The following is a 144,179-nucleotide window of genomic DNA, read 5'->3' as shown; positions in this document are numbered from 1 at the left end:
TTCCAAGACCCCTCAAGAAAATGTGGAAGTAAAACTGAGTCCTAAAAGGTTTTGCCTACCTTAACTTACAATTCTGATGAGCAGGACTGAAGGGTGAGCAGAGGTTCATAAAAATCTGGCACTGGATTAGATTGTATTGTGAAATCTTAAACTTAGAAGGGACACTAGAAATATGAACACACAGTCATCTCATCAAAAACAGATACACCCAAGGTCAGCTGACTGGAAGGACAAATGTGCTTCAAACATCAACATGTGATCTTGGTCTAGCATTTCTTTTTCAGATTGATATTCTTGGTTTCTTCAAGTTTTCATTTCATTGAATGACCCCAAGCTATAAAGGTTCTTAATGGAAATTGTGTCCCCAAAAATGTAAGTCTAAGTCTCAACTCCCTGGAACTGTGAATGTGACCTTATTTGGAAATACGGTATTTTCAGGTGTAATTAAGTTAAAGATTTCGAGATGACATCATCCTGGACTTACAGTTTACAAATCCTTTGTGTGGTGTCCTTATAAGAGAAAGGAGAGAGAGAGTTGAGACAGATGCAGAGAAAAGAAGCTCATCTCACTCAGAGTTTGGAGTCCTGGGTCTACAAGGCAAAGGATGCCTAGGATTGCTGACAACTACCAGAAGCTCAAAGAAAGTTATGGAATAGATATTCCCTCAGAGACCACAGAAAGAACACTGCCAGTACCTCAACTGCAGACTTTTGGGCTCCGGAACTAAGAAAGAATACATTTCTGTTATTTTAAGCCCCCAAGTTTGTGGTAATTTGTTAAGCAGTTCTAGGAATATAATACAGATATGTGTATGTGTGTGTGTGTGTACTACATTGATATTTTTTATATCGTCAAATTCTCTCTTCAAAAATGGCAATCAAACAAATAGTAAATAAAACAACAACAAAAAACAAAACAAAACAAAAAATGGCAATTCACTGGGGTGCCTGGGTGACTCAGTACCTAAGCCTCTGCCTTTGGCTCAGGTCATGCATGATTCCAAGGTCCTGGGATTAAGCCCTGCATGGGGCTCCCTGCTCAGTAGGAGGACTGCTTCTCCTGCTCCCACTCCCCCTACTTGTGTTCCCTCTCTCGATGTCTCTCTCTCTCTGTCACATAAATACAATAAAATCTTAAACAAAGCAAAACAAACAACTAAAACAAAAAAAGAACCAAAAATGGCAATTCATAATTTTGCTCTTAATTAATGTCAAGTTTACTGAATTATGGTTTCCAGAAACTAAATTTACTCTATCAAAATCAGGATATAAATTTTTCACATGAAATTTCTTTTTCTTTTTGCCTCTCCCAATATCCATGATAATTTAAAGATTATCTATATTGATTTTAGGCTTGGCAATTACTTCAGTAATCAAACATAACTTTTCTGCTTTGGAAATGTAAATTAAATGAAAACAGATAACACTTCCTTTCTACTTCATGGCCTATTATGTATTATGGACCTTGAATCCCTCTTGCCTACTAGAAGCAATGTTTACTTTAAATTTACTCTTTTTGATGTAGCTTTAAACTAAAAGCTGTGTAATTTAATTCTTAGTCTCAGTAATCTCATAAAAAAAAGCAGAAAAAGACTCAATTTACAAAAGCTTGTATTTTAATGGCATAGTTACAAAAAAAAAAAATCATTCAGTATACTGCTTCTCACTTTAGAGCTTTTATAACCATGGAGTTTCACAGTCCTACAATAAATTATGCTGATTATGTGTCTCCTTCTTTTTGCAAATCTATTGGTAACAAATTTTATTTCTTGGCTGCAATCATTTGATATAAAATTATTTTGTGGTGTGTTTATGGCATGCTTATCATATTAGCATTTAAATATTTGTTGTAGTTTTATGATGCAAAATTGAACCTATAATGATTTATTATACCATAATCCTACATGAAAGTTTCAACCCTTTCTGGTTGTGTGATGGAAAGTTCCCAGGAGTATATGCCAGAAAAATAACATTCATCAAACTTGCATAGAAAAGGAAACTTTTAGAAAATCCTCATGGACACAAATATTATTCATAATAATTTCACTTAAAAATGTAATTCCATAAAAGTCTTAAGTATGCATCCTCATGACCAGAAATTCAAAGCAAATGATAAAATTCAAAGTAAAATTGAAAGTGCATTAAAATTTAAATAAACTGTATTAATGTGATGGATGAAATTATTTTCCTAAAACTAAACTGGCAAACTTTAATTTACTAATAGAAATGTATTTCCATATCCTATATTTCACTTGAGACTTACTTGACTATTTGGATTTAGAACACAGTGGACCAACAATTAAATTATCTTCATTATTATTATTATTGTTACTTTTCAATTTATCAATTGCTTTATTTTTAAGCACTAATCCATCATTTTCATTAAATCAATGTGCTGGTGTGTACCAAAATATGTCATTGTAACAAAGACAATTTGAGCAGAAAGTTATATACTATCTAATCACGACTAAACTTTTTCCAAAAATTATTTTCATAGAAATAGTCTGTTTTGTCATTTTGAATAAGATTTGTTATTGGTTTTCATTTGTTATTAGTTAGGTACTTTCTTTACATTGTAGTTGTTCAGAGTTTTCCTTAGGAATTACCGTTGCATTTATCAAATTGATCAAATGCTCTTTTAGTATTTATCAATGGTGTGTGTGTGTGTGTGTGTGTGTGTGTGTGTCTGTGTGTCTGTGTGTCTGGGTTTGCGTATGTTGAAATAATTTTATCACATAAATACATTCAGATTCATGAAATCATCACCACAGTCAAGATACAGAACTGTTCTGTCACCACAAATATCTCTCTTGTGCTACTCCTATATAGTTGCACCCACCCCTACTCCTGTCTCCCTGGTGATTACTAATCTATTCTCCATCTGGAAAATTTTGTCATTTCAAGAATATTATATAAATGGAATCAGACAATATGTGATCTTTTGAGATTGGCTTTTTTTAAGCAGAATAATGCCCTTGAGCTCCATCCAAGTAATTATAGTACATCAATAGTTTATTCCTTTATTTTTTTGAGTAGTATTCTGTTGTACAGATTTGCCATAGTCTTTTTTTTTTTTAACTATTTCCCTACTGAAGGCATTTGGATTATTTCCACGTTTTGACAATTTTACATATAAGGCTTTATAACTAAATTGGTATGTTTACAAGTTTTTGTAAACCTGTGAGCGTAAATTTTCATTACCCTCTAATAAATACCCCAGGAGTAAGTGATTGCTAAAGTATATGAAAAATATATGTTTTGTTTTATAACAAATTTCCAAATAATTTTCCAGAGTAGCAGTACCATTTTCATTCCCATAAAGAATGTATCAAAGATCAAGTCTCTCTACATCCTCACCAGTACCTGATACTATCAATATTTTCTATTTCCCCTGTTTTAAAAGGTATGCAGTGATATATCAAATTTATATTCCTTTTTAAAAGGCATGCAGTGATATATCAAATTTATATTCTTTTAATGGCAAAAGATGTTACACTTCGATCTATACTGTTGTAACTTATAATATTTAGTTTATATTATTGAATTTGCCAAAGTATCACAAGACAACTTGCTAAGAAAGCAAAACTATTTAAGCTCACTACAATAAGGGGGAAAACCACTTAATAGAGATTTAGCAATACCTCAGAAAGAGGAAGTCAGGAGTGCCACAATTATGAGGTGTTGGTATCTGGGCTCTACTAGTTTAAAGTAGATCTTTCAAACTAAAGAGCTGATTGGGATCAGACACATCTTAATATATAATCATTTTGTGGGATGCCTGGGTGGCTCAGTGGGTTAAAGCTCTGCCTTCGGCTCAGGTCATGATCTGGGAGTCCTGGGATTGAGCCCCACTTCGGGCTCCCTGCTCCACCGGGAGCCTGCTTCCTTCTCTCTCTGCCTACTTGTGATTTCTGTCTGTCAAATAAATAAAAATCTTAAAAAAAAAAAAGATATAATCATTTTGGATTGGTAGACAGCACAGTAAAGGCTTTGAGGCAAGTTCAATAAGTAAAATATTTAAAGGTAAATTGCCCAGGTTAGCAAACCCTATCTTCACTAAATAATTCTGATGAAGTTTTCTGAAGCAAACAATAAAATAACATACTGGTTTATACTTTTCTTTCTACTGGGCAAAGTTTCTTTTTGCTTCACATAGCAAAGTGATGTTGGCATAGTTGGTCTGGTTTTATCTAAGTCATTCTGACACAGATGGTCTCGTGTCAATAATAATAATTTCCTGATATTTTAACTATTCTTAAAACTGTGAAATAAGCTATACTTGTCTATAATGAATTTTATTCCTTATGAATTATTAGATTATACTTTAAAAACATAATTGCATTTATTTACATATATATTTATCAGTGCAACTAATTTATAGTTTTCCTTTTTGTACTGTTGCTTTGTCAGGTTTTGGTATTAAAATCATGCAGCTTTCTCTGCTTGACTTATTTCGCTAAGCATGATACACTCTAGTTCCATCCATGTTGTCGTAAATGGGAGAAGGGGGTGGGATTATGGACATTGGGGAGGGTATGTGCTTTGGTGAGTGCTGTGAAGTGTGTAAACCTGGTGATTCACAGACCTGTACTTCTGGGGATAAAAATGTATGTTTATAAAAAATAAAAAATTATAAAATGAAAAAAAAATCATGCAGCTTTCAAAATATGAATAAAGCTCTTCAACTTTACAACATTCTGGATTTTATTTTTTTTAACTAATTTATTTAGAGGGAGAGAGCATGAGTAGGGGGAGGCACAGAAGGAGGAAGAGAGGGAGAGAATCCCAAGCAGACTCCCCACCTAGCGAAGAGCCTGAATGTGGGGCCTGATATCACGGCCCTGAGATCATGGCCTGAGCCAAAACCAAAAGTCAGAGGCTTAGCCGATTGAGCCACCCAGGTGCCCCAACATTCTGGTAGATTTTAAATAAATTTGAAATAATTTAGTCTCTAAAGTTGGTTGAACTTCATCTTTTTTTTTTTTTAAGATTTTATTTATTTATTTGACAGAGAGAAATCACAAGTAGATGGAGAGGCAGGCAGAGAGAGAGAGGAGGAAGCAGGCTCCCTGCCAAGCAGAGAGCCCGATGCGGGACTCCATCCCAGGACCCTGAGATCATGACCTGAGCCGAAGGCAGCGGCTTAACCACTGAGCCACCCAGGCGCCCGGTTGAACTTCATCTTTAAACCCATCTGGTCATTGTGTTTTTTCCATAAGAAATCTTTAGTCACTTTTCAATTTATCTTCAATGGCAATGGTCTGTTTCATTTTTCTTCTAGGATAAAATTCCTTGTTCTGTTCCTTTTTTCTTTCTTCTTTCATGTTCTATCCTACTTCATTATATATGCCCTTATGATTTCTCCTTTTTCTCCTTTATAACGAGATTTTAGAATGGGCATAATTATCTGTCTGCAAAATGGGCTGTATAAAAATGGAAAATATAATCTATCTCAATTTTGTCATTAATGGGTGAGGACCCAGACCATGCTTTTTAGACTTAGGCATTCCTTTTCCCATGTGAGGATGACTCTCAGCTGAGTCCCTTGCAGAAATACTGCCTTCAACCCAGGGAACTCCCTGACCCAGGGAGTGATCAGTATGCATATAAAAAGTCCAGGCTTAACTAATTTAATTCTGGACAAATCTGAAGAATAACTCTAGCTTGGAGCATCCTCTAGGATCAGCTGAGGCTTATGTTGCAAATGCCTTGAAGTTCAGCCTGTCCCTCTGACGGTCTTGTGACTGTCATTCGCTCATGGGCAAAGTTCCTAGGAACATGTACCAGCAAACTTTTTCCAGGCAAATCTCCTTCTCAGAATATGTTTCCTGGCTTACCTCCCACCACCCCCCCAACACCTCTAAAAAATAAACACTAAAACTGGCATAACATTTACCTCTTACAGCTGTTATAAACATATAATGAGGTTTTAGATATATAGCATTTATAACATAAACACTTAATGTTAGTTATTATTTTATAATAAGATGTTTAAAAAGATGTATAATAAGATGCATAAAAAGATATTTAAAATATACACAGAATTTTGGCAAAATCCACAAAACTCAGGATTAGTTTTGTGAGCCAAGAAATTTTTATGTATTTTAAAGATAAGCACTAGATTCATCTATGAAGAATGTAAAAAGATACCAGAACTCTCTCTTTTCTCCATCATGATCATATACCGCTGGACTATGTAAAACACTAAACATGTTAAAGAAGATTGTTTAAAAGGAGTTTGTACAAGCATAGATATATTTGCCTTCCTTCCCTGTTCCCCACAAACATACACAAGAGAGTGAGGGAAGCATGATGAAAGAGATTTGGGAAAAAATGTCTATTGAGTGTCTACCTGAACAAAGAAACCAGCATCCACCTCACAGAATACTTAAGGCAAGAATAAGGCTGCCTGGTATGGCAGGCCAAGGAAAGACCAGATAGTGTTGGGCAAGCATCACTTCTACCATTGGCCAGGCAGATAGGCATCTGTTACCAGTGGGGAAGTAACTACAGTAGAACACTAGTGTGCCTACCAACATAGTGGTTTGTCTATATGCGTAGAGATTTATAGTAAGATCTTGCAGGTATGGTACAAATATAGTAAGAACTTGAAAAGGAAACTTGTAAGATTTAGCCAAAAACTGCAATAGTTCTTTAAGGAACTAGGGTAGGGCAGGGTGAAAGGTGGTTTCAGAGAAATTTTTGGAAGAAATATCCAAGATGAACAAATGCTCTCATGATACATGGTTGCCTCATGAAAGAAGGATGTTGCCATGACAGCAAGAGCCAGGTTATAATAACTGTTTATTCGAATTCCTCCCCTCTATGATATGATCCCAGGAGAAACAACAATGGGAACATGAAAAAGTTGTGGCAGTATTAAAACATATCTGTAAATTATTTCACTTTCCTCCTACCAAAAAATATGGCACCTAATTTAGCTTTGAAAATGAACAGCCTTCTTAATATCATTAAACTTTCTGGATCAAAAAAAAAAAAAAACAAAAAACTTTCTGGAACTATGTTTTGGTTGTGATTATCTTTAGCAATATCTATGGAATATTTTTTTCTTTAAACAGGAAAGTTAATCACATTAAACTTATTACCACAGCAGGCTTACTACTCTTATTCCAGTGATATTATTTTATTTTTTTATTTCAATTCCCTCACTATCTATTATATAAACCAGGAATATTGTTCCTCTGGTAAAGTGATAGATTATAGATGGATTTTCATTCTTCTTATGGTTATATTCAATTCTTTATAAAACACTTAAATCTGTATTTCTCAATTTATCAACATTGAGAATGAAATTATCATCTGATTACATGGAAATGATGAACACATTATGCACACTCTTATTTCCTTTCAATTGCCATTAATAAGCCTGCCTTCCACTTCACTTGTTCTGTTTTTTACAAAGTTGACTTCCTTTTTATTACTAATGATATTGAAATTTTGCTGTGGTATTTTTTCTGTCCTTAAAGTCTTTAACTAGGTCATTTTTATTTGTTATTGCCATGTACTCTCTTATCTCATATTTTTCCTTGTTTTACATGAACTGCATTTTAATTTTTCTAAGATCACAAATAAACTGATGTCTAAACTGTACTTCTGATACATGGACTAAATCTTTTTCAAACACATGTAATTCCCATATCTCTCCCATGCCTTGTTTAAATCTTTATTTCATTTCATAGAATCTTGAGTTTTGATTCTTTTTTTTTTTTTTTGTAACAGAATGTTGGCTGAGACTTTTCCTTTTGCTTTGAATTATAGCTATAATTTCAAAGCTGCCTTAAATAGATAAGCACTAGCACATTCTAAATGGGGTTTCTAGATACATCTCTACAGGGTTGGTTTAACGATTTTGGCAGACATACCTTAAGGTGATCCCTAATGTGTTACATCCTTGTATAGTTAGTTCCCTGCCCTTAAGTTTGGGTGGAACCTGTGACTTGCTTCTTATCAGTGCAACTTGGCAGAGGTGAAGAGATATCATTCCATCCATTAGGTTATGCCGTATGTCATAGAGACTGAATGTCACTTATATATACGTATAAGTCCATAAGACTCTACTTCTAAGGCTCCACATTAGCTGACTGCAGTGACTCTTCTGCTGGTGTTAAAGAAGGAAATTACAATATTGAGGACCACATGGCAGAGAAATGTGTGTAGCCTTTGTACCTGATAACAGCCTCTAATCTATAGTGAGTAAGAAGCTGGAACCGTGGGTGCCACAGTCACAGGGAAATGAATTCTGCATGCAACTGTCTGCATGAACATGGAAGAAGACTCTTTTCTAGGTGAACCTCTGGAGTGGAACACAACCTGACCCAATACCTTGATTTTATTTTAGCCTTATAATACCTGAGCCCAAGGACCTTGTCAAGCCATAACTAGACACCTCATCCACAGAAAATTGTGAGATAACAAAAACATATTTTTTTAAACTGCTACATTTGTGGTGATTTGTTATTCAGTAATGCAAAAATGATACAGCTATTAATAGTTCTATGTCAGTTACCCAATCATTCATCTAAGGAAGAGACAAACTATAAAAAGGTATTGACATAATATGATACAGCCCTAGTTGGTGGGAGTAAATTTTGGATTTTATTTTTCCCCTCTTTAGAGTACAAGGGAGATAAAATGTTGCAACCGCAATCAAATCAGGTGATAAGCGCCCCAAGAAAATTACTTATAGAAATTGAGGATTTCTGGGGCACCTGGGTGGCTCAGTGGGTTAAGCCTCTGCCTTCGGCTCGGGTTGTGGTCTCAGGGTCCTGGGATCGAGCCCCACACTGGGCTCTCTGCTCAGCAGGAGCCTGCTTCCCTCTCTCTCTCTCTGCCTGTCTCTCTGCTTCCTTGTGATCTCTCTCTCTCTGTCAAATAAGTAAATAAAATATTTAAAAAAAAAAGAAATTGAGGATTTCTGGAATAATGGAAAACTGGCATCTCTTGTCTACACACTTACTGAAAAGCTGAAACTAACTGATCCACTCTGAGGTAAGAGACTTTTTAGAATAGCCTTTCATGTGTTCCTGGGATTTGGAGAGATATATGAATGAAGAGACTGTTCTCATCCTTGCTTGTAAAAGTCTGGCTTCTGGTTACAATAGCTCAGGAAGAAGGGATTTAAAAGAGGAGTCAGCAGCACCACACTGCTTGCCAACCACTTGGCAAGGCAAAAATCTCTTAAGTTTTCCACAGAGGCTATACGTTATTAGTCATCTTGAGGATTACCCAAACCAAGATGGTGATTGGCCAGGAGGAAAGATATTGAATGGTAAAAGTTTGTAGGTTATACTATTAGGAATGGGATTAATAAGACCCTGAAGGGTGACTCAGAAAACTTATCCCCAGAGTCAGGAAACTCTACAGCATAGAAATCCATATGGTGCTTCCAAATATGCCCATAAATGCATCACAAAGGAGTCTCAGCCAGGAATTGAGTGCCTGCCACAGAGGACACTGACAATATTACATCAATACTTCCTTTGGGTTCTTGGACCCAGTTCTGATGTGGGGAGGGTTTTCCCCCCACACTGACAAGCAATTCTCTACACCAGCTGGATGCCCTGCAATTTAACTCCATTCTGACACTATTTACCTGAACATAGCATCAGATTCCACAGGTTAAAGTTTTAATCCTACAGTAGGTAGGTTGGCCCCTATTCCCCTACTTCAGATGCTAGTAATAAGCCTAGATTATCTCTGCTTCTGATAGACTGGCTATAGATTGAGGGATTAAATGTCCACATTGCTACCTGTGCTTCTGACCAACAGGTTCTTTTTTTTTTTTTTTTAATTTTTTTTTTTTTTTATAAACATATATTTTTATCCCCAGGGGTACAGGTCTGTGAATCACCAGGTTTACACACTTCACAGCACTCACCAAAGCACATAACCTCCCCAATGTCCATAATCCCACCCCCTTCTCCCAAACCCCCTCCCCCCAGCAACCCTCAGTTTGTTTTGTGAGATTAAGAGTCACTTATGGTTTGTCTCCCTCCCAATCCCATCTTGTTTCATTTATTCTTCTCCTACCCACTTAAGCCTCCATGTTGCATCACCACTTCCTCATATCAGGGAGATCATATGATAGTTGTCTTTCTCTGCTTGACTTATTTCGCTAAGCATGATACGCTCTAGTTCCATCCATGTTGTTGCAAATGGCAAGATTTCATTTCTTTTGATGGCTGCATAGTATTCCATTGTGTATATATACCACATCTTCTTGATGACCAACAGGTTCTTAATCAGAGGTTCCAGCAATCCCCTCCTTTGGTTCAATTAATTTTCTAGAGTGGTTCATGGGTCTTAGGAAAACCCATTTAGTCATGAGATTACTGGTTTATTATAAAACAGTAGAACTCAGAAACAACCAGATAGAAAAGGTGCATTGGGCCAGGTATGGGGAAAGGATGCAGAGCTTCCATGTCTTCTCCAGGAATGCTGTTCTCCCAGTACCTACATGTGTTCACCAACTCAGAAGCTTTCCAAACCTTGTGCTCTTGGGTTTCTATGGAGGGTCAAACAGACAGGGTTGGTTGATTAAATCATTAGCCACTGGCAATTGATCTCAGTTTCCAGCAACTCTGTCCTCTCCCCTTCTTTTTTTTTTTTAATTTTTTAAAAGATTTTATTTATTTTTTTGACAGAGGGAGATCACAAGTAGGCAGAGAGGCAAGCATAGAGAGAGAGGAGGAAACAGGCTCCCTGCCGAGCAGAGAGCCTGATGCAGGACTCGATCCCAGGACCCTGAGATCATGACCAGAGCCAAAGGCAGAGGCTTAACCCAATGAGCCACCGAGGTGTCCTTGTCCTCTCCCCTTCTAAGAGTTCAGTTCTTCTGGCACTCAGCCCCCATCCTTAGGTGCTTCCAAAAGTCATTCATTAATGTAGCAAAAGACACATTTACTGCTCTCATCACTTAGGAAATTCCAAGGGTTTTAGTAGCTTTGTGCCAGAAATGGGGTGAAGACTACACACATATATTTCTTATTATAAATCATAATGTCACAATACCAGTAATAAAGGACTTTGTCTTTTCCTGTGAAACCTCCTTTCACCAATTTGATCCTGGAAGATCTAGCAGCAGGACAAGATGAAGGAAAGGCAAATAGGTCATGGCTTTCTTTCTTCTCCATAGAAATACCCTTAGCCCTGAGTCAGTTACTAACTTGGGGTTGAAAAGAAATTTTTATCTTTATGAGAGTTAGCCATTTTAACTTTGTTGCACTTTAACTTGTTTTAACCTTGAGAGTGAGTAACTAGAAATTAGATTTGTTTATGGTATTAGCAAGGGACAGAGAAAGGAAAGTAATAGGAAAAATCAAGGGCACCAGTTGAAGGAAAATATAAATTATTTTTCTGATTTGTTTGCCATCAAGTATAGCTATAATCTATATATCTATATATCTCTAGATTTATATATATATATATATATATATATATATATATATATATATATAATCTATATATCTATAATCTTTTAAGTTGGTCCTTTGGACTTCTTCCTCAATTTGTTCACCTGGTAATGGCTTATATAAATGCCTATTTTACAATATATAGTTCATTATCATCTAATTTGATAACTCAAAGTGTTTTTTTTTTCTTTTTCTTTTTCCCATTGACCATTTCAGGAAATGTCTAAGAGGCAAGTTTGGAATTGTGTTCTACAAGACATTTTCTGTATATGAGATTGACATTGTTTGTGTATGAGATTAAAAATTCACAACTGTGCTGAATATATTATATCAGATAAACCATGGAAGACTTTCCTTGCTTTTACATAGGAAAAGAAAAAAATGTATTTTTCCCATATTGTGTAGCACCCTTCCCAAAATATCTTATCTACTGAGGCCTAAAATTTATCAGTTGATACTTTTCCTTTGGGTTAAGCACTTTGCTCACTGATTTCTTTTTTCGGTAGAAATTACTTCAGGAATTTGGCTGACTTTAACTCCATAATGATTTAATCTAATTCAAGAGAATGTAAAAGCAGTGGGTCTTCATGGGTGGGAATAGATGCAGGCAGAACTGAAGGACGAATAGCATTATACAAACACACTAGTGCCAGTTTATAAAATACAAGCACATGAACAAAAACGACAAACACACTCAAGCCCAATTATTACACTGTATTTAGGGCCACTCTCTCCCTTTCTGTTCTGCTTCCTCTCTCCCATATTATTTTTAAAGATTTTTTTCTTTATTTGAGAGAGAGCGAGAGAGAGAGAGAGAGAGAGCAAGTGCATGCAGCGGGGGTCGGGGTTGGGGGAGCAGGAGAGAAGAGGGGAGAGAGAATTCTAAGCAAACTCTATGCTGAGCAAGGAGCCTGATGTGGGGCTCAATCCCAGGACCACAAGATCATGACCTGAGCCGAAACTAAGAGTCTGATGCTTAACTGACTACACCACCCAAGCACCCATCTTCCCAACAGTTTTGAGTAGAAAATGGAAATTAATCTTTTGGCTGACTTTAACTAATCTAGCAGATGCCTAGCTGTAAAGAGCAGAAGCCCTAGAAATAGCAGTAGCAATGATCTTTTGAAGATTTGTCAGGGCAGTAGGATATGGGAAAATGCCATTGAAATAAAAGTTGTATTTGGAAGCAGAAAAACTCTAATCAATGTTCTCTAACATCTTAAGATGTTTAGTGCTACAGGACTGCTACAAAGCAAGGCAGTCCTTCACTGGAAAAGAATATGGACCCGGAAGATCTTAGATTCACAATTTGCTGGCAGTGCTCTTCAAGTATAAACCATACAAGTATAAAACCATACTTTTCATACTATGAAAAGACAGTAAGGCAATATATTAATAAATATTGAAATTTACAAATCCACCATGACTCTTAATTACTATTTTTCTTCAAGAGTAAATGGAAGGTATAAAAGAAAAAGGTGATGAGATTTTCTTCCCAATCTTATCCCTAGATTTTATAAAATTTTTGTTTTCTCTATGGGATTATAGGCTCTGTGTAGATGATGAATATAATTCATAGACCTTGGGACTACCCAGGAAACTTTAAGATCTTCTAGTATAGTGGCTTAGCTGGCTACAAATGAAAATACCTAGGTCCGAGAACACAAATCCCTATTTTTCAAAAAGCCCTTTTTGGTGCTTTTGATGAATAGATAGTTTTGGAAACCACTGAGTTGGTCTTACTTTTCAGGTACTTAAGTGGCCTCACTGGAAAGAGGGCAGTATTCAATTAAGTTTCACTCCATAGCAGAGTAGAAAAAAACAATATTTGGGCTTGGGTTTTATCCTATATCTTCAAAGATTCCATTAATTTGAGAAAACTTTCTTTGAAACTTCATATTTATAAAATAAGTGATGATTAGAGGTTTGTTTTAATTTCTCCTCCATCCTCATCTCTGGGCTGCAGTCTAGGTGGCTTAGAGTCAATTTGTTTTTCTTATTTTAGGTGTCACTGAGTTTAAATTGTTTTTTTGCCCATCTAGATTTCTCTTCCTTAATGCTATGGAGGAAGATGAACTACTCATTGAGCTGACAGGTGAATAGTAGTAGGATTAGTTTGGTTTTGGAAATGATATACGGCTGCAGGGTATAAAACCAACAGAGATTCATATCCTGGAAGACTGGTTAGTCTAGCAGAGTTGCTGCCATTATTTTTGAGTCTACAAATCTACAGGAAAATCATCAAAGTCAGTTACAACTATTTTTGAATTCTCTGAAGTTTTTTAATCAGCAAAATTGAGTGGTACTGTCATCCACCTTGTGTGGTATATTTAAGGGAAGCAGAGAGCAGAGATAACTGAATGGTTATGAAGAAGTATTTGAGGAGTCTAAGTTAGGGGAAGTCGGTGACTAGAGAAAATACAATACTAATTATTTTCACATTATTGATATCTAAGGTAGTCTGATGTCAGGTCCAAATATAAATTTGATTTAAAAAATTGTTTCTTCTTCTAACTATCTTTACTTTTTCTTCATTTTCTCTTCACAACCAAGCACGGGGGGTTGGTTCTTTTTTTTTTTTTTTTTTTTTTTAGATTTTATTTATTTATTTGACACAGAGAGAGACAGCAAGAGAGGGAACACAGCAGGGGGATTGGGAGAGGGAGAAACAGCCTTCCCACAAACAGGGAGCCCAACATTCGGCTTGATCCCAGAACTCTGGGATCATGACCTGAGCCAAAGGCAGATGATAAAAAACTGACCACCCAGGCATCCTTAGTCCTTTTTAAAAAATGTTTAGTACTTTGAACTAACTCTTTTACTTCAGTTGTAAGCAAAAATCTGCATTATCAGCCATTTGGTTTATGGATAGTCCTGTACCTTTGTATTAATCAGTTAACAGAATATAATTCTAGATATGAGTGTTTCCTAAGTGTCTATGAATTTTATCACTGAGCCTATGGCATATAGAGAATGAAGGACCATTCTAGTACTGGGCAACTTTCAGAATTCTGTCAGTTGGACTGTGTCTTATCAAAATTCAGGCTATTTTGTTGAATTATTGCTAAAATTTGGACAAATAATTTGTCTCTTCTTTGGAGCATAACTTCCCTCCAGAATCACAATTGAAAGTGTTATTCTCACTCTAATGAACTGCATAAACATCAGACCCCAATGGTTAATGGTAATTGTAAAATGGGTAACCCTTTAAACAACTCAATGTTTCTGAGTCAGATTCTAAATTTCAGGATAAATCCTAGAGGAGAACACAGGCAGCAGCCTCTTTGACCTTAATCACAGCAACTTCTGGCTAGACACGTCTCCAAAGGCAAGGGAAACAAAAGCAAAAATGAACTATTGGGATTTCATCACGATAAAAATCTTCTGCAGAGCCAAGGAAACTGTCAACAAAACTAAAAGGCATCCTATAGAATGGAAGAAGATATTTGCAAGTGACATATCAGATAAAGGGCTAGTATCCAAGATCTACAGAGAACTTATGAAACTTGACATCCAAAAAACAAATAATTTAGTCAAGAAATGGGCAGAAGACATGAACAGACATTTCTCCCAAGAAAACATATAAATGGCCAACAGGCACATGAAAAAAAATACTCCACATCCCTTGGTATCAGGGAAATACAAATCAAAACCACAATGAAATACCACCTCACACCAGACAGAATGGCTAAAATTAACAAGACAGGAAACAACAAATATTGGCAAAGAATGCAAAGAAAGGAGTACCCTCTTACACTGTTGGTGGGAATTCAAGCTGGTACAGCCACTCTGGAAAATGGTATGCAGGTAGCTCAAGAAATTAAAAATAGAGCTATCCTATAGCCCAGGAACTGTACTACTAAGTATTTGCCCCAAAGATACAAATGTAGTGATCCAAGAGACTTGGCTTGACCAATACAATGTACAGGAAGTTATGTGTGCCTGTTTTAGGCACAGATTTTAAGAAGTCTGACATCTTCCTCTTCCTCTCTCTTGGAAACTAATCACATAATGAAAGAAAGATCAGTAAAGACAATCAGATTATGAGACATTACACAGAGAAAGACAAAGAGAGACAGAGGCAGAGACTGCATGAAGGAGTATTAAGCTGCCAGACATGTTTAGGAAGCTTTCTTGAACCTTCCAGTCCAACCCAACTGCTAAGTTAGTGCAGCCAGATAATGTCCACAGCAGATGCCAAGTGTGACAGAAAAACCTCCCTGCTGAACTCTGTTTGAACCCCTAACAGCAGAATCATAAAAACTAATAAATTGTTCTTTTAAGTTTAAAGTGTTCTGTCATTATCAATAGAAAACTGAAACTGTGGTCCACCAGGAATCTTCAGTATCTCTTTTAAAGAAGAGAAAAGCAAATTTCTGAAAAGTTAAGGCAACCTTCCTAAGGTCATGTAGTTAGTAGAAGGTAGAACCCAGATAGTATTGTACATTTAAAAAAATTCTTAATCTTTATCTTTAATATTACATGCACTTCATGGCCAGTCAAATATATTCTTCATGTTCTTAAACAACTTCAGTGTTGGAAATATGCAGGGCATACAGGGCATAATAGTAAATGATTGAATGATTTGTGAAATGGCAAGATCAGTAGGCTAGGAGTCAGAAGTCCTGGTTAAGGACCAAAGTTACTTCAAGCATAGTTACTCTATCTGTAAAATAAAGATGCTCGCTCTCATCTCCAAGGACTGTGATAAATTTTAAATAATACCATGACTTTAAAGCACTTTGTAATTTGTAAAGAGCCATAGAGATGTTAGCAAATAATTATCCTGAAATTTTATTTTTTAATTAAAAATTTTAAATTATTTAAATTTAATTAGTCAACATATAGTGCATCGTTAGTGTGGGTATACGTTATGCTGTAGGTACACAGTTGTATACAAAACAGATGCTGTTTTCTGACTTGTGGTAATATGAAAGTCAGATATCGACTAAATAAATATGCAGGTAAGCATTTATTTATAAAGTGGGTACTCAACTGGGTATGATAGGTCAGGAAAAGTATCTGAGCAAGTGATATTTTGTGTTGGGAGCTGCAGTCTGGGTGGGAGTTAATCACCTAAAAAGAAAAGTAAAGAACATTCCAGTCAGAGACAGCACAAAGGATAACCCTATGATGTGTCCCAAGTGCTGAAAGTTCAAGGTAGCCAGGGCATAAGGGTCCAGGGAGTATGGCCTACGGATAATCTCAGGAGAGTCAGGCTGGGCAGCATTGCTATTACTGTGTGAATGTTCCCCATTTCATCCAAATATTGAAAGTTCACTCAAAGGTTGTATCCATGCAACAGAATTATGGTGTGGCTTAATGTTGCTGGCAATATACAAATGCTCAAAGAGATTCTGCAGTTTCTTCCTTTTTGTTAAGTGTGTTCCCATAGCCACCGACAGGTGTGTGTGGGCAGGAAGGGAAGGAAAAAATTTCAAAGATAGAGATTCAGGAACTTATTTTTCTAAAACAAGTTCATTCTCCCTTCCTGAGCATCTATAATTCCTAATGTTATTACTCTGATGGCTTCTACATCATTAATGGAATCTGTGATCTCACCTGCAAACTCAGTCTGAATTAGGCATACAAACAGAATCACACAAATTAATATTTTAATTGAGCTGACATTGTCCAAATGAAAATGACTACTACTTAAATTTTAATTATGCATGCAGAACAAAAATGTGTTCCAAATGTGATTTTTCTCCCTTAAAAAAGCAAAAATCCAAAACTAAATGATAAATTCGAAGTCAAGCAGTTGGAACAGGCTCTAAATCATCACAGATCTTGGATATCTCTGCTTAGTACAGGAAGAATAAACTGAAAAAGATATACTGCCTCCTGATAGAGGAAAATCATCTGCTGGATAGTAATTTATACCAATTCACCATCTATTTACCACCTGCTTATTGTGTCTCTAGCCCCATACAGTGCATTTAGAAGAAGGCAAAGGAACATATTCTGCTATGGAACTCAAAGTCTTGAGGAATGGAAAGGGGTAACTTAACCAGGAGGCAAAATGGCAAAATAATGTAGTATGAAGAATAACAAAACCAGTAATATTGTCAAAGAAATCCTGAAATTTAGAGAACAGTGCTATGTGTAAGACAAGAATGACTGGAACCATGGAGGCCTGATAAGTAACCACTACAATCAGGTACTTTGTGTCTCCGTATCTTTACTGTCTTAGCAGCATCCATTCCTCTCTTAGTAATTACGGCGATGTAACCTTGAAAAACCAGTCTGTGTCTTCATGGCTCAGGGATCAGGTGAGCTAGAACATTTGACTCGAGTGAACTTCAGGACTCATACTTGGAATGCAGGGCTATATCCTCAATTTCACAACTCTGCCTGAGAATGGACTCTGTATGGAGCAAATGTTGAGCCAAGATTTAAAGGATGAAAAAAAAAAAGTCGAAACTATATCTGCCTTTGCACTGTTTTATTTTTTAAATTTTATTTACCCCTAGCTATCTTACTGATAAGAAGGACACTGCCTTTTGGATGATTCAAGTTGTTCAATCAATACCTGCTTTCAATTACACTGTGTGAGAGGGATGGTCAAATAATTCTTAAGTATACCTCTTATCCTGAGCTCATGACACTCATTTTTTGCAAGAAACACTTCTAGCATCAGACCTGACCAATTTCACCAAGCTGGAACTAGTGATCATTTAGTGAGTGCAGTAAGTTGATTACATTAGCTGGAGTGGAGAGTCTGGAGAAAGAACAAGAGAGAGGGAAAGGAAGGGGAGGAGGAAGAAAAGAGGAGGAGGGAGGGAAGAAATATAGCTTGGTTCTGGCTATATAATAAAGAATACTCATAGATTTCCCCCCTCAAAGACTTATATAGACCTAAAAAACTGATTTATAGTCATTGTCAGTCCATATATTATTGGCATTCTTTAAAAAAAAACTTGTAATTTCATACTGGACTGTATACTGACTAAAGGCAGACTTCATGTCATACTCAATGGTGTATTGGCAGAACCTATATCAAGTTACTATAGTACCAAGTATATATACTATATACCAAGTTACTTGGTGCTACACCAGTACCAAGGTTTTTGGTTAGAAGAATTTATGGTTTTCTCAACACATCAGAAATGGGGGAGAGTTGGGTACCAGTACTCTTTATTGACTTTGATAAGAATTAACAAGTCCAGTGGAAGCAAAACAAGACAAATGATTCTAAAGAATAACTATAAACACAAATACAGATATAAATATAAATACAGGGATGCCTTAGTGTCACAGTTGGTTGATCATCTGATTCTTTGTTTTGATTAAGGTTGTGATCTCAGGGTTACGAGATTTAGTTCCATGTGGGCTCCATGTTCAGTGCAAGAGTCTGCTTAAGACTCTCTCTTCCTGGGGTGCCTGGGTGGCTCAGTGGGTTAAAGCCTCTGCCTTCGGCTCAGGTCATGATCCCAGGGTCCTGGGATCAAGCCCCGAATCGGGCTCTCTGCTCAGCAGGGAGCCTGCTTCCCCTCTCCCTCTGCCTGCTTCTCTGCCTACTTGTGATCTCTATCTGTCAAATAAATAAATAAAATCTTAAAAAAAAAAAGACTCTCTCTTCCTCTCCCACCTCCCTCCAGCCCAGCTTTCTCTCTCTCCAATAAATAAATCTTTTTAAAAAGAATATAAATATATATATTGCCTATACAAGAGATAAAATGCTAAAATCTCATATAAAGAAGTAAGTTTGACTGTTTTCAGGGGGTGAATTGGAAACTGCTAAGACACCATTCTCTTTGACACTTCAACAATGTCCAGGAGGAATAATTTTGTTGTTCTTCATGTTTTTCTATATTTTTCCTTAATTAGTTTTTTTTTTTCACATCTTCCCTGGAAGGCCAGACCATTTTATTAACAGTTATCCACAACACACCAATGAGATGATCTGTATAAACTAAGAGGGTTGCTTGCAGCCCAGAAAGCATACAACTTTACCCTGAAGAGTGTCACACTGATGTATGAATTTTAGATGGCCTTTTTAAATAATTCAAGTAACACATGTATCATTTGGAATGATAATATTGATTTTTGTCTTGATATTGTGCTTCATAGTTTGTAAAAAACTATAGATGCTATGAATGGTCATCATAAAGAGCTACTTCTATGATCTCTGTGGATGCAGGCATATGGTCTCCCAGTCAGGGACTATGGGAATGTAGATCTGGTCTAGACAAATATGAGTTATCTGCTGTGTCCCTCAACTGAGAACTGAGTTGGCCTATGGTGACAAATGATTGTAATAGGATGTTCGATTCACTGAGGAGTCCCACTTCACATAGTTAAGCTATCAACATGCTCAGCTCCCTGTCAGCCCCACTGACAAGCTAAGTCTTAGTGGATACAAATATATGCCCTCACAGCAAATGATAAAATTACTCTCTAAGAGTGAAACAACCAAGTATAAGCTTGAAATGGGGGAAAAAATCAATCAGATGGAAGTACCCCTGTGGCTAGGAGACAGGGAACATATCCAAGTCCAATTAATATTATTAGGATATATATTCAAACTGAATCCCACTGAAGCAAGTGCTAACCTAATCAATACCATTCAAACCTTTCCTTCCTTCATTTATTCAAATTTTTTATTGATCACATTTTAAGCAACGGGCATTGCAATATTAGGGGCTGGTGATATAGAGATGACTCAGAAATGGACTAGGATTTAAGGATTCACAACACAGCAAGAGATACATATCTATCAACATATGATGACAGTGCCATGTGAGAAGTATCATAATAGAGGCATTTAAAAAGTGTGCATAACACAGAAAAGGAAACAAACACTGTCTAGAACCAAAGGTAGTCAAGAAGGGACTGACAGAGGGGGTTCAGTCTGAAATAGTTCTTCAAGACTTAATGTGGCCAGGATCTCTAACAGGAGTCCCACCTAATGATTGGGGCTATTTAAAATGCCTTATAATACCAAATTTCTGGACATCACTCATTTTTAACAAGATATAAATAATTAAGAGCAGGTACCATTCTTCAAGCAGGGGAGAGACCTCAGAAGTACTGACTAGGTAGGAAAAGTACATGTAATCAAAATTAACCACAGAAAAGCGAGTTCTAATTTGGGTCTGAGGAATACTTGGGTACTCTGGGACATATGGCACAAGATTAAGGTTAAGAACTACAAAAAGAAGGTTGCCATGGCAAAATAGGAATAGTTTGAATATAAAGGTGCTATTTTTGCATAATGTAAATGAAATGTAGCAGGTGTACTAGAAATATAATTGATCGGGAACATTCAATGTTTGGAAAGGGGTCAGAGATATCCTATAGTACTGTGCTGAGAGCTATATAATTTACTGTTGTATTTTATGAATTGATATTTAGGGGTTCCTGTGGTGCAGAGAGGCATATAAGATATTAATATTCCTCCCCTCCAAATTTATTGCATTATAAACCATGACAGTCTTTGAAAATCAGGGTTTGGCAGATTGATATGAAACAATGATTAGTCTTTTTTACAGGAGGGAAAATAGGGAAAGGGGTATTTAAGGAATACAGAATAAAATGTGTATGAGAGAATATGGCATGTTTCTGGAGACAGATATTTCAATTGAGTATGCGATTTGAAATATTGCTTAGTACTTTGGGATGGCAGGAGACAATGCCTGCAGCAAAAATAGAACTAAGGTGGGTTGTAAATGTTATAAAGAGAGAACTAATATAAGCAGATGGTGAATGAAGAACTGACTCTGGCATCTCTGTGGTAGGCTGGATAAAGTGGAGAGATGGTTCAAATAAAAAGACTTTAACGCAGCAAAATTTTACATAGTGTTTAGAACCATCCCCAGATTAAAGGCATGAACAAGAGAGGTTAAGGCACCCAAAGACTATAATTTACTGCACACAGGAAGAGGAAAAGAGGGAAAAAAATAATGATAGAACCCTAACGCAAAATGAAGCTAAAGAGGGAAGGGCTTATGTGGTAGCACTGATGGTGGTGAGATTTGGCAATGAAGCAGGGCGGGAACAGGGAAAAGGTGCCCCAACCTTTCTCTCTCCCTATACTCCAGTCTCCTGTTGGTGACTCTCATTGGCTCAATGCAACTTGAGACTAACTGGAAGGACTGATCTTCCATAAAGATCAACCTCCTGGGGCGTAGAAAAAATTGGAGAAGGGATTCGCTCAATGCCAAATGGAGATTCGCAAGCACAAAAGACTGAGAAGAAAAATACTGGCTGGCTTTTCTACAGAAGAAAAGATACTTCATTCAAGATCTCTCAATTGCTACTTTCTGATTTTTTCTCCCCAAGCAAAATTTTAATAAATTAACATGGCTTTCTGGGTTTCCTGATAGCCAGAGGTAAGGTGTCTATTTAACCAATCCAACTCTTTCAGTCACAAGTAAAACCTATCTCCTGTTGTCAATAAGTGTATTTGTACTTGGCTCATCTGTTAGCCCATTCCTGAAGACTGGTTAGCATGAATCACTTCTTAAGAGCTTGGTCACCTCTGGGTATTGTTTTCAAACTAAAGACATGATCCCTGAGTGAGGGGGTTTCACCAAATTAATAAACACCTATAAGGACCTTGTTAAAGTATAACTTTCAAAAATGTAAAATTATGAACCTCATACAAATATAAAATGAGCACATGAAATGAAAGAGACAATCAGTAGGCAAATGAGACCAGTTAAACGAGAATTTGAGGAACTTTCATAAGCATTCATAAGCAGTTTAGTAAAGAAACGTTAGGAAAGACAATTGGACATAGTTTAAGCAGTTTAGTAAAGAAACGTTAGGAAAGACAATCGGACATAATTTAAAGACCTAGAAAATAATAAACTGCAACAGTTGAGGTTTTGATTTCCACAAGGCAGAAATTATGGGTTGCTTTACTGAGCTAAAAACAGCAGTTCCATCTTGTCCTTACAGAGTTGTATAAAAACACAGTCAGGAAGGGGTCAATCAAATGCAAGCCCACCATTGCACTGAAAGAACATCTAATATTCTTTTTTTTGCCTATTTCCAAATTTTATATACTTTTTCCTAAAACCTATTTAAGAACCCACCAAGCTTCCTTCTCAGATTTCTCTATTTTTAGAAATCTTTTTAGGAGAACCAAATCATCACAGTCACAGAGGAATTCTGGTTTGCCTGAATGTAGTGAATTCCAGATTGCTTTCTGGAGAAAACAACTAGAGAAGAAAGAGGGAGTGGGCTGGGAGGGAGAGAGAGAGAGATCGAGATCATATGCAAGATAGAAACTTTATTTTTTAACTTAGTTTATGTCAAAATGTTTTCTTCTACTTGTGTAATATTTAAATTTTAAAGTTAGGCAGTGTTTCTTCAATAAATTTGTCTGACATATATTGAAACATCTGAGTTGTCATTTCTTCATCTAGAAAACAGAATTTCAGGGACTTCAAAATATTTGGTTGGCAATAGATATGAATACTATGTTTAGTGTTTCTTTACTCTTTAATTTTTAATAATTAAATATTCTATACTGCCTCCTTGGAAGACAGGATAGCTTGTTCCTTGGAGTTTTCTCTAACTCGCCTTCTGATTTTCTGGGGCCCTTATGTGAGCCAGAAAAGCACCAACGTTGTTCTCCAGACATTTGACATACTAGTCAGTACTTCCATTTTGGATTTATGCTGCCTGTGATTTCTTGTTGTTTTCTACCACACATCCAGTTCATATGATCTAGAGTTTTTCTGGGAAGGGAGTGTTAACTTACATTTTATGTTTAAATATAGTAATATGACCCCAGTAATAATGTAGTGTCTTCTGCAATCAGAATAGATCTTATTTTTATTTGTTTAGCCAGAGAGAAGCATTTTCTGGTTATAAAAGTAATCTCTAAGAAGAGAGGAAGAGAGGATTATGGGAAATATTAAAGGAAGTCTGAATTTACCCATGACTGCAGATCTGGTTATTAGCAATTGACAATTATTATGCCAAAGCTGAATCCTTTAAGATCTGTCTTAAAGCCTAACTTCTTGTTTTTCCAGGAAAAAATTCCTATCCCAACCCTATAACATTTCTGCACAAGATCTGGTCTTCAGTTTCAAAGCCTAATACCCATATCTCTTATTGGACCTTAAAGTATATTGTTGGTCATCTTATTATCTTTATGTGTCTTCATCAATATTTTAAAATCCTAAAATGCAGGGATGCAGGCTTTCTCTTAGGAACTGAACAGAGAATAATTGCCAAAGGTGAACTACCTAGGATAACTTAGGAACTAGGAACTAAGTTCCTAGGAACTAAGGCATTTACTGACATGATTTTCTATAATCTAGTCCTAGGGAATATTTTAAAGTAAGGAAAAAAGAAAATTTATTGAATTTGTCATAATATTGCCAAGTATTTTCATGTTGCCTTTTGGTCACTAAAACTGCAACTGAGTTGTTGATTATGGCTAAATATTTCTTCTCAACTGCATTAAAACCCACTCACACTAATTATATTTCACCAGCATAAGATTATACTCTCTATAACATAAAGTGGGGACTGAATAAATTAGTCAAATAAATTCATATTACTACTTGCTATGGAGTTACCCCTCCAAGGAAGTAAAGGGTTTAAACCATTAAAAATATCCTCTCAATGCTCCATAGGAGGCCTATAACCATATACTCGATAACCCAAGGGAGATTATTTCTCTGCTTATGAATGGCAGATTGAATGATCCCACCATGTTTGGATTGGGGAGTTGGGTGACTGGAAATCTCTATTTAAAGTCATTGATTAATTATAATGTTCCTACTTGGTTACATTCATTTGAAATGCTGAACAGAAATGTTCTGAGTTTTTAAATTTGTTTTATTGACAAATGTATATTTATCACTTTGTTTCCTCCCTTTGAATTTTAACATTCTTTTTTTTTTTTTTAAGATTTTGTTTATTTATTTGAGTGGCAGAGATCACAAGTAGGCAGAGAGGCAGGCAGAGAGAGAGGGGAAAGCAGGCTCCCTGCTGAGCAGAGATCCCGATGTGGGGCTCAATCCCAGGACCCTGGGATCATGACCTGAGCTGAAGACAGAGGCTTTAACCCACTGAGCCACCCAGATGCCCTGATTTTAACATTCTTTTTGTATCTATATTACTTTAGATAATTTTCTAGTACGAATCACATTACTACACAGTATCTGGTCTTTGCCCTATAGAATACCTTTTCTTTTCCCTGGTTAATTCCTATAAGTCATAACACTACTTACTTAGTGGAACACTTTACTTTGGTTCCAGACTTTTACCTTATTAGCTCAGCAATCAGCTACTAATATTCTAGAGCTTAAGTTTTCAAGCTCAAGTTTTCACAGCCTCTACATCCAAGAATGTCTGACCAAATTCAGATTTAGATCTCTCCTTCTGATGAGCTTTAGCCCTTAATCTACTCCCCAAATATGAAGACTAACAAGTTACTTGGAATTAGAACCCATGTGTATATTTGTGAATTGGCCTACTCATTAAAATTTATTCATAATCTCAATATTAACATGACTGACACTTTCCTGGTCATTTGCTGATATGTACAAAATAGCAAAAAAGTTAAGTTGCTTGACACACACATTCCCAACTGAGGTTGAATAAGGCAATACTGCCTTTTGTTTCAGTCCTCATACAGAGATGACCAACTGTGGAGATGGTAGGGAACACTGCCATGTAGTTTTGCAATTCTACCTCGGGGCCAGTTGAATGAGGTTTAAATCCCAGCTCTGGTTTCCTATTGGGAGCACTCATTTAATACTTCTGAATCTTATTTTCTCTTTCGCAGAATCAATAAAGTAGAATCTGCCGGAATGAGTTGTTTTTAGGACTTAACATTATAATCTATGTTAGGCAGATACATAGATAGAGAGACAGATGATAGAAATTTCCTTTGTGAACAATGGTTTGGCTTTCACTAATTCATGGTTCACAGTAAGTTTACAGAACATGATTACCACGAATAATGAAAATCAACTATATAGAGGTTGAGTCTAATCAAAACTAGTTAAAGATAATTTTTAACAGGGAGTCCTTTGTCATCTCAGAGCAATACAGACTAGAAAACCCAAGACAGAAACTTAAATCTATTATCAGTGTTAAGACAATTCAGTAAGGTGGCTAGATAAAAAAAGAATATATAAAAAATACTCTTTATGTATATCAATATTATGATCTAAAACTATTTTATTGATTCAACAATTGTTAGACTTTTTTTTTTTTTTTTTTTCAGGAAATAGCAGTAGCTAGTTAGATCTTCACTCCCCTCAAACCTATCCAGGCAAGTCTAACAGATTTGGTTGGAAAGGAAACAAGTCCTTTTCAGATTCAGATACTGTATTACTTACTTGGACAATCAAAACAAGAATAACACAGAACACATCTCACTACATCTCTTCCTCTGCAGGACAACACCAGAACAAAAGCAGACAGATGACAAGGTGACATGAGGGTCGGACCCTTTGTTGCTGAGGAACTGGTTGAATGTAGTGGCTAACATGTTTGCAGCTATAACATAAGGATGAGAACAAAACCAAAATCCTCATGCCTTGTCAGAATCTGGAAAAGGATGAGAAACTATCTCAAAGATTGTTTCTGTGAGATAGATAGGTAAGAAAGGGCCTTGTAGCAACAACTCAAAAGACTCATATGTTCTAATGTTCCCGGAAGACCAAATCTACTAAGATTTGCTATGATTGAGCCTTCCTCATGTGGTCTCTGTCGATTTGTGCAAAATCATCAGGACACAAGCCTGGGTCCATTTCTACCACCCCATGGTATATAACAAGAAAATTACGTCTCAAAAGAAGTTTTGAAAAAGGTACAAGCAGTTATCAGCTATCACTCAAAGAATTGTCAGTTACATGACAATTCTCAAAACAGGATACACTCTGAACAGTATCTAACTCAAAAGGCTCACTCCAAATTGGACATAATGGCATTCCAGTGGAAAGACCAATTAGCTGGGTCATTTCACAGACAGCTCCATTAAGGAATACAAAGGGAACAAGACTCTACATCTCATGTGCTACTACAAAGCTGGGCTTCCTTTTCTTGGGATTCTCTTACCTCATTTGTGTTAAGGCACTGGGGTTCCTTAAAGCTTTTCAGCCTTATCACATATGTTAAATATTATGTATTTAAGTAGATAATATATATTTCTGATATCCCTTTTACTAATCAACAACCTTTTTGGCCATTTCCATAGCAATATTTGAAGTGATCAAGTAATACCTTTGAGTATATATTTATGATAAGTATATTATAATGTTATAAACCTGTCATAGGGTAAAGATGAAAATTAATATACACCAAAGGTACAAACACATACATACACACACACCCTCCACAAGTGCATCACACTGTTTCTACTTGAATACACTGAAGGAAAATTATCAAATAGCCACATGAGAAACAAAAAGAAACACCTAGATAGACTATGTGTAATAGAAGAAAAGATCCCATTTACCAAAGCAATTTAAAATAATTAAAATTAAGATGAACATATAGCCCAAGAATTTGCTGGTTAAGAAGTGGACAAGTTCAAGATAAAGAATAACTTTAAATGTTGCTGAAGGATTTACAAGGAGACTTAAAAGTATATCTTGTTCTTGAATAGGAATGTTAAATATCATGAAATCAATCTATGAAATTATTATGATTTCAATAAACATACCAATGGCATTTAGACAAGATAATTTTAATCATTATATTTTAAAAATTAAAAAAAATTAAATTCAGGAAAATTAAAAAGAAGTATAATGGGGGATAGTCCTTTAGATATTTAACTATATCTTCTAAATGAAACAGTGAAGTATTAGCACATTAATAGAGAGATCAATGGAATAGACCTAAAAGTTTAGAAATAGGAAAAGTATATAGTATGATAAACTTAATATTTGAAATCATAGGTGGAAAATGGAAGATTAATAAATTTAATTGGGACAGCTGGTTAACTAAGTAGATATATCCTTTCTTACCAATTTATATAAAAATAAATTCCAGGTGTGCTAAGAAATTAAATGTGAAAAATAAAGTAAAAGAAGAAACTTTATTTTTTATTTATTTTTTTAACTTTCAGCTTTTAATTATTTATTTTTTTAATAATTTTTTATTTTTTATAAACATATATTTTTATCCCCAGGGGTACAGGTCTGTGAATCACCAGGTTTACACACTTCACAGCACTCACCAAAGCACATACCCTCCCCAATGTCCATAACCTTCTCCCAAACCCCCTCCCCCCAGCAACCCTCAGTTTGTTTTGTGAGATTAAGAGTCACTTATGGTTTGTCTCCCTCCCAATCCCAACTTTAGAAAAATTTTATTTTGGAATAGGAAAGTTCTTTTTAATTATGGAATAAAAGAAATCACAAGAGAAAAAGAATCATGATTTTGACTATATAATTTTAAAACTATCCAATAGAGAAAAACGACAAAAAAGTAAGAAAAAATGTCCAATTCCAGTTTCCAAAAGGAAATTGATTTTCTTAATAGTTAAAGATTTTCTATAAAGCAATAAGAACAAATAACAGCAACTCAAGTTAAAATGGGCAAAAGATTAAGAAAGGTCCAAGAAATGCAAATACAAACAGGTCCCTAAGCATGTGAAAATATGCTCAACCTTATTCAGAATAAGATAAATATAAGTTCAAACTATAAGTTTTTTAAATTAGCAAAGATGAAAATGTTTACAAATACACTGTGTTGATGAGGGTAGGGAAAATAGACACTTTTTTATATTTTTCTGGGACTGTAAAATGGTGCTATATTTATGGAAATTATGTGGCAATATCTATGGAAATTTGATGCAGAAGCAGCAATTCCACTTCCAGGAATTTGTTCCATAAGCATGCTTATATAAGTATATGCATATATTCACTGCAACATTCTTTGTAATAGCACAATATAAAAAAAATACTAAATACTACCTCTGATTAACTCAGTTACTGTATATCTATATAATAGAAGAATTTGATTTAAAAAACAAAGGAGATCATCACGTATGGATACATAATCATCCTCAGAATATATGCTAAGTGAGAAAACCAAAGTACAGAAGAGTATGTTATTTGTTAAAAAGAAAAAAAAAAGAAACATACATGAACTCTTGTCTATATGCAGTGAATGTCTTTGAACATGGACATAAGAATCTACTACTGGCTCCTGTAGAAGGAGAGTCATTTGCTGGAAGAACCATTTGAGGGGAGATTTTATTTTATATCTTCATCTACCTTGTGCTATTATATATCTATTCAAAGAAAAATAAAACCTATTTTAAATAGTTCAAAAGAATATGTGGAGGTTCATCAGGCTACCTCTCATGGAAATAAGATGCCAAGAGGAAGATGGAGATTTGAAGTCTAGAGAACCAGGGTGTCTAGCTTAGGTAACTACCAATCAGGAGTAGAGCCAGAAAACTGAACAAAAAGGAAGTTTAAGAGCTAAATCAAAAAATACCAACTGTCTGCTCCAGCATCAGCCAACCTTATTTTAGGCAACATATATGGCTGTCTCCAGGGTGTGACTCAGCCTGCCTTGGCAATTTGAAAATCATTTTAATAATCCCCTTAAACTTTAAAGCAATAAAATCAATAGCATTTACTGTATCTGATTAATCCGTTTCCACTCACCATCTACTGGCACAGATGTTTTCAAACTAATTTTAGCATACCATTTTTTTAAAAATAAAATATTGTGCTGCATCTTAATATCTATATAAATAAAATGAAGCTATTCTGCTTCACTGAGGGAAGGGTGGTAGAAGCCCACCAATCCATCTACTCAAAGTTCCTTATTCAAACACCACTCTCAGCAGCCCACCAACCTTTATTTCACTGAATACAGCTTGAAAATCTTTGTTTCAAGGAGGCAAAAAAAAAAAAAAAAAAAAGTAAAGATAAAGATAAATAGACATTTGGAGTTGGTAACAAGGATTCTCCTTCATCTAGCAAGATAGGCCATGGGTAGTTCAACATTTTTTGTTTGTTTATGTTTTAGCAGAGCAGTGATCAATAAGGACAAGTTTCTAGAACTCTGGAGGTTTCTCATGGGACTGTTCCTGTCTTAGGGTTCCTAACTTTTATCTCCACTTAATATGTGGCCATGACTTGGGCTAGAAAAAATAGATTGGGCTATCCACTACTAGCATCTATCAGGTCTGCCCAACCACAAATCTGGGTTTTATACTTAATACCAGTGTCTTTCCTTTCCTTTATCAATCCATCACCAAGACCTGCTAATTTTATCTCCTCAAAGTGTCTCTAGTCCACGAATTTATAACCTTGGTGGCACAGCTTTTAAAAATACTGATACTTCAGTTTAAATTTTGATTGAAATGGTCTGGGGCAGGGTGAGGGGGTGCACTAGACATCAGGACTTTTGTAAGATCCTTAGGTGTTCTAATGTGAAGCTGAAACCGAGAACCAAGCACTGGCCCGTCTGTCTCTTCACTTCCTTTATCACTTTACTTCAGGCTGCCGCAATCTCTCACACATTACTAAACCATTAAAACCAGTTAGGCTCCTGGTTTCCAATATTATTCATTTTAAATTTATCCTTTCCACAGCTGCACAGTAGCTATAGATATTTGACCTTTCTCTACCTTAAAAAAAAAAAAAAAGTCTCATTGGGAGATGGAAAGGAGAAGTGACTTGGGGGAAATCAGAGGGGGAGACAAACCATGAGAGACTGCGGCCTCTGAGAAACAATCTGAGGGTTTTGGAGAGGTAGGGGGTGGTGGGGTTGGGTGAGCCTGGTGGTGGGTATTATGGAGGGCACGTATTGCATGGAGCACTGGGTGTGGTGCATAAACAATGAATGCTGGAACACTGAAAAGAAATAAAATAACATAAAATAAAATAAAATAAAATAAAATGGGAAAAAAAAAGAAATTGAGGAAGACACAAAAAGATGGAAGAGCATTCCATGCTCATGGGGGGAAGAATAAACATTGTTAAAATGTCAAAGAAAAAAAAAATCTCTCCCTGACTACCCAACAATAAAGAATAAAGTCTAAGCTCTTTTAACAACCTCTACAGAAACTTCCATTATGTTCTTCCTATCCGATGACACGTGGCTTCCTTTCTTGTCATTGATTTTCAGTATAATATAGAATTATTGAAATTATTATCTTATGATGTACACCTTGTTTTGCTTTCCCTTCTGCCCAGAATAATTTCCTCATCTTGCTAACTAGCAATCTAGTAGACTTATCTACTAGTTTACAGTCACATAATTTTCTTCTCCAGTAAACCTTTAACTCTCTCAGGCAAGGTGATGTTGCTCTTCCCATGATACCCAAAGTTACTATCCTCATTTCCTTTAGTATGTCTTTTTTTTTTTTTTTAAATATAATTTTTTATTTTTTATAAACATATATTTTTATCCCCAGGGGTACAGGTCTGTGAATCACCAGGTTTACACACTTCACAGCACTCACCAAAACACATACCCTCCCCAATGTCCATAATCCCACCCCCTTCTCCCAAACCCCCTCCCCCCAGCAACCCTCAGTTTGTTTTGTGAGATTAAGAGTCACTTATGGTTTGTCTCCCTCCCAATCCCGTCTTTTTATGCTCTTTATGTTTTTCCTTCAATAGGATCTAAGCTCCTTGTCCCCATGCAGAATTTGGTTCAACCCTTGACATCACTGAGGCTGATGGGAAATGCAATAATTAATAAAATGAATATTTATAGTCCACTTGCTCACAACACTGAGGCACATATACATAAAAAAGTAACAGAATTGGATAAATGCAAATGTAGCCATATGAATACATAGGAATACAGTAAAACAGGAATGTAGGGGAAGCAATTTACTGCATGGAGTATGGAAGGAGAGGGGGTGGGGGTATGGGAATGTTCACATTAAGAGGTGACTAGGAGATCAGCATCTATCTAAAACAAAATCCACTGCAACAATTGCAGTTAAAATACATTTGTTTTTACCAGACCCATGAAAGTCTTAATGACAGCTCCTTTTAATCTGCATTAGGATGTTTTTGCTTTTCAGATTATCAGTTACAGGCACTATGTTTTCATTTTATAGGCAGATTCTGTTAGAAAATTTTAAATTGGCAATATACAGTAATGATTTCTGGTTATGCTTTGCATATGGTAAATGCCCCCAAATATAAGTACTTTCTCTGGCCCTTACCTATGTAATAGTCATAACACTATAAATAATACTGTTTGACTCTATGGACCTCTATGTGGGCAGGGAGGGGAGAATGAGCTCTTCTGCAGTTTTTCCTTGGCATCAGGTTGCACTTAATATTAACATTTTCTTTCTAGTATACATTTCTAACCTTCCAGCAGCCTAGTCACTAAACTGAATAAAATTCTGAATAAAATAACCAAGTCAAAGTACTTGAGAAATCTAGACAGTTGATGGGTGACAGTGGCTCATGTCTGTCACATTTCTGTTTTTCCTTTAAACATCTCATTTAGTTTGAACATTCACTATAAAACCACTTGCATTAATTGGATTTTATCTATAGTTCTAGCATACTGAAAATGTAATGTCTAATAGCAAATATATTTTCACAAAATTATTATGTAACCAGACAACTGATTGTCTTATAGAGTTCATCTTAAAATGATTCTACATAAACTGTGTGAGAAGTGAAGGTAAAGAGTATATGGTATTGCATTTTCAGAGAACATTTGCTTAAAATAATCCCCCTGGGAATAATTTAAGATTTTAAAATTTACATTAAATCTTTCAGGTCAGAAGGGCAACATTTAGTGCACTAAACAATTACTTCCTCACTAATTTTCTCCCTTAAGCACTTCCTTACTGACCTAAATGTACTCACACACTGTTATAAAGCTTTTAGTAACATGTCTGTGGAAATTCTAGAAATTTTCTTTAGCATGAAAATGTCCCACTTTATAGATATTGTTTCTTTTCCTTCACATTCACTGTTTCTTTGGCTTCACATTAGAAGCTTCTTTTCCTTCCTCTACACCTCTATCCACTTATGTAAGAGAATGCCAAAGAAAAAAACTCAAGCCCCTTATTTTGGCTCAATAGAGTCTGTGAACAATGATATTACCTTGTGATAGAATTCAGCAACATAATGCTAATCAAAGACAGGCATTTCTCTTCCCCATGATGAAGGGCAACATCAAGAGATTCTTGCTTGTGAATGACCGGGTTTAGCGCTGAGTAAGATTAGAACTAATGAAGGAAATTACCTAGAACAAGAGTTTCTAGAGAGATAACACTTGTATTTGCTTATCTCTGTTTGAAATCATGGAAGTTGGCATGTCTAGCTGGATGGACGCCTATTGCTGGCAAGTCTTCCAAAGCATGGAACAATAAGGGTTTCTTTTTTTTCTTATCTGCCTAGTTATATACTGTGCTTTAACAGTAAGGTTGAATACAGGATAAATTTCTCAAATTACTTCAATTACAGCAATGGTTTCCAACTTCTGTCCCTCCTTGTCATACATGACTGTTGACACTCACGTGATTTGGGCCACTCTGTTACATTCCCAAGGTTGTCTGTAATTTCAAGTTCAATTCTCCCTCCTCCACTGAAAAAAGCCAGGGATTGAAGTAGATGTACTTTAATGGAAACTATTCATTTCCATAAAATAAAAATCACAGAAGAAATCCGAAATGGGGGAAAGACATGGAAGAGAGGGATATGGATATCATTTGCCTAATGAAAGTAAAATAAGAAGTTTTAAACATATATTAAATTATAAATACACCATATTAACAAAATGAAAGATAAAATTCCTATGATTATTTCAATCAATGCAGAAAAAGCATGACAAAATATAACACCCATTTATGAAAAAAACTCTCAATAAACTGGGTTTAGAGGGATTGTACCTTAACATGATAAAGGCCATGAATGACAAACCTCCAGCTAATATTATATTCAATGCTGAAAAAAGGAAAGCTTTCATCTTAGATCAAATATAAGATAAGGATGTGCATTCTCCTCACTTTTATTCAACATAATACTCAAGTTCTAATCACACCAATCAGACAAGAAACAGAAATAAAGGGAATTTAAATTGGCAAGGAAGAAGTAAAACTGTCATTATTTGCAGATGACATTATACTACACACAGAAATCCCTAAAGATTCTACCAAAAAACTATTAGAACTAATAAATGAATTCAGTAAAGTCATAGGATACAAATTAACATACAGAAATCCATTGCATTTCTGTACACTAATACCAAGCTCTTAGAAGCATAAATTCTGAAAACAATCCCATTTACTATTACATCAAATAGAACAAGATATTTAGGAATAAATTTAAACTAGGAGGTGAAAGACCTATACACTGAAAACTATAAGAAGATGATAAAAGAAACTGTGGATGACACAAATGGAAAAACATTCCAAGTTCATGGATTGGAAAAATTAATATTGTTAAAATGTACCTGCTACCCAAAGCAATCTACAGATTCAACTTAATCCCTATTAAAAATTAAAGGAGAGCTAATAATTCTAAAATTTGTATGGAACTACCAGAGACCCTGAAAAGCCAGAGGAATCTTGAGAAAAACAAAACAAAACAAAACAAAACAAACTAGAAGTATCAAATCCCTGATTTCAAACTATATTACAAAGCTATAGTAGTAAAAACTATATGGTACTAGCACAAAAACAGACACACAAATCAAATAGAGAGCCCAGAAATAAACTGACACATATATGGCGAATTAATTTACAACAAAGGAGTCAATAATATACAATGGGGAAAGGATAGTCTCTTCACAATAAGTGGTGTTAGGAAAACTAGACAGCCACATGCAAAAGAATGAAACTGGACCACTGTCTTATGCCATACACAAAAATTAAGTCAAAATGGATTAAACACTTGAACATTAAAAGCCAGAAACCATAAAACTCCTAGAAGAAAACACAGACAGTAAGTTCTTTGACATTGCTCTTGCAATGTTTTTTTGGATCTGACTCCAAAGACAAGAAAATATAAACAAATGTGATTACATCATTAAAAGGTTCTACACAGCAAAGTAAATGGTCAACAAAACAAAAAGTCAACCTACTGAATGGGAAAAGATACTTGGAAGTTGTATATCCAATACGAGTTAATATTCAAAATCTACTTTAAAAAACCCAGCAACTTGGGATGCCTGAGTAGCTCAGTCGGTTAAGTGTCTGCCTTCAACTCAGGTCATGGTTCCAGGATCCTGGGATCAAGTCCCACATCAGGCTCCTTGCTCAACAGGGAAACTGATTCTCCCTCTGCCTACTCCTGCCTCTACTTGTGCTCTCTCTCACTCTGACAAATAAATAAAATCTTACCAAAAAACTCAGAAAAACCCATGTAACTTAATAACATGAAAACAAACCACCCAATTAAAAAAAAGGACATATGATCTGAAGAGAAATTTTTTTTAAAAAAAGATATATAGATGGCCAATGGGCAAATAAAAAAGTGCTCAACATCAATAGGAAAATGAAAATCAAAACCATAATGAGACATCATCTGACACCTGCAAAACTGGCTATTATCAAAAGGACAAAATAACAAGTGTTGGTGAGGATGTAGAGAAAAGGGAACACTTGTGCAGTGTTGGTAGGAATATAAATTGGTACAGTCACTATGGAAAACAGTATGGAAGTTTGTCAAAAAATCAAAAATAGAATTACCCATATAATCCAGCAATTCCACTTCTGTGTATCTGAAGAAATGAAAATACTAATTCAAAAAAATATATGCACCCTCATGTTCATTGCTGCATTATAGCCTAGATATGGAAACAAACTAAGAACCACTGATAAATGAAAAAGGGAAACATGATTTATATATATGTATTATATATATATATAACATATATAATATTTATATATATGGCATTGGTAGATATTATACTATATACATATTATATTTATGTATGGTATATGTGAATACACATATACAATGGAATACTACTCAGCCATTAAAAATGAAATCTTGCCATTTGCATTAACATGGATGGACCTTGAAAGTATTATTTTAAATAAAGTAAGTCCAATAGAAAAACACAAATACCACATTATCTCACTTATAAATCTAAAAAACAAAATAAACAAAACTCATAGATTCAGAGAACAGACTGGCAGTTTTCAGATGAGAGGGACATTGGGGGTTTGGCAAAATGGGAGAAGGGAGTCAAGAGGTATAAATTTCCTGTTAAAAAATAAATAAGTCAGTAAACATGTGTTGGAGAGGATGTGGAGAAAGGAGAACCCTCTTTCACTGTTGGTGGGAATGCAAGTTGGTGCAGGCACTTTGAAAAACAGTGTGGAGTTTCCTTAAGAAATTAAAAATTGAGCTTCCCTATGACCCTCAATTGCATTGCTGGGTATTTACCCCAAAGATACTGATGTAGTGAAAAGAAGGGCCATCTGTACCCCAATGTTCATAGGAGCAATGGCCACAGTTGCTAAACTGTGGAAAGAACTAAGATACCCTTCAATGGACGAATGGATAAAGCATATATGGTTCATATATACAGTGGAGTATTATGCCCCCATCAGAAAGGATGAATACCCAACTTTTGTAGCAACATGGACAGGATTGGAGAGATTATGCTGAGTGAAATAAGTCAAGCAGAGAGAGTCAATTATTATATGGTTTCACTTACTTGTGGAGTATAAGGAATATCACAGAAGACATTGGGAGATGGAGAGGAGATGTGGGTGGGGGGAAATCGGAGGGGGAGACAAACCATGAGAGACCATGGACTCTGAGAAACAAACTGAGGATTTTGGAGGATAGGGGGTTGGGGGCTGGGTGAGCCTGGTGGTGGTTATTAAGGAGGGCAGGTATTGCACGGAGTACTGGGTGAGGTGCATAAACAATGAACTCTGGAACACTGAAAACAAATAAAACCAAATGGAAAAAAAAAAAAAAAGGAAAGCTTAAAAAAACTTAAAAAATAATAAGTCCTGGGGTACCTGGGTGGCTTAGTCAGTTAAACATCCAATTTTTGATTTTGTCTCAGGTCATGATCTCAGGGTCCTGGGATCAAGCCCCATGTCAAGCTCTGCACTCAGCAGGGGGTTCTACCTGAGGATTCTCTCCCTCTCCTCTGACCCTCCCCCCACTCATGTGCACATGTATGCTCTCTTTCTAAAATTAATAAATAAATTTTTAAAATAAAATAAATAAGTCATGAGGATTTAATATACAGTTTTGGTGACTATAGTCAATAATATTGTATTGCAAATTACAAAACTTTGCATGGGTAAACTAGACATATTGTGGTGATCATTTTGTAGTGTAACCAAATATTGAATCATTATATTGTACATCTGAAACTAATAAAATAGTATGCACCAGTTGTACCTCAGTTAAAAAGAGCAGAAAAATAAGAGAAAAATCTTTTCAAGATCCATCAGTAGACTTGACACAGATGAAGATAGAATCAATGAACTTGAAAATATGTTGGCAGAAATTATACAAAACTAGAACTTGAAGAGGACAAAACATTAGGGAGGAACAGATCAGAGCATTCCAGAGCCATAAAATAATATAAAATCACCTAAGATATATGTGATTTGACTCCCTTAAGAGAAATAGAAAAAAAGGGGGGGGGGGTGCAGAATAAATAATGTGAATAAATAATGGCAATGAATTTTCCAAAACTAAAGAGACACTCTAAACCACAGATTTGAGATCTGGGAACACCAAACTGAATAAAGTCCAGAAAAACTCACAGCATGCAAATAATATTCAAATTGATGAAAATTAAAGATAAAGTCAGAGAAAATAAGAATGAACTATGAATGCATTCTGTCATTTAGATGAGTGTCAAATGCATTATTCCAAGTAAAAGAAGCCACACTCAAATGGCTACATACTGTGTAATTCTTTTTAAATTTTTTTTTAAAAGATTGTATTTATTTATCAGAGAGAGAGGGGGAGAGAGCAAGCACAGGCAGACAGAATGGCAGGCAGAGGCAGAGGGAGAAGCAGGCTCCCTGCTGAGCAAGGAGCCCAATGTGGGACTCGATCCCAGGATGCTGGGATCATGACCTGAGCCGAAGGCAGCTGCTTAACCAACTGAGCCACCCAGGCGTCCCTGTAATTCTTTTTATATGGCATTTTCAAATCCATGCCACTATTCTAAGTAGTGAAAACATAACAGTGGTTTCCAGGTGCAATGGTGTTGACCAGAGAAGGGCAGTAGGGAATTTGTGTGGGTGATGGAACTGGTATATGTATTAATTATGGTTGTGATTGCATGACTGTATGCACTTGTCAAACTTGTAGAATTGTGCACTAAAAAGGGTGAATATTACTGTATGTAAATTATACCTTAAAAAAAAAAAACTATGGATAGGTATGGAAAAACTGAAGAAAAAAATGGCTTCATGGAAGTGGTAGAATTTGATTTCAATCTTTACAAATTTATGTGATTAGTATGAGAGCTTGGTATTATTTAATGGAAAATATGCCTAGGGGATGAAAAGAGTGCTTAGGGATAATCTTACTACATTTAAACTCCTTCATTTGCACTTAACCACAATATGGGCAACCTAGCCACAGTCAAGGAACCATTACTAGGGATTATGCAATCCAAATAATTTATTTTATAAGTGAGTAAAGTGAGTTCTGGAGAGGTGAAATAATTTCCCTGGTGTACAATATGAACAGGGAGCCAGTACTGAGATTCTGCTTGAAATTCCTGACTCTATGTCATTAAGTAGCTAAATTTAAAATCAAAGGCCTCTAAATCATGGTGGCATCAAAACACCTTAGCATTTCTTTTTGGTTTTGTATTTGCCACCTACCACTTTGGGAATGCTATATTTTAATTCTAATGCTGATGTGTCTAAGAAACCCTCTTGAAGAAGCTGCAATGTCCTAGTTGCTTCTAACATGCTTTAGTAAAATTAGCATTACAAATGCAGATTTTAATAACTTTCTTACCTAAAATCACTACAGCTTACACATTGTCAGTAGGAAGTACAGATTTTACCTTGTAAAGTATGGAATACCCTAGCACACTGAGCCCCAAATTACTTTCACCAGGCATAGAAAAGACAGTTGGCCTTTTACACATGGGGATTTGAAAGAAGGGAGATAGCTTATTGCTATAACCGTATCTTCTAACTAGCAGCACAGCCTCTGTACTCCTGAGAATGAGAATTCTGTGAATTGTTTGTGACTAAGATTTCCTTTCAATGTTGCTAGTTGTTTTCTTATAAGAGGATAATGCTACATAACTTGTTGTCTTTTTTTTTTTTTTTTTGTCCAGAGTCTGAGTGTTCTATGCATCTAAGCTATTCTATGGATATCTGATTTGCAATCTTGTTTTAACTGCCAGCTTCTTGGCTCTCTGTGAGCCTGGCTCACTCCCTTCGATTTGAAAGACAGAGTGACTGCAAAGCTCAATAAACCTTCGTTCAAACTGTGGCATAGTGTTTATAAACTTGGATTAGGTTTATTTCAATAACTTATGTAATAGTGAACTTATATATCTGTATTTATATCTATATCTATATGTTACTGAAATTGTATAAAATAGGATAGTAATATTTCATAAAGCTTCTTGAAGGTTTACTTAAATAAGGATGCCATCTGCTGACACAGAGTAGGCCCTCTAGATATTAGTTCTCTCTGGCTCCTTGTCTTGGATCTCTTTATATATTCATAGACCATCTTTGTGTTTCTGGTGCTGTGCTTCTATACCTTCCCCTAATTGTCTTCTATTTGCTTTTCCAGACCAATTCCTACACTTTTTCAAGACTTATTTCTATACTTCTACCTGCTTCTCCCACCAGCCCTGGGATATTCATTATTGAGTCACTTTACCCTTTTATTACACATTAAGCTTGTCCAATGGGAGTCTCTAGTAGGAGACTGGAGATTGGAATGAACATGAAGTCAGGGTATTTTCCTCAGGTCCTTCCTCGACAGGTCACAATAAGTTGGCCATGTATTTCTACCAAAGCCGCAGCTGGAATACTGCACTATGTATTCTCAATGTTGTCATTTTAAATCTTGCCCATAACAGTACCTTTGGCTTTATATTTTTAAAGATTTATTTATATATTTGAGAGAGAGAGAGAGAGAGCACACATGCACACATGGGGCTGGGTAAATTGGGTGAGGGGCAGTGGAGAGAACCTTCAAGCAGACTCTCTGCTGAGCCCTCTGTAGGTCTCAATCTCATCATGACGTGAGCCAAAACGAAGAATCAGAAGCTTATTTCATTTTTTCCTCTCTTCCACTATGATCCCCTGCTTGAAAAAAAATGAAACAAGAAGAAACCAGAGAGGGAGACAAACCATAAGAGACTCTTAAACTCATGAAACAAACTGAGGGTTGCTGGAGTGGCGGGAGGGTGGGAGGGATGGTCATGTGCTATGGTGAGCACTGTGAATTGTGCTAAGACTGATGAATTACAGACCTGTACCCCTGAAACAAATGATACATTATATGTTAAAAATAATATGGAGGGCATGTAGTGCATGGAGCACTGGGTGTGGTGCATAAACAATGAATTCTGTTATGCTGAAAAGAAATTTAAATAAATAAATAAATAAATAAACAAATAAATAAAAGGCTTAACTGATGGAGCCACCCAGGTTTCCCTAAATAGTAACTTTTAAAACTGTCCTCTATATATCTAACTTTAATCTAGATCTTGCCTGCTACTTAGGCATCATGGGCCTGAATAACTCAAATATGGTATTCTTTAAATGCTCAAACAATCTTTCATCCCCACTATCACAGTCAGGTTCATAAATATTCCAGGAAGCTACAAAGAGAAATAAAAAAACTACAGAGGAAGCAGAGCTCTATTGACCAACTTTGTCACTGTTCCCTTAGGGATCAGTCCTAATGAGGGAAGCAATAAGAAAATAGATCAGAATAATTAGAGACACATGCTTGATTTATGAATGAATGAATGAATGAATGGATGAATGAATTTAAGTAATTTTTTCAAGTGAAACAGTATTTAAAAAGAGAAAGAAAGATAGACCATCCCACATTAGCAAATTTGAGAAGTACCAAGAAAGGGAGATATTACTTATTGTAATATAATATGAAATGATAGGAAATTAGAACAGTTATTTCTGAGGTGATTCTCAGAATAGGTTTCTTAATGAAGATCTTCCAAATGCTGGGAGAGAGTGTGATGATTATATATTTCAAGGGAAAAAGTTATCCTTAAATATACCTAAGAATATTTCTTAAAATGCTGTCTCTAAAAGCATGTGACATAGCTTTCCAGAAGACAATTCAATAGACCAGGGAAACATATTATATAAATACTTTTTAATGTTAAGTCTTTGGTGATCACTGAAGAACTATCTTCATTATCACCAGTGAAGAGTAAACCATAGCTAAAAAATTTCCAGCCAGGAATATTTGAAAAGATGATGCCAAATTAAATGCATAAGAATATTAAAGCAACTTTAAAGGCCCCTGGCATATTGTCAATCCGTTTCTATAAAATTATTCATTTTATCTTTACTGAAAGTCTCCCTTTATAGGTAAGATAATGCCCATATCCCAGATTAAAGTGGGGAGAAATTGAAACCTATAGGTGGATGATTTATATCTACCCAATACTCAACCTGGAAATAAGGTAGATATAGCTATACAGGAAAGCATCACAACTTGCTGCTTTACTTCTCCTTTGCTAGTCAAAAAATGGGTTAAAAAAAAAAAGAAAACAGAATGTTTTTGTCTGTCTTTAAGTAGTATGGTTTTATTAGTTAAAGGCCAATATATGGCAATGAAAGACTTAAAAACAATTCACTTGCTTAAGAAATAGAGCTAATTTCTTGTTTATTTAACAGCATAGGGTATGTGTTGCAAATCAGTAGATATCCCTACTCAGTCAGTGGAGGGCCCTGATGGAAGCTCTGGCATCTTTAATATACAGCTTGTTTAATAGGTGGTTGTCCCAGAGAGATACATATCACTTCAATTTTCATTACTTGGGCTAAAATTTATCAATAAACAAGTGCAAACTTCACGGGGGCAAAGAAATGAAGTTCAGCCATGTAGACAAGAAAAAACTTAGGATGAATTTTTGTGGATAGCTATCTTTTTAGTTATGATCACTCCAAAAATATTAAGAGTTCATTGTCAGCAGTCCATTGCAATCCCCTTTACCCAGAAAGTTAAACCTTTGTGAAATGGGTATGGGGTTTACCACCATACCCAGACTTTACCACCAGAATGCATGGTCCAGAAAAGATCTTCCTAATTCCCGATGAGAAACATTGAAGATTCAGGATACACAAAATAATGTGTAAAATGGACATTTACCAATATTTTAGTTGACCAGATTTTTAAAATTTTCTTACTATAATATAATACATAGTTTATTTCTTTTAAGCATTAGTATTCTAATCACAAGAATACTTAAATATGTCACTAATGCCCACCACTCAGATCTGTTTTACAAAATAACTGAATTCTATATGTGTTGAGCTTGACATATAAAGTCAAGAAAGTAATGGTTCTATTCTCACTCTTTTAGACTAAGACATTTTGAGTTTTCCTTGCCTCTGTGCTTGATCCTTGTTGTTTTCTTCTCTTAGAGTGATCTCATCACACATTTCAATGTTTACCACAAATCTATCCTGCCTATCATTCTTGGAAACCACCTCAGCTACCTCACCCTTGAAGCCTTCCTAGATTATCTCATCTGAACTCACCATCCACTGTTTACCATTAACATTTTATTTGTAGCACTGGGGATATTCTCACCCCTTAGCTTGGATTAGAGTTTTTAGACTGCTTTTTATTTTCTAAAGTACAAAATAAGTTTTTAGACTGCTCTTTTTTTTTTTCTAAAGTACAAAATAAGTTTTAGAGTTCTCATCAAAATATTTCCTCAATGTTGAGGAACTTGAGTTGACTTTTGAAGGACAAGAATCATTTAGGTGGAGGATATGGATATAACAAGAATAGAAAGAATCAAGAGATGATATTAAAAGTAATCTGGTTTGGGGGCACCTGAGTGGCTCAATCAGTTAAGCATCTGACTCTTGACTCAGCTCAGGTCTTGATCTCAGTGTTGTGAATTGAACAAAATCTAGCTTTTTAAAATGGGAAGTGAGGGAATAATACTGATAATCCATTATTAGTAAGCATTCATCACTACGAATCATTGAATAAACACTATCTGCTATGAGCAAGGCAATTATTAGGAAGTTAGTACATAAAGTTGTGAAATATATATGGTCTGTTTTAAAGAGGCTTATGTGATGATTTTTTTTTTTTTTCTCATAGTGGAAGAGGATTTGTACTAAACCATTCACATTCTCTCACCTCTCCCTGGAGATTAAGTCAGCATGTTTTTACATCACCTGATGAAGGTGGTGAATCTCATCTATGAGCATGAATTTTGTATTATCCTTGAAGTCAGAAGCATACCCTAATCTCTCTCCTATTTCTAACACTGTCTCTCCATTAAAAAGATAACCTTAATTCTTGGCTCTATACCCAGGTATATATACCCCTGGGGGTACATAAAGAAGTACCAGAGTAAAATGATAATTCAAAAACAAGCATATTTTTCTAAATGTTGGGTAATTTTAAATATTAATTTTTCATTCAAGTCCAGATACAGTATGGAACAGAAAGTTAAAATAGTATATACTTTGAAACAAAATAACAGAATTCATAAAAATTGTATAATTGGGAAGGTATGTGCTATGATGAGTGCTGTGAAGTGTGTAAACCTGGCTATTCACAGACCTGTTCCACTGGGCCTAATAATACATTATATGTTAATAAAAAAATAAAAATTAAAAAAAATGTATATTTGTACCAGCTGTTTCATCTTTCTTCCTAGGAATCTTAGGTGACAAATCAACTCCCTGCTTCTCTTATGAATTCTTTGTTGGAAGGACTTGAGAATCCATATTTTAGTCAACTATCTGATTATTAGGCCTGTAAGTATTTAGTTTAGATTTGCTACCTCCAGTTGTCTGAACATGTCTCCATGTTAATAGGTGGTTCCTTGAGTAGAATAGTATGGAACAATGGGAACAGACAGGTTAATTAGTAGTAGATTTGGGATCATGGGTTAAGGGTTGTGGTCTATACAGAGATATAATAAACTACTGGACACATCATCCTGGTCAAATTGGGTCAAGTCTGCTCACAATTCCATTTGTGAACAGAACACTAGGACATTATTTTTAGGTAACTGTAATTGTCCTTAAATTCTGAAGGTGTCTTCAGCGGCTCAATCCTTCAGAAAGTCAACGTAGGAAACTCAGGCCTAGTTCTCTTGTAATATCAAGTTATATCATTCTATCCATTTCAAAACCACCTTTATAAGGATTTAATATTATTTTTTGATGATGTTCCTTTATGTTAATATTGTCTAGAAACTTCTCACCACTTAGGATGCTGAAACGAATGGAAAAAGTTTATGGTCTTATTCTTTGCCTATTTTCTTCCATTATTCAGAGGGGCTCTACTTCAAAGTTATGAATTAAAGAGTGTTTATTTTCTGAGTGCAACCTGTTTCATTCTGACTGTGCTTCTCTGGACTTTGTGGGCCTTCTCAAGTATGAGAATTTGGTAGGATCTTCTAGAAATCATTGGCATAGACAATAATCAGGAAATCAGCACAAAGTATAGAATTTGATGCTGTCCACACCCAAAAGATAAGCTTGGTGTATAACAGAGGATAGCTAAAACTAGCCTGATAATCATAGTCATAGTCCAACTGTATTTTGGGGACATAATATTATAGTGGTAAATGTGTGATCTTTAGTATTAAAGATGACCAGGCTTAACTTTATGCTATGCCACTTAAAAAAAGTTTAATTTTGTGAAAATTACTTGAATAAATCAGTGCTGATCTTTTAAGGTTGTTGTCTTCAAATGAGATTGTATTTTATGATACCTGACTAGTCTTATTATTAATTATTATGTTAGTGCTTTGTTTTCACATATACTTTGTTTTCTTTACTTTTTACCAATTTCTACTTTGCAGGCTTAAATTTTGAAGAGCTTATTCTGAAAATTTTTACTTTCAGGTTCTAAAACTTTAAGTGTTCTGCTTAGCTAGAAGTCCTTGACCAACCTACTTTGACCAGCCTAATTGGGTACTAGTTTTTTATGCCTTCAAGTTTGGTTAGATACTTTGGATTCTGACATCAGCTTCATCCCATAATTTATAACCACACACTTTTTTCTTCATTTTGTCCTTCGTTTTTTGTTCTCTCATCTGCACACCAGCCCAGCCACTTTATTCATCATGTGGGATGGCCCCTGATCTTTCCATAGCTATGCCATTCTGTACTTATATACAACTTAGGGACTGTTCCTTGACTGAGTTAATTCTAACAATCCAGGGTCTTCTGGCTTCTTTAGGACTTCTCTTTCTTCAGAATAGAACAGTATACCTCAACAGGAGAAAAAAAAATAACATCTGACTTAAATTCATTAGTACTCTGACCTTCACTGATAGTCTTCAGGAATAAGATTTTCATCTCTCTTGGCACATGCCCCACTGATTTTATTCTGCATCCAGATTAAAATCTACAGACCTTTCTTCTCTTCAATGTTGATGTGATGGATTAAACCCAAGGCAAGACATCAGGTTGTTTAATGCCTTATTTGCCTGCTACTTCCTAAGAAGTCTCTACTCCACAATTTCTTCCAAAGTTTGGGGAAATTCGGGGTAGATCTTATACATTTTTTTAAAGCTTTTAGTTCTTTATTTGAGAGAGAGAGAGAGGACATGAGCTGGGGGATAGGGACAGAGAAAGAAGGAGAAGCAGACTCCCTGCTGAGCAGGGAGCCCAACATGGGGCTCAATCCCAGGAGACTATATCATGACCTAAGTTGAAGGCAGACAACCTACCAAACCACTCAGGTGCCCCTAGGGTAGATTTTATATGGATCAGAACAGCACAGAAAGTGAGGTGATAGTTGTTACTCATAATGAGAAGACAATTATTTTGTGATCTAGCCCTTGATCATTGTCCAGAATAAATATTAAATACTTATTTCATTGAGAAGTAAAGAATGTCAGAGATTAGATAAGTGAAGACTGTTTAAGAGGGAATGGCACTCAAGGCCAATGAGAGCTGTAGGTCGAAGAATTTCTCTCCATTGTGATGTGATTTCAGAAGGCTAAAAAGCCCTTCCCCCATACTCTTGGCTAAAATATTCATCCTACTCCACTTCATATATCTATTATTTATACATCAAATTAATTTCTTGGAATATATTTATCCTAATAAAGGCTTTCACCCTTTCAGATCTCATATAGTACTGAAAGGAGTAGCATAATGTTTATACCATTAGCATGTCTTTCTGATCTGCGAACGAATTGCTCTGTGCTCTCTTGTATGATGTCCAGTTGAAAGCAGGTAAAGATAGGCGGGGGAAAAGAGCATGAGAAGATTGGACATCTTATGTGAGCAGAAACCCGACTAGGGCAGGAAGGAATGGGACCACAGTAATGACAAGCTGGGCCTATTGCATCATTTGGGTGGTCAAAATGTCTTCATAGTCCAAGGGAAAATAGCACTATTTACCCATGTGCCCAGTCGGAGACTGCCATATATTGCCAGAGAAACTTTAATGATAGTAGGGGAGAGCTTATGGCAGGACTACTGGTTGGCATCATCTCAATAAAGATGCCAAAATATTCACCAAAGTATTCTTACTCTCCTTTCTTTCGTTGATTCATTCCCTGTGGCTACCCCTCTGGTAGAGCTATACAGTTTCCTGACTTTTTCCACTTAATGATCCACTGGTCATTTTGAGTTCTAATGCCAGGTTAATTGTGTCAAATGATTAGAACATTAGTCAGAATCCACTCAGGAGATAGAATGCACAAATATTATTTCACGTGAGAGGATTTAATGTCAAGAATTATTAACTAGGTAGATAATTGTTAACTAGGTAACTGAAAAGGCAACAAGAAGACACTTAAAGTATTAAGGAAATAGCAATTATAAGAAAAAGCTTCCATCACTCAAGGTGAGATAAAAAGGGGAAAAGCTAGAATTATTTAAACTCAGAAACTTAAAATAGCTGAAAGTCCAACCACTGAGGAGGGATGCTACTCAGCTGGTACTGGCACCTCACATCTTGGAAAAGAGACCTCATAAGGTTGGGATCCAGATTTCTGAGTTACAGGTATTGGCCTCCCGGTACTAGTAGTGTCTCTGAGTGAGCACAATGGCTCATTCTAAAACTGTTGCAAAAAATCCGAACTGACCTTTCAATAAAGGCCCAGGACCTGATGGTTTCCTGGTGAGTTCTGCCAGACATTTAAAGAAGAATCGATACCAATCTTTCCCAAATTCTTAGAAAAAAGAAAAGAGAAAAGAACACTCTCAAAGTAATTATATGAGACCAACATCATCATTATACCATAGCCAAACACGTATAAGAAAAGAAAATTATAGGCCAATATCCCTAATGAACATAGATGCAAAAATCCTCAACAAAATACTAGCAAGCCAAATTCAACAGCTCATTAAAAGGATTGTATACCATAATCAAGTGGGTTTTATCCTTCAATGCAAGGATTGTTCAAAATATGTAAATCAATAAATATATTCACCACAGTAACAGAATGAATGGTAAAAAGAAAAGTCATATGATCTAAACATGTCAGATGAAAAAAATGAACTCCCTTTTATAACAAAAAAAACTTTCAAAAATTAGTTATAAAAGAATATCTCTCAACACAATAAAGGCCATATATTATAAGTCCAGAGCTAACATATATTTGACAATGAAAAGATGAAAGCTTTTTCTCAAAGATCAGGTACAAAACAAGGATGCCGCCTCTTGCCACTTCTATTCGTTAGAGTACTGGAAGTCCTAACAAGAGCAATTAGTCAAGAACAAGCAATAAAGACACCCAAATTATAAAAGAAGTATAAGAAGGAGAGAAGGAAGGAAGGAAGGAGAATGAAAGAGAGAAAAAAAGAAAAGAAAGAAGAAAAAAGTGAAAAGAACTGTTTGTTCTGTTTGCAGATGACATGATCTTTTAAAGAGAAAATCCTAAAGACTTGACCAAAAACTTAAAACTAATAATCCAGTTCAGTAAAATTGCAGGATATGAAATCAATGTACAGAAATCATTTGCATTTCTATATACTAATTCCAAACTGAAAGAGATTAAAACTAGCCCATTTAAAATAACAACAACAAAACAAAATGTTAAGAATAAATAGCTTGTACACTGAAAACTTTAAGATATTAATGGAAAAAATTGAAGAAAACACAAATAAATGGAAAGATATTCCATACTTATGGATTAGAAGAATTAACATTATTAAAATATTCATAGTACCCCAATCAATCAACATATTAAATGTGATGCTTACCAAAATTCGAATGGCATTTTTCACAGAAATAGAAAAACAATTCTGAAATACTTATGAGACCTTAACAGCCAAAAAAAAAAAAAAAAAAAAAAAATCTTGAACGAAAAGAACAAAATTGGAGGTATCACATTATTTGATTCCAAAATATGCTACAAAATATGTTACAAAATCTATAGCAATCAATGGTCCTGGCATTAAAACTGACACACAGACCAATGGAACAGAATCAAGGGCCCAGAAATAAATCCATGATCAATCTGTCTTTGACAGAGTGGCCAAGAATATACAATGGGAAAAATAGCCTTTTCAATAATTGTTGCTAGGAAAACTGGTCTACCTTATGCACAAGAACAAAACTGGACCCTTATCTCACTCCATATATAAAAATCAACTCAAAACAGATAAAGGGCTTAAATGTGAGACCTGAAATTATAAAATTATTTGAAGGAAATATAGGGAGTTTCTTGAAACTGGTCTCAGCAACGATTTTTCTACTAACCTCCAAAGGTATAGGCAAAAAAAAAAAAAAAAAAAAAAGAAAGAATTGCATCAAACTAAAAAACTTCTGCACAGAAAAGGAAGCAATCAACAGACTGAAGAGACAACGTATGGAATGGAAGAACATATCTGCAAACCATACATCTGATGATGAGTTAATATTCAAAATATAAAAGGCGTACAAATAATTCAATAGCAAGAAAACAAATAGCCCAATTAAAAAGTGGGCAAAGGACCTGAATAGACATTTTCCCAAAGAAAACATATAGGGGCACCTAGGTGGCTCAGTGGATTAAGCCTCTGCCTTCAGCTCAGGTCATGATCCCAGGGTACTGGGATTGAACCCATTGTTGGGCTCTCTGTTCAGTGGGGAGCCTGCTTCCCTCTCTCTTCCTGCCTCTCTGCCTGCCTCTCTGCCTACTTGTGATCTGTCTCTGTCAAATAAATAAAATCTTTAAAAAAAAAAAAGAAAAAGAAAACATACAGACAGCCAACAGGTACATGAAAGGTGTTCAACACCACTAATTATCACAGAAATGCAAATCAAAATTGTAATGAGAAATCATCCCTCACCTGTTTTTTTGTTTGTTTGTTTTATGTCACAACTATTAGAATGGCTAGTATCAAAAAGATAAAAGATAAGTTTTGGTAAGGATGTAGAGTAAAAGAAGCAGTTGTACTATATTGGTGAAGATGTAAATTTGTACAGCCATTGTGGAAAACAATACGAAGATTCCTTAAAAAATCAAAAATAAAACTACCATATGACCCAGCAAATCTCATATCCAAAGAAAATGAAAACAGGATCTTAAAAAGATATCTACACTCTCATATTCATTACAGTGTTATTCATAACAGCCAACATGTGGAAACAATCCAGGTGTCTGTTGACAGATGAATGGATAAAGACGCCATATATATACATATATATATATATACATATATATATATATGTATATATATACACACACATATATATATGTGTATATATATATGTTTAAAATATAATACACACATATACTTTTATACACATGAACACATATACAATGGAATATTATTCGGCCATGAGAAAGAAGGAAATTTTGCCTTCTGTGACAACATGGATGAAGCTGGAGGATACTATGCTAAGTGAAATATGTCAAACAAAGACAAATGCCACATGGTATCATTATATGGAGAATCTAACTCAACCAGTCAATCAACTCACAGAAGAAAATACAACAGTGGTAACCACGATCTGGGGGGTGTGGGTGTGGGAAGATGTTGGGCAAAGGGAACAGAGTTGCAGTTATATAGGATGAATAAATCTAAAGATAAAACTTTCCAGTGTCATGACTCTATTTAATAACACTGTATTGAACACTGGAAATATATCAGTAATTTCAGGTGCATGTATCACACAAAAAGCGCTATCTATAGAAGGCGATGGTATATTAATTAGCTTGACTGTAGTAATTATTTCATTATATATGTATATCAAATCATTTTGTACAACAGAAGTATATACTATTGTTACTAAAATATAAAAATAAATGAAAAATTTTTAAAAACATCTGAAACTGAGGTCATTTGTTGTAGTGGGAAGGAATTGCTGCTCTCAGGGTGAAGAAACATTGCTGGATTGAACTGGCAGGAACAGAAAGCAAAGAAACAGAAGGAGGAAGAAGCAAATCCTTTCTATGTTTTCAGCCTTGAGCCTGTTTCTACCTCCACTGTTGGGAAAGGCTAACAGAAAACCAGCTGTCAAAGCAGAGATGTGGTCACAGATAACAAAGGCCATCTCTTATCATAATTGACTTACAGGAATTGATGCCAGAACTTCCTCCTTTCCACAATTCAGCTGACCAAGACCTGATGAAACACATAGCAGTATATAAAAATGATAGGATCCTAATTAAGGCATAGGGTTTTAGATTGTTAACACCAGGTTTCCTTCCATACACTTATTTGTCTTTCAAAATAAAATGTTATTCACAGATCTGCTTGAGATTCCAAGCGAACTCAAGAAATAGCCATCCGTATGCACAAAAGATTAAAATTTGCATAGCTTATATTAAGTCCTGTAACACTAAAATTGCATTTATTAATTTTGCCATAGTATAAATGTTCAGGGAAAAATACCTGGAGAAAGTATTTTGTATTAACATCCTGAAAATGACTGTGATATGGACGTCAGGGCTGATTTCAAAGACATTCTGCATAGATTTGTTTTCTCACATAGTGTGGATTTGTGATATAAAGTGCCTTAGAGAGAAGGGTAGAGATGAAGTGACTTTTTAGACTTTCATCAAGCCCAGTATTTGTTTTCTACACCTTATGGCATACCAGAAATGCTCCCAAGTAATTTCTCCCCCCCCCCATTACCTTAATTCTTGAAAAACCCATTTATTTATTTTGATGGTTATTTCTGAATCAAGGGGACAGAACAATACCTAAAATTGATAGACAGTCAGTAAGTTTTGTTAACTGACGTGTGAGTGCATGCATGAACGGATGGTGGTAGATGGAAGAATGAGTGGGATGAAAGAGAAGAACGTATAAAGTACTTTGCATGATTCTTTGTGAAGCATACGAGAACTGCTACTATTTTTTACTTATAAATTGAGAGATTATGTGATGGTTAATCTTATGTATCAGTTTGACTGGGCCACATATACGATGCCAAGATATTAAATTAACATTACTCTGATCACTTCTGGGAGGGCGTTTTTGCATGAGATTAACATTTAAATCAGTAGACTGAGTAAAACAGATTTCCTTCCCCAATTGGGGGGGGGGCGGCTCATCCAATCAGCAGAAGACCTGAACAGAACAAAATGCCAACCCTTCCCCAAGTAAGAGAGAATTCCTCTTGCTGACTGCTTTAGAACTGGAACTTTTTTTTTTTTTTTTCTTTTTTGGACTTGAATAGAAATACTGGCTCTCCTGTGTGTTGAGGCTGCTGACCTTTGGATGGTAACTATACCACTGGTTGGCTGTTTCTCAGGCCTTCCAACTCAGCCTGGAACTATATTGATTCTCCTGGATCTCTATCTTGCCAATTCACTCCGCAGACCATGGGATTTATTAGCCTCCATCATCTTGTGCAACAATTCTTTATCGTCTATCTCTCTGTCTCTCTGCTTCTGTCTTTCTGTGTGTATGTGTGTGTGTATTTACATGTACACACATTACACATATCTATTGGTTCTGTTTCTCAGCAGAACTCCAATACAGATAGTGACTCAAATAAATGAAGCAAGGAGACCAAATAGAGATAGAGTATCTCCTGGCTTGTCAACTTGAACATAAAATTTGTATGCTTCCTTTCTTCTTTGACACCATTATTACAATAATTACCATTACTACTAGCTGCCGTTCATTGTTACCTATCTGCCAGCAATGCAGTATCCACTTTACCCACTTTATCTCATTCATTGTTTTTGAAAAACTTTTAAGGAAAAACCAAAGCTAAGTGAATAATAGCTTGCCTAAGCTTACATGGCTAATAAAAGGCAAACCTTGTATTTGAATCTATTGTTTTCTGATTTCAAATTTTGCATTCTTAACCAGTTTTGCCTCCAACATTAACCCACTGGGTGCCCTTGGACAAACTTCTTCTTATTTTTCCTTTTTAGTTTTCCTGATTTTATAAAAAACAAGGCCCTGAATTTGATGATCTTTAGTGCTCCTTCCAGCCCTGACAGTCTGTGATTATGTGATCATTAAGAAGTAGATAAAAGGAATGCAGTGTTCCACCCACAACTGGGGTCAAGGTCAGGTAAGCACTGTGTCCAGCACAAACTCAGCATCTGATTAGCACCTCCACAGTGGTAAGGGAGAGTTGAAGTATCTCCCTAAAGAACTGCTTGGAAACCCTGTGGCTACCTTAAAGAATTTTGCCTAATGTTTCTGTATGGCTCTTGTCCCTATTGGTTTTAGTATTAAACTAGCTAAGTAGATAACATGTAAAGATAGAAATTAGTTTTTGTTTTCCTTTGCACTTTTTCTCTCCTCTCTAACTATGCCATGGTTCTCTGCTACCCTTTTCATGCTCTGGGTGCTCCCTTTCCCACTCTATCCCCACTCCAAGGTCACTGATGCCTAAATTTTACCAGGTGCTTCACCTCTCGTGCTTACCAATGGCCAAAACACCAATGCTTCTGAATCTACAGGTTCATCTCATTTATTATTCTCTCACAACTCTGAAATCAAATCTGATAGATTAATCAGGTTTTCCAAAGAGTATGTTATACATATGGTTAATTACTGTTAAGATTGTTTTTAGCAAGAACACAGGGTTCTTTCACCAGATAACTTGAGCCAGGACTAAATAAAACATGATTGCATTAGTTTCTTTATTACAGAACTACTCAGAGACTTTCATGTGTGTAAATGTTTTCAATTAAACTTTGACAGGAGGTTTGTGCATTACATCTCACATTTTTTTTTTAAGATTTTATTTATTTATTTATTTGACAGAGAAATGGTGAGAGAGGGAACACAGCAGGGGAGTGGGAGAAGGAGCAGCAGGCTTCCCGCTGAACTCGATGCTGGGCTCAAAGGCAGATGCTTAAGGACTGAGCCATCCAAGCACCCCTAGACCTCACATTTTATTTTACTCTGAAAGCTTCTTTCCTCATAGTATCCTATAGTACTAAAGTTGCATAGAATAGGGCGCCTGGGTGGCTCAGTTAGTTAAGCATCTGCTTTCAGCTCAGGTCATGATCTCAAGGATCGAGTCCCACATCTGACTCTCTGCTCAATGCAGGGTCTGCTTCTCCCTCTTAGTCTCCCTCTGTGCTCTCCCTCTCTCTCTCAAATAAATAAAATATTTTTTTAAAAGAAGCATGTATAAATTATAATTAATTAATTAATTAATTAATTAAATTCTATTGAGTATATTTTGGAGCTTTAGGTTACCAGCATGTAAATAGCTCAGTGTATTCAAGAACACATAATTAAATGGATGCTAACTTTCTTTGGATGGTAGGAATAGGTACTGATGACTTTTCATGCAAAAGAGCAGCCTGTGAGATAAAAAGTAGTTTAAGAAGGGTCAGGAAGTTCTGAGTATCTTAACTATCACATGGTTTTATGAAATAGTATGTTTCTGCACCAAGGTAAAAGTTTAAAGTATTAAAGTACATTATTCCTTTACTAATTCTCAAAAACACAATGTATTTATTCTTTAGCAAACCAGGTTTATAGAACTTAGTCACACCATAAAATATCAAAGGGCTCAATCTTTAGCAGATGTTGTCTTTTGATATTATAAACAAGATAATAGATGATCTGATTCAAATATTGTTTGTTATATTCTCTATTTATAGGACATAGCATAAGATAATTATAGATCAAAGAAGATGTGCATTTTAAATATCAATATATTGCTGAATTGTTCTCCATTAGTGTGACAGACTAACATGGATCAAGTTATATTTCCACATCTTCATCTTCATTTCAGGAGTGTTTTTTACACCTTCACCATGAATAATTTTGATTTTTTTCAATGTAAAATGTATTAAAAAAAACCTCATGATAGTTTCCTTATCACTTTTATTAAGAGATTGAACATCTTTTATTTATAGCTTATTTGCTATAAACTATATGTATTGTTTCCTTTGTTATTGTGTTTTGGGTTGTTTTGTTATTGGTGTTTTTATTCATTAAACTAAAATATTTACCTATAATTTATTTTGGTTTTTGATGTGAGGTAATAATTCTTTTTTCCAGATGGCTACCAAATTATCTTAATAAGAAATAATAAATTATCCAAATCTTCTCTAAAATCCAACATATTTGGAGACATTAATTATAGATTTGCTAGTTGTATTGATTAGTAGGTCTATTTTTGCATCAGTATTACATTGTCTTAATTATTTTAGATCAAATTATATTTCCATGTTAATTTTCGAAGCTATGTTTACATATTTTCATATCAACTTAAGGATTACTTTCCATTTACAAAAAAAATGTATCAGTGTTTTTGTTCGGATTACATAAACTTCTAGAATTTAGTTACGATTGACACATTTGGGACGTTGAGTCTCTTTATCCAAGAACAAAGTATGTCAAGTAATTAAATTAAATGACCTCCTAAACATCAAATTATTAAAAATATAAGCATCATTTAGATTTCGCATAAATCTTTATAAGCCTGACCTATAAAAGGATTGTGTAAATGTTTGTACTAACAATTATCATAGTGGAATTATTTTTTCTATCACAATTTCTTAGATTACTTGGAGTTTATTTATTTTTTTAAATTAAATTAATTTATTTATTTTCAGAAAAACAGTATTCATTATTTTTTCACCACACCCAGTGCTGCATGCAATCCGTGCCCTCTATAATACCCACCACCTGATACCCTAACCTCCCACCCCCCCACCACTTCAAACCCCTCAGTTGTTTTTCAGAGTCCATAGTCTCTCATGATTCACCCCCCCCTTCCAATTTCCCCCAACTCCCTTCTCCTCTCTAACTCCCTATGTCCTCCATGATATTTGTTATGCTCCACAAATAAGTGAAACCATATGATAGTTGACTCTCTCTGCTTGACTTATTTCACTCAGCATAATCTCTTCCAGTACTTAGAGTTTATTTTTAACCCAGCCACTGTTTTTTTCTTTTTTGAAGATTTTATGTATGTATGTATTTAGAGAGTGTGAGCAGATGGGGGGGGGTGGGAAGAGGAGGGAGAGAATTCCAAGCAGACACCACACTGAGTGCAAAGCCTGACCTGGGGCTTGATCTCATGAGCCTGAGATTGACCTGAGCTGAAATCAAGAGTGGAATGCATAACTGACTGAGCCATCCAGATGCCCCAGATCTTGTTTTCGTGTTTTTAGGTTTTTTGGTAGGCTCCATGCCAAGTGTGGAGTCCAGCATAGGTCTTAAATTTATGACCCTGAGATCAAAACCTGAGCTGAGATCCAGAGTGAGAAGCCTAACTGACTGAGCTACCCAGGCACGCTCATGGCTTCTTTTTCAACCTTATTGGCCAGCTACTTAACCGATAAATTATTTTCTATAGCTAGAATATAGGTAGAAACTCACTTTATAGAAAGAATTATCTATAATAAAAAGGCCAATTCTGAAAAATTCATGTGTAAATGTTAAATTAAGATCATTAAAAAGAAAATAACCAAGAAATGATTGATCATAATGGACATTGAACTTATAAAATTGTGAATCCCTAAAAAGAGAACATGTTTGAGGATTTCTGTTGGCTTTTTTTAGCTTGATTTATACTATTTGATCATGAATGGCACAGAAAGTAGGAACGCCTCTAAATACAATAATGATTTATGTAATCTACTTATCTCAAATTAGAGCTAAATTCTAATATTTGGCAGTGGTTCTAAATAGTTTTCTGACATTCTCAAGCATTGATCTGGTCATTAGTTGAGAGATAAGCTGGTTAGAAAATAAGTTGTCTTGGGGCACCTGGGTGGCTCAGTGGGTTAAAGCCTCTGCCTTCGGCTCAGGTCATGATCCCAGGGTCCTGGGATCGAGCCCCACGTCAGGCTCTCTGCTCCATGGGGAGCCTGATTCCTCCTCTGTCTCTCTCTGCCTGACACTTGTGATTTCTCTCTCTCTGTCAAATAAATAAAATCTTAAAAAAAAAAAAAAAGAAAGAAAAAGAAAATAAGTTGTTTAAACTCTTTATTCTTCCTTGGAGTCATACTGTATGGAGGTTGACAAAGAAATTTTCTAACTGCTTAGAAGTTGAGAAACGAGACTTTATAAGCACCAGAGGAAATTAAGGGGCTTGTGGATTTAGCTCTTGGTAATACTTATTTCATACATCCGGCATATGCATGCTCATTTGCTCAGGGGCACAAGACTTAATGCCCTCCTCATAATAATCCTTGATATTAGCTTTGTAATGACTGGTATAGCACATCCACTGTTGGAGTTCAAAAATAACCTGGAAAAAAAAAATAACCTGGGTTCCTTTTTCCTCTTCCCTTGCTGGGTTCTGAACATGCTGAAAAGGGTAAAACAGTTAAGAGATTAAATATTGGTTTTATTCTTTTTAAAATGCCAAGAAAGAAGTCTCTTGGTGTGGAAGCCAAATGGGATTTTTACTTGAAACTGAAACCCAGGGTAGGCATTTTTATAGAAGGTGACATAGGCACCTAAAGCCTACAGAAGAGCCTGCCCTGAAGAAACAGCCAAAATATTCCCCTTCTGAGTTACGGTAACTCTTCCCAATAGGAAGGGCTGAACTGACTCAAGAATGCCGAGTTAGATTCACCAATTTTACTGCTCAGAAATATCCTCCACCTCCTCAGTGGCAGCACGCGTTAAGTGAACAGAGATATATTTGGGAGGACCCTTATGGAAACTGGAAGGAAAAATAAGTTTCCTTCTTACTTCCACCCTGCTTCTGTAATTAGAAAAAATGTTTTGGTTGGTCCCCACTCTGAGGATATGTAGGGCAAATGGCTTAGCAAGAAGAAACTAAATCTATTTTTACCCTAAAATTTCTGCATTATTTGATGACATTCATAGACTGAGATGCTCACTTTGGATGCCCATCATTGTTGGAAAGCCAACAGCCAACTCTTAGAATTTTCCTGAAGCTTGAAATTCAACCAATTGACTTGATCTTTTCTTCTTTGTTTCCAAGTAATTAGAGGAGTATTTCTACTGCTTATTTAAGCGCACACACACACACACACACACACATTCCAAGCCAGATTTCTTTTCAAATGATATTCTTTTAGTTCCACACATTGCTGACCTAAACAGAGAAACTGTTAGAGTCATCAGAACCAGAGACCATAGATTCAAGTATTTTGTCTTTATCACAGCATGAGTTAAGAAATAACATGCTGTTGAGTACATTCTGGGCAAGATGCATGATTTATCTACAAGTATGGGGAAAATGGCAGGAAGAGGGTATTATAAAAGTAGATGGTCCAAAGCTGTCACATTTTGGGAATAACAAACTTCTTTTGGCTACAAATAATACATTCTTATTCAGTCATGTATACAGGTTTTAGATTGTTTTTACTTTCAAAAACATATAACAGGAGGAATAATAATAATGTGATTAAAAAAAGAATTGATAAAATATGCAATTTGGATTGGATTCTCTAGTAGTCAGGCTCTGGACCCAAGCAAAGATAGATACAGTGAGCACATAACTATGATAATGGTCTGGGTGTGAGATTTTGATGATAAAAGGAAACCTCATTTAGAATGCAGTGGAGAGGCCAGAAGGGGGAGCTATCACCCCCTACCACACCTCATCAAATGCCTCCCCAAGAGAAAGAGACAGACCTTTTAAGTGGATACACTTGCAGGAGGAAAGAAGGCTTCCTCCTCCCCTGGCAACAACCTAGCTAATGAGAGACATTCACAACTTAGAGGATGAAAAGCCACTACACTTCAAACTCCTGGTTTACTCTAATAAACTTTTTTTTTTTTTTTTTTTTCTTTCTTTCTTTCTTTCTTTCTTTCTTTCTTTCTTTCTTTCTTTCTTTTTCTTTTCTTTTCTTTTCTTTCTTTCTTTTTTTTATATACTGGCCTTCCCAAAGCCCCCCATTCCCTCTATAAAAGAGTATTCCTTTCCTTTGCTCTGTGGACTTGCCTATGGTTTTGGTGTAGCTTGCTTGTCTTGGACTGCAATTCCCTGCTATTCCTGAATAAACCTAGTTTTGCTGGTAAAATAATGGTAAGTTTTATTTTTAAAGTTGACAAGATTTACATCCCCATGTCCAAAAGTACACATGTTCACAGTTTTTCATTATCTTATTGATAACCTTTGATGCTGCTTCTGCTTTCTTGCAACCACTGATTGACTAAATGAGACCTTCTAGTTGTTTACATGTCCAACAGCTGCATCATTAAACACTATAGACTGAAAAACCAGAAGATACTGAGTCTCTCATCACTTTTGTGGTAACAGGAGTTTTGGGTAACCTAATAGCTAGCATGTATCTTTAATGAATGACTTGGTGGTTTTTAATTAACATGGTGGCAAAAAAAAAGCTGAGTATTAAGTGGAATATTGTCATGGCATAAGCTCTGTGGGTGGCAGAAAGTCCAACATGGGTAATTCTTTTGTTGGTCTGTCAGAGTATGACCAACTAGGGTGGGTTCTTGGTCATTACACAAACAGGTTTTCTTAGGAGCAAAGTTTTTGTGTATATATATATATATATACACACATATATATAAATATATATATAAATAATTTTATGTATATATATACATATACATAAATATATGAAATATATACATATATTACATATATGAATTAATATAAATCAAGTACATGAATAAGTCAATGCGAATGACATACAAAATACATGCCATCCTTGCTTTTTTTCTAAGAAGCACTAGAAATATGGACAAACGAAAAGCTACATCTTTTGCTTCCATAACACATTCCCTCAAGGAGTGTTCCATATTATAAAACTTCATTTGTTAATTGATAAATTAATTTATAAGTTAAGTACAATTCCCAAGGACATCCTAATCTTATTATTTTGGAACTTGGAAGAATAATTACAAACTTGGCTGAAAAATGAGACAAATAAGAATAATTAGGAATTCTTGAAGAAGAGAAATGATGTGAAAGAATTTGCCTTGGTTGTCTAATTGATTTCCAATGAGACCTTCAAATATAATATACATTTAATATGTAATGAAAAAAATAGTTTGATACCAAAGGAGAACAGAACCTAGAAAGGTAGTATAGCAAAATGTTAAGGGTTATTTCTGGATGGTAGGCTTATGAGTTATTTCCTTTTTCCTATTATTTAGTTCTGTCATTACAATACTTCTTCAATTAAAATGTTTTATTTAGTACCAATGATAGAAATGAAAAATATATAGACCAGTGAAATAATATGATTTCTATAGCCATGAAAAGTTCTAATAAATTATTATAAGATGATAAACTGTTTTGCAAATTAATGCAACATAATTTTTAAGTGTCTGCTATGTTCTAGACGCACAGTAACTCTCCAGCTTCTTATTCTCAAATACCAGATCAATATTTCTCCAGTTTTCTACATGCTCGAGTCAGGTTTTGAAACTACCTGGCTGAGGATGGTTTACAGGGTTCTGGCAGCACAGGGGTCTTTCAGTCCCTTCAGCTCTAGTTGTATGGCTCCACTTTAAATCAATTAGCAAAGGTAATACTCTCTGCTCGAGCTTCCTGAACACTATTCTGTTCGATATTGAGATGCTTATGGGTAACTGCCCGAGTGTGAAGTTAAGTTGGGGGACTCATTAATGTGACTGGTGGAAATGAAGTTTAATCTGTCACAAATTCACAGATAACTTGGTTTTCTTTTGTGCCTTCCAAATCTGTCCAGGTAGTCGATTTTATCTGGGACAGCTATAACAGAGTTTATCTACTTTCCATATTTGAAAGTTGAAATTTGCATACAGGATTGTACCGTGAAGCCTTGTATAGTGAAGGGGCTATAGCAAGGGGACTCAGATGAGCACTGCATGAGCCCTAGCCCTGTGGTGTGTACTGGGTAACCTTGAGCCATCCAGAGCCCCTCGCTGGGTTCAGTTTCCTCATCTGTAGAATGAAAGTGTTCAAAAAGAAGTCCTTAGGATCATTTCTACCAAGGATATTAATATGAATAAAGTTCTACAAATAAAGTCAATGTCTAGTTATTTCTGGTTTGTTAATTTTTAAAAATCATTAAAAAGGCTTTTTAATGTTAAATATAAAGTGTGATCCTTCAGAGAGAGAGAAAAATAATTCCACCATAATTATTATCTATATGCTGCGGGGTAGGGAGAAAAGTAAAGCAATTTAACGAATCCCAAGCGGGTGACCAGTTTTATTAAAGTGGGCCTCCTCCTGAACTTCCTCCATATCCTCATCTTCCTCTTCCACTCTGGCTATGTTTTTAAGAACCTCCAAGTGATATGAGTTTTTGTCTCTGAAATACTTTGCTTATAATACATGTGATATAGTCTTTGAGGACTGTACAATTTTGGCAAGAGATATTTATGCTACTTACCAAAGTGCATTTGGCAAATGAAAATTTTAGGCAGGTTTTCAACTTCCTTGTGGAAGGATAATATCTTTAGATGGTACTTTGGGAGACAGGGGTTATTTCTACTGTAGCCCTTAATCATGCTTACAATGTAGAAGGGGTCATGGAAAGCTCAGTACTCCTAATCCTAGCATGTACCACCTCAGTCTGGCTCCAGCAAGATTCATTTATTGGAGGAATCCATTCTCCTTAAAATCTAGCTCTATAAAATATCTCATGACAGGGCTTCAAAGTAGTAGTTTGCATGCCAGAAGAAAGAGAAATTGGGCCAAAAAGTCACAATTAATTTAGAAATGTCTCTCTCTTCACGTTGAGAATGTTGTCTAATCATGTTCCTCAGTGGCTACTTTAGCCTTCCTTGGAGAACTTTGGCATTAACGCTAATAAAAAAAGATGCCTTTAGATTCCATGGGCCTTCTCTCTCTCCCCCTTCAACATAATCCCAGTGTCCTTTACAAATGAAGCAATGCTGGGAAAGTAGATGGACCTGTTCAGATCTCAGGGATATAAACAAAGAAACCAGCACCTTCCATACGGCCACAAGGCTAAGTGCTCTCATTCAAGTGCTGGCTAACTAGCTTATTCAGAGCCACCTTGAAGAATTCAGACTGTTGCATAAAGATCAAAATACAGCATTTTCACTTCCTGGGTTGTTCATAAGCACTGCTGTGGAGATAAGTATGGAAGAATCAAGTATAAATGCAACAGAGTCTGAATCTTGCCACATGCTGCTTCTGTGCATGGCAGAGTGGGGTTTCCCAGCTTGGAGTGCATAGGCTCCATGGCCCCTCATCCTCAAGGCTGATTAATCCCTGGGTAAATTCACCAGTTTAGCCTCTCCAAGGGTTGGCCTATAAGTCAGTAAGGATGAGTCATGGCCTATAAGTCAGTAAGGGTTTGGTTAGTAAGACAAAAACTACTCTAGGTCTTTTAGACAGATCAGAATTTAACTTGAGGTTACTGTAAATACAATGGAGCTAAGAAACCATCCTGGGGATGGGATAAAACTCATACATTATCAGTTGTCAAGAAACTGCCAATAACCCTAGAGCGAGGGACAATAGGGTTATCTGGTAGGGGCTGAAGTGTGATGGTAATCTGACCCCATCACTGCAGATGGAGGAGATGTAGTCAATACTAGAACACAACACACAAAACAGAGGGTGGGGAGGGATACCCTGGCTTCTCTCTTTCCCAAACCCTTTAATCCCGCACCCTTCCCTCCCATTCCATAAGTAAATCTACTGAGAAACCAACAGGGTAAGGGGGCTTGGGAAGTAATGATTTCCTGTGACAGAGCTGAGCAAGGGGAAGAAGGAGGGATAAACAGAAGAACATATTGGCAGAGTGTATAAAATACGTGACAATTTCTTGGTGAAAATGGGGGAAGGTCATTGTGGTAAGGAAAATAATGGTCTCCTGAAGAGGTCTACGTCCTATTCTCCAGAACTTGTAAACTAGTCACCTTAAATGGCAAAAGGGACTTCTCAGATGTGAGTAAATTAAGGACTTTGAGAGGAAATGATTATCCTGGATTATCCAGTTGGTCTCAATGGAATCACAAGTGTCCTTTTAAGAGGAAGGCAGAAGATTTGAGTCAGAGAGGAAGTCTAAGGAGGGAGGCAAGGATTCGTGTGATGGAGTTTAGAGACGGAGGAAAGAGCCACAGTCAAAGGGATGTAAGCGGCCCAGAAGCTAGAAAAGAAAAACAGATGCTTCCCTAGATCCTTTTGAAGGAATATAGCTCTGCTGATACCTTGATTTTAGCTTATAAGACCCATTTAAGAATTTGTGTTGTTTTAAGCCGCATGCTGTGTGGTAATTTGTTATAGCAGCAACAGGAAACCAGTACAGTTAATAATAGTATGAAAGTTATCGAAAAAATCCTAGAAATTAAAGGTAAAGAAAGTGTGTTTGAAATCTAGGGAAAAGATACACATTAACCAAGTAAGAGTTTGCCTGTTCCATCCATCATAGATACACTCTTTCTAAGATCATTGATTTCTGATTTTAGTCCCCAGTTGTACATCCTTGCCAGAGTCTGAACACACACGCCCCTTTCACCTATTTTCTATGGTCCAGCGATGTGAATCAGGGATGAAGGAGATATTCAGCCCTGGTTATTTCATAAGTGACTAGTAAAGTCAAGTATTAATTGACCTGACTTCTTTTCTCTTTCACCCTATAATTGAAGTGCATTTATCCTTTCTCCCCCATCAATATAAAATAAAAATAATTGCCCAATTAGCAAGAAATTATTTTGGGAATGACTAATTTGAGTATCTATTAAGTCTGTACCTAACACTTTGCTCTGTCAACTGGAATAAAAAAAATTAAATGTCAAAAAAAAGATGTGAGAAGGACTTGCTTTAACAAGGTCAGCATTTCTGAAATAGGTTAAAGCAAGAGGAAAACAACACTGAGCTTTGCCAAGACTGGAGTGATAAATGGGAAGGGACAGGGGTTCAGTTTGGACAACACCGGATTGGAGATGAACCAGAGGAGCATGACTGCCTTTCACTCACAAGCATTGCTTTGCAGCCATGTCCACGTGGTAAAGATGTGAAGCAGCTGCTGTCTCGAGTTTGGTCAGTGTCGGGGGTCTCCATTCGCCTCCTCCAGTCCTGGTGACTGTGATCACAACTGACAGAACGTGGCACTTTTGCTGTCAGCCTCAGCATTGTGATTAGGTGTGGAAAGTGGAAATGCTGAGCTCTCATTTCCTGCTGGCTTTGGGAAGTGGGCAGTGTCTGGGCTTCCTTATTCCAACAAAATAGTGTTGCTGAGTTTTTCAATTTGCTTATAGATGTTAAAGAGAGCAGGGATTCCTCTAAAACTTGTGTTCTTCTTTTTAATGGGCAAGGGGGCTTTATTTTAATTCCATTATTTAAAATTTTATTTATAGGACAAAATTCCTCTCTGACACCTCTCCAACCCAGCATCTTCATGTTTTACAAAATCTGATTGCATAAGGAAGGTAGCATGGCACACAACATTTTCCCTTGTGTGTTCAAGAATGTTATGCACTCTATTTGCTCAACAGTCAAAGCACTGAGGAAATGCTTTATAGCATTTCTTGACTTAGAAATACACAGCCACATGAACATAACAAAGACTATGGGATCCCCTACAAAAACATCAAACTTCTTCGTTGCAGTGTGTATGAGACTACAGGTCTAGTCAGTACCTATTATCCTATGATCCAAGTATATGACTTTGCACAAATTATTTCCCCTTGGGACTTCAGTTTTATTCTTTGTAAAAAAAATTCTAGCATTTTTGACAACAGAAAAATACTGTCTGGCCAATATAAATCTAAATGTGTTTTTTAAAATCTTTACTTAAATTCCAGGCAAATAGTTAAGGGTTTCATTCTATTAACAAACATAACAAGCCAAGTTCTGTAAAATAATTGTTTTTCCTTGTCAGTTGTCCAATGATATTATTGAATTGCAACATTAGCTGCTTATTTTTGGATCACTTAGATGCTCAATGACAGTGATTCCCTTCATCTCCTCCATAACTCTTCCCTTAGGAAGATGTCTTTTAATATCAGCCCTAATCTAAATGGGTATGATGATACATTTGTAGATATAACATCAAAGATAAATCCATGAAAGAAATAATTGAGAAGCTAGGCCTCATTAAAATTAAAAACTTCTGTTCATGAAAGACAAAGTCAAGAGAATTAGAAGACAAGCCACAGACTGGGAGAAAATATTCACAAAAGAAACATCTTATACAGGACTATTATCCAAAATACACACACAAAAAAAAACCTCTTAAAACTCAACAATTTAAAAAATTAAAAATGAGCCAAAGACCTTAACAGACACCACACCAAAGAAGATATATAAAGGCTAAATAACATATGGAAAGATGTTCCACATCGTGTGTTATCAGGAGAATACAAACTGAAACAATGAGATACTGCTACACACCGTTTAGAATGGTCCAAATCTGGAACACCAAATGCTGGCAAGAATATAGGGACACAGGAACCCTCACCCATTGCTGCTGGAAACACAAAATTGGTATAGCCATTTTGGAAGACAAAATTTGGAAGTCTCTTACAAAATTAAACATATCCTGACCATAGGATCCAGGAATCCTGGAAATTTACCTATTGGAGTTGAAAACTACATCCACACAAAAACCTGCACGTGGATGTTTACAGAAACTTTATTCATGTTGCCAAAACTGGGAGGAACCAAAGTAACAAGTCATGAACAGACATAGAGGAATGTTAAGTTCACATTAAGGAAAAGACACTCCATGATTACAACTATATAACATTCTGGAAAAGGCAAAAGTGTAGAGACAATAAAAATTCAGTGTTTGGGGCACTTGGGTGGCTCAGTCTGTTAAGTGCCCGCCCTTGGCTCAGGTCATGATCCCATGGTCCTGGGCTCCAGTCCAGCATTGAACTCCCTGCTCATGGGGAGCCTGCTTTTCCCTTTCCCTCTGCTCCCCCTGCTTATGCACATGAAATCAATGGTTGCTGGGGAAGAGGTGGGCAAGGGGTGACAAACAGGCAGTACACAGAGGATTTTTAGGAGGTGAAAATACTCTGTATGATACTATAATCATAGATATATATCACTGTACATTTTCCCAAACCCATAGAATCTATAACACCAAGAATGAATCATATTGTGTTTAGGTAATTATGATGTGTCAATGTACATTCAGCCTTGGTAAAAAATATACCACTCTGGTGAGTGACATTGATAACAGGGACGGTTATGCATGTGTCACCGTAGGGAGTATATGAGAAATCTCTGTTATCTCATGAGTTTTGCTGTAAGCCAAAAACTTCTCTAAAAAAGTAAAGTCTTCAGGAGCTTTTTTGTGGGGGATTATTTCCTTATTATATCTTCCCATTTCTTGGCTACAATACACAAGTTCCCCTATCCATCCATACTCTCAGTTACTTTAGGGCTTTAAAAACCTTGCTTCCAACTCCCTAGAACATACTTACTTTCCTAAATTCCCACCTAAATACTCACCTTTCTAGTCCCAGATTAGAAATTAGTGCCTCATAAATTTATCATAGTTGGCCTTCTCTTCATCTTCTGCCTCTCCCCACCTTGCCTTATTCCTCCATTTCCTATGGAATCTATCATCTTTCTGTACTTTTTTTTTTTAAGATTTTATTTATTTACTTGACAAAAAGACACAGAGAGAGAGGGAACACAAGAAGGGGAGTAGCAGAGGGAGAGGGAAAAGCAGGCCTCCCGCCAAGCAGGGAGCCCAATATGGGGCTCAATATAAGGCTTGATCCTAGGACCCTGGGATCATGACCCGAGACGAAGGCAGACACCTAACGACTGAGCCGCCCAGGTGTCCCTCTTTCTGTTCTTTTACTCTACGAACAACCCCCTGAAAATTTTTGACATTTATTTATACCTAAATATAGAGAGCTTATTGGGTAATTGCAAACTGTTAGGCATTCTTGTCTTCCCATTACAAAAGGTACACGAGACATAGGTCTATGGGTGGAGAATTGAAATCAAGTCTTTTCAAAGGAGGTTTTAGCATTATAGATATGGCTTGCATGAAAAATAATCACAGTTGCATAGAGAAAAAAATCATGCTCTTGAGAAAACTATGCACTGTTAAAAACACAACTTTTCAGGCTTCCTAAATTTAATCTTTCATTGTCTTTGAGTTATTTCATGACTCTATGTAATACAGCTGATAACAATACAAAATAATTCTGCCTACAGATACACAGATTCTGTCAATCTGACTTCTTTCCCTCACTGTGGAAGAGGCCAGGTTGCTTCCATTGGTACTCATTTTAAAGTTATGAATTTAAAGTTATGAATCCTTTTTTTTTAAGATTTTATTTATTTATTTGACAGAGATCACAAGTAGGCAGAGAGGCAGGCAGAGAGAAAGGAAGGGAAGCAGGCTCCCTGCTGAGCAGAAAGCTGGATGCAGGACTCAATCCCAGGACCCTGGAATCATGACCTGAGCCAAAGGCAGAGGCTTTAACCCACTGAGTCATCCAGGTGCCCTAAAATTATGAATCTTATATAAATATGTCTGTTGAGCTGCTTTCAAGACCTTATAATATTAATAATGAGTTATATAAAATCTTTTATAAATGTAACGAGAAAAAGTATCTGAATTGCCCCCCATTGACCCTCTCCCATTACTAGGTCCTTTACTGTAAAATTATCTATGATGCTGGCATTGTCAGTGGCCCTCCCATAAACACAGTTCCCTTCTTTCCATTTACTTCTATAAGTTCTTTCCCTGTTATTTCCCTTGGATCTTCTGCTGTCAGTTTTAATTTTCCTGGAATGCATCCTGAAGACTTGGTTCCTAGAGTTGCCCTCTCACGAATTCCTGGCTACTTCCTTTCAACCTAGACAAGTGCTACTGACCCCCTCAAGACAGTTCATGCTCCTCCTCACCCATGAAAACTTGTGACATAATACAGTTTCCTCTACCATATGAAAGTAGAGCATTCCTATGAAAGCTTTTGCAAGCCCAAATGGCACAAAGTGAAGAAGCAATTAGCATTAATTTATATAGAAAGAATTTTCAACATTTCCAGACCCCCAAAATAACCTCTCTTTAGGCTTTTTTAGTAAGTTAGGACACAGCTGTCTAGCAGATGCACAGAAGAAATTGAGGCAAAGCACAGATGCTCACAGGTGCCATTCAAAGCTATGGCAGCTTGATGCTGAGATGCTGAGTGTAGCACCAGGGGAGGGAGCTTGGTGGAACCAGTCTTGCTGCATGTGGTGTGCAAGGGGCCTCTATGTGGAAAGCAGGTGATAATGCAAGTCTTCCATAAAAGTGAAGAGGCATAATATGGATTTCCAAAAAGCCAGGGATACCTGTGGATACCTGTACCTAAATAGGATTGTTCCCTATTTCCAACTCATAAAGCATGGAGGAGCCATACCAACCATTTCAGGTTTATAATGCCCTTCAAGGAGACGGAGTATAGTAGAGCTACGTGGAAAATTAGAAATCATCTTGTTCAAAACCCTCTTGTATAGTGGAGGACACTGCTATTTATTACTTTCACCTGCAGTTCCATATATGTGGAGCACTTGACTTATGAATGACTTGTTCTTATGAACTGAATTCCTACTCCCTCAAAGGGACAATCCTTTCTTTTCTTTTTTACTCTAGTTCTGAGCACCTGGGGAGTGATTGACCTTAAAGGTATCATACTTTATGCAAATGAAAAAAAGCTTCTCCTTATTCTTATGCAGATAAGAAGTGAATAGGTCCCTGGATTCCTGCAGTTTATAACTTACTCTCCCTACTCTGAGGAGAGACCCTGGCTCCTCCTATTTTCCAGTAGAGTGCTAACAGACTGTAAGCCCTTAATAAAGTTTATAGTTGTTAGGAATTTCACTTTAACATTCCTAATGTATTTTCCTGAGCAACACTTTCTCTATGGCAATTAGGTACCGTTAAAATAATACAGAGGTGTTAGATTATAGGCGTTTCATATTTGAAACTGAATATGAACATATTTGGACTGAACTGAAAATTATCATTAATAACATAATTTTTTGTTGTTGTTTTTTAATGGGAGAAGCCTCCTACATATCAAACAATTGTCTCATAAGAATGTTGGAGATAAAACAATTTAACATGTTTCTGTTCTTTTCCATTCCCTCTTCCAATTCTGTTGTTTAATTCTTTAAATTGTTTAATTTATATCTTATTTCCTCAACTAAATTTTAAGCTCCTCAAGTGTGGGGTTAGAAAGTCATCTCAATATCAGTCCATCCTGCTAGTACTTAGTGCAGATCCGTATGGACAGCAGACACCGTATAAGTGGTGTGAAAATCAAATATAACCTTGACATCTAGGTGGAATAGCTGTTCAAGTTAATTAGTAGATCATACAGACAAGGAGAGATTATATTCAAGTAATGTGGACTGAAAAAAAAGTGCTGAATTTAAGTCTAAAAAAGGTCCCATACTGGGCCAGAGTTTGGGGAAGGCAGGTGTAGAGGGAATTAATATAAGGAGGCTGGTTCTCAGGTAACGAAAAGGCTCTAGAGTTGACCACAGAACATAGAAGAGCAAAAGTAAAGTCTAAGATGCAAAATAATATTTGGAAGGCAGAGATGGCAGGCTTTTACTGTAAGGACCTATTTAGCAAGAGATTTTCATTAAAGTTAAACAAAAATCTTGTTGTCTAACCCTTAAACTGTCCCTGCTCCCCTTCCCCAGGGGATATACTTAAAAACAAGTCCTGGAAACCAGCTCCAGGTAACAAAACCCAAATACAAGGGTAGGTCAGGCCAGGTGGAGACATCTGACCAATGGGGGGGTTGCATACTGTCTCCCTAGTTACCAAGGAGTATGAGCCCCCGCCCTTTGGGAGCCTTTTTGGCACCAATCCTAATCAAGGTGTGATAGGCTGGTTCAAATGTCTACTAGGGTAAGTTGTAATTCAATTGGTCACCTAGCATCACTGTGGAATTTCCTGTGTCTGTTACAATCTCATTGGCCACCTGTGCGTGGCCAGGCCTGACCGCATGGTCTTTGCCCTTAAAAGCTAGTCTGTGAAACAGAGAAGGGTCGCCCTCTCTTGAAAGAGGTGCGTCCCCGAACATTCCGTTAGATTCTTGATACTTGGCGCGAAATAAAGCTTTGCTTGACCTTTGCTTTATATCAATCTCGCTCCTTTAATCACGGACCCATTATTGGGGCATAACATTACCTGCTTCAGAATTTCCCTATGAACTTATTTATGAACATAGTTCTTGAGGGTTCATTAAGTGAAACCACTGTTTGCCTTTGAATATATTTTCCCCCCTGTCAAAAATGGTGCATCTAGTGAGATTAAATTTGATTAACACTTTATGACAATCTAAACACTTCCTCTCGATTTCAGGACAGCCTATAGAAAAACACTAGCCAATTCTGCATTATATCTGGAGGTTAGAGGGTTAATTTCTCTTTAGGAATTAAATATTTAAATCCTCTGAATTGTTAATTACTTCCCATTCTAAAGAGGTTCACTGGAGGCTGTGGTAGTAAGACTGTGATGTTAGCAGTCCTTTTCTCCCTCTGACAGTGGGTGTTCCATAGGAAAGGAACTGATTAATTTCTGCATTAAATTTTTATGTGAGTTTATCTCCTTGCATACAGTTTTTATATTTTTTAAATATTCTTTTGATATTTAGCTATAACTGTAGCTAAACCCTGTCAGACTTCTGCAGTTGTCCTTCAGAAACACTTTAAACATATAAATACACACACACACACACACACACACATACACAGAACTGTCCATGTCAGCCTGTGAAATAGGCATGTCTGTGTGTTTGCTAAATCATATTCTCCACTGGAGAAGAGGATAATTATTTTTCTTCATACTGTTACTATCTGCCACAGTGAAAGTCATATTATATGTTAAATAAATGCCAATAGGGGACTCAGGGCTTACTATCACCTGCCTACGTATAAAGCAACACTTACTAAGGAGTGAATTGATGCAAATCAAAAAATAAATTGGTGGCTGGCCTAGAAGTATAGTCTTTTTTTTCTTAGATGAAGATTATTAATAATAAAATACATACTTTTTGGAATGTCAACATTATTTCTACTAAACAGCTACCTTTATCAAGCCTCTACAATAGGACAGATTCATTTGAAGTACTTCTGTATATGATACATATATTTTATCCATATTTGGCATATGTGTATGTGTGTGTGTGTGTATATATATATAATATTATTTATATATATAAATTTAAAAAAATTCTAAAAATATACGGGATAGGATTGGTTTTGCCTTTTTAAATGGTTGGGGGAAAATCTAAAGAAAATATTTTATGGCACATCAAAATTATATGAAATTAAAATTTCAGTGTTCGTGACTAATTCTTTAGATATTTTTCCCCCCAACCATTTAAAAAGACAAAAACCATTCTTAGCTTCCAAGCCATTATTAGTAGGTTCTTGATTTAGACCTAAAAAAGAACTAGATAAACCAGATTAAATATAGCCATTGAGTAGGTCAACCTGAAAAGTTAAAAAGATGCATATATATATATATATATATATATATAATATACATATATTATATATATAATGTATGTGTGTGTGCATATATATAGACACATATTGAATTAGTATATATACATATATAAATATAAATGCATAAGTAATATATAAAAGTAAAAAGTAATATGTAAAATATGTAAAAATATAGACATATTGAATTAGTATATACGTATATAAATATAAATGCATAAGCAATATGTAAAATATATTTATGTGTAAGTATATACTAACTTAATTTTCACAATACCTCTGCGAGCTAGGCACTAATATTATCCTCATTTTATAGGCAAAGAAACTGGTCAGAGAGCTAACTTGCTCAAGGCATATCTTATCCCATTTCATTATCACACCAGGTTTTGTGAAAAGAGTCTTTAAGCTCCTTTTGTAGATGAGGAACCATGGATGAGTATAATTAAGTAAATCACTCAATGTCACCAATTAGCAAGCATGAGGTCAGGACTTGAATCTTATTTATTCTGACTCCAAAACTAGTTCATTTAACCAGGTCTCAACAGACCCAGAAAAGCTGTTGGGAAATACATCATTCATCCCTAGTATTGACTTCTTGTGGACACAGGTACACAGGTAACATATATTCTGGAATAAAATCAGGACAAACGGCCTGAAATAATTCACATAAGCTTGTGATAAACTGACAATCGTGTTGGCATATCTGGGACCGAGTTTAGTCATGTTAGGCAAGCATTTCGTCATTGAGCTGGTTTTGTAGACATTGGGTGCACAGTTCACTAGAAGGCCAAATGTCACTTCTAATTAAAAACTTAAAATAGATTTCACAGCTGGTTCTTGCCAACAGCTAGCTTCTCCCTTGTGAACTCCTTCACTCCTGGCCTGGAAAAAATGAGGCTGATGAGGGTGTACCTCTAACAGGTGAACTGTGTTGCTAGTAAGCATTCCACCACTTAAGACATAGCAGTAATGCTGACTGCAAAGTTAAATGCTAAAGATACATAATTTCTACAATGATTATGTCCATGCTCTCTGGTTTAATGCCAAAGTAAAGTACATGTGTTTTGCCATTAAATTGAAAAAAAAATGTCCATTCTTATTAAAACAAAGACTTGAAGTCAGCTAAATATGGCCAGATAATATGTTGACTTAAAATAACTAGATAATTGAGAGCAGAAAAAGTATTTGAAAGGTACTTGAATGATTTAGTTAACAACTTCAATTTTCCATTTCTCTTTTCTTATGTAGACATGGTTCCACTATATACGTTTTCTGACCATAATAAATGAAATCCTATTTAACTTCTTTCTTCTCTTATAAAAAGCATCAGACTAGAATTTCAATTTTTATCTGACACTTTAGTTTTCCTGCTCTTATAGCAAACAGAAGAGCATTAACTCCTAGGGATTTAGTAATAAGATTAAAATAAGGAGAAATGAATAAAAAGATCATTCAGACCAAAGCCCTGTCTGCAGGCAGCTCCATATATAAACCATCCCAGGAAATGAGGATTTCTGTATTATCTTTAATAACCTCTAGAGAAGGAGATTTTGTCACCTTTTAAAAATAGCTTTGCACAGTATTTGGCTAAAATGATACATTAAAAGCTTCTGCTTTTAATACTGAAGAATTTGAAAACATATCTATGAAGCCAGAGCTGATATTAAGGTGAGGGATCTTGAGTCCTGTTCTGTAGAACCTCTTCCTATCACTGCAGCCATTAGACACTTCCTGGGAGCCTGCCTGTAAGGGGTTCAGAGCTGGCCTGAGAACCACTGTGCAACTGAGAGGGATTTAACTTCCTTGGGAAACTCATTTCTTAACTTGGATGGTAGACTATAGATATTCCCTGGTTTATTCTTAAAGAATTTTTGTATGTTTTAAATATTGCTCGGGGCACCTGGGTGGCTCAGTTGGTTGGGCGACTGCCTTCAGCTCGGGTCATGATCCTGGAGTCCTGGGACTGAGTCCCACATCGGGTTCCCTGCTCGGCAGGAAGTCTACTTCTCTTGTGGACCTCTCTCCTCTCATGCTCTCTCTCTTTCATTGTCTCTCTCTACCTCTCAAGTAAATAAAAAAAAATATTAAAAAAATATATTGCTCTTCTTATAAAACCTTCTCTTCCTTCCCCTAAATGATGAATCTAGCTCCTGGTGCCATTCTGGAATTTTCTCAAGGTCTGACCACTCCTATTCTCCACGAGGCATTTTTCCAGCACCCTTTAAAGGCTCAACTCAATACTCTTTAGAAAAAATCCAGATCTTTCAGTGCCTAATTTACTTATGTGAGCTAACATATACAGTGCTCTCGGTAGAACACCTGGCACATAGCAGGACATTAGAACATGTTGGTTTTCTTATTTCCTCCTTTCCTTTTTCTTCATATCTCAAGCCCTCCTCAATATCTGTTCCCAGAATATTTGATATTTCATTGCTTTGCTGATGGTAAGTAACAGTGGATGCATCTGTCTGTCTGCCTCTTTTCCTACTATCCTCTCCTGCCCCCATCTGCAAACAATGAACTTCTGAGAGTATGGGCATTGCTTCTCAACTATGTAATTCTAGCACCTAGCATAGTGCATGGTATACAGTTGACTGAACAGAAGAATGAAAACATGAAAGGATCAGACCTGAAGCAAACTGAAGAAATTCTTCAGTAGGGACAGGACTTGATGTGCTTGTGTGTCGGGGTTGGGGGAGGGAAGTGATAGATATTTTTAATAGTTACTGTATGTTTAGGGGATAGAAGCTAGCTAGGTTGTTTATATAGGTTATATCATTAAACTCCACAGCAGTCTAGAAAAGTGAATATTATCATTATTTCCATCTTTCACTTGGAAAATGGAGTTCAGAAAGGGTATTTACCTTGTACAAAATCATACAGTAATTAGTACAAATAGAACATTAACCCAGATCCAGCATCATGCTTTCTTCTATATTGTATTATTTCTTGGTGTATCATGTGGACTTCTGATAGAATGAGAAGCCTCTTTTGACTCCTTACTCAAGATAATTTAAACCACTTTCACTGTAATTAGGACAGTTGAGACAAGACGTCACCCCAGCAAATACAATACTCATCTACTGAGCACAGAACTGTGAGAGTGCACCTTGGCACCTCTCAGTCCAGCAGTGAATCCTAAAGGTGGAGAGGGTGAGGCAATGTGAATCTGACTTATTTTCGTTATGGTATCCCTGAGAATAGGAGAAACAGCAGATATGCTCAGAACACAGACATCCTCAACCATGTAGCCTGAAAAACATGCATTTACAGAATTAAACACCTTCCTTTTGTCCTCTTTATAGCATTAACATTCCTACCCAGCATCATTTTAATTTTTCAGGTTGGCCTACTCAATGGCTATATTTAATCTGGTTTATCTAGTTCTTTTTTAGGTCTAAATCAAGAACCTACTAATAATGGCCTGGAAGCTAAGAATGGTTTTTGCCTTTTTAAATGGTTGGGAAGGGGGGGAATCTAAAGAAAAATATTTTATGGCACATAAAAATCATATGAAATTAAAATTTCAGTGTCCATGACTAATTTTATGGGAATACAGATACACCCATTCATTTGTGCATTGCATGGAGCTGCTTCTACACTTCAGTGGCATAGATTAGTAGTTGCAACAGAGACCTTATGGTAGGTCAGAGGCAAAGGACAAAGGATTTTATTACTCACAGCAAAAGCAGTAGCTAGAGATTAATGTGGGTTTGTACAGGCTTGGGCAGGTTCACTATATCCTCTGTGGGGGTCACACAAAGATCTGATCATGGATGCATGCACATGCTGTGGGCTGTGTTACAGGAAAGCTTGAGGGATTCGCCACTTTTATAGTACATGGAAGTAAGCCCACTATTTGTCCAAGGGGAGACATTACCTCATCCCTCACGTTTGCTCACTGTAAACTCAATCCTCAGAAATGGCCCAGATAAAGAGTTGTCAGGGCCTTGCATTCTTGTTGTACCCAGCATGAACATGCAAGGATGCTCATGGCCCTTGGCAGATTGCCTCTTCCCACAAAGAACAGTAAAATTTCTGGGTATTTCATATTTTCTTGTGCAATGGCTCATCTTAAACACTCTTTTAATTGATGATGCTCATTAACCCATGTGTCACCCATGTCCTCACTGTGGTGGTTTATTCTTAGTCTCATGTTCTGCCAGTGTTCTGTGTCAAACACTAGAAAATTCATATTTTTCTAATGTGTTCTTATGATTTAATACTCCTCATTAATCAGATACGAAAAATCCAAGAGCCTATTATTATTTCTGTTCAAAATAGAACACTTATTAAAGAAATTTTGCTCTCGTATGCTCTGAAAAATATTTTTGTTATAACTCTTTTTGTCAGAATAATTTCTATTGATTTTATTGATCCTATTTACAACATCTGTCTTATACATCTTCCATTATTTTTGCCTGATTTTTTTTTTTCTCAGTTAAAAAAAATTGATTTAAGTTGACATAAGTACCAATGTCGGTTTGGTTTCTTTCAGAAGCAGACCTGAACTATGGATTTCAGTGTAAGTAGTTTAATTTGGGCAATGATTCCTGGAAATACTATTAAGAAGTGAGGAAATGCAAGAGAGAAAAGAAAGAGAAAGCAGAGAGAGAGAGAATGAAAGGTAATGCTATCAAGCAGGTAACCTTTGTGAGTTACTTAGCTTAAACCAGTTTTGGAATGAAGGGCCCTAGTATAAATAGATGCTTCAGATATATCCAACTTGAGTGATGAAATATGTAGGAGTTGGGGGATTGATATGTCAGCATCCTCAGGCATTCTGAGATCAGTCTTGGATAAGGGGCTAGGTGTTGATATTCTCTGGCTACCGATGAATGAGCTCAGGGGGAAAAAGTGCAGATAGTGGTAGGTAGACATCAGCTTTAGGCCCTGATATATTAAGGCCTGGGGTTACATTAGTGGGGTCCCACAGGATCTGCTACAGTATCTTTAAAATATTTCTATTTTTTTCATTATTTTGTTAAAACATTTCATGAAGATTTTCCATATTGCAGTAATATTCCCAATTCAATGTTCCCTTAGCAATATTTTAAAAATGCCATTTTACTCTATAAGAGAGTAGAACGGGGAGGGGGTGTTGGAAGTAGAAAGAAAAGGGCCTTCGCCACATATAGTTAAAATATCATACAAATTTTACCAAGATGTATGACCATGTGGATACATCAATAGGAGTGCTTTAATCTACCTTTGAAGGACTGACAATCTTTAAAATACATAATTGTGGGAGGCCACGATAAGGCTTTAGACGAGGACCAACCCAGGCCCTGACTTGTGCCTCCTTTAAAGGCTGAATAGCCGAACAAAAGGCTTAGGTCGATAAAGTTGAGTAGCACTGAGAAAGTTGTGTTGTGCGCTTGCCTATGTGACTTCCCACACGCTTGCTAAACAAATGAGAACAAGTCGGTTGGGGTCAGAAGTTCGTGGCTGGTCCTTGCTGCCCTAGTACAGCCCATAAATTACTTTCAGGTTTGCTATATCAATACAGAAACAATTGTACTGGCATCAGCCATTTGGCATCACGAGGTCTGCTTATAGTTAAATGTGAAACTTATTATGGGAACTCGTGGTTGTTTAACTAGACACAGATGCATTGCTTCTCCTATTATCACTATATATATGGCCTTAATGCTTTGAATGAACTTAGCACTGTTGGACATCCTCCTCAGTGCTCCTCCTGCCCCCATCTCTCTGCTTCTCGAGTTCTTTTCTTCATCCTCTTACCCTCACATTCCTGGTCAATTTGTCATGCCGGCCGTGACACATAATGAAGACTTTGAACAACTTTTATGTTAGTAAACTGAATTTCTCCAAGTTGCCTCCTGCTCCTGAGATTTCCCTTTGCCTTAACTGCATGCTGTGAATTTAGGACATTTAGTTTCCTCTCTCCCTATAAGATTCCCACTCCCAGTGGGCATGTCTATGCTGGCATAAAACCTATCAGGTTGAGGCTCCTACTGACTCAGGGCTTCTCCATGTGGCTAAAATTTCTCCATAAACATTTTCCATTAAGGTAGCACTACTGACACACACTTTATTAGGTTATAGATTTTACTGAAGTCTTGGCAGTAACAGATGGATTTACTAATGGGGAAGAAAGAAAAAAATTAACTCAAGACTCAGGACTGGGCAGAATTGTTCCTAGAGTTCATTAGACAAAAATCTATCTTCAGAGGGACTTCCTAAGGACTGGTATTTCTTCTAAGGCCTTCCTAGCATATTATCTATCTAATTCTCTTTAGTTTCTGCTTTTATATCTTTTTCCACCTTTGGATCTAAAGTAAGAAAAAGGAAAAACCAAAAAGTCCTTTCTCTAAGCTCTCACCACTAGATAAAGGTAATTGATGGCTTATCCTCTTCCTTGTAAAGACAGCATTTTATATTTTATGCAACATTTTAATCAGGTCTCTCTCTCAAACTTTCTGCTCTAGTCCAGGCTATAGACCTTTCCTCTGGGTCACCAAATACCCTCGATTGTCAAGAGAATAATCACCTCTCCCTGAAAGTGAATTCTCTTATTAGCAGAACTAGACAAAATTGCTGTAAAATTTTAAAAATCATTTTTTTCTTGTTTTGGATCCACGAAAAGTTTTGAAATAGTGGAGTAGAGCTCCTCCAGTCTCCTGAGTCTCACATGAATATGACACAAACACATGGCAGTCTGGTGAAAAAAGGATCATCATCTTTGCATTGGAGAATATGAGGCTTGGAGAGTTTAGATGGGATAAACTACTTTATGAACCCTAGGACCACAGTTAAACTGGTCATCCCATCAAATCAGCTGTGGGTGAGGGGCCAGCATCTAATGGGACAGAATGTCTGTCTATTAATAAGAATCCCCCTAGCACTTCTGCTATGGTAGAAATGTTGAGTGTTTCTCTTGATGGAAATTGTGGGTATCAATGTCCATTACATCCATAAAGTGCCCAATGCATGGTTGGAAACCTCAGAAAAAATGATGTAACTCTGAGATTATTTCTAGTTTCTTAAGAAAAAAAGGCAGTTTTTTGTGTGAGCCCTGGGCTACTTCACATGAGGTGCCAAATGTTGATTTCTCAGGCCAGTGAAGAATAGACTCAAATAATAAATGCTTCATGTGGTAAGGGGAAGACAGCAGACAAATCTGAATCCTATAATTCCAAATATCTATAAAATGGCTTTGAGAATGTCAACCCTCATTAGTGCTTTCACTTTAATAGAGCTAATAAGCTGAGGGCCATCACAGGAGCAGAAGGAAAAGTTTAAAGACATGTGAAGAAATCCATTCTCAAAAAAATAACTTTAAGAATATATTCCCCATTTTGCTATAAAAATAAATCAAGGGAACAGAATTCCCTAGTGGCCTTTTAGTCCTAGGGAAAAACAAGATAAAACAAAACAAAATAAAAAAACAATTGTTACTCTGCTCCCTTATTAGGCATTGTGATGGTTCTTTGATTTTGTTTTTCTTGAAATCTTACCTACAACTTTTATTAAGTTTTCTGTATATGTAATACAAGTCTCTTCAACTTAATTATAAGCAAACCAGGGACATGGATCATGTCTAATGCTTCCAACAATTCATTTTTTGATCTAGCAACTGAATACAAGGCAATACGGAGAACCCAGTGTTGAGAGAGACAGAACTCTTACAATATTCTAGGCCCTGGGGATAAGGTGGTAAACAAATTAGACATCTCTGTTCAAATGATGCTTCCTTTCTAACATAATTAGGGAGAACCAGGCAAGGGACAAAGAAACAAATACTCAGAATAAGACTAGGGAATAAGTACTGTGGGGCATGTAAGAGAGGATAATAGGCTAGCGAGAGAGTATGTGTGGAGAAGTATTATTTTAGAACAGTGTATGAGATAGGATCCTCAGAGATCGAAGTGCAGACCTGAACAATGGGGACAAGCCAGCTATAGGAAAATCTGGGTAAAGAACTTTCTAGGCAAAGTATTCTGGCAAAAACTAAAACACTGTGTTTGGAATTATCTTGTCAATATCAAGGAACAGAAACAAGCCTGCTCTATAAACGTTAAGCCTGGGGAGTGCAGGAAGTTCCAGAATGACAGAAAAGTAGGAGTCATGTATATGTAGCCTTCTAGGCTTATAAGGAGTACAAGCCACTCTTTATCATGTCTGATGCCAAACTTTTTCCCAAACCCTCTGCCCAGCATCCTTAACCCTACAAGCCCATCATCCCAAACTCCCTTCATATTGAGAAATAAGGGGGCACCTGGGTGGCTCAGTGGGTTAAAGCCTCTGCCTTCATCAGCTCAGGTCATGATCTCAGGGTCCTGGGATCGAACCCTGCATCGGGCTCTCTGCTTGGCAGGGAGCCTGCTTCCCCCTCTCTCTCCGCCTGCCTTTCTGACTACTTGTGATCTCTCTCTCCCTGTCAAATAAACAAATAAAATCTTAAAGAAAAAAGAAAAAACAAAAACAAGCAAAAAAAAAAAAAAAACCACACAAACTTCTACCATCTTTGTGCTGGCTGTAAGTTTAAAAAAAAAAAAAAACATATTGAGAAATAAGGCAATGAAACGGATAGAATAAACAGGGTGATCAAGTAGTTAGGTGTTGCTTATCCCCCATAAAGGTAATAGGAGCATTTGCCTGTTTGTTTTATGTCTTTTCAGTTAAGAAGAAATATTTGGACCGGACTTGTGACTCAGGTCTTCCAATGCCCAATCCAATGACCTTTCTGCTGCACCTCTGGGAAAAACATGGTGTGTGTATTTAGATAAAAAAAAATAGAGCACAAAGGGACCTCTGAGGACCTTGGTGTTGGTCCTGGAAGGGTGTCAATCTGAAATATCTGGTTTAATAGGACCTAGAACCAGTTTCAACTATACTCATGAAAGCATATGAAGACATCAGCCACAGAACTAGCCCAAGTCCAAAAGAGATGAAGTAAAAAGTTAATAATCCACCATCCTCCTTCTTTGCCTCCTACGTATTCACTTGGCACAAGCTGGTGTCCTCACATGGCCTTTGGAAACAGAGAAGGGAGGTATTCTTTTGAGTGTTTGGCTTCACTTACATGTTTGAACTCTCAGCTAACATAATTGCAAGAGTGTGGGAAAATGAAGTTTCATTTCATTAAGTATAATGAAAAGGGCACTTGGAGTCAGAATCTCTATTGTGGTCTGAGGTAGTCGTGCAACTTTAATCATGGTGGCTGCCTTTCATAGCTGTGTATTCTCTGCAAAGTGAAAAAAAAAAATAGAATCCATTCTTTCTAGGTATATTAGCATGTGAGAATTTTTTTTTGCCTTTTTCACAACTTTCTTAAAAAAGAAATTTTTATATTATTACTATAATAAAAAAGAAAGAAAAAAGAAAAGCATTTCCTTTTCTTATCAGATTCACATTGTTACAATACTCAAACCTTTTGCCAGTAGCCTTTCAAGGCATTTGCCTCTAATTCGATTTTTATTAATGTTTGGTAAAAATGAGAGTTGGAGGCTTATATCTTTTTATTACAAATATCCTTCAATTCAGGATATGCCCTGGGAACTTTGAGGCTGCGGGTAGAAGACTGCTAAATAATCATCAAAATTGGATCCGACAAAACCATTTAGCAGTGTTCAGTCTACCAGGGCTCAGTGGTGCATTTTTTTCCCCCAACAAGTTCTTTGTGTGTCTGGTCTGCTTTCCCTTGATGTGAGTAATTATGGTCCTGTAGCTAAGTTAGGGAGCTAATTTCAGTCAACAATTCATGACTGTATTTTTGCAGTACTGAAAGTTGCTTTTCAGAAGCAATTTGAAACACATGCTACGGGCGTCATGCAAACCACGTAAATGACTTAGAGTTATATTTTGGACTCTAATTTCCATTGCTTTTAGAATCTGCTAAACTCAGGAAGCATGAAAGAGAATCCACAGGCCAGTGGACTAAGAGTAATTTACAATTCTCTACAAGGTTTACCATCTACCTGGGGTATCTCACGGTGCTTATGGTTGCTACAACCTCACTGGCCCCCATGTGTTCTTCTTTTTCTTAAAAACTATCCAAATATTTACACCAAGCCCATTTTTATTGTCTCTTAACAGCCAGAGGAGGCTGAGATTTCACTAAGGGTGGAAGGAAGAATACCAACAGAGAACAAAAGGGGAATAAAAAGGAAAATGCATGAAGGATAAAGCTACCCAGCTCACCACAGAAAGAAATCTTAAATTACCTGGAATTGCTAGGACCCCACTCTACCTCCTGTTTGTAAACAAAGGTATCCTCAAAGGATGACTCTGGTGTCACAATTCCATTCTCCCAGCTGCACCCATTTGAAGATCATTTTACATACCTATTCAGTTCTTAGGTAAACATAGGTATCAAGAAAAACAGATTTCACACTATCTGCTCCCCAATTTCCAACCAAAAACAGTCCTTATACTTGTTCTAGTACCCATCAAAATATGAAGATACTGTCTAGGCATACGTGTGATCTAGGTCTACTTAGAGAGGAAAGATCAGATATTAAATCCTTACAGTTGAGGAAGATGGCTTTTCGTGGAAGACTATTGAGGTCTAGACTGTGAGGATAATTGATGTGAGCCTGTAAAATTTTTCTGAGGACAGGTGGATGCATATTATACATATATATATGGAAAATTAAAAAATCAAGAGTGTGTTCCCTTAGTGTGTGTCTAGTATGTGTAGATGGGGGAGAAATGCAGTGAAAGAGGTGTCAGTTAAATGAAACCAGAAGGGAAAAGGGAGAAGATCACCCAAGGTCTAAGTAACAGCAACATGGGCAGACAAGTCAAACTGGTTATTGTGAAAATATAATTTAGGGGAGGTGTCTCAAGCTTGGGTGTATATCAGAATTTCCTGGAGGGTTAGTTCAAACACAGGTTGCTGCCCACTCATCCCCCCTCAATTTCTGGAGTAGGGCCCAAGACTCTGCATTTCTAACAAGATGCTGCTGTTGCTACTGGTCAGAGTACCACACTTTGGGAACCACTGGTTTAAGTCACACTTCTCTGTATACTTCATATGTAGTAGTGGATCTCGATAAAAATATGATGAGCTGGGGCACCTGGGTGGTTCAGTGGGTTAAGCCTCTGCCTTTGGCTCAGGTCATGATCCCAGGGTCCTGGGATCAAGTCCCACATCAGGCTTTCTGCTCAATGGGGAACCTGCTTCCACCTTCTCTCAGCCTGCCTCTCTGCCTACTTGGGATCTCTCTCTCTCTGTCAAATAAACAAAAAATCTAAAAAAGAAAAAAAAATATGATGAGCTATATTGGTGTCCATGTATTCTAGCTGCCTTTTCTTGTCATTATTCCACCTAGAACCCTCTTCAGCTACACCTATTGTTACTATCCATGATCCTCCTTACTGCTTGGAGAGTAGGAATTCGTGCTTACAGACAGTTTTGCCAGAATACTCTGTCTTCTTAATATGTGTGTTATGCTACGGGCAGTCACATTAGCTCAAATACTCTGGGAAAATACTTTTGGTTACAAGCACATCAATGAATACACTTAAAATGAAAGATGTTCCTGAATGAAAACGGGCTGCTGGCCTCACATAACACAGTAAATTAAAGGCAGAATACTGCAAGATAAAAGTAAAGACATGAGTGGAGAAGCTGGTTTGGGACAGCGCACCCCTCCCCTGCCTCCCGCCTTTCTTGAGCTTCCCAGCTCCTCCCTGGGTCTGGCTTCATCTTCAACCCTCACGTAACGCAGGTCCCGCATGCACAGATTGACAGGGAGGGTTGGTTTGGGCATTTAGTTCTCTTTGCTCAAGGGTAGCCATTAAGAACTTCTTTTATGGCCCTCATTTTCTATTTATTTATATAAGCACACTCAATGTCTCTACAGCAATGCCGAGACACTCCCTTTCCACCTTCTTCCTTCCTCTGAGGACCTTCCCTCTGAAACATGATGGAGGCAGCCATGAGGTGCTTGCTCTGATCCCCTTCAAGAGAGAATCTGCTATGAGCATTGTGGTTTGCTGACAGCCCCTGGGGCTGAACCTCTGGATCTGCTTCAGCACTCATGCCTAGGTTGCTTCCAGCAGTGGCAGACTAGGCTCATTTCTGCCTGATGGGAGACCCCCCTGACAGGCGGCTTTGCTCTGGGCCTACTGCCTGACTGGCTGAGCAGTCAAGACTCTTCTTACTCAATCCTCCTCATTCCCTTTCTCCCTTCACAGGAATTAAGACTTGCAACCAGGTCTGAAGACTTTTCCTGTTTGCTTTGTTTTCAGCTCTACCTTCACAGGCATTTTCTTAATAAATCTTTTGCACTCTATTTGTCATGGTATCCTGGACCCAAACAGACACCGTAACTGGCCCTGCCCTGCTGCCCAGAACCACACTCAAACTCCCTACCCAGGCAATGATCCTGTGCAGAACTTTCTTTCTCTTCCTACTCCACTCATTTCCCACACTGTCAACCCTTAAATGGTGTTGCTCATATATACACACATGCTGCAAGTTCTGACTCTGGACCAGGCCTCAACTCTTCCAGTGTGACAAAATCAGCAACTCTGTCTATGCTTCTGCAAGAAAGACAAGAAAACTCCTCAGCAGTTATGGACAGAGAAAGCTCCATGTCAGCAAATGCAGGTTGCAGTCCCAATTCTCAGGCAGAGGTGGTGTGGATGCCTTTCTTCCCAAATATACTGTAATGGGTGATGTGTGAAAATATGTGGAGACTTCTGGTTTTCAGGTTGATAGGGGAGAATGATGATGCTTTTCATGCAGGGCCAGAAACCCAACACGTACAGCAATTTTCGGGGCAGTGCCATATATCTAAGGTTTATCCTGCCCATAATACCCAAAATTGCCCACCTTGAGAGATTCTGTAGCTGGTCATTTAGATACACTAGATCCCTGACTTTCTCATCTATAAAAATAGGAATTTAAAAATACTTGTCCCAGGGAACTCGGTTAAGTGTCCGACTCTTGATCTCAGCTCAGGTCTTGATCTCAGGGTCATGCATTGAAGCCCCATGATGGGTTCCACACTGGGTGTAAAACCTACTTAAAACAAAAAGCAAAAAAAAACAAAAAACAAAAAACAAAACAAACAAAAAAAAAAACCTGCCCCTAACGTGATGCCTGATATATATCTCAACTAACAATACTTTCTTTTCCCTTCATTTCTCCTCCCTATTTCTCAGGTTGTTGCGAGGAGGCAATGAGATAATACAAGTGAAGCCACTGTGTGAATAAGGAAACCTTCACCCATGTGTATTGTAGTTGAAATATGGATACAGGCTGTTTAGTATAATCTTATTTTAGTGAAAATTTCATCAAATAAACATATGGTTCTGGCACTTTTCTTCCAACTAAAAACTGAACTTATAAAAGATCCTTTTTAAAATAAGGCGTTCCATTTATTCACCATAGTATTGGCTCTTCAAGCCTTATCTGGACAAATTTTACCCAAGATTTGTTGGATATCATGGTAGCTTCCTTTAGAGCCTAGCCCTGTAATTTAAAGGCATGCCAAGGCTGTTCAGATGGATGCACTGCAAACAGAAAAGGTTAATGTATTCATGTGCCTGTTTAATTGAAACTCCCCAAGGAACAAGTAATCTTTTATAGGAGGAAGGAAGGGAAACAGAGGAAGCAGGAAGGGAAGCAGCTGGTTGAGGTGACTTAGTCCTTCTATTCTCTCCTGCCCTCACCCTCTTCTACATGCTTAGCAATCTGCTTTTCAGTTATTTTCTTTCTCAAAATCACTTGGTGTATTTTATACCTTGTATGGACATGAGCATGTCATGGCCACCATCTCTTTTCAAACCTGATCAACTCCTACAAGCATCAGAGCTATAGTGCCTTCACTGGTGAAAATAAGGCAGTGTTGGAGCTAGGATATCAAGAAAATACTTCCAGGATATACCGAATGCTCAATAAATTTTGGAATAATATAGTTGAAATTCAATGCACTTTTGGGGGATAATTTGACTTTGCAAAATTCTCTTATTCCCTTTGTCACCCCCCGACAGATGACAAGAATGTGTATGTGTGTGTGTGTGTGTGTGAGAGAGAGAGAGAGAGAGAGAGAGAGAGAGAGAAAGAGAGAAAGTGTAAGAGAGAGAATGAGGAAGTGAGGGAGAGAGAAGGAGAAATATAATGTTTACACAAGGCAAGAATAAGCCTTTTTATGATATCACTGTGTGTGAGTTACAGATTATGAGTTTTGCTCACTACAAACAACATATTTTATGGTCAAGATTTGTCTATTCATCTGTTGCAATACCAGATAAAATTTCGCTAATAAGAGCTTTTATGCTGTCAATGAAAAAATTACTTGAGAGTAACTGAACTCACCCCATAGAATAAGAATGATAAACTATGTATTTAAATTGATTATAACTACATAATACCAACAAACTACTCAGCTGAACAGTGTTCATCTTCATGGGCAATTGGTGAAACTATAACCAAGTACAGCTAAAGAAAATGGCTCTCTTCTTTGGCTTCTTTGAATGTTCTTTCTTGTTCATGGCCATCAATTTTACCTCTGCCCTATGCTGTGCTTGTTGTGGGCACATGGGAAGGAATAATGACTGGTCTAACACATTTTAAGTAGAGTATCATCACCAGTGGTTCGGCATACCAGATCTGGAGTCTGATGTCTTTGTTCAAATACTAGCTTTGCTATTAATAAGCCGTAGGATCTTGGGCAAGTTGTTTACCTATTTATGCTTTAGTTTCCTCATCTGCAAAAAGAGAAGGATAATGGAACTCACTTAGGAAAATTGTAAAGAAAAGTAATTACAAATTTAAAAAAAAAGGAAACAATGTCTGTCATAAAGTAAATGTTCCATGTGTTTTACTTATTGTTCTTATGACTGCTATTAGAGACCCTAACTGATTTAGAGGTCTGAGTGATGCTTGGATATTCTTTTGTCAGGTTCTGAAGCTTTCTGGCTACAACCATGTATCACCCTGGAGGGGTCTTCTTCCATCAGTATGACCCATCAGTTCTCATTCCCTCTCCCTCCTTCTCTCCCTCTCTTTTGTTTGATCTATTATATAGCAGCGGGAAGAATATTATGTTGTCCTCTGGCTTTTAGTGGGAAAAGAAAGCATTTCTAAGCTGAGTCCAACCTGGAAATATCCCTTTTCCCTACCTTTCTCAAAATATAAAAAAACAAAAATATACAACAGACATTTTATATTCACCATCCTTCCTAACTAGAGCAACTGTAAGATAGTTACCTGGCCAACTAGACCAGCTTATATTAGTATGCATAGAATATTAAGCCTTCTATAGTAGGCAACATATGAGCTAATTATCTTTTATATATGGCTGTGGTAGGCAGTTTCTAACATGGTCCCCAGTGATCCCCCTCCACTATTCTTACCACAGTATAATCCCCTCTGTTTGAGTGCAGGCTGGACGTAGTGACTCACTTCTAATCAACAGAATTTGGCCAAAGTGGAAGAATGTCAATTCTAAAATTAGGTTATGACAGATTCAAGCTTCTATTGCTCATCCTTACTTGCTCTCTGCTTGCTCTGATGGAATTTGGTTCCATGTTATGAGGGGTCTAATAGAGAGGTCCCTGATCTCCAGTCAACAACCAGTGAAGAGCTAAGGCTCACAGTCCTACAGCTTTGAGAGAACTAAGTTCTGCTAACAACCACTAAGTGAGCTCTGAAGCAAATCCTGCTTCAGTTGAACCTTGGGACAGCTGTGTCCCTGGCTAGCAACTTGATTGCAGCACTGTGGGACACTCTGAGCTAGAGGACACAGTTAAGCCATACTCACATTCCTGACCCACAGGAAATATGAGATAATAAACATATTTTTTTCTAAGATGCTAAATTTTGGGTTAATTTCTTACACAGAAATAGGTATCTAATATACTTTCATTAGTTGACTTTTTGGGATTTGGAAAAGGCAGAAGAGTTTTTAGCAATTTATTTTTAATTAAAGGCTCACCTGAGATACATTTGTTTTTGAGATTCTTATTTTAATCTTTCCATAAATGTCTAAGGCTATTATTTTGTCTCTGTAATCTCAACCTAGTAAATGTAATTAGATTTTTATTTATGATGGACATCTAGCAGGTAACCATTTTGAAGGTAAATTTTCACTTTACCACCACCATAATCATCATCATCATCACCATAATCATCAGCATCATCCTATTACACTCTAAGTCTCAAGACCTATTCTAAGGATTTTACCTCATTAATCCTCACAACAGCCACATAAGGTAGATGCATTATTATAATAATTATTATAACTATTATTATAATTATTATAATCCCAATTTTACAGTAGAGGAAACTAAGGTACAGAGACAGAATGTAACTTGCCCCAGGTGACACTGCTAGTCAGTGACAAAACTAGGATGCAAATGTAGGTCATTAGGCTCCAGACTATAAGATCCTAGTCACTCTGTGATTCTCTCTCTCAAGGACTGAGGACTGCTTAAGATCAGAGAAGGAAGAGGAAGGTGTGGGAGGTTATACTGACATTGGCCTCAGAACACTGACCAACGTAGAGGTTTGTGTTTTGTTTTCTTTTGTTGTAATGATTAATATCAATGGTTTTCTCACAACTCACATCCTCTTAAATGTGAAGAGTAGCAAAACATTAAAATTCTCTATTATAAATATATTAATATTATGGGTCTTTATTCAGAATGAGTAGATTGATTCTCTCTCTCTCCAGTACCTAGAATTGTGTGTGCTCTAAGGAAGGAGACCAATAAAAACTGTGAAATAACCAAACACCTGAAGATGAAAATAATGAAGAAGATGATGTCGGTGATAGCTGCTTCTCAATAACTATGTCCTCTCTTTATGCTATATTGTTTAATATTTCTACGATTGAAGGGATAGATGCCTCTTCTTATCTCGGTTTTTTATTGGGTAAGAATGTACAATAGAGTAATTTAAGGCCAGATCTTAAAGGATTTTGATTACTGGATAGAAGAATTTAAATCATATTTTAAGGATAATAGAAAAAAAATGTTGAGTTACTGGTTTGTGAAAAGCCAAGGTAACCCATCACACTCTGAAGTTTAATCTGGGCAAAATCAGAGACATTTGGTCCATCCATTCACCTACTCCAAACCTCTCCTCTATTCAAAAATAAATAAAACCCGCAAAACCAAACCTGCTACTCACAAGCTTTCAATGTCCAGAGGCGTTTACCATGGCTTTCTCCAGAATAAAGTTGATCAATTCTTTCCCATTTACAGCATGCATGTGTTTGTGTTTAAAATTTTTGGAATGTTTTATAAACATTATTAACCCCATCACATCTGACAAGTTCGAAAACAGCAAGAAGAAAGCTGATACATGAAGGAGCATATTAGACAGATATAGGTGGATGAATCTGTATTGTATACTGATGAATTAATGGATTTTCCTCAGTGCATTCTGAACCTCACTTACTTTATATGGAGGACCCCCTGGGGGTTTTATGTGGAGAAGTTCCATGATGACTTCAAGGCCTTTCAAGGTAGCATTTTCCCTTATAACACTACTCTGGTGGAAGGAATTTATCACCAATAATAAACAGATTTCTTATTACATGGTTTTTAGATTCAAACTCAATACTCCAAATATGGTCTGATTAGTACAGAGTATGGTGAAAGCATTACTTCTGATTTATATATCTGACTGTCTTTTAAACTTATTTATTTTTTTTAAAGAGTTAGACATACTTAGATTCATTTTAAATTACTAACAACACCTAGCTCTTTGATCTTTACATCGGCATGGTTGCTGACCGAAGTTATTCCAGTTCTGTATTTTATTATTAATATTCAATTGCATTCCACCCAGTTGTAAAACATTGAGGACAATTATAGCAAAACATGTGGAATTATAAAATGAAGAAAAAAATTAGAATTGTATTTGAAGTTAAGATATAAAACTTAAAATAATACAAAACAAAACAAAAATATCCAGGGGAATAATTTAATAATGATATCGGGGAACTGACCATACAGGTTATTCTGAGCTGCCCACTAGTCAAAACAGAAAGGGATTCCTGGAGTAGAACACCTATCATTTCTTTTGGTGTTTGTTATATGAACTTAGAACTTTATATTTATTTCTGTTGAGCACCATTTTGCTAGTTCAGCTCAAAATTCAAAGATAATTGGATCTATGACAGTATGTTCACTGTTCCCAATCAGTTTTGTCAAAATGTGAAAAATATATTGCACTATTACCACAAATTAGTTCTTGACAACCTGAAAAAAAGACAGGCCCCATCAGGAGACACAGGGCAGGGGAGTTTAGTTGTGATACTGGACAACAGTAAGGCAGTCTGGAAGGTCAGGCCCTAAGAGGAAGAGGTGGGTACCACATACCACTTGCTTTTACAGAGAGCAGTTGAATGGAGACATCTAAAAAGACAATGAGGAGTGACAGGTTATACAAAACAAGTTTTAATATTCAGACAGCTAATGTCACATTCTGATTTTTCACTTGGTCTAAACTGCTGGTGGAGAAAACAAAATAATTGTTGAATCTGTTGATTTGGATGGTTCATGAATATTCTCCTCACTGAATCCACCTTGGGAGCTGAATTACCTTGTTCCATTAATCTTATGGAGAATTGGAACAACCACTATCTTGTGTTTTATCTTTATGGCTTCCGAGATATATTCTTAACCCTGCTATGTCCCTGCTCACTCTCAATCATCAGACATTATGAAGGTGATATAAATTTGATCTTGTAACTCATTCATTACTCATGTGGCTGATGGTGACAGATGTCATTGGTTTAATGATCATAGTTATCCATTGTCATAATTAAAGTGATCATTTAATGAGGCTGGATGTATCATTACTTAATACATCAAATTAGAAAAAGATGTCATGGCTGGACACACAACATCACCCATCATTTCTGAAGATGAGTCAATACCTTAAATTATTCTCAGTAAAGCAACAGTGTGGGCCTTTAGGACTTTTAATTTTCAGAGGGATCTTAAATGGTGGCATGAGGTAAGGCCTTCCCAAGCACTGATGTTGGCCATATGGCCAAATGAAAGCTTCCTTGCCATCCATTATGTTTTGTCACAGAGGCAACTTCACAACTCTAATGCTTTATGTGTGTGGCTACAGGGTGTAGAATCATATTTCCAGGCCCAGCTCAACTGCTATCCACTTACCCTCTAGAACCTTTGAGAAGTGATCGTTCTTTCCACTGACCTGTTGAAATTTTTCCCTGTAACACTCTGAACGGTCCCCCCGCCAATTGATGGTGTTATTAAATTTATGAAGGCCTTTTAAAAATTCTGTCATAAAAAATTCAGAAGGCAGGGCACCTGGGTGGCTCAGTCAGAGATGGGGCTGCCTTAGGCTTGGGTCATGATTCCAGGATTCTGGGATAGACTCCCCCTCCCTCTGCTGCTTCCTCTGCTGGTGCATGCTCTCTCTCCCTCTCTCTCTCTCTGTCAAATAAATAAATAAAATCTTTTGTAAAAAATCAGAATATAGTTACTCCTAATTCCTCTTTTAGCTTTCTTGGGGCATGTGTCAGGCATGTTTTGACTTAACTGTTGCTAACTGGGTGTTTCCTATAGGAATAATAGCTCCTGGATACCAATATCCTTGTTATATGTGTATTATATCCTTACTGAACCCAGCACTAATTTTTCCATCACCATTTAGTTTTTCATTTCTCAGGGTCAATCACAGGATGAGTCTACTCCACATGTACTTATAAGAAGTTGAAATAACAACTCATTTTGCTTGTTTATTGAAAAAACCTAGGGATTATTGTAAAGCATATATTGGTACCATTTTCACGATCCAATACATCTGTGCCCAAACTTGCTAAAATTATATTATTGTATCAGGGTTGTCCCTGGAATTCAATGTTCCTTCTTTTCATTTCATTTTACCATTCACTGATTTATTTAAACACTTGTATAGTCATTGAATCATTCATTCATCATTTAACAAGGATTTATTGAATTCTTTGTATATGCCAGATGCTGTAGAGGAAATATGGAGTTTAAAAAAAATTGGTTCATGTTTTAGAAAGTTTTAGTTCCTCTGGGTTGATCACTGTCTGGCAGGGGAAGCAGCCATATGGACTGATAACTATAATATATTGTGATATGTACTCTCTTAGAGATTAGTCAGTAACTGTGAATACACAGACCACCAGGAAAGATTGCGTCTGCATAGGAACTTGAAGAAAGATTTAAAAGAAGTGGTGTCATGTATTCTGAATGTTGGTGAATCAGTGAGGGTTTTCTAGAGAAAGGGAGCTATGAAGAGTTTACCATTTTCAGAAAAATAAGTGGAAGGTGGGGAAATTTAGATACATGGTACATCTAGAAGTCAGGAAATGCTCCAAGTATGGCTTCGAAAGGAGGCTGGGATCAGATAAACAAGTCTTAACAAACTCAACGGAGACATCTTACAGGTGGTCCTGTAGGCCCTTTAGCAGCAAAGCACAGCACTTGACTTAAAAAACCCTTTATTCCACACATGAGTTTACAGATACCTTGGGACAAAGTTCTATAGAGTTGCTGAGCTTAGTAAGTTACATATTTTAAAAAAGAAGTATACCAACTTTGCTGTACTTTGATGTGATAGGTATTTTTAATATCTATCTGCAGTTTTTAAAGAAAAGTCAAAATATATGGTTTGAAGATGTTATAAAATTATAAGCAAAACGAATGTTTTCAACATGAAAAAGATTAAAATGATTTGAAATATTTCTCCTGTCATGTGATTTTTGTCTCTGAAAACTACGCACACACACACACACACACACACACACACACACACGAATTATAAATATTTTCAAACTTGCCCTCTCAAAGAACTTGGGAGTAGAATTTGCAACCTGTGTCAAAATAAGAGATGGATGCTTTCAATTTTTTTTTTCAAGAACAATTCAGTATAACAAGAGAAGTTTGCATACTAAATTTCAACAGCATTAACAAGCCTTTGCCTAGTTGGTGGACAAGATTGCAAAATGTGGTTCATAACATGAAGCAGTCAACAAATTTTCCCTTCAGATTCTTCATTATCATCATGAAGTAGATTTTCAGATATGTAGCCATTAAGATCAAGTATCACGATATCTTGGGCCTAGAACCATATGTTCAATTTGAATTGATTTAACAAATCAGATGCAATTTTTCAAAAATAATAAATCATTTTTAATATAGTTTTCCCTGTATACATATGTATTTATATAACATATGTTCTATTATTAACACATTTTAATATTAAGAGCAATGTATTTATTTTAATTATTTTAAGTATCTATTTTGGGTATGCATAATAAAGAACTAAAGTGGGATAATTCTATAGCACATAAATGAGAATTTTAATATACAATATAAATTATTTAAAAGTTATAAATCAGTCTGTTTAAAAGTATGTATATAAGTTTTAAAGCATCACATGTATGAATTTTGAGTGGGCGTGGTAACAGTATTTCAAAAAATTTAAAAAAAAATTTTTTGAAATATTGAAATAAATTTTTATTTATTTCAGAAATAGGCCTGTATAAGTAAATGTTTGAATTCTGCTGCTATGAAGAAGGTTAGTCATTTGTTTTCTATAAAGGACCTTGAACTGACTTCAGTAAATCATAATCTTTGATCTATGACTTGCTCTATGCTTTGGCCCATGAGTAAACTCCACCCTTTGAGTTTTTAAGATATATATACTTAGATATTTAAAATTTGTATAATTATCCATGGATCTACAACCCCCCAAAACAGCTAGGACCTTAACAGTCACTTGCACTGAATCACATCCCTTCTACCAACATACCATCCCCTGCCTCCCTATACTCACAGAGCTCACATCTTAAATCTTGTGTTCATCACTGTCTTGTTTTAAAATTTGACTTTATTTTAAATTATATTCTCACTTCAGTATTCAGAAGCTTACTTAACGGTTTTTAACTTTAGAAAAAAGGTATCATACTTATGGGTTATTTGGGGATTTACTTTTGTCCCTTAACACTGTACTACCGAAGTCTTTATCACTGCATGCTGCTGTAGTTGATTGGTTTTGACTGTGAGAAAATATTATATTGTTTGACACGCCATAGTTTTTCATCCACTCTCACACTAACAGGTATTTATGGGACTTCATGTTTTTGCTATTGTGATCAGAGGTTCTGAAAACATTTGTGTACCTGTCTTCTGAATAAGTAAACATTTTTCTAGAATATATAACACTGGATCACAGGATATGTGAAAAATTCATTTTAGGAGGTGTTTTCCAAAATGTTTTCTGTGGTGGTTGTACTCATTAATCTGTCAGTGGTTTTCCCACAAGAGGTTTAATACAGGATTTCTGTTTGGGGCAAATAACTCTGGTGGCGATGTTCGGGGTGATACAAAGTGAGGACAGATGGTCTAGAACGCACTGAGGAAACCATGCCTCATAACATTTCAGTTGTCCCATACACTTCTTAGAAGCCTGTGCTGTTTTTATTAATTATGAAATATGTATTCAAAACCATTTTTTGAAAAAGCCCTTTGTCGTCACATCCAACAAGTCCACAAACTCTAAACACAAAATTTCTGGACATGCCCACTATACTGAAGTGAAGCGAAACAAATGATGGCAACCGGCCTTAATATCTCTTTTCCTGTCTCCACACCTCCTCATCAAGGCATACATAATCATAGCCACATGGAGATTGATGCCTTAATATTAATTTTTCTCCAGTGACCAATTTCCCTATTGGTACCACGGGGCAACATGTAGAAGAATCTCTAAATGTTCTTTTTTCCTAAACTTCCCTTGCAGTAACCCTGGAGAAAAAGAGCTCTGACTGTTCTCCCACTATTGCTCAGTTTTTCCTACAGCCTCCAAATTCTGGAGCTCATATCCAATCCACCTTAAAATCTGTTGGTTCTTCCTTCAAAGTAAGTCTCAAATCATGTCACTCCACAGCTCTCCATTGCAACTGCACTGGTCCAAATCAATTCCTGTCTCCAGGACATCTTCTATTTCATATTCTGCAGACTCTTCTCAGACCATTCATCTTCCAAAAACATGAGTCTGATCATACCTCTTCTCGATTCCCTTAATGCGGTTTCATCTCATTCAGCTTAAAGTCCTAATCCCTTACTGGTAACTCATAAAGACCCTATCTGGAATGACCTTTAACTGTGATTGCACTTCCTATCACTTCTCACTGGTTTCATTCTCTCCTGCCTCATCAGGGTCCTTGCTTTTCCTTAAATGGGTCAACAATGATTCTGCCTCAGCACATGTGAGTTGTTGTCCATTTACTTTGGATATTCTTTCTCCAAATATTGACAGTGTTCATTTTCCTCATAGAAACCTAATTCCCTCTCATTAAGGATGCTTCTGGTCCAATGTTATCTCCTGACGCCTTAACTTATCTTCCTTTCAGAAATGAATCTCTTCATTCTTAGCACATCTACTCCCACATGTCTACCCACACCTACTCCCAGATAGGTATCATAAATACATTTATCTGTCAATTGTCATTTGCCCTACTAAAGTATAAAATCCCTGTGAAGATTATTTTTTTCTGCTCTATTCACCACTGTGCCCCTAGTCCACAGTGTGCACACACTACAATGTCAAACACAACGTGTGGCATTCATCAAGTGTTTTCAGTGAATAGAGTTTGGCTCATCTAGAAATTTCCACAACTTCCCCAGAAATTTACCCTCTGTTGTCTTTCTTAAAGATGGTAATAGATGATTCAACAACATCAAAGTTTTGCTAAAATACTCACTTGTCTAAGTCTGTTTTTTCATGTTAGGCTTCTGCATAATTTCATTTTTAGAAAGTATTCTGCTGAGATGGTAATTTTTAAAACCACTCATATATAATCTTCTTAACACAAGTAGGATTGCACTATATTCCTATTTTATGGATGACGATATTAGACTTCAGAAGGTTTAAGTAATTTGTTCAAAGTCACATGGATTTTAAGTGCTATGGCTCAGATGGGAGCCATTTCCACCTCACTGTAGAACTTGTGATCTTACCAATTATCCTAGTATCTTCAGGTCCTCATTGTATTGAAGTAACTGCATTGAATATAAGATATGATGACAGAGGACCAAAAAGAAATTAAGTATGTTAATAAACAGATATATAGTTATTATTTCAGAGAATTCCCTGAAAAGCAGTGTTTATGTTGTCTGTTGGGATGGAGGAGCATGGGATGTGTATTGGTGAATATTTTTTAATGGGCTCTGTTGTACCTCAACCAATGTCATGTAGTATTAGACCAGGAATGAGGGCAGAATAGTCAGTGCGTATATGGAAACCTCTTCTGAAACTGCAGCACTATGGATATATTGAGCTGCCTTCCCAACCAAGAGCATTTCTCCGTAGGTGCCCAGGAGAATGGGACATCTATGATCCGTCTGCCAGAGAGCTCCCACCTGCATCCAATGATGTTAGCTGCTATTCACTCCAGCCTATTGTTTGGCAAAACATGTACGGAAGGGAAGAGTGATTCATTTTAAGAGGAGCTCCATCATATTAAACTAAGTATTGCCATATGTTACCTTAAACAATAAATGTGGGGAGATTTTTCAGTCAGTGAAAACAGCAGCAAAAATAAATACCCATAAAACTAAATTCAAATCCCTTAATGTAAAAGTCATGTATAAAATTAAACTGTAGGCAACAGATAAAAGCCAGCAGTACCACTGTGTATTATCACAAACTACTTAACTGTAGGAAAATAAAATCAGAGAAAAATTTGAGAAAGTACAATTAAGACTAACTTTGAACAAATGGAATTTTATTTCCTTGATCTAATTAAAAACAAACAAATAAAAAACAGCTGTTGAGATTACTTGGCTTCAATTAAAAAAATATTTAGGGCTTTTCTCACTCATACACCTGACATATTTACCTTGCAAAGGAACCTGACTAAATGTAGAGAATTGGCTTCATTCTGGAGAGGCTCAGCACAGTGCACTAATAATTAGGACACTAACTACAAATTAGTAAACTTTGAAGCTCAGCCAAAACTTGAATATGAGATAAAATGCAATTAAAAAAATAAAACCATGCAACTTTATTGTAAAATATAAACATTTTAATTCCCATTAAGAGTCTTAAGAAATAAAAAAGTCTTCAAAGAAGTTGTTCTGAAATTCTTTTCAGATTCTTAAAGTATTATTTTTCATATATGTATGTGTATATATAATTTGTTTGAATGTCCCTTCTAGGTAATAGGATATGAGAGTTTTACACAACTTAAATCACAGTACCAAGTGCCCCAATATAAACCTGAAGGAATAGGTTGATAGTAATGGCTTCGTTGTCTCTGAATTGTGCTAGATGGGAAACATTGGGAACTGAACATGAGAAGCAGTTACAGATAAAGTCTGTGTTGGTAAAAACATCCAACAACAGGAAGTTAAAAGAAATTAAGTAAAACAGATTATGTACACCATCTGAAGATACTGTGGTAACATGTCCTTAGCAATTGTTGTTGTCTACCAGGCATACCAGTAAGATGGCACAAGTAGACACTTACTAATATAAGTGGTGACTGTCAAGTATGTATGGTGATGGGAGTTTAATCCTCGACAGAATCATCCTAGAGACTCAGTATAGAGATCATCACATGGCAGTGGAGAAACGGTTCCCCTAAGAAGGGAAGAGACTTGGGGCTAGGATAACTCCTAGTATTAACTGGGAGTCAGAAATAGAATGTGGACTAACCCTATTAAGTATTAAGCAACAAGTATGTTACAATGCTTCGGTAACATCTGGGTGGCATCTGTCATGAATAAATAGACTCTCAATAGAATTCAATAGAAAAACAAAGTCCAAACATAGGTCTAGATATATGAAAATATAGCATCCAATATGGGAGGTATCACAAATCAGTCCTGAAATGAAAGGATATTCATGAAATTGGATTGGGACTATTGAGTCTTTACAGAGGGTCAGAGGCTCAGGGACTGAGAGACTCTAATTCCAGGAAAGACCAGTACACAGTTAGCTACAACTACTCTAATGGCATATAGTATGGGGTTGAAGTGGGAAGACTCTTGTATTAGAAGCCTATGGGCAATGTATGGCCACTATGGTTCATTTAGAGACTCTAGGGCACACAAAAAGAAATAAACTCTTTCACTTTAGAAGGCTTTGCAAATTCAAAAAGAAATTGCAAAGCCTTCTAAAGTGAAAGAGTTTATAGGAGGTTCTGATGGGAGTGCATGTTTCATTGCAATTTGGACAGATAGTAGAGCCCTCTGTTGGAAAGGCCCCCTTCAAGGCAGTACAATTTGCAAAACAAACCATCCTCAACAGAGTTGTAAAATCCATTTTTAAATTTTCAAATTTTACTTACAATCTGAAAAAGTTTTTTAAATGTTGGGCTTGTTTTAATGTCATGGAAGCTGAAAGAGTTGATAATTGTTCCTTAACATAATCAAGAATTGAGTGGCCCTTGGTTTACCACATAATTTTCCAAAATTAAGCTGATATGGCAGGACTTTGCACTATGTGTGAGCCAACAGCTTTTCACCTTTTTCAGGAGCTCCTTACTGAAGATTTCTATGTTCAGAATGAGTGTGTCAAATGGATTTCCTCAGAGGAGGCTATTGTCAGTGTGATGGCACACTTGGGCTCCTAAAAAAAGTTGGATGTGGTTAAGATCTTGTCCAAATATACCATATATGATGGCAAAGCCACTGGTACCTCAGGGGAAGGTGTACCGTGTCACACTAAAAGGCAAACTGCCTGAGAAACTGTTGAAAGGGGCATTGAACAGAACATTTAGCCAAATTTACAATAGGAAAACATTTATCCATTGCTCTTTGGATGAAGCATTAAGGTTGCAATAATCCTTTAAAGATTTTATTTATTTATTTGAGAGAAAGAACAGAGATAGTGACATAGAGCAAGAGCAAGGAGGAGAGGGGGAATCAGGCTCCCTGCTGAGTAGGGAGCCTGATGTGGGACTAGGTCCCAGGAGCCTGGGATCAAGACAAGAGCCAAAGGCAAATGCATAACCATATGAGCCACTCAGGTGCATGGTTACAACAATACACCACCCATTCTTTTAAATTTAAGAACAGGCCAAATTGGCAGTTAAATGGAAAAGCAGTGGGGATAAATCATCCCTTCACTAAATAGTACTCATATAAATGGGTTTCAGTCTTGAAAGTCAGTTTTAATTTACATTGAGCCATTTTAGCTATTTTTTTTGAGGAAGGGGTACTGGTCTCCCATCTTGTCAAGCTCATGTGTAAGTTCCAAAGACTTCATTTAATTTTAAATTAAAATATACTTTATTACTCATTAGGTCAGAGCAACCATGCTTATTTTGCAGTATTTTAGGGTACTAGGCTCTATGGCCATGGGAAATTTAGGCAAAGCCATCATTCTGACACTTAAGGTGTAGCATAAGTATCTGTCCTTTATTTTATATTTAGTAATTCCCCTAAGATACTTCATTTAAATTTAGTGGGATACCCAAGTATAACTCTAATTCGAGCTCCACTATCAATTAAGGCCATGAAGTTTGCCAGTTGTTACATTTTAGGAGGTGTTAAAGTTAATTCAAGATCTGTGATGTGGAGGAATAAAAGCCAATCATCACTCTTTTAACTTTTTGCTGTATAAATTCTTTTGGTCAATTCTGGATTTCCAGTTGGGTCAACTGTGAGCATTTGGTTCAGCTTTTCTTCTTGCCCTGTATCCATCTTTCCTTCCTCACTTCTTTCCTTCCTTCCTCCTTGTGTGTATGTGTGTGTGTGTGTGTGTGTGTGTGTGTGTGTGTGTGGTTAGTGTATATATTTTGGGGGATCCTTTCTACTCTGATCATATTCATAAGTTTATTCTTCCACAGAGTCTCAAATCAGTATCAACAGAGTTAGAGGCCACCTCAACACAATGGACAATTAAGCCCTTGGCTCTGCCGATCCATACCATACATATTTTTCCCTAGAACTCTACGGATCAGGATTTATCTTTGCATTAGAAGCACAGGCAACAGCAGCAGCTGAAGCAGCAAACACATTTTGTAGAGTCCTAGTGAGACATCTGCCTTCAGGAGCATAGATTTCAGCATGCTACATAGTAATAACTTTTCCTCCATGTAAGTGAGTCTGCATAGGGTACAGGATAGGAGTCCTTCCCCTGAGTCCTCTGTCCAACAGAGGCCAATGCTGGGCTGAGACATACAACTAAGGGTCATAGAGTGAAAGTCATTCTCCTGAGCCTAGCATCTCTCACTGCTTATGGTGGAATCAACATATACAATCATACAGTTGAGACACACAACTCAGGGACACTTTAAGGAGAGCTTCAATCCTATAGTACTAGATAGCAGAGGCTCTGTAGAACTCAGTCAATGCAGCACAAAGCAGCCTAGCTCAAAGCACAAACCTACCAGCAGACAGTAACACAGATCAAAGAGCATGATAGCTAGCAAGCAGCAGTTCAAAATTACTGCTCATCTGCCAGCAGTAGAGCCACTTAGCAAACCAAAGCAAAAGAAAGATCCCTGCTTGGAATGGTCATTAGACAGACATCCTGCTCACGGCACCAAAATTTTGGACATCCCATGAGAAAAAGATATAGTCCCACCCTAAATTTTGTTTGTATGCTGAGTCGGATGACACTACCCACCAAGAGGTTATGAAAAGATTTTTTTACTTACAGAAGGAACTGCTGGAGAGAACACGGAGACACCAACAGGTTCTAGCCGACTTGAGCAAGGCAGAGGGAGTGGACTGGGTTTTTGTAGTAGCTAGTGCAAGTGCATGCGCTGGGATTTTGTCAGGTTTGAATTTCCCGCAGGCACGGAAGGAGGGAAGCAAACTTTCTCCTTGTCCTATGAAGATATGAAAAGGGAAAAAGAAGATGAGGCATGAAGGCAGCAGTCATACCTCCCCAAAAAGGGGGGTGGGGAGTCAGACCCTTTAATAAATTTTGAATTTACCTTGTGAAGAATTATACATTCAAAACTAAATAAAACCCTCACCTTCATCCTTTCCCGAAATACAAAGTGATAAAGAATCACTATAGATGCTCAAAACCATCATTTTCTATTTATAAACTTCTTTCTATCTCAATTATTTCCCTACAAATGATTTCCCTTGGAGTCTCTTCTCTTGTTAAAAATAGAATTTGGAGGAATATACGCAGAATTATTCATAGCAGGAGGAAATCTTAGAGTTTGTTTCTTTCAATACTTTTCCTGAAACAGGTGTTGAAACTAAATCCAGAGATTTAGCTCAAAGGCCCCAATGGTATTTTGAATTAAGCTTGTCATAAATAATTGTTTTGTTTGTTAGATCATTTGTTTGGGGAATATCTGGAATTAATCTTTGACATCTGCATCCCCATAAAGTCATGACCTTCTTACAACCCCTCCATGCTTTCCTAATGTGTGCTTCTATCTCTAATACTCTTTTCTTCTGGGAAAGAAGTACTGCTGTGAATTTCAGTTTATTTGGTTGGAGCTTCAATTCCTTATCTAAGTCTTTTTTTTTTTTTAAGATTTTTTATTTATTTATGACAGAGAGAGATAGTGAAAGAGGGAACACAAGTAGAGGGGAGCTGGAGAGAGAAGCAGGTTCCCCACTGAGCAGGGAGCCCGATATGGGACTGGATTCCAGGATGCTGGGATCATGACTTGAGCTGAGACACACTTAATGACTGAGCCACCCAGGCGCCCCTTATCTAAGTCTTGATAGCAAAATAAGAGCTTAACTTCTGTTTCTACCATGTCATTCATGACTGGAATGACTACTCCAAAGATACAACTGACCCTGCCTCACATCACACTTCAGTGATCACTATTTTGGGGGAGATTTTTATTGCCTAGAACCTGTCTTGGCTTCGACAAGATTCCCTTTGCCACACACCTTTGATGCTAATTGTCCTCCAAATTAAGTATTGCTTTTCTCACTGGCTTCATCTGGATTGTCAACATCCCTCAGAGCCAAAGATTATCTGGATTATAACAACATTTTTTTAACAACATTTAATAAGGGATTTTCTCCAATTTACCATTCTTTGGTGAGACAAGTAGTTCAGATTTAGAAAAGTACCTGAGGAAAGGGGACCTACACAGATCAGAGAATAAAATGACCCTGCCCCTCTGTCTTTATCTTCTCTAACAGTACAACTAAATAATACTAAACCTAATCTTTCTATATTTTTTTAAAAGCTCCTTTTCCTCCAACTAGTTCAATGCAGTATAATTTTTGAGTACTTATTATACATATAAGATTAAATGTAGTGATTGTCTTTTAACTTTCTTTTCCCATCACTCGCCATTTCTGCATTTAACACCATGCTATTTCTGCATTTAACACGATGGTGAACAATGAGAAACAGCTGAAAAATCTAGTAGACGTCTGAATATCTCTTTGTTCCATGCTAGTATTTCTACACTGTGTTCTTGGATCACTTGCATCCAAGTCACCTTGAGTGCCCCACACCAGACCCACTGAATCAGACCTCTTTGAAAGAAGGAAGGAGAAATCTAATGATAATATGTGAGGTGATTGCTATCTACACAAATGTACGAGAATTCTAAAACAGCGGTTCTCAAACTTTGCTGTACATTATATTCACCTGGGAATCTTTAACTATTTCTGATGACTTGCTCCCACTTATAGATACTCTGATATAATTGGTATGAGGTGACTTGCTCCCACTTATAGATACTCTGATATAATTGGCATCAGGATTTATAAAATCTCCTCAGGTGGTAATAATGTGTAGCGAAGTTGGGAACCATTGTTATAAACAATAAATCAGGTGCCTGAGAAATAAAATTAGAAATAAAATTAGAACTTGGCTAACGGGACTTGTTACTTATAATAGCTGAGCAAAGTAAGAAATTCTTCCCAGGATTCAGGTTTGGAATGAGTTAAATCTATTCCATGCTTAAAACTGCCTTGTTTATTCAGTAATTAAAAAAAAGAAAAGAAGTTCTCTTCATGGAGTTCTTAAAAGAAATACATATTTAATGTTGGCATTTAATGAAGTCAGCCTTTGTACAGAACTTTATTACACTTTGCTTTAATTGGAATTTTAGTTGATCTTGTGCCTTTCTGACACAAATCTAAAAGTCACCAGGGACAATTACCACATTGTCATGATAGCCCCAGGATTTTACATTAATTCCCTTAACTTACTGATAGGAACATTCAAATCTTCCACTGATTCAGAGCATGCAGAAAGGATAAATGCTTGGTGATATATTTTTTAAAATGTGTGTGTGAGCGTGTGGGTGAGTAGTATGAGAGAACAATACTTAAATTTCGGGAAGAATTTCCTGTCTCCAAACATTATGAAACATTTGAACAATTTACAAAATGATATGTCAAATCTTTTTTGTGTGGAATTCCTTTTAAATTATTATTTCATTTAACTATTTTTTAAAGAGGAATTTTCATTTTTTTACATGGAGGAAGTACAATGTAACAAATAACTCTTGGATCCAGGTGATTCCAAAATATCCATATTTCTATAAACACTACCTTCTTCCTTTTGGGTATATCAAAGTTCTTTTTACCTTTTCCTATATTCACCCAAGCACTTGCAATGCTTCTAGAAATGCTTCTTCTCTCTACTCTTCCCATAATTCTTCATGCTTCTGAGTTCAGAAATTTTTGCTGGTATATAGAATAATAATGATGGATAAGGATATACACACACACTTTTCTTCTCTCTCTGTCTTTAATTGCTTACTGATTAAAGTAATAGAGTGGAGTCTTAAGGATTGTCATAAACTATATTTAGCATCTTAGAGAAAAACTGATTCCTGAACTAAAACAGGAAAATCAAGAGACACTGCATGTAGCATTAAAATAGCTAAGGAAATATAAACTCTCATTATCAATTGGCTTTTGGTGCTGGATTCATGCAAAATCTTCCATTTTTCAATAAGAAAGTTATGAAGACACAGGAAAAGAAACCAGTTCTTAAAACTAAAGAGAAAAGGAGACTGAAAGAGAAATGTAACAATGCTCTCTTGGAAAAATCTTTACTAACTATAATGAGAATAATTACAGTAAGGAAAATCTACCTTGTTCAGAATCGAGGACTGGTCTTATATATGGCACATAGGAGAAGCCTTTAGGGAAAAACTAAGGAGTGATCTCATGTGGACTCCATGAGTCATTATTATATCTAGCAAAAGAGAGAAATCTGAGAGTGGGAAAGTTTGAAGATGAAATAGATAATCACTGAATGAAAACTTACTGAAAGGAGAAAATACAAGATTTAAAGTAAAATAAAAAATTTTTTAAAAAGTTGTTACTTAATTTGAGCAATTCTCTTAGAAATCAGAAAAAAGGTAAAAAGAGAGAGAAAGATTAATACGAAGAACAAAAACTGATGTGTTAAAAATGAACATCAGCTAAAATGGTAAATTAGGTAATTCTAAGGGGCTTGCCCTTTCACAGAAGCATGGAAAAAATAATCACTATCAACTTTATCAGAACTCAGGAGAAACAATCACACACAGGTTTAATGTAACCATGCAAATGCTGAATCTAGAAAAAGCAACTTAAAATGTTAAGGAAACTTTATAGCATTTTTATTTGCCTTTGCCCTACTCCCTCCCTGGTTTAGTGGCTGTCCTGATGACTGCTTCTGGCACTCCCAGGGTGAACTCTGGTCCTCCCTTCCTGAGGGAGCAGAGGGAAGAGAACAGACCTTATTTATTTAAAAAAAAAAAAAAAAATTGTGTTTGTTCTAACTGCCTGAAAGTCTGCCTGAAGGGGGCTGCCTGGAGAGCTAACACAGCTGTATATTGTTGTTTTGTTTTGTTTTGTTTTGTTTTTTCTTCTCAAGTTTCAGAAATGACCCTGGACAGAAAAGCAGAAGATGGTCTTCCAAAACACGGTAAGTCAAACACCCAATTCAAAACTACTTGGGAAAGAAATTTATACTTGTAGCAAACAATAGTGTCTGATGCCTGGGAGGAAGAGCTGGGCTGGAATGTTTGGGAAATTAGGACATTCAACAGCGTTCATGTACACTGGGATATTTAGAAAGTCACATGCAGTATAAATATGGTGAATAAAGCTAAACTATAAGTGCTAACTATATACTGAATAACCAAAATAATCAATTATAACAACTAATACTGCTCTATGACTATATCCAAAAATATACATTAAAAATGAGAAGCAGGGGTGCTTGGGGGCTCAGTGGGTTAAGCCTCTGCCTTTGGCTCAGGTCATGATCTCAGGGTCCTGGGACTGAGTCCTGCATTGGGTTCTCTGCTTAGCAGGGAGCCTGCTTCCTCCCCTCTCTCTCTCTGCCTGCCTCTCTGCCTCCTTGTGATCTCTCTCTGCCAAATAAATAAATGAAATCTTTAAAAAAAATAAGAAGTAAATCAAAATGGCACACTAAAAAAATCATTTAAACACGTAAGAATACAGTAATGGAAGGAAGGAGGAACAAAAAGGCTATAAGAAAATACATAGCAAAAGGACAGGAGTGTGTCCTTCCTTATCAAAAAACGCCCTAAAAGTAAATACAATAAAACTCTTCAAACAAAAGGCAAGAATTGGCAGAATGGATTTAAAAACTATAATCCAACTATATACTGTCTATAAGAGACTCATGTTAGATAAAAAGACAAAAATGGGTTGCATGTGAAAGGATGGAAAATAATAATCCATGAAAATAGTAACCAAGAATAAACTGGGTAATTATACTAATATTGGCCAAAATAGGCTTTAAGTCAAAAACTATGATTAAAAAAAAAAAGAGGACTCCTGGTTTTAGGTCTAGAATATAAGGTGCTTAGAAGTTGTCACTCTGCCTTTAAAAAAATAAAAATCTGAATAAATTGAAAAATCAACAATCTTTCTAAGATCTGTTAGAGGAGTGAAGTCACAGGGCAAACCACTGCCTCCAAAATTGGAGAGATAGGTGAATACAAAGTTTCAAAACTTACTGGAGCAGAAACCCCTGAGCAGAAACCTCTGAAAGGACAAGTTACTGGAGTAGAAAAACCTGAACTGTAATTGAAGAAATGTTAGAGGGTTACAGGGACAAATCTAAGTTTAAAATTCCAGGGAGACCCAGTCATAAGGAGACTCTGACACTTCTGTGAGCTTTAACTCTAGGAGCTCAATCAGGTTCTCACAAAGAATATTAGAGAAAAATCCCCTTGGGTTTCCAGCAGGGAGAGGGAAGGAGCCATTTAAAAATATTTCTGAGTATTCTTTTCTTAAAAAGACTGCCTTCTAGAGATAGTATTTCACCAGAGCCTAAACTATTTACTTTTATCAGAGTGAAATAAAAGTGATATTTTTATATCACTTCCCTCTCTCTGCTTACTGCTCTGCCTACTTGTGACTGGAGAAAGGGCATGCTCAAATCCAGCTACTCTAGCTATTCTGTCGCACCTACAGGGGGAAAAAAACTGAGAAGCACTTGTGAAGTTCATGGTACACATGCACAGTTTCTCTAAATGAATAAGGACTCATAGGACTAAAGAACACTACCTCGTATTACTAACATTACTAAATGTTTGTTTACTGCACTTCACTTTACCCAGTACATGATATCTCGCCATCAAGAATAAAATTTGTGAAGCACACTAAGAGGTGTTTAAAGAGTTTGAAGAGACAGAACAAGCATCAGAATGAGTTTCATATATGATAGGGATAATGAGGTTAGATTGGGAATTTAAAACAACTATTATTAATATGTTAAGGAGACAAAGGAGTGCACTATATGTTGATAAAAGGATAAATTCATAAAAAATAACAATTTTAAACATTTAAGTAGCAAACAAAACAGTTCCAAAATAAAAGAAGCAAACATTGACAATGTTCAGGGAAGTGATAGATAATTCTACAATAATAGAGACTTCAATACCCCACTTTTGATAATGAAATCTAAACAGAAGATCCATTGGAAATATAGGACTTGAGCAACACTATAAACTGACTAGACCTAACAGACTATACAATATTCAACTCAGAACAGCAGAAACATTCTCCAGGACAGATCATATACTATGAAACAACAACAACAAAGAGTCTCTATAGTTAAAAAGATTAAAATCATACAAAGTATCTTCTCTGAACACAAAGGAGTGAAACTGGAAATCAATAACAAAGAAAACTGTAAAGTTCACCAATATGTGTAGATTAAACAACACATTTTAAACTACCAACAGGTCAAAAAAAAAAAAATCACAAGCAGAATTAAAATACTTTGAAACAAATGAAAACAAAAACACAACATACCAAAATTATGGGATGCAGTGAAGGCATTATTCAGATGGAAATTTATAGCTCTAATGCCAACACTAAAAAAGAAGAAAGTTATCAAATCATTAACTTTACACTTAAAGAACTGAAAAAAGTAAACTAAACCCAAAGCTAGGAACAGGAAGGAAATAAAAATTAGACAAGAAGATTATGAAATAAGAGACCATCAAGGAGCATTAATGAAATCAGTGTGATTCTTTGAAAATATCAACAAAATTGAAAAATCTTTAGCTATAGAGATTAAAAACAGAAGAACGAAGATACAAATAAATAAAATCAGACATAAAAGTGGAGACATTTCTACTGACTTTATAAAGAAAGGATTATAAGCAAATGTTATGAATTATTGTATACCAACAAATTAGATACTCTATATGAAATAAACAAATTCCTGGATCACACAAATTACCCCATATGACCAAGACAAAACAGAAAATCTCACCAGACCAATTTCAAGTAAGGAGATTAAAACAGTAATCAAAATCTCCCAACAGAGAAAAGCCCAGGACCAGATGGCTTTCCTGGTGAATTCTTCCAAACTTTTAAATAGGAATTTATATTAATCCTTCTAAACCTTTTCTTTCTTTCTTTTTTTTTTTTCAATTTATTTATTTGACACAGAGAGAAGTCACAAGTAGGCAGAGCAGTAAGCAGAGAGAGGGAAACAGGCTCCCTGCTGAGCAGAGAGCCCGATACGGGGCTCTATCCCAGGACCCTGAGATCATGACCTGAGCTGAAGGCAGAGGCTTAACCCACTGGGCCACCCAGGCACCCCTCCTTCTAAACCTTTTCCAAAAAAATCAAAGGGGAAACACTTTCTGACTCATTACATAAGACCAGAAGTACCCTGATACCTAAGCCAAACAAAGACTCCTCCATAAGAAGAAAGCAAACAAAACAAAAACAAAAAAATCTAAAGACCCAAATCATTTATAAATATAGATTTATCCTAGGAATGTAAAGGTGGTTCAACATAAGCAAATTAATCAGTGTAATACCATACTATACCACAGAATAAAGGAAAAATTCACATAATCATTTCTATTGCCTTAAAAAGCATTTGACAAAGTCTAATGTCCTTTTATGATTAAAACACTCAGAAAATTGTGAATAAATGGTAACTTAAACATTACAAGGGGCTTTTATTAAAAACTCATAGCTACCATCACAGTCAATGGTGAAATACTAAAACTTTCCTCCTAAGATCAAGAACAAGGCAAGGATGTACTTTCTTACCACTGTTATTCAATATTTTATCAGAAATATTAGCCAAGGCAATTAGGTAAGAAAACTAAAAAGCATGCAAATTGGAAAGAAAGAAGCAAAGCTTTCTCTATTTGAGGCTGACACAATTCTATATACACAAAATCCCTAAGAATCCAGAAGAAAGCCCTTAGAGCTAATGAACAAATCCACCAAAGTTAAAGTATACAAAATCAACAACAATAAAAAAGAAACAACAAATATCAGTTGTTTCTATACATTAACAATAAACAATCCTAAAAGGAAATTACAAAAGCAATTCATTTAAAGTAGCATTCAGGAGCTCCTGGTGGCTTAGGCAGTTAAGCATCTGACTCTTTATTACAGCTCAGGTCCTGATCTCAGGGTCATGAAATTGAGCCCCATGTTGTGCTCAGGGAGGAGTCTGCTTGAGATTCTCTCTCCCTCTGCCCCTCCTCCTTCACATGCACGTGCTCTCTCTCTCTCTCTCTCCCTAAAACAAAAAGCATTCAAGGAGAAAAAATACTTAGTAGTAAATTTAACTGAGAAGACAAAATACATGTATACTTAAAACTGAAAAATATTGCTGAAAGAAGTTCAAATCTTAAATAAATGGAAAGATAAGCCACATTCATGGATTAGAAGACTTTATATTGTTTAGATGCCAATGCTACCCCAAAGAAATCAATAGACTCAATGCAACTCCTATCAAAATTCCAATAGCCCTTTTTATAGAAAAGGAAAAGCTAATCTTCAGATTCATATGGAATCGCAAGGCCCCCTGAATAGACAAAATTATATTGAAAAAGAAAAACAAACCACTTCCTAATATAAAGACTTACTAAAAAGCCACATTAAAAAAAAGAAAAAAAAAAAGAGGCTGGTATTGGTATGAGGATAAACATATATGGATTAATGGAATGGAAATGGAGTCCATAAATAAAATCATACAACTATGGTCATTTGATTTTCAACAAAGGTACCAAAACCATTCAGTAGGGAAAGAACAGTCTCCTTAACAAATAGTGCTGGGATAATTGCATCTCCATCTACAAAAAAAAAAAAAAAAAAAAAAGAAAAAGAAAAAAAAAGTCTTATCCTTACCTCACAACATATAAAAATATGAAATCTAAATGGATCACATAAAAACTACAATTTCCTGAAAGAAAACACAGAGTAAATCTTCATGACTTTGGATTTGGCAATGAATTTTCTAGATGTAATATCAAAAATACTAGTAACAAAAGAAAAATAGGTAAGTAAGGCTTCATCGAAATTGAAACTTTCATATGTCAGGGTTACCATCAAGAAAATAAAAAGAATATGTATAGAATGGGAGAAAATAATTGCAAATTTTGTATCTGATAATGGTGTAACATTAAGCATATAAAAATAATACTTAGAATTCAACCAGAAAAAAACAAACAAGCTAATATTAAAATGGCAAAGGAATTCAATATACATTTCTCTAAAAAAAATATACAAATGGCCAATAAATAAATGAAAAGATGCTCAGCATCATTATTCCCTAGGGAAAAGCAAATCAAAACCACAAGATATTATCTCATACTCAATGGGATTGCTATACTAATGATCTTTTAAAATGGAAATTAAAGTATTTCTAAGAATGTGGCAAAATTGGAACACCTGTACATTGTTGACAGGAATATAAAATGGTGTAGCCACTGAGGAAGATTTTTTCAGCTCTCAAAAAGTTAAATATAAAATTATCGTGTGACTCAGCAATTCAGCTCCTAGGTTTCTACCCCCCAAAATTAAATATAGGCGCTCCAAATACTTCTATCTGAATGTTCATAGAAGCACTATTCACAATAATCAAATGATGAAAACAATCCAAAAGTTCATCAAGTGATATATGTGGATAAAAAAATTTATGTTACAGGGGCGCCTAGGTGGCTCAGTGGGTTAAGCCTCTGCCATCAGCTCAGGTCATGATCTCAGAGTCCTGGGATCGAACCCCGCATCGGGCTCCCTGCTTGGTGGGGAGCCTGCTTCCCTTTCTCTCTCTCTGCCTGCCTCTCTGCCTACTTGTGATCTCTGCCTGTCAAATAAATAAATAAAGTCTTTTAAAAATATTATGTTATATACATATAATGAAGTATTATTCAGCCATAAAAAGAAATGCAGTACTAATATATGTTACAATTTGGATGAACTTCAAGAACATTATGCTAAGTGAAAGAAACCAGGCACAAAAGATCACATATTGTATGATATCCTTTATATGAAATATTTGGAATAGGTAAATCCACAAAGAAAGAAAACAGATTGGTGGTTGCTAGGGACTAGGGAAATGGGGGGTGGGAAATAGCTACTTATGGGTATGAGGCTTTCTTTGGGATGATGAAAATACTTTGAAACTAAATAGAGGTGATGGTTTCGCAATACTGTGAATATACTAAATGCCACTGAATTATTCACTTCACAATTGCTAATTTTATGTTATGTGTATTTTACCTCAATAAAAAATTAAAAAGTGATGTGGTAGATGAATCTAGCAGAAGTTACGCATATCAACACAATAAAAGTTTCTGAAGAGAAGTGAAAAGAAGACACAACTATCAAATTAACAATAGAAACTAATATTCCCTATGCTAAAAGTCTCATGTGGTAGCTGATATTAATTTATACATATCCTGGTTGAATTCTGTAATATAAAGGATAAAGGTTAAATCATAAAAGCACTAAGTTCCAGAAGCTATGCAAAATGTGAAGAGGTTTTAAAAGGCATAGCAGGTAAAGATTATGACTCAAGAATTTCAGGTTCATCTGAATTACCATTTTTATATGAGAACAAACTACTATTTTCTCCTTTTATTTTTCTTTCCCTTCCTTTCCCTTCTCTTTCTCTCCTTTCTTTTCCCTTCCCTTCTCTTCCCTTCCTTTCCTTTTCTTTTCTTTCCTCTCACCCTCCCTCCCTTCCTTTCCTTTTTTAGTGAGCAGACATCCACCTGTCCTTCCTAGGTAGTAGTGTGGAGTGGGAAAGAGCTCTCATACCACATACCTCTTTGTGCTGCAATAGCTGGTTCCCCAAAGAACAACCTTTTCTCTCACTCCTCATTTCCTTCCTTATTATTCTCAAGTACAAAGATCACTCCTATCTCAGGGCTTTCCAGCTGTTTTGTTGTTGTTGTTTTTTTTCTTTCCAGGAAACTCCTCTCCTTGTATATGTATATGCTCACCTTCTGTTTCATTCATGTCTGTCAATTTACCCTTATCAAGAAATTTGACCTTTCTATCTAAAACAGCACTATTCCTTTTTTCCCTTTTTGTCATGTTAGATTTTTCTCTGTAACACTTAATAAAATCCAACACATTATAAACTTTTTTTTAATTATCCCTCTTCCTTGGATGTATTTTTCTTGAGAAAAAGGTCTGTGCTTGGTTAACTGTTGTATTCTTGGGCCTAAAACAAAATAAATGTTAAAATATATATATATATCTCATTGAATGAATTAATGCACTGAACACAGGTGTAAACTGACAAATATTTCTTGAATAATTGATGGAGATACTCAGCTACCCAGAGTAAAAAGGATTCAAGAAAAAGGAACACTCCAAACAAAGAAATAAAATTATAATTTGGTTTTGGAGCTGATGAGTTTAACCTGGTTAGGGAAAAGCTTTCATCTTGGTAGATCTTGTGAAATAAGACTTTAAATAATTTGTTGGTATGAAATTAGAAAATGTTTAATGCTATGCTAGAAATGCACTATATCATGTTGGCAGGAAGGAGTAGGAAGAAAATGAAGTGAAAAACATTGTAGAAGTATTAAGGGCTTGGATCCCCCAAAAACCCATGTTTAGCACCAAAGTTTAACCCTAAAATTCACAAGCCTAGTCGGTAACAAAACTGGTAATACAATGAATAAGATCCTCAATGAGGCTGAAACTGATGACAGATTATTTTAGACACAATTATAACTGGAACAAAAGCACTCCTGAGTTCACAGATTGTGGGAGGTGGATGAGGAGTTACGTCAGAGAACTGTGCTGATAAACGAGGAAACATCAGGGCAGAGAAAAACAGGACAGTGAGCAATAGAGAGGTAAGTGTGTGTCTGCAAGACCAAGGTAACCTGAGATCAGACTCTATTTACTGCCTCAGAAAGCCCGATACCATTAATGCAATCACTTTACAGCAATGAAAGAAACCATAGCTTTAAAGAAGAAATAGGGAAACAAAAACCCAAAGAAACAACACTAGGTAGATTGAAAAACACCCTGATCAGGCAGGTACTTGAGGTACCATTAGCTGTAGCCATTTAGAATCCACTAGAAAAAAATTGGTACTAGAGTCTAGCTTAAATTCTGCTCAAGACAGTGTTAGATTGAATGAAAGGGTCACTTCTATTTAGTGTGCATTTATCTCGGGTGACAGAATTAAATCAACTATAATCCTTCATTCACAAACCTCTCTCATAATGGTTACTTAGGTTTTTTTTAAATTTATTCAGTTAATTGGTTATTAGAAGTCACCATTTAAAACAAAAGCCTAGAACTTTGCAAAAATCTTTATTTAACCATATGATACTCCTTTAATAACCTACCCCACCATCTTCTCCCACTTATCCAAGCAAACAATCACTCCAAAACCCATGTTAATCTTTCCCTTACATTCCTATGTATAAGGTTTTTATTGTACATATATGATCCCTAAATTTATTTCTTACCTTTTTTTTAACCTTACAAAAAGGGTATGACAGTATATGCACTATTTTAAGATATATTTTTTATATATTGTTAATATTTATCCATACTGTCATGTGCATTGATAGCTTATTTGTTCTTAATGTTGTATAACATTCCATTGTGTGAATAATAAAGTTCATTTATCTCCTTTTCTGTTCACATTGTTTCTCTTTCTTTTTAAATATTTGCTCTTATGGGCAGTATTATTATGAACATTCTTGTACACGTCACCTATTATATCTGCTATTTATTTATTCATAGTATTCGTATATTGGGGGGGTCTGTCCTAAATTCCAGGCACCATAAAGATGCTGGTAGAGAAAATGGTGATTAAAAAAAAGGTTTTGGATCTGTTACAGAACCACATTGGAGAGAGGATTCTCTCTGATCACAAATGTTAAGTGAACAAATTAGTTTATTACCTTTAAAAGATTTAATTCATGTATTTCACCCTATCTTGCTTTAAAAACAAAGAATTGAGAGTGGCAATGTCTAACTTCAAGAATTGAAAATGAGGGGCACCTGGGTGGCTCAGTGGGTTAAAGCCTCTGCCTTTGGCTCAGGTCATGATCTCAGCGTCCTGGGATAGAGCCCCAGCATTGGGAATCTCTGCTCAGCAGGGAGCTTGCTTCCTGCCTGCCTCTCCACCTACTTGTGATCTCTCTCTCTCTCTGTCAAATAAATAAATAAAATATTTTTAAAATAAGAATTGAAAATGAATGAAATCTTGCCATTTGCAATGACATGGATGGAGCTAAAGTGTATTATGCTAAGTAAAGTCAGTCAGTCAGTGAAAGAAAATACCGTACGATTTCACTCATGTGGAATTTAAGAAACAAAACAAATAAGCAAAAGTGGAAAAAAGAGAGTGCAAGAGAGGGAAACCAAGGAACAGACTCTTAACCACAGAGAATATGTTAATGGTTACGGGGGGAAGGGGTGGGTTAAATAGGTGATGGAGATTAAGGAGTGTACTTGTGATGAGCACCGGAGGCTATATGAAAGTGTTAAACATAGTCATATTGTACACTAGAAACTAATATGACACTCAATGCTAACTGAAATCTGAATAAAAACTTTTTTTAATAAAAACTTTTAAAAAGGAAGAATTGAAAATGAATTGTCATTAGCAATTATTTCCTTTTTTAAAAATTTTAGTCATAAAGATTTTTGTGGGTGGCTTCTCCTTAATTAAGCTCACAACACAGTGCCTAAGCAGCCACACTATGACCTTGTAAAGCTTATTGGTGTCTAAAATTTATACTTCAAAAATGTATTCCCTTCAAGACTGAAAAAAGGTAATAAGGACACTTTTTTTTCCTTTCAAGTCATGTGGTAGGTTTAAAAATTTTTATTACAGGCTGTCAGCAAATCAATGGACAGTTAAGCACACTGATCAGCACTGATAAACTGGAAGAAATGTTGCTGTCCCTGTGGGATTTCTTTTAAGTAATAGGAATAACTTGCTGAGAACATGTACATCCTCAAGGACAGACTAGGTAGCTGATCTGGGACTTATGTTTTTTTTCCAACATATAAGAAGCATTTCCTTATAAACTTACCATTCCGAATATTGCTACGTGGAATCTTGACTAGGTTTTGTTCTTTCCTTTTCCTATCTGGAGAGAGAGTATGAGGGTATGTGGGGAAGTAACAGTCAGCCTTTTAAGGTCAATAGGTGACTCACAGCTCGTCCAAGGAATGACTATGACCCTTGGTGAACACTTGTCTAACTTCAACAGGCAGAGCCAAAGAGTTATGCTTTCCTGCTCCTATAGCATTTGTCACATTTCTCTTAACTGTATTACATCATATAGATCTATACCAATATTACAATAACCATTATATATCTTATATTTCCATGTGTTAGTTGCCCTGACTGTACTTAGAGCTTCCCAATGACAGAATCCATGACTTGATCATCTTTTTATTTAGCTTACTGCTTAGCCCTATTTAAATGTCTATTTTATATCTGACACTGGGCTAGATTTTGGGGTTGTTAAGCCTGTAGGCTGGACTTTGATGTTGACCATTTCTCATATTTTTATCACAGATACCTTGCCTTCCTCTTATAGATGGACTCTCATTGCCTATCTAAGAAGAACTTACTTGATGACACCCCTCCTAAAGCAAGGTTAAGGAAAAAACAATTCATTGGAGGCATGAATGCCTTCATTTTTCTTTATAAGATTAGTCAAGCCATAACAGAAATGGCCATTTTAAAGAATGAAAACAGCAAACCTCCAATGACTAAAACATGTTAAACTACTATTCCAAGGAATATGGTTGGTTGGAAAATTATCTTTAAAGGAAAAAAGAAAATCCATCTGTGTTTATAGAACACTTCCTTGCTTACAAAGCATTCATTGAGTTCCATACTATAAAGCTCTTTGAGATAAGAGCACAGGAACATTCCCATTCCACAGAAGAAAATTTGAGTTTCACAGTTGGCAAGAGGTCATCTCTTAGCTAGAAACAGGTCTTCTCACTTGAAATCCAAGAGAGTATTTAGGACAGAACTTTACCCTAGTGAATTATAGTTAATTCACTGCTTATTATTAGTAAATGATGTCAAACTATTCTCTTCCCTGAGAGAATGTGTCTCTTGCTCTTAAGCCTGAGTTCTGCATACTAGGATAAGCACAGAGCTAGGCAAACAGAGAGAGAATCATGTTGTGGTATGTGCAACATACTTGCTATTTATACAGAAGAGAGTTTGGATTTAAGAACTGATGTAAGAAAGAGAGTGTTCAAAGCCAATGGTCAAGAAAGAATTCTTGAGAAGTCTTTAGTGCAAAAAGATGATTTTACTAAATCATGGGGACAGGACGTGTGGGCAGAAAGAGCAGCACTGGGGTCATGTGGAGTGGCCCATTATATACTTTCAAGTTAGGAGGGGCTTAGGGATAGTATAATCCTCCCAGGTATTTTGGAAATAAGGTTTCCAGGATCCTGAGAGGGCTAGATAAAGTAGGGAAAAGTCATTTATTACCATCTAATAAAATCTTAGTCATAAGACCCTTCAGATATATAACGGTGGGTCATATGGTTTGGAGGATAATTGTCAATATGTATCTTGGGGGGTAGAGATAAAGGATATTGCCAAAGGAATTTTTATATGTTAAAGTAATCCAGTCAGTAAGTGGGAAGAAGACATAAACAGACTTTTCTCCAAAGAAGACATGGTTAACAGACACAAATGGCTAACAGACACAGATGACTAACAAACACATGAAAAAGTGTTCAACATCACTTGGCATCCGGGAAACACAAATCAAAACCACAGTGAGATATCACCTCATACGAGTCAGAATGCCTAAAATCAACAAGACAGGAAACAAGTGTTGGCAAGGATGTGCAGAAAGGGGAATCCTCTTACACTGTTGGTGGGGATGCAAACTGGTACAGATACTCTGGAAAACTGTATGGAGGTTCCTCAAAATGTTAAAAATAGAGTTACCCCTGGGACGCCTGGGTGGCTCAGTGAGTTAAGCCTCTGCCTTCAGCTCAGGTCATGATCTCAGGGTCCTGGGATCGAGTCCTGCATCGGGCTCTGCTGGGCAGGGAGCCTGCTTCCTCCTCTCTCTCTCTCTCTCTCTTTCTTTCTGTGCCTGCCTCTCTGCCTACTTGTGATCTCTCTCTGTCACATAAATAAAATCTTAAAAAAAAAAATAGAGCTACCCTATGACCCAGCAATTACACTACTAGGTATCTACCCCAAAGATACAGATGTAGTGAAACGAAGGGGCACATGCACCCCAATGTTCATAGCAGCAATGTCCACAATAGCCAAACTGTGGAAGGAGTTGAGATGCTTTCAACAGAACAATGGATAAAAAAGACGTTGTTTATATATGCAATGGAATATTACTCAGCCATCAGGAAAGATGAATACCCACCATTTGCCTTGACATGGATGGAACTGGAGGGGACTATGTTAAGTGAAATAAGCAGAGAAAGACAATTATGTATCGTACGGTTTCACTCATATGTGGAACATAAGGAATAGTGTAGAGAACCACAGGGGAAGGAGGGAAAACTGAATAGGAAGTCCTCAAAGAGGGAGACAAACCATGAAAGACTCTGGAATCTGGGAAATAAACCGAAGGTTACAGAAGGGAAGGGGAGTAGAAGGATGGGGTAACTCAGTGATGGGTATTAAGGAGGTCATGTGTTGTGATGAGCACTGGGTACTACATGCAACTAATGAATTGCTGAACACTACATCAAAAACTAATGATGTATTACATGTTGGCTAATTGAACCTAATAAAAAAAAATAAAGTAGACTTACAGGACACAGGGTTTGGGCTAAGATTGCCTTTTGCCCTCAGCAAAGTATTAACATGGAGACAGTTGTGTCCCTAGAGGAACGTCACTCTGCCTGTTTCAAGGACTTGTCGATTGGCAATAAGGAGTAGGAAATTTAATATTTTTTATGCTTTTGTTTCCCACATAAAGAATCACACTATACTGAGCAGATGAAACATGTTCTGAGATACAAGAACAGGCCAGGTAACTTCACATTGTTCTGTGGCTTTTAGTAACTTCTTATATACTGAAGTACTACCAAGATGGTATTTGATGGCAAAGCTATATTTTAAAACAACTGACGGGAAAATGATTTGGACAAAGTCAAGGCAGAGTTAGCCAAGGGAAGCTAAGAACTAGTTTTTTTGTTGTTTTCCATGGCAGATATTCTCGCAGCCCAATTCTGCCTGCATTTTTTTTTCAATATCACTGTCAGATACAACTAAAAGTAGTTGAGGAAACTTAAAAGATGAAATCCACAAATTCAAAAACTGTGATGGTATTCTCTCTCTTCAAGAGAGAATAGCTTTATGTCTAAGATCACTTAGTGTTGTTAACCAAAAGGCCTTCTGTGCATATTTATTTATTTATTTATTTGTGCATATTTAAATCTCTCTCTCTCTCTCTCTCTCTCTCTCTCTCACACACACACACACACAGAACACACCTCACATATGGTATCCAAGTGTGTCAAAATGCATTTAAGTGAGCTTCGAGGATAGACTCCCTTTCCTACTACACTGGGATGGCTGGTTCTAAATGTTCTACAGTTAGATCATTTCGATGCTTCCAGGTTCTGCTCATGTCTGACAAGACACTGTAGTGTTACCTGAGATTGGGAAAGTCTTCATCCAAATTAGGAAAAATGGTAAATGGAGACTTTATACAAAGTACCACAAAAACAAATAACCAAGCAACTATGAAATAATAAAGGTACTAAGACTCCCTAAAGTCTATGGGACAGCCCTGAGAAAAGCATAGGAATTTCTTTGGTATAGTCCTGTCCTTAACCATTAAGAGGAAGATAAAAGATTTTGTGTTATAATGAAGTTCTTTAACTTTTATTGTTATTGTTTATTACTAATGTATTAAATAGTACATATTTTAAAATGTGTAACAATGTTTTATCAACTAGCTATTATGGAAATCCCATGTGTACAACATGATCAAATGAAGCTCTTTTGATTGAAGCTGGGGGCAGGCAAAGACCAAACCCCACCCACACGGCCCTTATCCAATCATGATAGTGTTGCATAAACCTTTACAAATATGTTTTCAAGGACGTTATTTGCAGCCATGTTCATAACTAACAAAATTTTAGGGGGAAAAGCTCTTAGTTACTAAGTTGTTAGAGTATTATATAGCACATTATAGAATGCTATTGTCATCATCACAATAAGTTGACATAAATCTGACATAGAAAGATATTCATAATACATCATTAAACCACAAAACCCAAGCCAATCCCTAACCACTGACAAACGGTATGAATGTATTGATCACATTAAAAAAATTTTTCACACATACACATACATAAATTCACATATATTCAAAAAAAAGAAATGAAAATCATGATGTATGCAGGTTTGTTCTGGACAATGGGAGTAAAAATTTTAATATTGCCCATTCTTCTCTGAGAGAAAAGTAGAAGGAGGGATCCCTGCATAAAACTTTGATTATGTTATATTATAAAATATGTCATGTTAAATCAGCTGCAAATGATTAAAATTCCTTAGGCAGAGGTTTGATTTGGGCGGGGGGGGGGGGTGTGTGTCCCTGTTTGGTAAACCATTTAATGAATGATATCCTTTATTCTCTCACCAGGTGCAAGAGCAGCTCTGGGCAGAGCCAGTGATCATTTCCCGCAGGAGGAAATGGCAGATGGATTTTTTTAATAGTAATTATATTTATTAATCCATTCTAGGTGGTTTCTTCCACAGTAGTCCTCCTCGGTTAAGGTAAATCTTTGAAAGTCTTATTCGTGCAACTGATTTATGTCAGCAGCACTTAGATAGAATGAAGAAATCAGGATAAAGTCTATAAAAAACAAAGCACCCCAGAAAAAGAACAATAACCTTTAAGGATGTTACACCGCATAATTCCAAAGGTGCAATTTATTTGCAACCTGCCATTCGCAGGAGAAATAACTATAATTCTGAGATTGAAAATTCATTGGTAAGAAGGAAACTAGAACAAGAGAACTAAAAGAAATGTAGACTCATAATTCTCAGGTGTATTAGGGGCAATACTTATGTGGTTACAATATTGAGCATTTTTACCTTAATAATTAAATATAAGGAGAATTAAAACCTACTTTATAAATATAATCATAAAATTGTACTTAAAATTCCCTGTAATTTTGCACTCTTGTGTCCCAGCTGGTATGTCACTAATTAAGGTTCTCACATGAGGTAATCTAGTGAGTGCTGCTCTGTTCCTCAGAGAAGTGTATGACCTAGTTTCTTCCCTTCACTCCTCCATTTCAATACCTTCATTTATTGTGGAGCTCATCAGCAGAATTGCTATTCTACCCCAACACCTCAGCTACTTCTCTACTCCTTCATTAAAGCATCAACAAAGTTGGTCCATGTCCATACAAATTCATGTGACTTAACTTTGATGACTGCATTCAAAAGTCTCCTGTCTAGCTCTTTCATATCTTACTCTCAGAGGAGCATAATTCCTACTGGATGGGCAGAAGAAGAGGAGTTTGCTTATTTATTTATTCATTTATTTATTTTGATTTCAAGCTTTTATTTAAATTCTACTTGGTTCACATATATGGTAAAAATGGTTTCAGATATAGAATTCAGTGATTCAGCACTTACATGTAACAACCGGTGCTAATCACAACAAGGCCCTCCTTAAAACCCACCACCCATTTAGCCCATCCCCTGCACACCTCCATCCATCAACCCTCAGTTTGTTCTTCATAGTTAAGAGTCTCTTGTGATTTATTTCCCTCTCTCTTTTTCCCATTCCCTATATTTATCTGTTTTGTTTCTTAAATTACACATGTGAATGAAATAATATGGTATTTGTTCTTCTCAAACTTATTTCACTTAGCTTAATACACTCTAGCTCCATCCACATCATTGCAAATGGCAAGATTCCATTCTTTTTGATTGCTGAGTAATATTCCATTGTGTGCATATCACTTCTTTATCTATTCATCAGTTGGTGGATATTTGGGCTCTTTCCAAAGTTTGGCTAACTTTGGTAATGCAGCTATAAATACTGGGGGACACGTGCCCCTTCAAATTGGTATTTTTGTATCCTTCAGGTAAATACCTAGTAGTGCAATTGCTGGGTTATAGGGTAGTTCTATTTTTAACTTTTTGAGGGACCTCCATACTGTTTTCCAGAAGGACTGCATCTGTTTGCATTGCCTCCAACAGTGTAAGAGGGTTTCCCTTTCTCCACATCCTCACCAACATCTATTGTTTCCTCTGTTATTAATTTTAGCCAGTCTGGCAGGAGTAAGGTGGTATCTCAATGTGGTTTTGATTTGTATTTTCCTGATGATAAGTGATGGTGAACACATTTTTATGTGTCTGTTGGCCATCGGTGTATTAGAAATGATCTAAGCACTTTTTTGCACTTCCACCTGTTAATTATTTCTGTTTCTCTTTTCCTTTTGTCTTCAACTCAAGGAAAATACTTCCACGTGTGTGTTCATACCCCATTTTATCACTTCCAATTTTTTAAGACTAGCAAGTAAGTAGTTCAGATATTTGAACTCCCCTGTACGCTCCTCTCCAACCTTATTCCCACTTGCCTTTTCCTAAGTTAACAACTATTATATATTCAAATTTATAAAGTCCACATTAACTCCTGTTAGAATGAATGTCATCTTCTTGTGACTATACAAGACTTCACTGCTCTTTGTTCTTGTTTCTTTTATATTGCAAGTTACTCTGCCCCATCCCCAGGATTATTCCTATAGCAGACAACTCTTCATCATTTAAAAATACAAAACTCATATTCCCTCTCTATGCTTTCACAATTGATTTCTCTTTAACACAGCACTTCTTGAAAGATTTGAAAAAAACTCACTATATGCACTTGCCTTTCTTCCTACCATTCCACTTAAGTTAATCTTATCCAAGATACCAACCATGTGCACAATGCCAAATCAAACATTCATTGTTTATACTTCATTCACTTGACCTACCAGTATTAGATTCTGTTGATCATTCTCTTTTTGAAACACTTGGCTTGGATTTCAGAACACTGAAAATTCCTGGCTTGATGTAGATTCTGTTAGATTTTCTATGTAGATGATCATATTGCCTGAAAATATTAACAATTTTATTTTTCCCTCCTAAAGCTCATACCTTTTATTTCCCCTTGAATTATTAAAATATAAAGGAAATATGAACCATATGGTAATAAAAGAATAGCATTCCAAGTTTTCTTTCTGATATATGGCAAATGTATTATTTTTCATTGAATAGGTTTTGGGTTTTGTTATGCAGCATTTATCAAATTAAGGGATTTTTATTTAATTCATGGTTTTTGAGAGTTTGAAAATACAAAGAAATGCTGGACTTCAGACAACATATTTTCTGCATCTATCTTTTTTTTTTTTTTCTGAAACAACTTATATGAAATGGAAGTTATATGTATTGTTTGAGCATTTGCTAGAGCCTACGCATAAAATCACCTGGGCCTAGGGAAGGGTAGATAATGTATTACAGCATTATTTTCTTTACTGCTTATTGGTTTTGCTCAAGCCAAATCTCTGTCCTCTTTAGAGTAAAATTCTCTGATGTAATTGTCCCATCCTGACTCAAGGCAGAGACAAAGAAATATTTCAGAGTATTTTACTTTTGTTTTGTTATTGTTCCTTTCCCTCATTCAGACTTTCACTGAGATATGTAAGCTCTTGTTGTTGCTGTTGTTTTATTATTTTTATTAACACATAATGCATTATTTGCCCCAGGGATACAGGTCTATGAATCATCAGGCTTACACACCTCACAGCACTGACCATATCACATACTCTCCCTAATGTCCATAACCCAACTACCCTCTCTACACCCCTCCTCCGCCCAGCAACCCTCAGTTTATTTTGTGAGATTAAGAGTCTCTTATGGTATGTCTCCCTTCCAATCATTATTAATTTTATTTTATTTTTTAATTTTCAATTTTTCTTTTTTCAGAGAAGGAGTGCACAGATATGAATGGGGGGGGGCAGGAAGAAGCAGAGGAGGAGAGAGACAGAGAGAGAGAGATGGGGGGGATCTTAAGCAGGCTCCATATTCAGCATTGAGCCAAATACTGGGCTCAATCTCATGACCCTGAGATGACGACTGGAGTCAAAATCAAGAGTTAGATACTTAACTGTCTCAGCCACCTAGGTGCCCCGAGATAGGTAGCTTTTTGAGAGTTCAAACTTGATGCAAGGTTCTCATTTCACCCTTTCTTGTATTGGTTCATTGACTTGTCAACTTGTGCCAACTGTTCTAATCTACACTGCTGTTAGTAGTACAGTAGTTCTGGCTATATTGTGCTTATCACTCTAGATTTCAGTTGCAACTTTGTTTTAGGTCTCCATGAATTCTTCCTGACTTCTTTTGCAAGCTCAGCTGTACGTGTAAAATAATGTTGTTGTATTTGCATTTCCAACTGTTTTATAGCAGGAGCTATTTCATTCCAAAATATCTCATCTGTCTGATTGCAAAACATAGTAGCCTCATTTACTGTGACTTTTCTAAATATAATTTCTTTTAATAATTTCAAGATGTTGCAAAGCAATGACCTTGTAACATCCTATTTATTTTCATTCAGAATTTTTCTTTAAATTATGAGATATTCAAGTACATTTCGAAGAAAACTAAAGTGAACACCTATGCACCTAGTTCAATAAGCATACATCACTTGCACCCAAGAAGCACCTCTATGTCTCTCAACTATCATAACATCATCCAAACCCCTTCCTCCATCAGGTGCCCACTCTTCTCATAAGCGAATAATTCCCTGATATTCCTTTATAGTTGTACCACCTGGGTATGTATCCCTAACTAATGCAATGTTTAATTTTGCATACCTTTTATCTTAATGTGTTATATAACTGTGCTTGTTCTTGATTTTAACATTGTCAAGGTGTTTAATTTCATGTTGATATATGTAGCTATTTTTATGTGAGGTATCATATATAATTTTTAACAGTTCATTAAAAGAAATTATGATATACATTTTTCCATTACAATAAAATGCTGATATAATCTTTCTAAATATATCTTTTTGTACAAGATTTGCTCTAGATACTGAGACACATGTGAGTTGGAATGCTGGATCACAGGACCCGTGCATATTTAGCTTTGCTAGAAAGCCCAAAGTGCTTCCAAAAGGATTTTATCAGTCTACACTCCTATCATGAAGGAATGAGAGTTACTAATTTGCTAAGTATCCGAGTCAACATTTAATTTTATCAGTCATTTAATTATTTGTTTTTGTATATTAATTTGAGTTTAAGTTGCATTTTCCTCATTACTAGTGAGTTTCACCATCTTTTCATGTTTACCCACTATTCATATTTTCTCTTCTATAATTAAATGCTCACTTTTTTTCCATGAGTCATGTTTTTTTTTGTTGTTCATAATGATATAAATTCCATTTATATTGGATCCTAAGTCTTTATTAGCTACAGCTGTTGCAGGTATCTTTTGTCAGAGTGTGGACTATCTTCTCACTTTCTTTATGACATATTTTACTGAACAAAAGTTCTTTTTTTAAAAACTGAGGTGTCATTGACAAATAACATATTAGTTCCAGATATACAACAGAATGGTTCGATATTTGTATATACTGAGAAATGATCATTGCAATAAATTCAATTACCATCCATTACTCTACAGAGTTGGAAATTTTTTTCTTATGATTAAAACTTTTAAGATTTACTCTCTTGGCAACTTTCAAATATGCATGAGTATTATTAACCATAGCACCATGCTGTATGTTATATCCCCATGACATATTTTTTTATAACTGGAACTTGGTACTTCTTGACTCTTCACACATTTCGCCTACCCCACACCTCTCTCTCCTCTGGCAACCACCAATTTATTCTCTGTTATGCACGAGCTTGGCTTTTTTGTTTATTTTGTTTCATTTTATTTGTTTGAATGAATAAAAATAAAATAAAATAAAATAAATGTTCTTAATTTTAATATAATTGAATTGATTTTTCATTTTAGCTTGCATTCTTTTGGAGTCTGGTCATGTCTTCTTTAATCAAAAATTAAAACTACTCTAAAATACCACTAGTGAGGTACTAATTATTATATTCAATTAGTTTTTTAATACTTTTATTAATGAACATGACTTTTGTCAATATAAATTTTGATGTCTTGGTTATCCCTTTTTTCTTAAAACTATTGCTCCCTTTGTGTAGGTAACAATCTCTTGGTTTTCCCTCTTCTATATATCTTTGCAGCCTAGGTGAGATCATGTTTTGTCACACATCATATAAATGATGTTTTTATACATTGTTTGGATAAAATAATGAATAAGGATTCATTGTCCCTCTCATCCCCTATAGTATTTCTGAGTAACTTCACTCATACTTAGGATATCACTTACCACCTCCCAACCAAATCATCTCCTGTGGGCTCTTGGGCTCATGTGTTGGAACAAATTAGTTAGAGATCAAAATGTTAGCCTTATTATAGAACAGCTGACTATAGAATGTGACTTCATATCCAGAGTAAAAGGAAAGCCTAACACTCTCTAAATTAGACAGCTCTGCCCAGAGGCACAGAGGGGTGACTAGTTCTCCTCCAACGTGTCAAAGCTTCTTCCTCTAAGCTAAACCAGTCCCTAGAAGGGCAAATCAAAAAACAACTTCTTAGAAGGCAGGCATATCCAAAAGATAACCTCAGACTTAGATGTTTTCCCTCAGAACCATCCGTTATACAAACTCCCATTAACATTCAGTGGAAAGTAGTAAGGAACAAAGAAAGAAGTAAGGGGCATTTATTCAAATGAAGTCCTAGATCAAAGGAAATTATTTGTCTTCTAACAAAACCTCCCCAAATTCTCAATGGTTACTTATCACCTGCAAGATTTTATCTAATTTCCTCAACCTGGTATACAGACATCACCTTCTTCTTCTACCCACATCCTCTGACCTCCACCATCTCCAATATCAACTCTCATTATATATTCTTTTTCACTTCAGTCTAGCAGCATTTACCTGCCTATAATTTCTAACATTCATTGTGCTGAGTCCTGACTTTATTCTTCTGGGTATCCTAACTCTCCTTCCTGGAATGTCTTCAGATTTGTCACACAGGTATCTAACTCTTATATATATCTATTTAACTCTTATATATCTTATATATTTTAACTCTTCTATATCTTATATATATCTATATATATATTATATATATCTGTATATATCTATCTAACTTATATTTCTTAAGTCTCAGCTTGAACTTTTCTTTTTTCAGAAAGCTTTTGATTTCTTCCACTCCAGCTGCCTTAAATGACCCTTGTACAATACTATATTCCATTTTCTAAGATTAAATTCCCTTGGGTGTGTTATAATGACCTATTTATGCGTGTGTTTCCTCCACTAGGCTATAAACTCTTGAGAGTAGTTATCTTCAGACACCAAGAACACTGCAGACATTCAGGATGTTTGATAAACGAATCTTATTTTCCCTTAAACTTTTGACCTATCTGTCTAATAATCTCAGTTGTTTTCCCCTTGGATTTGGCAACAGGTTTGACTTCTCAGCTTTGATTTCTTTCTTTCTTTTTTTTTTTTTTAGATCTGAGTCTATCCTTAATCTTTCTTGGCCTCAGTCAAATCCCACCTGATCTGCTATGGCTTTCAGGGCCCCATCTCAAATATACCTGTACCTGGCCTAGAGTGGACCAATGAGATATGAAATCTCCCTTATGTCTTCTTCCTTCTCATCTCCTCCAGAGCCTTCAGCTTAGAACTTTACTTAGCATTTAAAAAATGAAAATTGCCTCTGATGCCTATGCTAAGGGGGGAGAGAAAGGCATATTTCTTTCAGCAAATGTTTATAAAATGTTACATTCAATGTTCTTTACAGTGTGATCAGGTGATCATGCCAGCCTAGCAACAGAAAACTGAACACAAGGAGCAATGTTTAGAATTATAATCAAATAAAAATTTTCAAAATTAATCTGGCACATACTCATATTACACATAACAGTTATAGTGCATGTGGTAATATGCTACTAATAGTAAATAGTCCTCACAAGTAACTGTCAGCAAATATTACTTCCTCATAGTGAAACTAAGTATTAGTATTTTTTTTGTTCATTCCCCAGTACCTAGAAGAGCAGCAATAAATGTTGACAGTTTCTCCTGATTGTATGTGCAGTTTAATCTTCATCTTTTGCATATAACTATACTGATTTTTACTGAAATCTAGGATCTAAGTCTTTTCCTCTATATGTTAGGATTCTATGACTTCTAAGGCTAATGATGTTCTTCTTACCTGATAATTCTGTAGTGGAATAGACCGCTCCTCACTTCCTATTCAGACCCTTTGGAAGGAGACCCTATAAATAGCTAATTCATCAAATGACCAACTGGAAATCATCAGATGAAAGTGAGAAAGTACCTTTTCAACCAAAAATGGGGTATAGTGTGATTATGGTCAAATAAGGTTCATTGACTATAAGTAACAAACACTAACTTCATTTAAGGCTTAGTATCTGTTAACATATTCAGGTCTTGGAATTATGTGAATATTGTAGCCAAAGTAGTTTTAGATGAGTAACAAGTAAAACCTTTATGGGCTGTCTGTTGGTATTCTTCCTCAGTCATTTATGATATGACAACTTTAGTTAGAGATCTCTATAGATCAACCTGTTTCCAAAAATATGTTATGTAATCATATCTGTCCTTGAACACCATGGTTACATTCCATCATCAGCTAGGCCTATAATGCTGATAAGGTCCATTTTGCTTCTAGGGGTTAATCGCTTTCACTTTCATTCCATAGTCTTAAACTCCCTTCAGTTCTACTGAGAAGAGGTATCCAATTTTAACAGTAAACCTTCCCACCAATATTTCTGGTCAATAGAAAATAGCTATAAGTTATTTTCTAAACATTTTCATGTTTATCATATCAATTTATTCCTGATGATAACGAAAATAAAGGTCTTGTGAATTGCTGCCAGATAACTCAGTGAAGAGAAATATAGGAAAACAGGAAGCACAATATTTCTATTTTCACAAACATTTAAATATCTTTGCTTACATTATGCCAAATTTTCTCTGACCTTATAAACCACTTAAATAGGTTAGCTATGAATTGAAGTTTCATTGGCCAATCTAACAAACTGTTAAATAAATTAAAAAAAAAAAAAAAGCAGCCAAATGCAACACCCTATTTAATACAGAATGTCTTAGGAGTGCAGATATCTCAATAAATTTAGCCTGATTAAAAATAATGCCCTTAATTCTTTAATTTCTTGATTAAGTATCCACTAAATCAATCCTCCATTATATTTAATAATACAAATTAGTAAATTACTGTATTTCTTCTTGGATATAACTTTGATTCTCCTTTCACTCTGAGTACAGTTTTGAATGCAAATTTTTGTTTCCAAGTGAAGAGTAATGAAAAGAGGGTCATGACTTCCTCAGGCAAGGCAGCTCTTTTGGACAGCATTTCAGAAATCCTCTGGGTCCTTCAAGAAATTCTGATTACAATTATTAGGTTATAATTTTTTTAAAAAATCAGGATCTAAACTGCCATGTAAGAGATTTGACAATGTTGTGCATTCAACTGGAGTTGTAACTCATTAACCCACAGAACGACTCTGTGACCTTGGTTTTTGGGAGTGCCAGCCTGTAGTTATAAGGAATAAAATTATTTCAGTAATGTCGCATACTTTCCCAGTCTCAGTTCCTGACCTGAGGCAAGGAAGTTAAAGTTTGTTTTTACTTGCCCAGTTATTCAATGCCATTTAGAAAACCATTCTATTTTGTTTTGTTTTGCTTTGTTTTTAACTCATTCCCTTTAAATTGGTGGAATGGGAGCACCTACCTCAGTTTTAACCTTCAATGGTGAACTTATCTTAGGTTCATACAAGTAAGAGTCATTTATCATGGACTGTTACTTTCCTAGCCTCACTATATAAATAAGATATTCATTGCATTTCACCTATTTCTAGAAAATATCTCATAATTGTCTTTGAGGATCTATTGACTTTACCACTTGTTTAGTACCAGTCGTTAAGTCAGCCTGAATTCTTAGGTTAAAAGTAATAGAAATGAGGGGCACCTGGGTGGCTCAGTGGGTTAAAGCCTCTGCCTTCAGCTCAGGTCATGATCCCAGGGTCCAGGGATCGAGTCCCATATTGGGCTCTCTGCTTGTCAGAGAGCCTACTTCCTCCTCTCTCTCTCTCTGCCTGCCTCTCTGCCTACTTGTGATCTCTGTCAAATAAATAAATAAAAAATCTTTAAAAAAAAAAAGGAATAGAAATGAGCTCTTACTAATTTAGAGGGAAAAAGTGGGGACAGCTATTATTTGAAAGACATTACATTATTAACAAATGAAAGGAAAGCTGACTATGAAAACGTTGGTGAGGAATTGGAACAGGGCATTTCTGGGTTCAATTTCAGGAGCTCATACATTGTTCTAAAGTAAGTCAGCTCCATTGACTATCTATTCCAACAATGCCCAAAGTAGATCCTTTGATCATTTCTTAATAGGTAAAATTGTACATGAAAGAAGGACAGATAAAATAGCCTCTACAGTAAAAGAGAAAATAATACGAATAAGGTTAAATATCAGCATCTGGAAATAATGACCCAAAACAAAGTGGATAAAGTAAATGAACATATGTTTTTGGATTTGTTCAATTTTAATTAATAGAATATTATAAAAGCAGAAATGTCTATCAAGTAGTTTAGAAAACTGGATGTTAGAGTATATTGAGAATAGGATGAATATTTGGCAATTAATTTATAAATAAGGTATTTGAAGCTTTACAGTAAGTGAGGGATCTTTAAGAAAACCTATGTAGGCTAATCTATGCCCTCAACGTGGGAGCAGCCAACTATATAAACCAATTAATAACAAAATCAAAGAAACACATCAACAATAATGCAATAATAGTAGGGGACTTTAACACTCCCCTCACTGAAATGGACAGGTCATCCAAGCAAAAGGTCAGCAAGGAAATAAAGGCCTTAAACGACACACTGGACCAGATGGACATCACAGATATATTCAGAATATTTCATCCCAAAGCAACAGAATACACATTCTTCTCTAGTGCACATGGAACATTCTCCAGAATAGATCACATCCTCGGTCCTAAATCAGGACTCAAAAGATTGGGATCATTCCCTGCATATTTTCACACCACAATGCTCTAAAGCTAGAACTCAACCACAAAAGGAAGTTTGGAAAGAACCCAAATAAATGGAGACTAAATAGTATCCTTCTAAAGAATGAATGGGTCAACCGGGAAATTAAAGAAGAATTGAAAAAAATCATGGAAACAAATGATAATGAAAATACAACGGTTCAAAATCTGTGGGACACAACAAAGGCAGTCCTGAGAGGAAAATATATAGTGGTACAAGCCTTTCTCAAGAAACAAGAAAGGTCTCAGGTACACAACCTAACCCTACACCTAAAGGAGCTGGAGAAAAAACAAGAAAGAAACCCTAAGCCCAGCAGGAGAAGAGAAATCATAAAGATCAGAGCAGAAATCAATGAAATAGAAACCAAAAAGACAATAGAACAAATCAACGAAACTAGGAGCTGGTTCTTTGAAAGAATTAATAAAATTGATAAACCCCTGGCCCGACTTATCAAAAAGAAAAGAGAAAGGACCCAAATAAAATCATGAATGAAAGAGGAGAGATCACAACTAACACCAAAGAAATACAAACTATTATAAGAACATACTATGAGCAACTCTACGGCAATAAATTTGACAATCTGGAAGAAATGGATGCATTCCTAGAAACATATAAACTACCACAACTGAACCAGGAAGAAATAGAAAGCCTGAACAGACCCATAACCAGTAAGGAGATTGAAACAGTCATTAAAAATCTCCAAACAAACAAAAGCCCAGGGCCAGACGGCTTCCCAGGGGAATTCTACCAAACATTTAAAGAAGAACTAATTCCTATTCTCCTGAAACTGTTCCAAAAAATAGAAATGGAAGGAAAACTTCCAAACTCATTTTATGAGGCCAGCATCACCTTGATCCCAAAACCAGACAAGGATCCCACCAAAAAAGAGAGCTATAGACCGATATCCTTGATGAACACAGATGCGAAAATACTCAACAAAATACTAGCCCATAGGATTCAACAGTACATTAAAAAGATTATTCACCATGACCAAGTGGGATTTATTCCAGGGCTGCAAAGTTGGTTCAACATCCGCAAATCAGTCAATGTGATACAACACATCAATAAAAGAAAGAACAAGAACCATATGATACTCTCAATAGATGCTGAAAAAGCATTTGACAAAGTACAGCATCCCTTCCTGATCAAAACTCTTCAAAGTGTAGGGATAGAGGGCACATACCTCAATATCATCAAAGCCATCTATGAAAAACCCACTGCAAATATCATTCTCAATGGAGAAAAACTGAAAGCTTTTCCGCTAAGGTCGGGAACACGGCAGGGATGTCCATTATCACCACTGCTATTCAACATAGTACTAGAGGTCCTAGCCTCAGCAATCAGACAACAAAAGGAAATTAAAGGCATCCAAATCGGCAAAGAAGAAGTCAAATTATCACTCTTCGCAGATGATATAATACTATACGTGGAAAACCCAAAAGACTCCACTCCAGAACTGCTAGAATTTGTACAGGAATTCAGTAAAGTGTCAGGATATAAAATCAATGCACAGAAATCAGTTGCATTTCTCTACACCAACAGCAAGACAGAAGAAAGAGAGATTAAGGAGTCAATCCCATTTACAATTGCATCCAAAACCATAAGATACCTAGGAATAAACCTAACCAAAGAGACACAGAATCTATACTCAGAAAACTATAAAGTACTCATGAAAGAATTTGAGGAAGACACAAAGAAATGGAAAAATGTTCCATGCTCCTGGATTGGAAGAATAAGTATTGTGAAAATGTCTATGCTACCTAAAGCAATCTACACATTTAATGCAATTCCTATCAAAGTACCATCCATCTTTTTCAAAGAAATGGAACAAATAATGCTAAAATTTATATGGAACCAGAAAAGACCTCGAATAGCCAAAGGGATATTGAAAAAGAAAGCCAACGTTGGTGGCATCACAATTCCGGACTTCAAGCTCTATTACAAAGCTGTCATCATCAAGACAGCATGGTACTGGCACAAAAACAGACACATGGATCAATGGAACAGAATAGAGAGCCCAGAAATAGACCCTCAAATCTATGGTCAACTAATCTTCGACAAAGCAGGAAAGAATTTCCAATGGAAAAAAGACAGCCTCTTCAATAAATGGTGCTGGGAAAATTGGACAGCCACATGCAGAAAAATGAAATTGGACCATTTCCTTACACCACACACAAAAATAGACTCAAAATGGATGAAGGACCTCAATGTGCGAAAGGAATCCATCAAAATCCTTGAGGAGAACACGGGCAGCAACCTCTTTGACCTCTGCCGCAGCAACATCTTCCTAGGAACAATGCAAAAGGCAAGGGAAGCAAGGGCAAAAATAAACTATTGGGATTTCATCAAGATCAAAAGCTTTTGCACAGCAAAGGAAACAGTTAACAAAATCAAAAGACAACTGACAGAATGGGAGAAGATATTTGCAAACAACATATCAGATAAAGGACTAGTGTCCAGAATCTATAAAGAACTTAGCAAACTCAACACCCAAAGAACAAATAATCCAATCAAGAAATGGGCAGAGGACATGAACAGACATTTCTGCAAAGAAGACATCCACATGGCCAACAGACACATGAAAAAGTGCTCCATATCACTTGACATCAGGGAAATACAAATCAAAACCACAATGAGATATCACCTCACACCAGTCAGAATGGCTAAAATCAACAAGTCAGGAAATGACAGATGCTGGCGAGGATGCGGAGAAAGGGGAACCCTCCTACACTGTTGGTGGGAATGCAAGCTGGTGCAGCCACTCTGGAAAACAGCATGGAGGTTCCTCAAAATGTTGAAAATAGAACTGCCCTATGACCCAGCAATTGCACTATTGGGTATTTACCCTAAAGATACAAACGTAGTGATCCAAAGGGGCACGTGCACCCGAATGTTTATAGCAGCAATGTCCACAATAGCCAAACTATGGAAAGAAACTAGATGTCCATCAACAGATGAATGGATCAAGAAGATGTGGTATATATACACAATGGAATACTATGCAGCCATCAAAAGAAATGAAATCTTGCCATTTGCGACAACATGGATGGAACTAGAGAGTATCATGCTTAGCGAAATAAGTCAAGCAGAGAAAGACAACTATCATATGATCTCCCTGATATGAGGAAGTGGTGATGCAACATGGAGTCTTAAGTGGGTAGGAGAAGAATAAATGAAACAAGATGGGATTGGGAGGGAGACAAACCATAAGTGACTCTTAATCTCACAAAACAAACTGAGGGTTGCTGGGGGGAGGGGGTTTGGGAGAAGGGGGTGGGATTATGGACATTGGGGAGGGTATGTGCTTTGGTGAGTGCTGTGAAGTGTGTAAACCTGGTGATTCACAGACCTGTACCCCTGGGGATAAAAATATATGTTTATAAAAAATAAAAAGTTAAAAAAGAGTATCTGATAAACATTAAGTAATCAGTTTGGTTTTCTCCACTTTTGTAGTTTCTTAACCATTATGAAAAGATAGGATTTGTATCTTCCTTTTATATACATGAAGATATTCACCCAGTAGGATATTACTAATGGTGACTATAATATAAACAGTGAGAAGTAAAGAGTGACATGTACTCAGTAGAATGTGTCAAAGAACAGGCCATTTAGTGCCACTATATTTATTACTCTGTGCTCCTAGGGGCCTGAAATAGTATAGAGAGGATCAAGAAAGGTCTGCCTCAAAAGATTATACATAATTTATTGACCATATGATGATGACTAACATCATGGGAACAGACCAGTGGCTCAAACCTAGTTCAATGGAATGTCTTTTGACTGAAGTGAGTGAAACTTTTCACCTTGAATAACATTGATAATAACTTCCCAGTTCAGTCTTTAATCTTTCCCTAGCAATACATATTCATGATAAAATGGCAACAAAGAGTGGAGATATTAATCTTTTAATTTGCTCTTTAGCACCACTTCAGGGAAAAACTGTTTTCAGAGGTATCATCAAAAATTTTTAATTTTGGCATATTGTGCTCTGTGGTATCAGCCAATGAATATAAATACTTTTCAGATGGATTAAATTTCTGTCATCACAGTGATACCAAAACTTCACTTGGATTAGATCCCATGTTCAGAAAAAATAGGTCATACAAACCTGAAAAGACAGAAAGCTTGCATATCAATCATGAGGAATATGGCCTAAAAATGTTGTAAGGCAAGAGACCATGGAGGTTTTTACCAGACTGTTGCAGTTGGAGCTGACAATATTATGAAACTGTACTCATAATGGCTAATATTCACCCACCTTACTGTGGTCCTTTAAGTGCTGATCCAGCTATCCCGCTGACCTTCTATCACACCATGTCCCTTTCACCACCACTCATTATACTCCAGTTGAACTGGACATTTAAGAGATGCTCAACTTCACTCGTGATCAGGGAGCTACAAATCAAATCACAATGAGATATCACCTTACAGTTGTCAGAATGGCTAGAATCAAGAAGACAATAAATAGTTGTGTTGGTGGGTGAGAATGTGGTTAAAAGTAATTTTAAAAATATATACTAATCTCATTTCCAACTTAGATGTGTTTTATTTGCCTGGTATTCATTTTTCCATCATGCTGGTGTCAGCGCAAATGATGCCTTCTCGTACCACTCTAACGTGGTTGTCTACACAGACTGGACCAAAGTATTATATTATCCTATTTTATTTTCATGTTCTTTTAACTATGCAAAACTGCATTAATTACTCATTGGTGTTATGTCCTTACTCCTCTAGTACAAATTTCACATGACGTAAAACTTGTCTGTCTCATTCAGTATCCCCAGTGCTCAAAATTTGGTCTGACTCTAGATGAAGTAACTTCCTAACATCCTTGATATAATAAGGATATAGCAGGACTTTAGGGCACCTGTGTGGTTCAGTCAGCTAAACAATTGCTTTCAGCTCAGATCATGATCCCAGTGGGGTCCTGGGATTGAGTCTAGCATTGGGCTCCCCATTCAGTCAGGAATCTGTTTCTCCCTCTCCCTCTACCCCTCCCTCCTGTTCGTAATCTCTTTCTCTCTCTCTCAAATAAACAAATAAAATCTTAAAAAAAAAAAAAAAAAAGAAGGAGAAGAAGAAGAAGAAGATGTAGCAGGACCTCAGTCATTAACCATCAGGCTCCTGGGTTCTGGTGGAGCATTGTTGTAAGTTCAATTGGGCCATACTGATGCCAAATACTTCAAGTCAAAGACAGAAGGCAAAGCAGTCTTCATGGCAGATTCACCTTTAAGATCTTAAACAGCAAGCCCAGCAGTGTTTTCCCAAAGCTCTTTTATATGCTCTTCTACACATAGGATAGCTCTTCTTTTGATTACCATCAAGTGAAAAGGGGCGATTCCAGGTGGAAAAGAAAGTATGTGACATGAACAATAATCATGCCCAAAGCAGTTAAATATGGATGAATTTTTATACAAGAGAGGTCATCTTGGCTAAATTTGATCTTAAAGAATAAAAGTTTTGTTTGTGCAAGTATTCTGAAACTGTCCTCTTCCCCTGCTAATTAAGCCTCTGGAAAGATATTACCTCTCTTTTAATAAATGTTTCTTTCTTAGTGATGTCATTATCTCATGCCTCTGTGATAAGTAAATGAACTGGCAGGATTAACTTGAGATACCACAGATGAGAAGGTGTGAGCAGCATCTGTGCGTGGATGTGTTAAGGGGGAGTGGGGAAGAATGGGGTGCAGTGCAAGTAGCACTGGGCTAGCACCTTAGACTGTTTTGAGGTGATTTTCTCAAATAGAGGTATGAATCAGCAGGTATACCATACACCTCCTTGACATTTGTGCCTGCAAAATGGTGAGTATAAAGTGCTCAAAAAAAAAAAAAAAAAAAAAACCCAGAAGCTGCTTTTATAAGAAAAATATATGGGGCTAAGTTTGTCCCTCAGAGATAAAGACCAAAGGAGAATATGTCCACTTAAGGGGTGGAGGAGTGGGAGGGAGTGGGAGTGTAGGCATTTTGGGATGGGTCATCTTGACCTTAAGTAACATTATGCAGAACTTTGAATCCACATCTGCAATGTGTCACTCCTTACAAAGAAATCCTGACTCTCATATATCATTGCTGGCTGTATAAATGGATACCATCATTTGAGTGCCATTTGGCACTAGCTATCAAATTGAAAATGCATTCTCTTTGCTCAAGGATTCATCGGCTGGGAATTTAGTCTGTGGATTACATTAACATAAACACATATATGGGCATGGCCACTGTAGCATTGTTTGTACTCACAAAGAACTGAAAAAAATCCAAGTGACAAGCATTTTTAAAAGTAATTCATGATACTTTTATGCAGCGATTGAGAATAAAGAAGTATGGGTGTACATGCACTGTTATGAGAAGATACTGGAGAAATCTGAAGTAAGAAAAGACACGTGCAATGATCTGAGTAGAAGAGGATTCCAAATTTTCTGCACAAACATGAACAGAACTTTTAACTTTTAAACCAGCTAAAATATATGTACTTAGTTAAGAGAATTAGCAATAGGTCAGAATAATCAGATGCCTGTTTTTACTTACATTCATGACACATAGCGTTGTCCATAAGAGAGAAGTTGAAATCTCATTTTTGTTTGTTGATGGTCCAACCCTCCACATATACTAGTAGCATGAGGTCTACGATTTTCCTTTGGAATGCCTGTGCTACTCTCTATTTCTCCCCTGAAGAAAGTCCTAAAAGTCCTGAAAATACCTGGGCTAATTTGGTCTGAAGGGGTTAGACACTAAAAACATGGGCTCATTTACTTCAAGTCTGGACAAACATGATTCAACAGACAAGGTTTGCCTATGACCACGATGAACACATGCCAGTCTCTTTTCCTCAACAGTGATAAGTCTAATTTCCCCAAGTTGAGTTATTACAGTCTAGCTTTTTTCTCTTAACTTCACTGCAAGCACCCCAAGTACCAGCTGGACCTCAGAGGGCTGCATTGATACAGAATCCAGAAGTTGCCACCTCATAGACCTAGAAACCCAATCCGGTTCCATAACTGCTAAAGTAGTAGTGGGGTAGCTTCAAAGTATAGGAAGTCTTATCATACCCCAGTTCCTTGGACAATCAGACAGTTCACTGTACATTCCTCCCACTGTTTGTGATTATAAGGTGATTATCTATTTATGTTAATATGGGGAAATAGTACTTCTCTTGGCAAATAAGAATAAAAAATACAAATTTAAATTCTGGCATGCATTTCTTCTGGTAAGACATCCTACTATACGTGTAAAGGAAAGATTTATAAATATATGTAGATAGATATGCAAATATATGTGCTTGTTTTTGCAAAGAAAGTTACAAGGAGGATGTACAAGAAACACTATACAATGGTACTGCTGGGAGGTGGGAATGATGAGGTTGGAGTACTTCTACTTTTCATTTTTAGATTTTGTTTGCACTGTTTTACTTTTTAATGTTATTATATTGTTTATATCAACATAATTAAAAATGCAGTGTTCCGTTTGCTTTCTCATTTTAACTAAAAATAGGAGGACAAGAAAGAAATAATAGAACTTTCCTTAGAGAAATTTCCAGGCATTTGCTCTTAATTCCTGGCAGGGTTGATTCTGAGCTTCCTGCTTGCACATCAGCTTGCTCAGAGCTCTAAGGAAGTTAGATTTGATTTTATGTCAAAAGCAATCATAGAAAACCTTGTATTTAAATGGTACTTTCAGTTTATGAAAATCTATCTAAAGATACAACATACACACACATACATCTCTAAACAATAGCACAGCTTTCATTTTTCCCTCATTTTTCAGTTAAGGCAATGGATTTAGAGAATTTAACACTGTATTATAGACAGGCTTTGAACATCCATTCATCATTATGATGAAGAGGGATATGAATATATCAGGTAATGAGAATAATAATTTAACAAATACACTATTGATATCAATGGGGCCATATATAATCCTGGAGGATTTGCAGAGATTCAAAACATTTGGAGAGCTATCTCTATGGGGAATCACATTGAGAGTCATACACACTTTTTTAATGTGCTAAATTGAATTAAATCTCCATCTATAAGTGGCAGTAGTAAGTCATTCCAGCAATGTCGATTGTATAAGTTGGCCAGACATAGTAAAACAAAAAATCATTTGACTATGAAGTGTATGTGTGCATGAATGACCTCCGTTCTTTTATAAATCTGCCACAATGATTCCAAAGTCCATGTCAGGCATGAAATGTTTCCAGTTTTAGGCTTCAGGTTGATATGTCTCTAGGAGTATTATAAGCCAATCTGAAATGCTTCCATTTAAGGATGACTAGCTGAGTATATCTCTTTCTTTACTCTAACACATACTGATGTGGGATTCTGGTGAAGTAGAGTCTTCTCCTTTGATGCATAAATCAGGAAACTGCAAGAAATTTGCATTGCCAGAAACTTTCCAACCTAAGTCAGAACTTTCATATCATTAAATTGATCCACTGATACTTGTTTTGATTAAAGCACCAGCTAACTCATAACAGCATCTGTACTCAGTGATATAACTCAAACAAGCATAATGAATGCCTATCTTTTAATTTTTTATGAAAAGACTTCATAATATATAATTAAGATGTTTTTTCCATGTTCTACTGATGAACCATCTGCAGGTATGACATTTAGCATCTGTATTTAAAAGTAGCCACCTGTTACAGTCTGGTAATCCTGACTATGAATCATTTCAGATAAATGGAATGCGGTACCATTTGGATTCAAGGCTCCTCATGCATCCATCATCTTCTTGACATTTATTATTTTATTGCAGGCTATCTTTCAGAGTTTTTTAAGTTGTATCCATTGAAAAGTCTAACTGCATTTGTTTTTAAGCAAGGGAATTCTTGGTAAATGTAAAGCAAGAGAAAAGAGTTTTTAGAGGTCTCAAGTTTACCCATTCTTTCCTGTCCCTCCCTTAGCAAAGTCAGATCATACCTACCTCCAAGTACTCCTCACTCTTCAACTCTTGTTTTTGTCATCCCTTCTAAGACCACCTGTCAGATTTTCCCCTCACTCTCAGGTGTAAATAACTATGAACTCAAGCTGATTTACATCAGAGCAGTAAAAACACCAGAGCTCTGTAAGAAAGGAAAAAAAATCACTAATGTTAGAGCATTCTGAGAATAAACTGTAATCATAGTTATGAGATAGCTGAGGTCTCTTCAGGGGTATAAATATCATTCTCAGTATTAAAAACTACAAGGTATAGGCAGTCAGCTATTCTACTTCCACCTACCTAGAATCTCACCTCTAAAGTGACAAGGTCAGAGGAGAGTCTTGCAGAGTTCCACCACTCCACACATGCTGTAAGAATAAAAGACCATAGAAGATAACCATAATAATAAATTTGTCTAATCTACAAAGAAACTAGTACAATGCATGATACACAGTAGCATCTAAAACTCTGTAAGTAAAGTTCAGATTAAAATCTAAAGCAAATTAACATATGAGTTGCATATTACACAGTAGAGATAAAGCAACACCTGTTTGTGTGCTAGACTCCTCCGTAATGGCCTTCCCTGATAAGTACAGCAATAGCAACTCTCACTAACATCTGAATTTCAACAAGGTGTTCTGGCCACATTTTCCTTTATGGAACATATGAACACTTCTGCTGTTATTTAAATGTTTTGTGTGCTGGTTTCTTGCAACTAGACTGGAAGTCCTTGGAATGTAGGGACCTTGTGAGACATATGTGTTCATACACATGCATAGATCAATCTTATTTTAGAGTAAGTTTCTAAAGTCATTATATAAGGAAACAATAACAGAGAGATAAAACAAATCCTGAAAGGATGGCTTGGATTGAGTACCAATTAAAGGAGCCAGTTTATGGTTAGGGGTCATGATTTATGTGAAAATTGCAAAATGATATTCAGCAAGGTGAGATACTCACACTATAAATAGAACAACTTGGAAAGAACAGATTCATATCTTTATCTTCTCCCCTGCACTCTAAGGCAAATTTTCATTGAGTACAAAGATGTGTGAATTTACCCCTCCTGTTTAAATGACCTTCTCCCTGATTGTTCTGTATAATTTAAATGACAATGTGATGCCAACCCACTATATTTATACATATGTACATATATACCTTTATCTCATTTTTCTAATATTTGTAATAATTTTAAGTTGATTTCAATGCCTCCATAATATATTGCCTCAGATTCTCCAGTCCACACAGAGCCTTTTCCTCAAGATTTACCTAAGATCTCAGAAGCCATCTTATATGTGGTCCAGAACACTTCTACTATTGCCATAGCTCTACTATGTCACCCCAATTCTGCCAAACAGCGAGTCATCATCTCAGTTTCCATATTAAGCCATTTCTGACAGGCCCATCACATCAGGTTCTCTGAAATCAGTCATGTCTGAATCCCAGTAGGGATACAATTCTAACACTGAATCCTTGTGACAGAAGGTAGAGATCATTGACTACTAAGTTGGCTGCTAAGAAAGTGTCTATTCTTACCTGTTGTAGGAGCATATAAAGAAAGAAAATAATTCATCTTGAGGGCAGAGAAAGCACAGTAGGACTCTGATCAAAAATGCTAAAGGGACACCTGAGTGGCTCAGTTGGTTAAGCGGCTGCCTTCAGCTCAGGGCATGATCCCAGGTCCTGGGATTGAGTCCCACATTGGGCTCCTTGCTCAGTGGGGAGCCTTACTTCTCCCCCTGCTTGTGCTCTCTCGCTCTGACAAATTAATAAATAAAATCTTTTAAAAAGTGCTAAAATACTGAAGCTTTAGGGATCCAACATTTCTTCAGCAAGGTCTACTTATGAATCCCCTTCAGTTTTTCACTGGATCCAGTCATATGTTCAGTAAAGACAATGACCTGATCGGTTGTACATTTGAAAGGTATATTGGGGTGCCTGGGTGGCTCAGCCAGTTAAACAGCCTTGATTTCTGGCTCAGGTCATGATCTCAGGATTTAAGACCAAGTCCTCCCTGGGCTATGCACTTGGCAGAGAATGTGCTTGAGATTCTCCCTCACCTCCCCCCACCCACCCCGCCTGCCACAGTGCCCATGCACTCTTTCCCTCTAAAATAAATAATCTTTAAAAAAAAAAAAAAAGGAGAAAAGAAAGGTATGTGAAAGATCTATCAGACTTAAACTACTACTAGGCACAGGGACCAGGAATATATATTTTTGAAAAAAGCCCCTAAACCCTTAGGATATACACTCCTGGTTAATACTAAATGGAATAGATGCTAAATTTCATTCAGAAAACAAAGTCCTAAGGAATTAGAACTCATGATTAGATGACTATTAAAAAAAAACTTCACCCTTACTTTATCCATAGTATGGGTTTTGGCCAAAGAGGCAAAGAGCTCTGGAGTTCAGGCGCTCTGAAACCACAGAAAACACAATATGAAAAACAAACTTCTTGGGGCACCTGGGTGGCTCAGTGTGTTGAGTCTCTGCCTTTGGCTCAGGTCATGATCTCAGGGTCCTGAGATGGAGCCCCACATCTGGCTCTCTGCTCAGCAGGGAGCCTGCTCTGTCTGCCTCTTTGCCTACTTGTGATCTCTCTCTCTGTGTCTAATAAATAAATAAAATCTTTAAAAAAGGGGGGGGGCACCGGGGTGGCTCAGTGGTTAAGCCTCTGCCTTTGGTTCAGGTCATGATCTAAGGGTCCTGATATCTAGCCCAACATCAGGCTCTCTGCTCAGCAGGGAGACTGCTTCCCCTCCTCTCCCTCTGCCTGCCTCTGCCTACTTATGCTCTCTGTCTGTCAATTAAATAAATAAAATCGTCAAACAAACAAACAAAACAAAACAAAAAAACCTTCCTCTGGATTGCATGGATCAAGCACTAGCCTGGAAGGAGAAAATCTGCTGCACAACTTCTCATGTCAGTGGCCAATTAACACTACCTACCTAGACCTCATTTGCAAAACAAGGTATCCAAGCCCTATGATCACTCTGATGGTTAATTTTGTGTGTCATTGTAACCTGAGCCACAGGGTGCCCCGATATTTGGCTAAATAATATGTCTATGTGTGTCTATAAGGGTATTTCTGGGTAAGATTAACATTCAAATTGGCAGAGTAAGCAAAACAGATTGCCCTCCCCAAAGTAACTGGGCTTCATCCAATCCACTGAAGGCTCAAAGAATGAAAAGACTCAATAAGAGAAATTCCTCTCTCTGCCAGACTGTCTTTGAACTAGGATGCTGGTCTTCTACTGTCTTTGGACTGGAACTAGAAGTAATACCATTGGCTCTCCTATCAGCTCTCCAGGGTCCTCAGCTTGCCAACTGCAGATCTTGGCCTCCATAATTGTATAAGCACATGCGTATATGTACACGCACGCATGCACTTGTGAATACACGTATACATACAGTTTCTGCTTTTCTGGGTAACCCAGGCTAATATGGTCATTAAAATCCTTTCCATCCCAAATATTCTGTTCTGCTTCTAAAGACAGTTCTGGTAGAGTCTGAATTTGGTATCCCTTCCATGAGCTCCAAGACACCCTGAATTTTGGTATATCAGCATACCTTTCACAGCATATTATAACTGCTTATCAAAAGCCTGTCTCCTCCACTAAACATTAGGTATGTTAAGTCAGAAACCATGTTAATCATATTTCTTGTTGTATCTTTAGTATCTAGCACAAGCCAGGAAAACAGTAAACACAGATGGAGAATTTATTGAAAGAATAAATGTAACTGAAAGCTTAAAAAAGAACAATATATTTCTCCTTCTAACTAAACAGAATGTCAAACATTCCTTATTGAAAAACTTGTGCTTTCTCTTGTCACCTCATTTGCACCTGGCATTTCACCTTTCAAAGAGGCAGCCAAGGAACATAATTGTAGATTTTAGGTTTTAAGGGGACCAAATTCATGTCAAAGCATTTTACAGGTAAGGAAATTGGGCTTTACTAAAAGTGGCTTTACTAAAAGCCACTTTTGCAAAATGTATTATTTCAACTTGGCAGGATATTTTTGTTCTTTCTGTTATTACAACTGGTCCACGGGATCATTCTAGCTCCAATCCATGCATAGACACACACAGTTAACAGCAATTTTATAAATGTGTCTTCTAGGGCACTCAGTTTCCAAATCTCTGATATACTTGTGAAATCCTATAGGAAAGTTGGACAAATAAATGTTGCTGTGCTACAAACTGATGCGGAGTATATCACTATACAGATATGGTACAGATATAGATATGGTTATAATATATTTGTGTATGTATAATGTATATTATATGCACATACACACATATAGTAAAATAGTGGGCAAAGAGGAAATTGAGATGGTATCTAAAGAAGACTATTTAGTATTTTTTAAATACCTTTCTGAAAATATATCATTACTATCATCTTCAATGTGAATCTACTGTAGATAAGAGGTACCAGGGGTAGTGTGTGGTATAAGATGAAAATTTTTCTGTACTAAAACCAAGTAAATCCCAGGCAAACTAGAACTAGTTTGTCATTGTCAGGTAAATTACTTCAAGGGAAGTAAATTACTTCTCTTGCCCAGAATTACATAAGGAGCTTGTATTGAGGAAGGGGCCAGAACTGGATAAGCCACTACAAACATAACTATAAAACAAGGGTGAGGCACATAACACAAGCTAAGGTTTATGACCCAAGCAAAAGCAGTCTGAGCATCAGAAAACCAAAAAGAGAGAGCAGTGGGAGTGCTTAGGAATGTTGGGCTCATTTTTTTTCTTAATTACACAAATGATATATGAATGAATTTTCATTGTGTTGAAGGGTATAAAGCATGATATTAAACTACCATTTCACTCCTCCTTTGTCTACAGCTAACCAATGTTTACAGTTTGAGGCATACCCTTCCTGATGATTCTTTATGTATTACATATATGCTATGTATGAATACAATCATTTTTATATAAATATCTTTATACCACATATTTTGCTTTGTAACTTGATGCTTCCACTTTAAAACTCACTTTAAAAAAATGCCACTGTGTGGCATTTTATGAAACATTTCACAGATCTATGGTCATTTATTTAGCTATTGACCTATTCATGGTCACTTAGTTTGCTAACAATTTTCAAATAATAAGCAATGATTCAAGAGGCATCTTTACACATATATCTTTATGCACAGAATGAATCATTACTCTAGGTTATGTTATTAAGAATAATTATGATAATTAACATGTATTTAGTGCTCATTATGTGTCAAGCTCTATGTTAAGCATTTTGTATCTCATTTAATCTTTACAATAACCATAAGAATAAGGTAGTCCATTTTAAAGATAAAAAGACTGCAATTCAGACAGGATAAGTAGTGTGAGCAAGGCCAATCTAGTAAAAAGAGATGGGGTCAGGGGATATAAGCCCAGGCAGTAGTTTTTCAGAACAGGGCCAGAAGTGCAATTGCTGGATACTGTTTATATATATATAAATCATTCAGCAACTGAAATCCTAGATGCTCTAAGTTTGATTTTTGATTATTTTTCCATTTTAACTAAACAAGATGTTGGTCAGTCTTCATTTAAAAGCTTGTTTATAGTTTGCATCACTTCATTTGCACCTGACATTTTCTGTTTGGACAAACCATCCAGGGAACACAGAATTCAATTTTTTACTTGACTTTGTAATGCCAAATTGCATTTCTTTGATTACCATCATCATAAATTTACATCATTTATGGTTTTGTATTGCAAAATTTGTTTTTATCCTTTTTTTCAATTTCTGGTGTTTTTTTTTTACATTTTTAAAAATTTCTATAAATCCTTTTTAAAGATTTATTTATTTGCGAGAGAGAGAGGCAAGTAGAAGGGGCAGAGAGAGAGACAGAGAGAATCACAAGCAGATCACAAGCAGACTTCCCACTGAGCACAGAGTCTGACCCGGGGCTGGCTCTCATGACCCTTCTGAGATCAGGACATGAGCCAAAACCAAGTTAGTTGCTTAACCAACTGCACCACTGAGGCACCCCAGATTTCTATAAATTCTTTATATATTCTGCATATTGGCTCTTTGTTATTTATCTTTCAAATATTTTATAGAATTGATTTAGTTTTACTTAGTGTTGGCATAGAAATAAGTTTGCTGCTATTAGCTCCAACTATTAACAGTCTTTCTGCATTTGGCTACTTCACTGGAAGTAAATGAAATCAAAGCTCCTGTGATGGCAGCAGATTCAAAGATTCCTGTTCTGGATTTCTTTCTGCACAGTAATTTTAAGGATGTAGCTGAGAACTCACTGAACAGGATGCAGCAAAATGTGTGTACTTGACATTAAATGATGATATTGTCAGAAGTTCCCAATAGGTCCATGTGCCCAGCGTCACTGCTAAATGAAGCAGTTGTTACTTAGCCTACTAAAAACTTCTGTCATTATCATCATGCAGTGTTCAATTTTACATAGTTTTAAACCATAACTCCTTCTTCAGTTTGAAGAAAACAACATTCGATAAATAGGACATTTTTCCTAGTTTTAAAAACCTGTGCTCATTCCTTAATGTAGCTGAATGCTAAGGCAGGTTAACAGAATTAAAACAGGTGAGGGCTTCCTTTTTCTAGGAAATTTAGGAATCATCAACTAAAGTAGAATATATGCAAGGTGTATATGCTTATATCCCTTTGGGGATATCAAGTTACACTTCCAAATTCTCAATGCTAGTAAAACATGTGATTTCTAGAACATGCAAATACAGTGGTTACAGAATATTAAAATCTCCACAAATCACCTTGCTATATCTTAAATATTGTATTTAGTGGATCTTATTATATAAAACTTGCAGATATTTGGAAATATATTGAAATGAGAAGATTCACTCTGTTTGGAGAGTATAAAATGGCACTCTGAAACAACAGTATAAGGGCTAAAGCATTAAAAGAAATGGTAGGTAACACTATGAAATTGATTGGCGCTTGTGAATAAGGAGCCATAATAAAGAGAAAAAAAATTCTCCTTCATCCCATAAAGATATAACCTCTATGAAACTTGCTTTTCCACTACTAACAAGTAAATAACTGATTTCTGACTGGGAAGAATGGAAGTACATTGTGTATGTGTGTGTATGTATGTGAAGTGGTATGTTATTTAAAGGTAGATTTTGATGCATTAAAGATGCATAATGTAAACCATAGAGTCACCATTAATTAAAATACATAG

The 144,179-nt window shown here is 36.3% G+C and overlaps 1 long non-coding RNA gene across 1 annotated transcript; it reads right to left on the bottom strand.

The window, feature by feature from the left end:
* Positions 1–50,017: 50,017 nt before the first annotated feature.
* On the bottom strand, positions 50,018–132,479 carry LOC309870679. Its single transcript, XR_014314737.1, has 3 exons — positions 132,342–132,479; positions 98,872–99,045; positions 50,018–50,067 (listed from the first exon to the last, which is right to left on the bottom strand). It is a non-coding gene; the product is annotated as an uncharacterized lncRNA (long non-coding RNA).
* Between the last annotated feature and the right edge of the window lie 11,700 nt (positions 132,480–144,179).

This window comes from Mustela nivalis (genome assembly GCF_964662115.1).
Source record: "Mustela nivalis genome assembly, chromosome: 8".
Taxonomy (NCBI): domain Eukaryota; kingdom Metazoa; phylum Chordata; class Mammalia; order Carnivora; family Mustelidae; genus Mustela; species Mustela nivalis.
This window is presented reverse-complemented; position numbering and strand designations above follow the sequence as displayed.